The sequence below is a fragment of the Hordeum vulgare genome, chromosome 4H (assembly GCF_904849725.1).
Source record: "Hordeum vulgare subsp. vulgare chromosome 4H, MorexV3_pseudomolecules_assembly, whole genome shotgun sequence".
Taxonomy (NCBI): Eukaryota; Viridiplantae; Streptophyta; class Magnoliopsida; order Poales; family Poaceae; genus Hordeum; species Hordeum vulgare.
This window is the reverse complement of record NC_058521.1, coordinates 325,392,745-325,536,923: the sequence shown is the minus strand read 5'-3', so window position 1 is coordinate 325,536,923 and position 144,179 is coordinate 325,392,745.

Sequence of the window (144,179 nt, the reverse complement as noted above, 5' to 3'; positions counted from 1 at the left end):
CCGAGTCAATAATCTGGTCGATGCGGGGAAGAGCGAAAGGATCTTTTGGACAAGTTGTGTTGAGGTCCGTGTAATCAATGCACATACGGAAAGTACCATTCTTTTTTAGTACCAAGACTAGGTTAGCCAACCATTTGGGGTGGAAAACTTCCATGATAAATCCGGCGGCTAAGAGACGGGCAACCTCTTCCCCGATTACCTTGCACCGTTCCTCGTTAAACCTGCGAAGATACTGCTGGATAGGTTTTGCTTTTGGGTCAACATTAAGATGGTGCTCAGCGAATTCTCTCGGCACACCAGGCATGTCAGAAGGTTTCCATGCGAAGATGTCCCGATTCTCATGGATGAATTCGATGAGCGCGCTTTCCTATTTGGGATCCAGACCCGTCCCAATGGTGAACTGCTTGGATGAATCGCCCGGAACAAAATCAACCGTTTTAGTGTCATCCATTGGTTTGAACTTGAGGGGCGGCTCAGCATCTGTTGTTGGCTTTTTTAAGGGTGTCATGTTAGCCGGATCAACATTGCCCGATGATACTTGAGCTCTTCTGCAGCGCAGGCGACTTCTGCATAAGCCGCGTCCCCTTCTTCACATTCCTTTGCAATTCTTCTATCACCGTCCATCGTGATGGGTCCCTTAGGGCCAGGCATCTTGAGTTTAAGGTAAACATAGCATGGGCAAGCCATGAACCGGGTGTAAGCCAGCCGCCCAAACAGCGCATGGTAGGGGCTTTTCAATTTGACCACCTCAAACATCAGCAACTCACTCCTGTAGTTATATGTTGTTCCAAATGCAACTGTGAGTCTGACTCGGCCTATGGGGTACGCCGACTTGCCCGGGACGATTCCATGGAATACCGTGGTTGAAGGCATCAAATCCTTCTCCAATAGGTTCATCCTTTTGAAATTGTCAAAATACAAAATATTAATGCTGTTGCCACCATCCATTAGCACCTTTGATAGGGTATACCCCCCAAGTTGTGGAGCTACAACCAATGCTAAGTCGCCAGGATTGTCAACTCTTGGTGGATGATCCTCCCTACTCCATGATATGGTCTGCTCGGACCAGTGGAGGTAGCTGGGGAGTGCCGGCTCAGACACACTGTACGCCCGGTGACTCACCTTCTTATCACGCCTGCAAGCATTGGTGGTGAAAACGTGGTACTGCCCATTGCTTAACTATTTGGGGTTGTTGCGAAAGCCGCCGTTGTCATCCTGGCCCTGCGAAGCCCCCTGTGGGGGCGGTTGCTGAAAAGCTCCGGGCGGGTTATACCGCCGCTGGTGATGCACCGGATACTGGCCGCTGCTTGGCTGCGAGCCCCCTGAGCCCCCGGCTCGGGAAAACCGCCAAAGGGGTTCTGACGTTGGTTGGGTGTAGCAAACTGCTCCTGCCGTTGGTCCGGGTCACCATTTTTCCCTTTTTTGAGCGCCTCCGGCTGAAACTCCCACATCACGAAACAGTTCTCCCAGGAATGAGTTGTCGGTCCGTCTGCCATGGCATGGTGCGGGCAAGGGCCCTTGAGTAACTCTTCATAGTTACGCGGATTTTTACCACTGCATCCCGTGTTTTTTTTTGGCGTTGGTTGCCATTGTTGGTGTTGGTATTGGCGACTAAATCCGAAGATTCCTCCTTCTGCCTTCTCTTGTCATTGGCTCCCTGATTGTGGCGGTTACGTCCCTGGAAACGGGCATGATTTTTGGATGACTCACCGTTTTTTGGCGAGTTAGCTTTACCGTCCTCACCGGGATCTTTGGTGTCGTCAGCTTCAGCGTATCTAGTGAGGGTGTCCATTAGCTCCCCCATGTCTTGGACCTTTCGCTTGAGTCGCCCCAACTTTTGTACCAGGGGTTCGTAGTGGCAATTTTGCTCGAGAATTAACATAGCCTGAGCCGCCTTAATACCGTCTGATGAATGAATAATTTCCGCGACCCGCCATGACCAGTGGTGGGCCGACTCATCGGGGCGCTGAACGCAATGCTACAGATCGACAATCGTTATTGGACGTTTGCAGGTTCCTCGGAAGTTTTTGATGAAGCGTTCTTTCAATTCAGCCCAGGTCTGGATGGAGTTGGGGAGTAAGTTTTTTAACCAAGTACGCGCTATCCCTTCGAGCATCATCGTGAAGTATCTGGCACAAACTGCTTCATTTACGTCGAGCATGTCCATGGCGATTTCATAACTCTCCACCCACGACGCCGGCTCAAGGTCCGGGGTGTAGTTAGGCACCTTCCTTGGCCCTTTAAAATCCTTGGGCATTCGTTCGTTGCGAAGGGCGGGGGCCAAGCACGGCACCCCCACTCGTCCGCTGCTCCCGACGAGAGGGGCTGGGGCGACTTGGATGTCTGGGAGACCCCGGCCCTGCGGGTTTTGATGATCAGGCGGGTTGCCCTTGGGGGATGATTCACGGTGCGCTGTTTACAGCGGGCTGGTCCTCTGGCCAACTCCTGGTGTGACTCACCTGGGGAGTGGAATGCAGCCAATCTAGGCTATTTGAGAACTGGGCGTTTTGAACCACTGCCGTCTTCAACATATCAATGGCGTTCCTTGCTTCTATCTCGGCAGGAGTATTGCCGTGAATCGAAAGGGATTCCAAATGGCGAGTTGCAGCAAGGACGTTGTCCACTGGGTTGGAAAAGTGACCTTGAGGTGTCCGGAATCGGGGGATGCGATCCACAATTGGTTGAACCGGCGGGTTAGGCGGTTGGCCCGGTCCTCCCCCTGGGGCGGCTCCCACCCGGGGAGTTCGCGGAGTATCAAACAGGCGGGTCGGGTTGAGATCAGGGGGCAGGCGACCCTGATGCCTCCGCTGATGGACGGCGTCAGATGCATGCTGGTGTCGCCCGTTGTCAGTATTTAAGAGAGTTATCTCGGCGGTAATTTGAGCTTGCCGGGTCTCGATCCTGGCGGACTCCACCTCGGCGTCCCGATGAGCCTTTGCCACTGCTTCTCTTAGTTTTGCCAGCTTCGTGTTTACTGCCTCCTGGTTTTCCGGTGTAATGGGGGCTGCCATAAGCCTTGTAATTTCCGCTGCTAATTCCACCAAGACAACGGCCGGGCTTCTACATGTCTCGCTAGTTCCATCCCCGCCTGCCGGGTTTGGCGAGGGTTGAGTCGCCCCAGCCATGTAAATGGCGATCTGACGGCGGTTCAGTCAAGGACTTTGGGGTCCATGGCCAGCGACAAGCCCCCAAGACAATCCCCATGTAGAGACTGGATTGAATCTGAATCGCCCATGGATGATTCGTCATCAGTGTTGATTGGTGTGGTTTCCTGGGTCGCTGAGTGTTCTGGTTCCTCCGATCCTTGCGTGAACCCAACAAAGACCGGGCGAGTCAGATTTGGCGCCGTTACTGGGCGGACGTACCTGGCCGGCTCGACGATGTCGGTGGAGATGTCCCGCTCAGGCACGGATGATCCAATCATGCCGATGAAGACGTTGATCTTGCCGAAGGGGACCCTGTAACCAGATTCGATCGAATCCGCCTCGGGTCCCCATTGCAGGTTGTTGATGTAGTTCTTCCCACGGTGGCTCCGGGTTATGAGCCCCATCGCGTAGCTCCTAAACCCTGGTAGGGCTCCCTTTGAGAACTCAACTCCACCGTGCGCAGGCCCCACGGTGGGCGCCAACTGTCGTGGTTTTGTCACGGCAGATGTCCTCGTGAATGGACTTAGTATTGGAGCCATCGCACTTTGGTGGCAACTCAAAGGGGTTGAACGGGAGTGAGATGGCGATTTATCCAGGTTCGGCCCCTCAAGAAGAGGTAAAGGCCTACGTACTGCTTTGAGTTGTATTGATGGAGTTTCGATTACAAGGAGGCCGTAACTTGCCAGACCTAGTACTCGATGATTTCTAACCTTCCCTCTTCTTCCCTGGGACCCGCCTTTATATACAGGTCGAGTCCCTAGGGTTTACAAGGGTACATTCCTTTCTACAAACCGTGACTCTTACGATCTCTAAGTTTCCATCTTTCCAAAGCTTGGAAACCTTCCGGCGGTTTTAAACCGCCATACAACCTTCGGTCTTGCCAGGCCAAGGCCCGAACCATGCTTAGATGAATCGGCAGATTTGGTGACCCGGCCCAACTAGGGCGGGTTATCAATAAATAATATCCCCAACACCTCCTACCACCAGTCAGGGTACCAAGGCCACATCCATGTCCTTATGGATCCCATGGATCTCACGCCAGGGTATTTCTTGATCCGCAGCTTGAGCTTCCAGGCCATGGAGGCAATCTTTGTGAGATGTTCTATGCGGATGCATGAACCGTGAGTGGAAGGATAGTATGGTAGTAGCTGTACTTTCACAGTCCTGTGTGACTTGTGAAGTATGCTTCTGTCATGAAATGAATTCCGCAGTCATAGATAAATAATGTATAGGAAGTTTGGAAGCCTCTGATGAGTAGTATCATGTTTTCAGTAGTTTGTTCTTTGGTTAAGGTTGTACTGAACTATGTAATGGTGTGTATGAACCATGGTGTATATATAGCAGTTGCTTGTTACCATGCTGTTCGGATATTCATTTCCGCATTCCATGTGTTCAGTGCATTCTTAATCCATAGCTAGTATTGATGATGATTTTGGTCTAAGCTGTGAGTTTGTTTGTCAGGATGGTGTTCACTAGGTTGAACCGTGCCCCTGCTCATGAGCAAGGCGAGGGTAGTCAAGCGTCGCAGGAAGAACTACCTCACCCGCCCTCACTGGCGGAAGTTATGCTTGAGGCAGAAAGAAACAAAAGGGAGACCAACCGACTGTTAGAGCGTATTGAGAAAAATACGGCTCGTCAGCCTAGGAATGCTGCAGTGTCCCTCAATGACTTTTTGAAGCTGAATCCTCCAAAGTTCCATCACTCCGTCGATCCCCTCGACGCTGATGATTGGTTGTGCAGTATTTCACGTAAGATTCGCTCTGCAAATGTTTCTGAGGCCGACAAGGTGACCTTTGCGGCGTATTTCCTGGAAGGACCCGCCAATCTATGGTGGGAGAACTTTGAAGCTATGCGTCCTGCTGAACCAGCAGCCACATGGGCAGACTTTAGTGCAGCCTTCCGTCTGCACCATATTCCAGAGGGCCTGATGGACAGAAAGAGAGAGGAGTTCTGTGCATTCTCCCAGGGAAAGTTGACCGTGGATGCCTATATCCGCGAGTTCGGTAACCTCGCCCTCTATGCAACAAAGGAGGTGTCTACAGATGCCGAGAAGCAAGCAAGATTCCGTAAGGGTCTGAGCCTTGAGCTTCGTCGTGATTTGCACCTCCATGAGTGTACAAGCTTCCAAGCCCTGGTCAACAAGGCGATCAGTGCCGAGATTGGTCAAACCGACTATGAAGCCACAAAGAAGCACTCCCGTGACTCTGGCTCGTCATCCGGTTCCGCGTTTCCAAAAGACATGCTATGGGTTCCAAACAGTTCTCTCCCACCAAGATACACTCCGAGGCCATCCTATGTGACGCCTCAGACGAATCAGACCAACCCTCCAGCAAAAACCTATGGTGGTCCAGCTATCAATGCTGCACCACGTGCCAACCAAGTGATCTGTTACAAGCGTGGAGAACCAAGGCACTATTCTCATGAGTGTCCTCAGAATGTGGGTGCCAAGCAACCCGGAAAGTCCGTCGGGCAAGGCAAGTCGGGCAAAGCTTACTATGTGAAGCCAACTCCTGCACGTGGCCGTGTGAACTATGTTTCGCCAGAAGAAGCTACAGAGGATCCCGACGTCATGCTGGGTACACTTCTTGTTAATCATCACCCAGCGTCTATTCTTTTTGACACTGGGTCTTCTCATTCCTTCATTTCAGAAAGTTATGCACAGTTGCATAACATGTCTTTCTGTGACATGCCAATCCCATTGGTTGTCCAAACTCCTGGTAGTAAGTGGCAAACCTCTAGGATAACCTATGACAATGAAATTCTAGTAGACTGGCTAGATTTTCTAGCCTCATTGATAGCCCTAAAATCTTCGGATATTAATATCAACTTGGGTATGGACTGGATGTTAGCTCACTATGCCAAGATTGATACTCATTCCAGAAATGTTCAGCTTACCCATTCCTCGGGTAAGATAGTCAATGTCTCTACTCGAGTTGCCAAATGCCAACTCTTTTCTCTCAATGCCAACCCTCTTCCGGAACTTGAAGACATTCCGGTAGTCCGTGACTTCCCGGATGTTTACCCAGAGGAACTGCCAGGAATTCCACCTGACAGAGATGTAGAGTTTGTGATAGATCTTGTTCCGGGAACTGTTCCAATAGCCAGAAGACCATATAAGATGGCACCCCTGGAGCTAGCCGAACTTAAGAAGCAACTAGATGAGGCCTTGAATAAAGGTTTCATTTGTCCTAGCTCTTCTCCTTGGGCTTGTCCCGTCCTCTTCGTCAAGAAGACAGACGGAACGGATCGGATGGTTGTAGATTACCGACCAGTTAATCTGGTCACCATAAAGAACAAGTATCCGCTCCCCAGGATCAACGACCTGTATGATCAGCTCGCTGGATCCTCAGTCTTCTCAAAAATGGATTTGAGGTTGGGATACCATCAAATCAAGATCAAGAACGGGGACATCCCAAAAACGGCTTTTGTCACTCGTTATGGCCAATACGAGTACACCGTCATGTCCTTCGGTTTAACCAATGCCCCATCCACCTTCTCTCGCTTGATGAATTCAATCTTCATGGAGTATTTGGATAAATTCGTCGTGGTATACCTCAATGATATTCTTATCTACTCTAAGAACGAAGAAGAACATGTCGAGCATCTAAGGGTGGTATTGATGAAACTTCAAGAGCATCGCCTTTATGCCAGGTTTTCAAAATGTGAATTTTGGTTACCAGAAGTGACCTATCTAGGTCACGTAATCTCTGGTAAGGGTATTGTTGTCAATCCCGAGAGAGTTCAAGCTGTCCTTGATTGGACTCAACCTGAATCGGTTAAGCAAGTTAGGAGTTTTCTTGGTCTAGCGAGCTATTGCCGCCGCTTTGTCGAGAATTTCTCCAAGGTTGCAAAGCCTCTAACTGAACTCCTCAAGAAAGATAAAAAGTTCGAGTGGACATCATAGTGTGAGCATAGTTTTCAGGAACTGAAAAGACGCCTGACTTCTGCACCTGTGTTGCTACCACCAGATTTTTCTAAGGACTTTGTTATTTATTGTGACGCCTCACGACAAGGATTAGGTTGCATTCTCATGCAAGATCGTCATGTGATTGCATGCGCATCTCGACAATTGCGTACACATGAGGATAATTATCCCACACATGATCTTGAGCTTGCAGCTATAGTCCATGCATTTAAAACCTGGCGACATTACCTTCTTGGTAATCGTTGCGAAATATTCACTGATCACCAAAGTCTAAAATATATCTTCACCCAGCCGGATTTGAATCTCAGGCAAAGACGGTGGGTTGAGTTGATCACGGATTACGACTTAGGGATAACTTACACCCCGGGGAAGGCCAATGTTATGGTTGATGCACTAAGTCGTAAGTCTTATTGTAACAATTTGATGGTACAATGAGGTCAACCACATCTCTATGAGGAATTTCGGAAGTTAAATCTCCATATTGTTCCTCAGGATTTCTTTCTACCCTGGTGGCGAAGCCTACCCTTAAGGATCAAATTATAGCTGGCCAGAAGCGTGATAAGGGTATATCATGGATCAAGGAGAATATTATTAGCAGAAACGGTAATGAATTCTCCATGAATGATCAAGGTGTTGTGTTCTTCCAGAATCGTCTAGTGGTTCCCAAGAATCCACATCTAAGGCAGTTAATCCTTAAGGAAGCTCAGGATTCTCCTCTCACCATTCATCCTGGTAGTACTAAGATGTACCAGGACCTACGCCAGAGGTTTTGGTGGACTAGGATGAAGAGAGAAATTGCTGAGTAGGTTCCTAACTGCGAAGTTTGTCGTCGAGTTGAGGCAGAACATCAAAGGCCTGGTGGCACCCTTCAACCCTTAGCTATTCCTGAATGGAAATGGGATAAAGTCAGTATGGATTTCATTACCGGATTTCACAAGACCAAGAAAGGAAATAATGCTATCTTTGTGGTCATTGACCGTCTCTCTAAAGTAGCACATTTTCTTCCAGTTCGTGAGAGTATAACTGCTAGCCAGCTAGCAGAGCTATATATCTCTCGAATAGTGTCTCTTCATGGTGTTCCCCTGGAGATTAACTCAGACCGTGGAAGTATCTTTACTTCTCGCTTCTGGGAAAGTTTTTAGAATGCCACAGGGGCTCACTTATCTTTTAGCACTGCTTTCCATCCTCAATCAAGTGGTCAAGTAGAAAGAGTGAATCGAATCCTAGAAGATACGCTCCGAGCTTGTGTTATATCGTTCGGTATGAATTGGGAGAAGTGCCTCCAATTTGCCGAATTTGCTTATAACAATAGTTATCATTCAAGCTTGGGCAAAGCCCCTTTTGAAGTTCTCTATGGACGAAGATGTCGAACACCTCTTAATTGGTCACAAACCGGAGAGAGGCAACTCTTTGGCCCGGATATGATCCAGGATGCAGAAGAGCAGGTTCACATTATTCGTGAAAAGTTGAAAACAACCCAGTCTCGCCAAAAGAGCCAATATGATTGTCATCATAAGGCTGTGACCTTTGAAGTTGATGAGAAGGCTTACCTCCGGGTTACACCTTTGAAGGGTACCCATCGATTCAGTATCATGGGCAAGTTGGCTCCTCGTTACATTGGTCCTTTTCGCATTCTTCCCAAACGAGGAGAAGTTGCCTACCAGTTGGAACTTCCTCCGCATCTTTCCAAGGTTCATGATGTCTTCCACGTCTCGCAACTCAGGCGTTGCTTTTCGGATTCTATCCGTGAAGTGGACCACGAAATGCTTCATCTCCAAGATAACCTTTCATACCGAGAATACCCTGTGCGTATTCTTGATCAAGCTGAGCGTACCACTCAACGTCGAAACCTCAAGTTTCTTAAAGTTCAATGGTCAAATCATTCCGAAAAGGAGGCAACATGGGAAAGAGAGGATCGTCTCCGACTTGAGTATCCCGCGTTATTCCCGACGACTTCTAAATCTCGGGACGAGATTCTTTTGAGAGGGGGTGAGTTGTCACATCCCTGGAACCCTAACCAAGGTTTAGCATTGTGCTCATATCTTCATTGCATTGCATCCAAGAAATTGCAACAAGATCAAAGTAAGTGGTGAAGTAAAACTCAAAAACCCTAGCCACTTCTCAAATTCAAAGAAATTCCAAACTTGTTAAAATCAATGAACCCAAAATGGCCTCAAGAAAAGTTTATCTTTTCTGATAATTCTTAAAAGCAAATCATGAGGGAAGAAAACTATTTTCAAAACAGATTTGGCATTTTATTTAAATTCAAAAGGCCACTGAGCTCAAGTTTAAATTTGAATTCAAAAGCTTTTAAGTTTTCAAAAATGTTGAAAACCTCAGGAATGGTTGGAAATATTCCAACTAATATTTCAGTGTGTTCAAAATGATTTTTGAACCAATATTTGAGCCAAAACAAATAGCAATTCATATCATTGGATAAAACAGAAATCAAAACAAGAAAAAAATAGCAAAACACTTACCTGTCGCTCACCTGTCCGAGGCCCAGCTCCCCCATGTCGTCTTCCTCCTCGCTAGTGGGCAGCAGGAGGTGGCCACCGCGACGCCCGGCGCCTCCACGCAGCTCCCTGCTTGCCTGGACGTCTCGGTGCGCTAGCAAGGCGAGTATAACCTCCCCGAGCACGACCCTATCCATCCCCGCTACCCATTCCTCCCCTCTCCTCTCGGTTCCTTCCCCTCCTCCTGCCGCCATTGACAGGAGCTCAAGCTCGAGCTGCCCGAGCCCTCTAGCCACCGGTTCTTCCCTCCAAGTGCTCCATTCGCTCCGCCTCGACAAGCTGGTCGTCCCTGCCCAAGAAGAAGGTCCCGCGAGCCCTGCAACGCCCTCGGCACCGTTGTCTTCAAGCTTTGGCCGCCGGCGAGCTCCGTTGGATTCGTCGCCCACACCGCCTCCCCGAGCCGTCCGAGCTCTCCCCTGCACTCCCCGTGAGCTTGCGTTCGTTTCCCCTCTTCTTCCCCTCGGTTTCGTGCACCCTAGCCACTAGACCGACGAGCCCGAGCTCCGGCCGTTGCCTCAGCTCGTCGCGAGTGACCTCCGGTCCTCCCCAGTCCTCCCTGAGGCCAGTACTGGATGAGGCCAAGCCTGGGGATCCTCCCAGTGCTCTCAGCCCTTGTTCCCGAGCACCACAGACAACTCCAGCGACTCTCCAGCAAAGATCCACCGCGGATCTGGTCGCCGCCGGTCAGCTCCGGCAGGATCTGACTTGGCCTCGCTAATCTGTCGGTTTAAGCTCTAAGCAGTCGCTAACAATGGGCCCTAGTCGCAAGTCAAACGCAATCAGGGGCTGGTCAGCGCGGGGTTAACCCTGTGAGGTTGACCAGTGGGTCACCCCTGTCGAGTTTGACCTGACCAGGTCGGCCGACGGCTGACGCCATGCTGACGTGGGCGTGACGCAATAATTAGCTTTTCTGATTTAAAAGAATTCCAGAAAATGCCCAAAACTTCTAAAAATCATAGAAATTAATCTGTAACTCCAATGTAAATAATTTATATATGAAAAAGTATCAGAAAAATCCATGGAATCTGTATATGTCATTTTCAAACATGTTTGAAAATATTACTGGACGAAACATGTAAAATGATGAATAGGTTAAATTTAATAAATGCTTTGGAGTTGGAATTTGAAAATCATTTGAATTCCACTTCGAATGCTATGATCAAACATTGTTCAATCACAACCAGCAACATAACATATCATTCCCATGCATGTTAGAAACAAGTTGATCTGAGCATCAGGTCGAATCAATTAAAATGGTATTTGAGAATACCTCGTTTGAAGTGATATTTGAATCTGATTCAAATCCACTTCAACCTAATAATGGTAGCTACATTAGCATACCGCCTTGCATCTTCATGCCATGCTCATGCATCATTTTGTTGCATATGATTGTTATTGATTGATGTCATTTCTATCGGTAGGTTCCGCTCCTCCGGATTCCACCGAATATCGGGCTCAAGCATCTACCAGGTATGCTAGGCTGCAAGGTTCAGCTATTTACTGTGACAAAGACAGGTCATGCAATGGAAGTGGGTTCAACTAACGTGGCAAAAGCATTTGAAGCATTTGATCCGAATGCAATAAGTAAGTGCAGGAGCGAGAACATGGGATTTATCGAGATGATCAAAATGGTTGCTTGCCTTCTACATGGCGGGTTGTTTCATTGGAACCGTCCTTAGGAACTGAGTTCCAAGTATGTAATCCAAGACGAGATACTACCACATGCTGGGGCCTGAAATATGACACCACTCGACTTATTAATCGCCTAGTACTCGGTCCAGGAGTTGCAAGTAGTTTCTGGTGTTTATAGTCATGCTGGAGGCCGTGCATAGCGCTGACCTGAGAGGTGGGCTGTGATGCGGTATGTAGTGGCACGGTGTACCAAATGGCACCCGGATGGTGGGCTTGGGAACCCTGCACACATCGTTTGGGGCCGTGGCGGAAACCTCGGCCGGACTTTCGTGCGGGTTACCCTCAGATAGGCGATAGACCTGGACTAAGTATTAGCGTGGTTAACGGTTGTGGCCGACTCCCTCGCTGGGCTTCCGCTTGAAGGTTGCCGAGGTGCATGACGTGTACATGGCGATAACTGGTGAGAGCGTGTGTGAAGAAGTACACCCCTGCAGGGTTATAATCGATTCGAATAGCCGCGTCTGCGGATATGGACTACTTGGAGACATATGTTGTACATAGATAACTTTAATGGCTACTCATAAAATTGTTAAGATAAGCGTGATTGTCGTGGACGGCATTTCCGTATGGTGACGGAATGATTCCACGATGGAGTATTGTTGAGGTGATAGTGGACTCGTGTGCGAGAAATCAAGTTGTCAAAAATTATTTAAAAATGCAAGTGTCTAGCCACGAGTCAATTGCTGGCTTTCCGCATGAAACACCACAATCCCTTATTGATACATTGCATGAGTAGATAGTTATCCTAAAGTCTTGCTGAGTACCCCTGTACTCACGTTTTCTGAATAATTTGTTGCAGAGGTTGTTAATGACCCTAATGGAGGGTTCTACCTAGGCATCGACGACGACGAGTAGCTGGTATCCCAGCTATGATTTAGCCCTAGGGTGGGTCTGTAGTATAGTCAGGCCATGTGCCTTCTAGTTTCATCTGTCTGTACTCACACAGTTTAATTACTTCCGCTGGCTTGTAACTTGAATGACTGTTATGATGGGTCGTGAGACCCCTACTGTGTAATATTATGTGTGGGGCTCTTTAGAGACTTTTAAATAAAGCTTGTATGTTTATGGTTATGTTGTGATGCCATCGATGTATCTATACATGTCGGTATGCCATGTGTACGTGTGTTGTACTTGATAGGTATGGGGTTCGATTACCTAGTCTAGGCTTTAATAGCATTCCTTACAGGGAAATGCCCCTTTGTGATCCAACGAGCCATGGTAGTCTGCTACTGCTCCGGACACATTGGTTGACCGACATGTGTCCTTCTTAGCTGTTGTGTATGTCCCAGTTGGGGAAATTTCATGCGATGTACTGGAGTCCTTGTAGCCTGCTACGACTCGTCTACATTCGCTGGTGACCGACACCTGCTTTGTTGGGTCATGTATGCATGTCCCTGTGCGGAACTGCCGCTTTGGTTTATGACTAGACATGTCGATCCGGGTTCTCTGTCACTGGATTGCTAGCGAAACAATTGCATACGCGAGTCAAAAGACGCAAACGGTCCCGGCTAAGGTAAGGCTGCAGCAATGGGGATAACCGTGCGTGAGACCGCAAAGAGATCGATGTGTTACAGGCTGGATTCCTATGACTTAGGATCGGGGTCCCGACAACGTTGGTATTAGAGCCTGACTGACTGTAGGATTACTAAGCCAAACTAGTCGAAGTTGAGTCTCGAATTGCTTTAGTTATATATAAGGGAATTGTTCGTGGAAGGGAACGTAAGACTCTTGTTCTCTTCTCAAGTTATTCTATTCTCGTCATCCTCGTCTTTTCTATGGGAATTAAGGACTAGGTTACTCATCTTCTTCTAGGCTCGTGTTTCTGATCGGTAGATTCTAGGACTACGGGTCGAGAGTTATTTTGGGTTTCTTTTATCCCTAGGGAAAGGAAGTAAGTTTGATGATCAGAGAATTGAACTTGATAGTTGAGTGGTTGCGCTATTCTATTTTTTTGGGTTGACTGAAAATTGTTTTTGAGCATTTACAAGCGTTATGCTGCCCAATTTTGCATTTAGAGCTCTAATGCTTTTGCATTACTCTCTATTTTCAGATGCCTGGCCGTCCTTGTCGTCAGGTGGTTCGTCTGACTAGATGCATTGATGTGTCGGGTCATACGGCCATGCTAGTCAGGGTGATGTCAGTGTGCGGTTACCGCTGCTACCCAGAGTACACAGTGGAGGAACAGTACCAAGACTTCAACCAGAGCCAGTATATCTGCACTGTTAGGGTATTCTCAGATTACCCTGGAGCTGAGGAGCCAATCCATTGGTCTTATGGGTTGGGAGTCACTGTTGACATGTCAGTGCAAGATGCTGCCTATTCAATGCTGACCATCATGAGGGCTAGACATGCACTACAGCAGAATTCAGACTTCTGCTATGTTCCTACCTCTCAGCCAGGTGAAGAAGGATACCTCAGCGGGGTCTATTTTGATTCCTCTATGGAGGATCCGCTACTGCAGTCCACTGCTGAGATGCTAGAAAATAGAGACAGCGATGCTCGTGCCCTCCGCATGGAGCTTTATGCTACACGTGCCCGTCTATGGACGACTTTGACGCAGCTGGCACCGGTAGTCCAGATAGGGTATGGAGATATGGAGATGTTGAACCATGTTAGGACCCATCTTCCGGCTCATGTTGACTGGCCTGCTATAGGAGGAGTCACCCCTCTTCGGGGACCCCTACTACCACCAATAACGAGACCAAGGCCACATCCATGTCCTAATGGATCCCAGGGATCTCAGGCCAGGGTATTTCCTGATCCGCAGGTTGAGCTTCCAGGCCATGGAGGCAATCTTTATGAGATGTTCTATGCGGATGCCTGAACCGTGAGTGGAAGGATAGTATGGTAGTAGCTGTACTTTCACAGTCATGTGTGACTTATGAAGTATGCTTGTGTCGTGAAATGAATTCCGGAGGCATAGAAAAATAATGCATAGGAAGTTTGGAAGCCTCTGATGAGTAGTTTCATGTTTTCAGTAGTTTGTTATTCGGTTAAGGTTGTACTAAACTATGTAATGGTGTGTATGAACCATGGTGTATATATAGTTGTTGCTTGTTACCATGCTGTTCGGATATTCATTTCCGCATTCCATGTGTTCAGTGCATTCTTAATCCATAGCTAGTATTGCTGATGATTTTGGTCTAAGCTATGAGTTTGTTTGTCAGGATGCTGTTCACCAGGTTGAACCGTGCCCCTGCTCATGAGCAAGGCGAGGGTAGTCAAGCGTTGCAGGAAGAACTGTCTCACCCGCCCTCTCTGGCGGAAGTTATGCTTGAGGCAGAAAGAAACAAAAGGGAGACCAACCAACTGTTAGAGCGTATTGAGGAAAATACGGCTCCTCGGCCTAGGAATGTTGTAGTGTCCCTCAATGACTTTGTGAAGCTGAATCCTCCGAAGTTCCATCACTCCGTCGATCCCCTCGACACTAATGATTGGCTGTGCAGTATTTCACGTAAGATTGGCTCTACGAATGTTTCTGAGGCCGACAAGGTGACCTTTGCGGCGTATTTCCTGGAAGGACCCACCAATCTGTGGTGGGAGAACTTTGAAGCTATGCATCCTGCTGAACCAGCAGCCACATGGGCAGACTTTAGTGCAGCCTTCCGTCTGCACCATATTCCAGAGGGCCTGATGGACAGAAAGAGAGAGGAGTTCTGTGCATTCACCCAGGGAAAGTTGACCGTGGATGCCTATAGCCGCGAGTTCGGTAACCTCGCCCTCTATGCAACAGAGGAGGTGTGTTCTGATGCCAAGAAGCAAGCAAGATTCCGTAAGGGTCTGAGCCTTGAGCTTCGTCGTGATTTGCACCTCCATGAGTGAACAACCTTCCAAGCCCTGGTCAACAAGGCGATCAGTGCCGAGACTGGTCATACCGACTATCAAGCCACAAAGAAGCACTCCCGTGACTTTGGCTCGTCATCTGGTTCCGCGTTTCCAAAATGCAGGTTGTGGGTTCCAAACAGTTCTCTGCCGCCAAGATACACTCCGAGGCCATCCTATGTGACGCCTCAGATGAATCAGACCAACCCTCCAGTAAAAACCTATGGTGGTCCAGCTAGCAATGCTGCACCACGTGCCAACCAAGTGATCTGTTACAAGTGTGGAGAACCAGGGCACTATTCCCGTGAGTGTCCTCAGAATGTGGGTGCCAAGCAACCAGGAAAGTCTGTCGGGCAAGGCAAGTCGGGAAAAGCTTACTATGTGAAGCCAACTCCTGCACGTGGCCGTCTGAACTATGTTTCGGCAGAAGAAGCTGCAGAGGATCCCGATGTCATGCTGCGTACGCTTCTTGTTAATCATCACCCAGCGTCTGTTCTTTTTGACATTGGGTCTTCTCATTGCTTCATTTCAGAAAGTTATGCACAGTTGCATAACATGTCTTTCTGTGATATGCCAATCCCATTGGTTGTCCAAACTCCTGGTAGTAAGTGGCAAACCTCTAGGATAACCTATGACAATGAAATTCTAGTAGACAGGCTAGTAGTTCTAGCCTCATTGATACCCCTAAAATCTTCGGATATTAATATCATCTTGGGTATGGACTAGATGTCAGCTTAGTATGCCAAGATTGATACTCATTTCAGAAATGTTCAACTTACCCATTCCTCGGGTAAGATAGTCAATGTCTCTACTCAAGTTGCCAAATGCCAACTCTTTTCCCTCAATGCCAACCCTCTTCCGGAACTTGAAGACATTCCGGTAGTCCGTGACTTCCCGGATGTTTTCCGAGAGGAACTGCCAGGAATTCCACCTGACAGAGATGTAGAGTTTGTGATAGATCTTGTTCCGGGAACTGTTCCAATAGCCAGAAGACCATATAAGATGGCACCCCTGGAGTTAGCCGAACATAAGAAGCAACTAGATGAGGCCTTGAATAAAGGTTTCATTCTTCCTAGCTCTTCTCCTTGGGCTTGTCCCGTCCTCTTCGTCAAGAAGAAAGCTGGAACGGATCGGATGGTTGTAGATTACCGACAAGATAATTTGGTCACCATAAATAACAAGTATGTGCTCCCCAGGATCAACGACCTGTATGATCAGCTCGCTGGATCCTCAGTCTTCTCAAAAATGGATTTGAGGTTGGGATACCATCAAATCAAGATCAAGAACGGGGACATCCCAAAAACGGCTTTTGTCACTCGTTATGGCCAATACAAGTACATCGTCATGTCCTTTGGTTTAACCAATGCCCCAGCCACCTTCTCTCGCTTGATGAATTCAATCTTCATGGAGTATTTGGATAAATTCATCGTGGTATACCTTGATGATATTCTTATCTACTCTAAGAACGAACGAGAACATGCCGAGCATCCAAGGCTGGTATTGATGAAACTTCAAGAGCATCGCCTTTATGCCAAGTTTTCAAAATGTGAATTTTGGTTACCAGAAGTGACCTATCTAGGTCACGTAATCTCTGGTAAGGGTATTGTTGTCAATCCCGAGAGAGTTCAAGCTGTCCTTGATTGGACTCAACCTGAATCGGTTAAGCAAGTTAGGAGTTTTCTTGGTTTAGCGAGCTATTGCCGCCGCTTTGTCGAGAATTTCTCCAAGGTTGCAAAGCCTCTAACTGAACTCCTCAAGAAAGATAAAAAAGTTCAAGTGGACACCACAGTGTGAGCATAGTTTTCAGGAACTGAAAAGACGCCGGACTTCCGCACCTCTGTTGCTACCACCAGATTTTTCTAAGGACTTTGTTATCTATTGCGACGCCTCACAACAAGGATTAGGTTGCATTCTCATGCAAGATCTTCATGTGATTGCATACGCATCTCGACAGTTGCGTCCACATGAGGATAATTATCCCACACATGATCTTGAGCTTGCAGCTGTATTCCATGCACTTAATACCTGGCGACATTACCTTCTTGGTAATCGTTGCGAAATATTCACTGATCACCAAAGTCTAAAATATATCTTCACCCAGCCGGATTTGAATCTCAGGCAAAGACGGTGGGTTGAGTTGATCACGGATTACGACTTAGGGATAACTCACACCCCGGGGAAGGCCAATGTTATGGCTGATGCACTAAGTCGTAAGCCTTATTGTAACAATTTGATGGTACAACGAGGTCAACCACATCTCTATGAGGAATTTCAGAAGTTAAATCTCCATATTGTTTGTCAAGGATTCCTTTCTACCCTGCTGTCGAAGCCTACGCTTAAGGGTCAAATTATAGCTGGCTAGAAGCGTGATAAGGGTATATCACGGGTCAAGGAGAATATTACTAGCGGAAACGCTAATGAATTCTCCATGAATGATCAAGGTGTTGTGTTCTTCCAGAATCGTCTAGTGGTTCCTAAGAATCCACATCTAAGGCAGTTAATCCTTGAGGAAGCTCATGATTCTCCTCTCACCATTCATCTTGGTAGTACTAAGATGTATCAGGACCTGCAGGAGAGGTTTTGGTGGACTAGGATGAAGAGAGAAATTGTTGAGTTCGTTGCTAACTGTGACGTTTGTTGTCGAGTTAAGGCAGAACATCAAAGGCCTGCTGGCACCCTTCAACCCTTAGATATTCCTGAATGGAAACGGGATAAAGTCAGTATGGATTTCATTACCGGATTTCCCAAGACCAATAAAGGAAATAATGCTATCTTTGTGGTCATTGACCGTCTCTCCAAAGTAGCTCATTTTCTTCCAGTTCGTGAGAGTATAACAGCTAGCCAGCTAGCAGAGCTATATATATCTCGAATTGTGTCTCTTCATAGTGTTCCCCTGGAGATTAACTCAGACCGTGGAAGTATCTTTACTTCTCGCTTCTGGGAAAGTTTTAAGAATGCTCTGGGGACTCACTTATCTTGGAGGACTGCTTTCCATCCTCAATCAAGTGGTCAAGTAGAAAGAGTGAATCAAATCCTAGAAGATATGCTCCGAGCTTGTGTTATATTGTTCGGTATGAATTGGGAGAAGTGCCTCCCATTCGCCGAATTTGCTTATAACAATAGTTATCAATCAAGCTTGGGCAAAGCCCCTTTTGAAGTTCTCTATGGACGAAGATGTCGAACACCTCTTAATTGGTCAGAAACCGGAGAGAGGCAACTCTTTGGCCCGGCTATGATCCAGGATGCAGAAGAGCAGGTTCGCATTATTCGTGAAAAGTTGAAAACAACCCAGTCTCGTCGAAAGAGCCAATATGATCGTCATCATAAGGCTGTGACCTTTGAAGTTGACGAGAAGGTTTACCTCCGGGTTACACCTTTGAAGGGTACCCATCGATTCGGTATCAAGGGCAAGTTGGCTCCTCGTTACATTGGTCCTTTTCGCATTCTTGCCAAACGAGGAGAAGTTGCCTACCAGTTGGAACTTCCTCCGCATCTTTCCAAGGTTCATGATGTCTTCCACGTCTCGCAACTCAGGGATTGCTTTTCAGATTCTATCCGTGAAGTGGACCACAAAATGCTTGATCTCCAAGATAACCTTTAATACCGAGAATACCCTGTGCTTATTCTTGATCAAGCTGAGCATACCACTCGACGTCGAAACCTCAAGTTTCTTAAAGTTCAATGGTCAAATCATTCTGAAAAGGAGGCAACATGGGAAAGAGATGATCGTCTCCGACTTGAGTATCCCGCGTTATTCCTGACGACTTCTAAATCTCGGGACGAGATTCTTTTGAGAGGGGGTGAGTTGTCACATCCCTCGAACCCTAACCAAGGTTTAGCATTGTGCTCATATATTCATTGCATTGCATCCAAGAAATTGCAACAAGATCAAAGTAAGTGGTGAAAGAAAACTCAAAAACCCTAGCCACTTCTCAAATTCAAAGAAATTCCAAACTTGTTAAAATCAATGAACCCAAAATGGCCTCAAGAAAAGTTTAACTTCTCCGATAATTCTTGAAAGCAAATCATCAGGGAAGAAAACTATTTTTAAAACAGATTTGGCATTTTACTTAAATTCAAAAGGCCACTGAGCTCAAGTTTAAATTTGAATTCAAAAACTTTTAAGTTTTCAAAAATGTTGAAAACCTCAGGAATGGTTGGAAATATTCCAACTAATATTTCAGTGTGTTCAAAATGATTTTTGAACCAATATTTGAGCCAAAACAAATAGGTATTCAAATCAGTGGATAAAACGGAAATCAAAACAAGAAAAATATAGCAAAACACTTAGTTGTCGCTCACCTGGCCCAGGCCCAGCTCCCCCATGTCGTCTTCCTCCTCGCCAGTGGGCAGCACGAGGTGGCCGCCGCGACGCCCGGCGCCTCCACGCAGCTCCCTGCTTGTCTGAACGTGTCGGTGCGCTGGCAAGGCGAGGATAATCTCCCCGAGCACGACCCTATCCATCCCCGCTACCCATTCCTCCCCTCTCCCCTCGGTTCCTTCCCCTCCTCCTGCCGCCATTGACAGGAGCTCAAGCTCGAGCTTCCCGAGCCCTCTAGCCACCGGTTCTTCCCTCCGAGTGCTCCATTCGCTCCGCCTCGACAAGCTGGTCGTCCCTGCCCAAGAAGAAGGTCCCCCGAGCCCTGCAACGCCCTCGGCACCGTCGTCTTCAAGCTTCGGCCTCCGGCGAGCTCCGTTGGATTCGTCGCCCAGAGCGCCTCCCCGAGCCGTCCGAGCTCTCCCCTGCACTCCCCGTGAGCTTGCGCTTGTTTCCCCTCTTCTTCCCCTCGGTTTCATGTACCCTAGCCACTAGACCGATGAGCCCGAGCTCCGGCCGTCGCCTCAGCTCGTCGCCGCTGACCTCCAGTCCTCCCCAGTCCTCCCTGAGGCCAGCACTGGATGAGGCCGAGCCTGGGGATCCTCCCAGTGCTCTCGGCCCTTGTTCCCGAGCACCACAGACAACTCCAGCGACTCTCCAGCAAAGATCCACCGCGGATCTGGTCGCCGCCGGTCAGCTCCGGCAGGATCTGACTTGGCCTCGCTAATCTGTCGGTTTAAGCTCTAAGCAGTCGCTAACAATGGGCCCTAGTCGCAAGTCAAACGCAATCAGGGGCTGATCAGCGCGGGGTTAACCCTGTGAGGCTGACCAGTGGGTCACCCCTGTCGAGTTTGACCTGACCAGGTCGGCCGACGGCTGACGCCATGCTGACGTGGGCGTGACGCAATAATTAGCTTTTCTGATTTAAAAGAATTCCAGAAAATGCCCAAAACTTCTAAAAATCATAGAAATTAATCTGTAACTCCAATGTAAATAATTTATATATGAAAAAGTATCAGAAAAATCCATGGAATCTGTATATGTCATTTTCAAACATGTTTGAAAATATTACTGGACGAAACATGTAAAATGATGAATAGGTTAAATTTAATAAATGCTTTGGAGTTTGAATTTGAAAATCATTTGAATTCCACTTCAAATGCTATGATCAAACATTGTTCAATCACAACGAAAAACATAACATATCATTCCCATGCATGTTAGAAACAAGTTGATCTGAGCATCAGGTCGAATCAATTAAAATGGTATTTGAGAATACCTCGTTTGAAGTGATATTTGAATCTGATTCAAATCCACTTCAACCTAATAATGGTAGCTACATTAGCATACCACCTTGCATCTTCATGCCATGCTCATGCATCATTTCGTTGCATATGATTGTTATTGATTGATGTCATTTCTATCGGTAGGCTCCGCTCCTCCGGATTCCACCGAATATCCGACTGACGGATATTGTCCCTCTGCTGAACAACAAGGCAAGCAACCATTTTGATCATCCCAATAAATCCCATGTTCTCGCTCATGCACTTACTTATTGCATTAGGATCAAATGCTTCAAATGCTTTTGCCACGTTAGTTGAACCCACTTCCTTTGCATGACCTGTCTTTGTCACAGTAAATAGCTGAACCTTGCAACCTAGCATACTTGGTAGATGCTTGAGCCATGATGTGCCTTATCCTGCTATGCATGCTATGCTTAGAGTTGTGTATGGTCTGTCATCTGGGTGATGAACAGAATTGTGAGAATGTGTTCAGTAAGTAAAGGTTGTGTGTTGAACCTGATTTGGTAAAGGTACCGGTGAAAGGCTATGTAGGAGTACATGGCGGGTTGTTTCAATGGAACCGTACTTAGGAACAGAGTTCTGTGTATGTAATCCAAGACGAGATACTACCACATGCTGGGCCCTGAAATATGACCCCGCTCGACTTATTAATCGCCTAGTACTCGGTCGAGGAGTTGCAAGTAGTTTCTGGTGTTTATAGTCATGCTGGAGGCCGTGCATAGCCCTGACTTGAGAGGTGGGCTGTGATGCGGTAGGCAGTGGCACAGTGTACCAAGTGGCACCCGGATGGTGGGCTTGGGAACCCTGCGCACATCGTTTGGGGCCGTGGCGGAAACCTCGGCCGGACTTCCGTGCGGGTTACCCTCAGATAGGCGATAGACCTGGACTAAGTATTAGCGTGGTTAACGGTCATGGCCGACTCCCTCGCTGGACTTCGGCTTGAAGGTTGCCGAGGTGACGTGCACACGGTGTTAAGTGGTGAGAGCGTGTGCGAAGAAGTACACCCCTGCAGGGTTATAATCTATTCCAATAGCCGCGTTCGCGGATATGGACTACTTGGAGACATATGTTGTACATAGATAACTTTAATGGCTACTCATAAAATTGTTAAGATAAGTGTGAGTGTCGTGGACGGCATTTCCGTATGGTGATGGAATGATTCCACGATGGAGTATTGTTGTGGTGTTAGTGGACTCGTGTGCGAGAAATCAAGTTGTCAAAAATTATTTAAAAATGCAAGTCGTCTAGCCGCGAGTCAATTGCTGGCTTTCCGCATGAAACCCCACAATCCCTTATTGATACATTGCATGAGTAGATAGTTATCCTAAAGTCTTGTTGAGTACCCCTGTACTCACGTTTGCTTAATAATTTGTTGCAGAGGTTGTTAATGACCCTAATGGAGGGTTCTACCTAGACATCGACGACGACGAGTAGCTGGTATCCCAGCTACGATCTGGCCCTAGGGTGGGTCTGTAGTATAGTCAGACCATGTGCCTTCTAGTTTCATCTGTCTCTACTCAGACAGTTTAATTACTTCCGCTGGGTTGTAACTTGAATGACTGTTATGATGGGTCGTGAGACCCCTACTGTGTAATATTATGTGTGGGGCTCTTTTGAGCCTTTTAAATAAAGCTTGTATGTTTATGGTTATGCTGTGATGCCATCGATGTATCTATACATATCGGTATGCCATGCGTACGTGTGTTGTACATGATATGTATGGGGCTCGATTACCTAGTCATAGGCTTTAGTAGCATTCCTTACAGGGAAATGCCCCTTTGTGATCCAACGAGCCATGGTAGTTCGCTACTGCTCCGGACACATTGGGTGACCGGCATGTGTCCTTCTTAGCTGCTGTGTCTGTCCCCATTGGGGAAATGTCACGCGATGTAATGGAGTCCTTGTAGCCTGGTACGACCCGTCTACATTCGCTGGTGACCGACACCTGCTTTGTTGGGTCATGTATGCATGTCCCTGTGCGGAACTGTCGCTTTGGTTTATGACTAGACATGTCGATCCGGGTTCTCTGTCACTGGATTGCTAGCGACACAATTGCATACGCGAGTTAAAAGACACAAACGGTCCCGGCTAAGGTAAGTCTGCAGCCGTGGGGATAACCGTGCATGAGCCGCAAAGAGATGCGATGTGTTACAGGCTGGATTCCTATGACTTAGGATCCGGGTCCCGACACTTTACATGACAATGATTGAGCTGCGAGGCACCACCAAGCTTCTAGGACACCAAAGCATCCACGAAAAATAATTTCTAGGGTACCAAGTACCCAAGGGTAACAAGCTTCTCAGACTTCACTTCCACGTATCAGTGTGGTGAACTCAAACCGATGCAACTAATGCAATGGAAAGAACACACGAAGTGGTCAAATCCCTCACACTCAAATTGCTCCACAACAAGAAAAGCTATGGAGGAATATGAGAGGAAGAAAAAGGAGCTCGCAAAGAACTTCAATATCAAGATCCAAGGTGTTCCCCTCACATAGAGGAGAAAGTGATTGGTGGAGATGTGGATCTAGATCTCCTCTCTCTTTTGCCTCAAGAACTAGCAAGAATCATTGGAAGGATTGAGAATTAGCAAGTGATACGTCCATTTTGCATCATGCTTTTATATCGATATTTATTGCATTATGGGTTGTTAATACAAATTATGCTACAATAATTATGCCTTTTCTCTCTTATTTTACAAGATTTATATGAAGAGGGAGAATGTCGGCACCTGGAATTCTGTACCAAAAAAGGAGCAAATCTGAGAGACCTATTCTGCACAACTCCAAAAGTCTTGAAAACTTACGGAGAATTATTTTGGAATATATAAAAATATTGGGCAAAAGAAATACATCAGGGGACCCACCAGGTGGCAACAAGCCACGGGGAGCGCCCAGGGCGCGCCCTGCAGACTTGTGGGCCCCCTGGCAGGTCTCTGGTGCCCATCTTCTGCTATATTAAGGGTTTTGAGATGGAGAAAATCGTATCAGAATTTTCGGGGCGAAGCGCCGCCATCTTGAGATCGAACTTCGACAGAACTAATCTAGAGCTTCGGCGGAGCTATTCTGCCGGGGAAACTTCCCTACCGGAGCGGGAAATCGAAGCCATCGTCATCACCAACGATCCTCTCATCGAGAGGTGGTCAATCTCCGTCAACATCTTCATCAGCACCATCTCCTCTCCAAACCCTAGTTCATCTCTTGTATCTAATCTTTGTCTCAAACATCAGATTGGTACCTCGGGGTTGTTAATAGTGTTGATTACTCCTTGTAGTTGATGCTAGTTTGTTTACTTGGTGGAAGATCATATGTTCAGATCCTTAATGATTATTAATACTCCTCTGATTATGTACATGAGTATGTTTTGTCAGTAATTACGTTTGTTCCTCGGGATATGGGATAATTCTTGCTATAAGTAATCATGTGAATTTGGTATTCGTTCGATATTTTCATGAGATGTATGTTGTCTCTCCTCTAGGGGTGTCATGTGAAAGTCGACTACATGACACTTCACCATTAGTTGGGCCTAGGGTAAGGCATTGGGAAGTAATAAGTAGATGATGGGTTGCTAGAGTGACAAAATCTTAAACCCTAGTTTATGTGTTGCTTCGTAAGGGGCTGATTTGGACCCATATGTTTCATGCTATGGTTAGATTTATCTTGATTATTCTTTCGTAGTTGCGGATGGTTTCGAGAGAGGTTAATCATAAGTGGGAGGTTTTTCCATGTAAGATAAAAACCCAAGCACCGGTCCACCCACATATCAAATTATCAAAGTAACGAACGTGAATTATATGAGCATGATGAAAACTAGTTTGACAGAAATTCCCATGTGTCCTCCAGAGCGCTTTGCTTTATATAAGAGTTTCTCCAGGCTTGTCCTTTGCTACAAAAAGGATTGGGCCACCTTGCTTCACCTTTTTTACATTTTTTACTTGCTACCCGTTACGAATTACCTTATCACAAAACTATCTGTTACCGAAAATTTCAGTGCTTGCAGAGAATACCTTACTGAAAACCGCTTGTGATTTCCTTATGCTCCACGTTAGGTTCGACACTCTTACTTATCAAAAGGAATATGATAAATCCCCTATACTTGTGGGTCATCGAGACTCTTTTCTGGCGCCGTTGCCGGGGAGTGAAGCGCCTTCGGTGAGTGGAACTTCATAAGGAAACATTTATATATTGTGCTGAAATTTACTATCACTTGTCACTATGGAAAATAATCCTTTGAGGGTCTTGTTCGGGGTATCTCTAATACGTCTTCAACGTATCTATAATTTTTGCTGGTTCCATGCTATTAACTTGTCAAACTTTGGATGTTTTGTATGCCTTTTATATCTTTTTTGGGACTAACTTATTAACTCAGTGTCAAGTGCCAGTTCCTGTTTTTTCCGTGTTTTTGACCTTTTTCAGAGGAGAATATTAAAAGGAGTCCAAACGGAATAAAAACTCCGAAAAGATTTTTTCCGGAACAAAAGATACGCAGGGAGCTTGAGAACCAAGGCAGAGGGCACCAGGGGAGGCCACAAGCCCCCTAGCTGCGGCCTGGGGAGGCCGCGCCTAGCAGGCTTGTGCGCCCCTTGTGGCTCCTCTGCCCTACATCTTCCTCCTATAAATCCCCGAAAAATCTGAAACCACGAGAGAGAGCCACGAAAATACATTTCCGCCGCCGCAAGCTTCTGTCTCCGCACGATCCCATCTCGGGCACATTCTGGTTCCCTGCCGGAGGGGGGATTCGGACACGGAGGACTTCTTCATCAACACCATTGCCTCTCCGATGATGCATGAGTAGTTCACCATAGACCTTCGGGTCCATAGCTAGTAGATATATGGATTCTTCTCTCTCTTGGATCTTCAATACCAAGTTCTCCATGATCTTCATGTAGATCTATCCGATGTAATCTTCTTTTGCGGTGTGTATGTCGAGATCCGATGAATTGTGGATTTAAGATCAGATTATCTATGAATCTTATTTGAGTTTCTTCTGATCTCTTATATGCATGATTTCATATCCTTGTAATTCTCTTCGAGTTGCGGGTTTCATTTGGCCAACTTGATCTACAGTTCTTGCAATGGGAGAAGTGCTTGGTTTTGGGTTCATACCGTGCGGTGACCTCACCCAGTGACAGAAGGGGTAGCGAGGCACGCATCGTGTTGTTTCCATCAAGGGTAAAAAGATGGGGTTTATAACTATTAAATGAATTTATCCCTCTACATCATGTCATCTTGCTTAAGGCGTTACTCTATTTGTCATGAACTCAATACACTTGATGCATGCTAGATAGTAGTCGATGTGTGGAGTAATAGTAGTAGATGCAGAAAGTATCGGTCTACTTGTCTCGGACGTGATGCCTATATGTATGATCATTGCCTTATATATCGTCATGACTTTGCGCGGTTCTATAAATTGCTCGACAGTAATTCGTTCACCCACTGTAGTATTTGCATCTTGAGAGAAGCCTCTAGTGAACACTATGGCCCTCGGGTCTACTTCACATCATATTTTCATCCCTACACTTTTACTTTGTTGCACTTTCCGCCTCCAGATCTCACTTTGCAATCAATCTTGAAGGGATTGACAACCCCTTTATAGTGTTGGGTGCAAGCTTGTTTGTTTATGTGCAGGTACTCAGGACACTTGGCTTGATACTCCTACTGGATTGATACCTTGGTTCTCAAACTGAGGGAAATACTTACTGCTACTGTGCTGCATCACCCTTTCCTCTTCAAGGGAAAAACCAACGCAAGCTCAAAAGGTAGCAAGAAGAATTTCTGGCGTCGTTGCTGGGGAGGATCAAGTCAAGAATAGTCTCCCGTCAACGTGCCAATTTCTGGCACCATTGCGAGGGAGCATGAAGTCAAGAATAGTCTTCCTCCAACGTGCCAATATCTGGCATCGGGGATTATTCTAAGTGAAACTTATCCAAGTAACCGTCGCAAACTCATCTCTTGCATTTACTTTTTTGCCTCTCATTTTCCTCTCCCCCACTTCTGTAAAACAAAAATTTACAAAAATATTTTCCTTAGTCGTTTGTCCTTTTCTTTATCTTGCTTTCTGTTCGCTTGTGTGCTTGTCTTCCTTCTGAAGTCACCATGACTGAAAACACCAAACTTTGTGACTTTTCGAATACTAATAATAATGATTTTATTAGTACTCCGATTGCTCCCGCCACTAGTGCAGAATCATATCAAATCAATGCTCCTTTGCTGAATCTTGTTATGAAAGAGCAATTCTCCGGCCTTCCTAGTGAAGATGTCGCATCCCATCTTAATACCTTCATTTAGTTATGCGATATGCAAAAGAAGAAATATGTGGATAATGATGTGATTAAATTGAAGCTATTTCCATTCTCATTGCGAGACCGAGCAAAAACTTGGTTTTCATCTTTGCCCAAAAATAGTATTGATTCTTGGAACAAGTGCAAAGATGCTTATATATCCAAGTATTTTCCTCCACCTAAGATTATCTCTTTCCGTAATGATATCATAAATTTTAAGCAACTAGATCATGAACATGTTGCACAATCTTGGGATGAAATTGATGATTAGAAATTATCCCCCTCATGGCTTGAGTCTTTGGATCATTATACAAATCTTCTATGCTGGTTTGAATTTTGCTTCTAGAAATATCTTGGACTCCTCCTCCGGTGGAACTTTCATGGAAATCACATTAGGAGAAGACACAAAACTCCTAGACAATATCATGACAAACTATTTTCAGTGGCACACCGAAAGGTCACCTACTAGTAAAAAAGTGCACACTATAGAAGAACTTAACTCGTTGAGTGCTAAGATGGATTAGTGAATGAAATTGTTTGCTACTAAAGGTGCTCCTTTAGATCCAAATGATATGCCCTTGTCTTCCTTGATTGATAGTAGCAATGAGAGCTTGGATGTTAATTTTGTTGGTAGGAATAATTTTGGCAACAACAATGCTTTTAGAGGAAACTATATTCCTAGGCCTTTTCCTAGTAATCCCTCTAATAACTTTGGCAATTCCTACAACAATGCTCATGGAAATTACAATAAATTACCCTCTGATATAGAGAGTAATATTAAAGAGTTTATCAACTCGCAAAAGATTTTCAATGCATCCATAGAAGAAAAACTACTCAAAATTGATGATTTGGAAAGGAGTGTTGATAGAATGTCTCTTGATATTCATGCTTTGAAAGTGAGATGTGCTCCTCCCAAGATCAATATGGATGAAATTTGAAAGCTATGCGTGTTTCCATGAATGAGAGTAAAGAAAGAACCGCCCAAATTCGTGCCAGACATGAATGGCTTCAAAAGGCGTGTTCTCGTGATGAGAATCACGAAGATCTTAAAGTACTTGGTGTGACTCCCATTGAATCCTTGTTTTCTAGTGTCAAACCTAATGATGATGGGGCTGGATATGAATCCACTTTGGTTGAAAAATTCCCCAATGATTCGGAGTCCATCTATCTTGATGCTAAAAGCATTAAAAGTGGAGTAGAGGATATCAAAACTTTGAGTACTAATGAAACTACTACTTTGGATTTCAAGCATTTCAATTATGATAGTTGTTCTTTGATTGAATGTATTTCCTTGATGCAATCCATGCTAAACTCTCCACACGCTTATAGCCAAAACAAGGCCCTTACTGATCATATCGTCGATGCTATGATGAAATCTCTTGAAGAGAAACTTTGAAGTTTCTATTCCTAGAAAACTTCATGATTAGTGGTAACCTACTATGAGAATCAAGATCAAAAACTATTAATGCAATGCTTTGTGTGATTTGGGTGCTAGTGTTTCCGCGATTTCAAAGTCTTTATGTGATGTTCTAGGCTTCAATGAGATTGATGAGTCCTCTTTTAATTTGCATCTTGCGGATTCTACTGTTAAGAAACCTATGGGAAGGATCAATGATGTTCTTATTATTTCAAATAGGAACTATGTACCCGTAGATTTCATTGTGCTTGATATTGATTGCAATCTGACATGTCCTATCATTCTTGGTAGACCTTTCCTAAAGACTATTGGTGTTGTCATCGATATGAAGGAAGGGAATATTAGATTTCAATTTCCATTAAAGAAGGGCATGGAACATTTTCCTAGAAAGAAAATAATATTGCCTTACGAATCCATGATGAGGGATACTTATGGTTTGAGTACCAAAGACGACGATACGTGATTCTATCGCCTTATGCCTAGCTAAGGGCGTTAAACAATAGCGCTTGTTGGGAGGCAACACAATGAATTTGTTTTTGCTTTTTGCTTTCTGTTTTGTTGTGTCCACACCATCATAATTCTGTTATGATTGTGTTTTTTGTGTTTCTTTTTGTGTTTGAGCCAAGTAAAACCTTTATGACTAGTTTTGGTGATGGTTGTTTGATCGTGTTGGAAAAAGACAGAAACTTTTCGGTCATGAAATTATTTTTTATTTTAATCCAGAAAGAGCTTTTGAGTTGATTCTTTTTTATGCTGGTTGATATGCCAATTGCCCAAATTTTCATAATGTTTTCGAATTTTTGAGATACCAGAAGTATACGAAGTATACAGATTGCTACAGACTGGTCTATTTTTGACAGATTCTGTTTTTGTTGTGTTGATTGCTTATTTTGATGAAACTATGGATAGTATCGGGGGGTACTAGCCATGGAAATGTGAGAATATAGTAATCTAACACAAATATAAATAGAAATCAAGTTTGCTACAGTACCTAAACAGGTGGTAGTTTGTTTTCTTGTGCTAATGATATCACGAGTTTCTGTTTAAGTTTTGTGTTGTGAAGTTCTCAAGTTTTGGGTGATGTTCTCATGGACGATGAGATAAAGAGTATAAAGATCTCAAGCTTGGGGATGCCCAAGGCATCCCAAGCCAAATTCAAGGACACGAAAAAGCCTAAGCTTGGGTATGCCCCAGGAAGGCATCCCCTCTTTCGTCTTCAATCCATCGGTAACAGTACTTAGAGCTATATTTTTATTCACCACATGATATGTGTTTTGCTTGGAGCGTCGTGTATTATCGGAGTATTTTCTTTTTGTTGTGTCACAATCATCCTTGGTGCACACCTTTTGAGAGAGACATGCACTCATCGTGAATTTGCTAGAATACTCATTGAGCTTCGCTTATATCTTTTGAGTTAGGAAATTTAGCTCACATGTGCTTCACTTATATCTTTTGAGCTACATAACTTTGCTCTAAGTTCTTCACTTAGATCTTTTCGAGCACGGCGGTGTCATATTTTGGAGAAATAAGAACTCTTGATCTTCACTTATATCTTTTCGAGAGTGCTCTCTCTAAGTAACTTGGTAGTTGGCTTGTGATATGAAAGTAGTCCTAAAGATGATAGGCATCCTAAGAGGATACAATAAAACTTCCATATTCTTGTGCATTGATTAGAAAGATAAGTTTGATTCATATCAATTAATTTTGAGACATGGATTTGGTAATATTAAGATTCATGTTAGTATGGTGTTGTGAATCTAGAAATACTTGTGTTGAAGTTAGTGATTCCCGTAATATGCACGTATGGTGAACCGCTATGTTAGGAAGTCGGAGCATAATTGATTTATTGATTGTCATCCTTTGTGTTGTGGTCCGGATCGTGCGATGGTTAACACCTACCAACCCTTCCCCTAGGAGTATGCATTTAGCACTTTGTTTCGATTACTAATAAAAACTTTCGCAATAAGTATGTGAGTTCTTCATGACTAATGTGAGTCCATGGTATAGATGCACTTTAACCTTCCACCATTTCTAGCCTCTCTAGTGCCGCACAACTTTCACCGGTACACAAAACCACCATAGACCTTCCTCAAAACAGCCACCGTACCTACCTATCATGGCCTTTTCATAGCCATTCTGAGATATATTGCCATGCAACTCCCACCGTTCCGTCTCATGACTTGTCCCGTCACTTACATATTGCCATTGCATGATCGTAAGATAGCTAGCGAAATGTTTCAATGTCATACGCCAAGCTAGATCGTTGCACATCCCGGTACACTGCCGGAGGCATTTCCTATAAGAGTCATCATTGTTCTAAGCATTGAGCTGTGAGTAAATAAAAGTGTGATGATCATCATTATTAGAGCATTGTACCATCTGAGGAAAGAAAAAAAAGGAGGCCAAAGTTGCCCACAAAAAAATATATGGAAAGAGGCCAAAGAGCCAAACAAAAAAATAGAGAAAAAGAGAGAAGGGACAATGCTACTATCTTTTTCCACACTTGTGCTTCATAATAGCACCATGTTCTTCATGATTGAGAGTCTTGTTTTGTCACCACCATATACTAGTGGGAATCTTCATTATGTAACTTGGCTTGTATATTCCAATGATAGGCTTCCTCAAAATTGCCCTAGGTCTTCGTGAGCAAGCAAGTTGGATGCACACCCACTAGTTCTCCTTTTGAGCTTTCACACACTTATAGCTCTTAGTGCATCCATTGCATGGTAATCCCTACTCATCCACATTAATATCTATTGATGGGAATCTCCATAGCCCTTTGATACGCCGAGTCAATGTGACCATCTCCTCCTTTTTTTCCTCACAACCTCCACCACACTCTATTCCACCTATAATGTTATATCCATGGTTCACGCTCATGTATTGCATGAGAGTTGAAAAAGGTTTGAGAAAGTAAGAGTGCGTCAACAATTACTTGGCCAATACCGGGGTTGTGCATGATTTAAATTTGTTGTGTGGGGATGATGGAGCATAGCGAGACTATATGATTTTGTTGGGATAACTTTCTTTGGCCTTGTTATTTCGAAAGTTCATGATTACCTTGCTACTTTTCTTGAAGTATTATTGTTTTCATGTCAATAGCAAACTATTGTTTGAATCTTACGGATCAGAACATTCATGTCACATGAAAGAAGTTACAAAGGACAAATATGCTAGGTAGCATTCCACATCAAAAAAATTAGTCTTTATCACTTCCCTACTCGAGGACGGTCAGGAGTTAAGCTTGGGGATGTTTGATACGTCTCCAACGTATCTATAATTTTTTATGGTTCCATGTTATTATCTTGTCAAACTTTGGATGTTTTGTATGCCTTTTATATCTTTTTAGGGACTAACTTATTAACTCAGTGCCAAGTGCCAGTTCCAGTTTTTTTCCATGTTTTTGACCTTTTTCACAGGAGAATATTAAACGGAGTCCAAACGGAATAAAACCTCCGAACAGATTTTTTTTCCGAAACAGAAGATATGCAAGGAGCTTGAGAACCAAGGCAGAGGGCACCAGGGGAGGCCACAAGCCCCCTAGCTGTGGCCTGGGGGGCCCGCTCCTAGCAGGCTTGTGGGCCCCCTGTGGCTCCTCTGCCCTACTTCTTCTGCCTATAAATCCCCGAAAAATCTGAAACCACGAGAGAGAGCCACGAAAATACTTTGCCGCCACCGCAAGCTTCTGTCTCCGCAAGATCCCATCTGAGGCACATTTTGGTGCCCTGTCGGAGGGGGGGATTCGGACACGGAGGGCTTCTTCCTCAACACCATTTCCTCTCCGATGATGCGTGAGTAGTTCACCATAGACCTTCGGATCCATAGCTAGTAGCTAGATGGCTTCTTCTCTCTCTTGGATCTTCAAAACAAAGTTCTCCATGATCTTCATGGAGATCTATCCGATGTAATCTTCTTTTGCGGTGTGTTTGTCGAGATCCGATGAATTGTGGATTTATGATCAGATTATCTATGAATCTTATTTGAGTTTCTTCTGATCTCTTATATGCATGATTTCATATCCTAGTAATTCTCTTCGAGTTGTGGGTTTCGTTTGGCCATCTTGATCTACAGTTCTTGCAATGGGAGAAGTGCTTGGTGTTGGGTTCATACCGTGCGGTGACCTCACCGAGTGACACAAGGTGTAGCGAGGCACGCATCATATTGTTGCCATCAAGGGTAAAAATATGGGGTTTATATCTATTGCATGAATTTATCCCTCTAAATCATGTCATCTTGCTTAAGGCGTTACTCTGTTTGTCATGAACTCAATACACTAGATGCATGCTGGATAGAGGTCGATGTGTGGAGTAATAGTAGTAGATGCAGAAAGTATCGGTCTACTTGTCTCAGACGTGATGCCTATATGTATGATCATTGCCTTAGATATCGTCATGACTTTGCGCGGTTCTATCAATTGCTCGACAGTAATTCGTTCACCCACCGTAATATTTGCTATCTTGAGAGAAGCCTCTAGTGAACACTATGGGCCCCTGGTCTACTTCACATCATATTTTCAGCCCTACACTTTTACTTTGTTGCACTTTCCGCCTTCAGATCTCACTTTGCAATCAATCTTGATGGGATTGACAACCCCTTTATAGCGTTGGGTGCAAGCTTCTTTGTTTTTGCGCAGGTACTGTGGACACTTGGCTTGATACTCCTACTAGATTGATACCTTGGTTCTCAAACTGAAGGAAATACTTATTGTTACTATGCTGCATCACCCTTTCCTCTTCAAGGGAAAAACCAATGCAAGCTCAAGAGGTACTAATCTTCACCCTGGCCGGAAGCAAAAAGAGATGCTCCTCATCCTGCTGCACCTACTGAAAACATTTATTATGAAATTCCTTCGGGTATGATAGAAAAACTGCTAGCTAATCCTTATGCAGGAGATGGAACAGTACATCCTGATTTGCATATAATCTATGTGGATGAAGTTTGTGGATTATTTAAGCTTGCGGGTCTTCCCGAGGATGATTCCAATAAGAAGGTCTTTCCTTTATCTTTGAAGGAGAAGGCGTTGACATGGTATAGGCTATGTGATGATACTGGATCATGGAACTACAACCGATTGAAATTGGAATTAAATCAGAAGTTTTATCCTATGCATCTAGTTCATCGTGATCGGAATTTTATTTATAATTTTTGGCCTCGTGAAGGAGAAAGAATCGCTCAAGCTTGGGGGAGGCTTAAGTCAATGTTATATTCATGCCCCAATCCTGAACTCCTGAGAGAAATTATTATTCATAATTTTTATGCTCGGCTCTCTCCTAATGATCAATCGATGCTCGATACTTCTTGTGTTGGTTCCCTTATGAAGAAAGATATTGAATTCAAATGGGACTTATTGCAAATAATTAACCGCAAATATGAAGATTGAGAACTTGATGAAGGTAATGAGTCGGGTATAAGCCTTAAGTTTAATTGTGTAAAATCCTCTATAGACACCGATGCTTTTCGTGATTTTAGCACTAAATATGGACTTGACTCTCAGGTAGTAGCTTCGTTCTGTGAATCTTTGCTACTCATGTTGATATCCCCAAGGAGAAGTGGTTTAAATATCATCCTCCCATTGAAGTTAAAGTAGTTGAACCTATGAAAGTTGTAGAAGACTATTATTTATAATGCTGGTCATTTTATTCCTACGGCTTATATTGAGAAATCACCCTTTCCTGTTAGAATAAAGGAACATGCTAAAGCTTCAACTGTGGTTCATAAGAGTTGTACTAGAACACCTATACCTCCTAAACAGATTAAAGTTGAACCTAATATTTCTATGTATAAAGATCTCTTTGTTGATAATATTGATGGGCATGTCATTCATTTCTGTGATTAAGCTGCTAGAATTGCTAGGCCTAATACTAAAAGTAAACATAGACCTATTGTTGGCGTGCTTGTTGTTTCTGTTAAAATAGGAGACCATTGTTATCATGGCTTATGTGATGTGCGTGCTAGTGTGAGTGCAATTCCCTTTGCCTTATACCAAGAAATTGTGGATGATATTGCACCAGCTGAATTAGAACAAATTGATGTTACCATCAAGCTTGCTAATAGAGATACTATTGCACCAATTGGTATTGTTAGAGATGCTGAGGTCTTGTGTGGGCAAATAAAGTACCCTACCGATTTTCTTGTTCTTGGTTCCCCACAAGATGATTTTTGTCCCATTATATTCTGTAGACCCTTCTTGAATATTGTTAATGCTAAGGTTGATTGTGAGAAAGAAACAGTTACTGTAAGTTTTGGGGATGTGTCTCATGAGTTCAATTTCTCTAAATTTCGTAGACAACCCCATAACAAAGAATTGCCTAGTAAAGATGAACTTATTGATCTCGCTTCTATCGTTGTGCCTCCTACTGATCCCTTAGAACAATATTTGCTAGACCATGAAAATGATATGCATATGAATGAAAGGAATGAAATAGATAAGATTTTCTTTGATCAGCAGCCTATTTTGAAACACAATCTGCCTGTTGAAATACTTGGGGATCCTCCTCCACCCAAGGGTGATACCGTGTTTGAGATTAAACAATTACCTGATACTCTGAAGTATGCGTATCTTGATGAAAAGGAAATATATCATGTTATTATTAGTGCTAACCTTTCAGAGCATGAAGAAAAGAGATTATTGAAAACTCTGAGGAAGCACTATGCCGCTATTTGATATACACTTGATGATCTTAAGGGCATTAGTCCCACTCTATGCTAGCACAAAATTAATATGGAGCCTAATGTTAACCCAATTGTTGATCACCAATGATGGTTAAATCCTAAAATGAAGGAAGTGGTAAGAAATGAAATAGTAAAGCTTCTGGAGGCAGGTATAATTTATCCTATTGCTGATAGTAGATGGGTTAGTCCCGTTCATTGTGTCCCTAAAAAGGGAGGTATTACTGTTGTTCCTAATGATAAAAATGAATTGATCCCGCAAAGAATTGTTACGGGATATAGAATGGCAATTGATTTTAGGAAATTTAATAAAGCTACTAGGAAAGATCATTACCCGCTACCTTTTATTAATCAAATGCTATAAAGACTATCCAAACATACACAATTTTTTTCATTCTAGACGATTATTCTCATTTCTCTCAAATACCTGTGTCAAAGGAGGATCAAGAGAAGACCACTTTTACTTGCCCTTTCTGTACCTTTGCTTATAGACGAATGCCTTTTGGTTTATGCAATGCACCTCCTACCTTTCAAAGATGTATGATGGCTATATCCTATGTCTTTTGTGAAAAGATTGTTGAGGTTTTCATGGATGATTTTTCCGTTTACGGAATATCTTTTGATGATTGCTTAAGCAACCTTGATCAATTTTTGCAAAGATGTGAAGAAACTAATCTTGTCTTGAATTGGGAGAAGTGTCACTTTATGTTTAATGAAGGCATTTTCTTGGGACACAAAGTCTCCGAAAGAGGTATTGAAGTTCATAAAGCTAAAGTTGATGCTATTGAAAAAATGCCGTGTCCAACAGATATTAAGAAGTTTCCTTGGTCATGCTGGTCTCTAAGATTTCTAAGCCTCTCACTAATATTTTGCAAAAGGTTGTTCCATTCGTTTTTTATGATGATTGTGTAGATGCATTTGAAATTCTTAAGAGAGCCATGATCACTCCACCTGTTGTTCAACCACCTGATTGGAACCTACCCTTTGAAATTATGTGTGATGCGAGTGATTATGTTGTTGGTGTTGTTCTAGGGAAAAAGAGTTGATAATAAATTAAATGGCATCCAATACGCTAGTAATACTCTAGACAGTGCTCAAAGAAACTACGCTACCACTGAAAAGGAATTTCTAGCAGTTGTGTTTGATGGTGATATGTTTAGACCATATATTGTTGATTCCAAAGTAATTTATCACACTGATCACGCTGCTGTTAAATACCTTATGGAAAAGAAAGTTGCTAATCCTAGATTTATTAGATGGGTTCTTCTTCTTCAAAAATGTGATATGTATATTATTGATAGAAAGGGTGATGATAACCCTGTAGCAGATAACTTGTCTAGACTAGAAAATGTTCTTCATGACCCACTACCTATTGATGATAGATTTCATTATTAACAATTAACTATCATAAATGCTTCACACAGTGCTCCTTGGTATGCTGATGCTAACTACATTGTTGCTCAATTTATACCGCCTAGTTTCACATACCAACAAAAGAAAAAGTTCTTCTATGATTTAAGACATTACTTTTGGGATGATCCACACCTTTATAAAGAAGGAGTAGATGGTATTATTAGACATTGTGTACCTAAGCATGAACAGGGACCGATACTACACAAGTGTCACTCCGAGGCCTATGGAGGACACCACGCTGGAGATAGAACTGTGCACAAGGTATTACAATCTGGATTTTATTGACCTACTCTCTTCAAGGATGCTCGTAAGTTTGTCTTGTCTTGTGATGAATGTCAAAGAATTGGTAATATTAGTAGACGTCAGGAAATGCCTATGAATTACTCTCTCGTTACTGAACCATTTGATGTTTGGGATTTTGATTATATGAGACCTTTCCAAAGTCCAATGGGTAAACTCATATTCTAGTTGTTGTTGATTATGTTACTAAGTGGGTAGAAGTTAGTCCAACTACTAGTTCTGATCATAACACTTCTATTAAAATGCTGAAAGAAGTTATTTTCCCTAGATTTATAGTCCCTAGATATTTAAGGACTGATGGTGGTTCACACTTTATTCAGGGTGCTTTCCGTAAATTGCTTGCTAGGTATGATGTTAATCATAAAATTGCATATCCTTATCATCCTTGGTTTAGTGGTCAAGTAGAATTGAGCAAGAGAGAAATTTAATTGATCTTCCAAAAGACCGTTAATAGATCGAGAAAGAATTGGTCTAAGAAACTTGACAATGCATTATGGGCTTATTGAACCGCTTACAAAACCCCTATGGGTATGTCTTTGTATAAAATGGTTTCTGGTAAAGCATGTCACTTACCTCTAGAGCTAGAACATAAAGCTTATTGGGAAATTAAAACTTGCTGGTGAGAAGAGGTTATTTGACATTAGCTTGCTTGATGAATGGAGAACCCAAGCCTATGAGAATGCTAAGTTGTTTAAAGAAAAGGTTAAGAGATGGCATGATAGAAGGATACAAAAGTGTGAATTCAATGTAGGTGATCATGTCTTTCTATACAACTCTCATTTAAGATTTTTTGCAGGAAAACTTCTCTCTGAATGGGAAGGGCCTTACATTATCGAGGAAGTATATCATTCCGGCACCATCAAGATCAACAACGCCAAAGGCCCAAATCCGAAGGTGGTAAATGGGAAAAGAATCAAACATTATATCTCAAGTACTCCCATAAATGTTGAAACCAATATGGTCAATGCCATAACTCGAGAAGAGTACATTAGGGAGGCCTATAAGAACGTTCCAGACTTCTAAAAGTAATAGGTATGTGTTACGGTAAGCAAACCGACTCCAAAAAAATTCCAATGGAAATTTTTATCTGTTTCAGAATATTTAAAAAATTAGGAAAATTCAAAGCAGCCCGAAAACTGCAAGAGGAGGCGACAAGCGAGGGGGCGCGCCCTACCCCCTGGGCACGCCCTACATGCTTCTGGCCACCCCGTGTACCCTCCAGACTCCGTTTTCTTGTGGAATAGTCCTTCGGGGCGATTAAAATTCATTATATAATCTCCCAAAAGTTTTGACCTGTGTATCACAACAAAATCTCATGCTTTCATCTTGACATGTTTCTGCAGCAGATTTAGACCAAGATGTCTTCGCAAGAGTCGGTCAGGGAGAGCCGTGCCTTTCACCTGACACCGGTGGCCAGAGCATTCAGCAGAGCCAACCACTTCGGGTAGGCCACGGAAGAAGAGATGGAGGCTGAATTGAAAAGGATAGATGCTATGGAGGAAGACCAAGAAGTTACCTCTCGTCTCCAACCTGGAGCCAAGTTGGAAGAACTTCAGAGCTCAGCAATTCTGAATTCGATAATCCCTCCCAATGCTAAATTTCTTACATATGAAAATATGAAAAATAATGTTACTTTTTCCCCCACATCAATGTAACATCCACGGGTTATGGCAGCTCTAACCATCACTAGAAAATTTATCAAGGAAATAATGGATCTCAGACAGCAAAATAATAAGCTTGAGGATGAGAATCGCATTCTGAGGGGCATCATCATCAAGAATATAAAACCACCACCTTCGAAGGAGGACAACTAAACACATGGGTATAGGGCACTTCCCTTGGCTTGTGCCAAGCTTGGGGGAGTTGCCCCGGTATCGTATCACCATCACATATTTTACTTTCTTCGTTTCTCTCCGTTCGATCTTTTTGGTAATATCTTGATCTAGTAGAATAAGGTTTTAGTGTGATCTAGTTTTGAGTTTTGCTATATGTTCCCCCTATGTAAGCAAGTCTGAGAGTTATATAATAAAGAGTAGTTTTGAGTTGAGGGCTTTTCTTGCTTGTTATGATCTTGAGAAATGGAAATAGAAAGAAGTATAGAATAAAAGCAAAAGAGTATATAAAATGATCTTATGGGGAGTGATGACTTCACATATAAAAAGTATGTTGATCAAACTTTGTTGTGAGTTCACAAATAAAGCTATTGGTCATTGCTGCAATTAAAAGGAAGTAATAAAGAAAGATAGGTTCACATATAAATATATTATCTTGGACATATTTTATGATTGTGAGCACCCATTAAAATATTATATGTTTAGAAGTTGATATTGGACAAGGAAGACAACATAATGAGTTATGTTTGCTTATTTCCGAATAGAAGTTATATGGTTATAGATCCTTCAACGTGTGTCGCTTGCTTCCACCCCATATTATCCAAAAGCTTCCGCACCAAGTAGAAATGCTACTTGTGCATCCAAACACCTTTAGCCCAGTTTTGACTTGAGAGTCCACCATACCTACCTATGGATTGAGTAAGATCCTTCAAGTAAGTTGTCACCGGTGCAAGCAATGAAAATTGTTCCCTAAATATGTGTGATCTATTAGTGTTAGGAAAATAAACTTTATATGAACTTGTGATATGGAAGAAATAAAAGCGGCGGACTGCATAATAAAGTTGTTTATCACAAGGGGCAATATAAAGTGTCGTTCTTTTGCATTAAGGGATTGCGCATCCAACTATAAAAGCACATGACAACCTCTGCTTCCCTCTGCGAATGTCCTGTCCGTTACCTTTACTTTCTAGTACTTACCTTTATGTAAGAGTCGTGGTGATCTTCACCATTTCCTTTATTTCGCCTTTATCTTTTGGCAAGCGTCATGTGTTGGGGAATGATCTAGACAAATATATCCACTCGGATGTGGGTGATCATGAGTTATTATTGTTGACATTAACCTCGAGGTAAATAGTTGGGAGGCAAAACTATAAGCCCCTATTTTTCTTTGTTCTGATTGAAGCTTTCACCTCATAGGTACGGCGTGAATGTTAGCAATTATGAAAAACCATAATATGGTTGAGTATGTGAATTTGGTTTACAAGCTGTTATATTGACTCTTTCCTATGTTGCGGTAAATTGTAATTACTTCAATGACTGCGATAAGATATTCTATGTCAATATGGGTTGCTGTTCTAAAGATAACCATTGTGCCTTCATGTCCTTTTTTTATTTTATCGACACCTCTATCTCTAAAGATGTGGGCATATTTATCGATCTTGGCTTTTGCTTCAGGACAAGCAAGGTCTATGCTTGGGGGAGTTGATACATCCATTTTGCATCATGCTTTTATATCGATATTTATTGCATTACGGGTTGTTACTACACATTATGGTACAATACTTATGCCTTTTCTCTCTTGTTTTACAAGGTTTACATGAAGAGGGAGAATGCCGACACCTAAAATTCTGGACCGGAAAAGGAGCAATTCTGAGAGACCTATTCTGCACAACTCCAAAAGTCCTGAGAACTTATGGAGAATTATTTTGTAATATATAAAAAATATTGGCCAAATAAATACATCAAGGGACCCACCAGGTGGCCACACGGCAGGGGCGCGCCCTACCCCCTAGGCGCGCCCTACAAGCTTGTGGGCCCCATGGCAGGCCTCCGGTGCCCATATTCTCCTATATGAAGGGTTTTGACCTGGAAAAAATCATATCAGAAGTTTCGGGGAGAAGCGTCGCCATCTCGAGGCGGAACTTCGGCACAACCAATCTAGAGCTCCGACGGAGCTATTTTGTCAAGGAAACTTCCCTCCGAGAGGGGGAAATCGAAGCCATCGTCATCACAAACGATCCTCTCATCGATAGGGGGTCAATCTCCATCAACATCTTCATCACCACCATCTCCTCTCCAAAACCTAGTTCATCTCTTGTATCCGATCTTTGTCTCAAACCTCAGATTGGTACATGGGGGTTGCTAGTAGTGTTGATTACTCCTTGTAGTTCATGCTAGTTGGTTTACTCGGCGGAAGATCAGATGTTCAGATCCTTAATGATTCTTAATACTCCTGTGATGATGAACATGAGTATGTTTCTCAGTAATTACATTTGTTCATGAGGACATGGGATAAGTCTTTCTCCATACACGAGAAACATTTCCTTAGTCCGTTTCAGGTAATTTAGAATATTCTTGACCGCTGTCCATTGTTCCATTCCTGGATCACTTTGAAACCTTCCCGCCATACTTATGGCAAGGCTGACATCAGGTCTTGTGCACAGCATTGCAAACATGATAGAGCCTATGGTGAAGCATATGGGATGACACTCATCTTTTCTCTATCTTCTACAGTCACTCGGCATTGAGTCTTACTCAAGTTCACAACTTGCAACACAAGCAAGAACCCTTTCTTGGATTGATCCATTTTGAAATTCTTCAAAACTTGGTTAAGGTATGTGCTCTCTGAAAGTCCTATTAAGCGTCTCGATCTATCTCTATATATCTTGATGCCTAATATGTAAGAAGCTTCTCCTAGGTCCTTGATTGAAAAACTCTTGTTCAAGTAATCCTTTATGCCTCCCAAAAATTCTATATTGTTTCCAATCAGCAATATGTCATCCACATATAATATTAGAAACGCTATAGATCTCCCACTCACTTTCTTGTAAATACAAGCTTCTCCATAAACCTGTATAAACCCAAACGCCTTGATCACCTCATCAAAACGCTGATTCCAACTCCAAGATGCTTGCACAAGTCCATAAATGGATCGCTGGAGCTCGCACACTTTGTTAGAATTCTATGGATCGGCAAAACCTTCCGGTTGCATCATATACAACTCTTCCTCAAGGAAACTCTTAAGGAACGCTATTTTGACATCCATCTGCCAAATTTCAAAATCGAAAAATACAGCTATTGCTAACATGATTTTGACGGACTTAATCATCTCTATGGGTGAGAAAGTCTCATCATAGTCAACTCCTTGAACTTGTGAAAAAACCATTGCCACAAGTCCAGCTTTATAGACGGTGATATTACCGTCATCCGTCCTCTTAAAGATCCATTTATTCTCAATGGCCTTTCGCCCTTTAGGTAATTCTTCCAAAGTCCACACTTTGTTTTCATACATGGACCCTATCTTGGATTTCGTAGCCTCTAACCATTTTTTGGAATCCGAGCCCACCATCACTTCTCCATAGCTCATAGGTTCATCGTTGTCCAACAACATGACTATTAAGATAGGGTTAACGTACCACTCGGGAGTGGTGCATTCCCTTGTCGACCTACGAGGTTCGATAGCCACTTGATCTGAAGCTTCATGATCATCATCATTAGCTTCCTCTTCAATTGATGTACGCTCCACAGAAACAACTTTCCGTTATGTGCTACTCTTTGGTTGAAGTGGAGGTTCAACAACCTCATCAAGTTCTATCTTCCTCCCACTCAATTCTTTCGAGAGAAACTCTTTCTCAAGAAATGTTCCGTTTTTAGTGACAAACACTTTGCCTTCGGATCTGCGATAGAAGGTGTACTGATGGGGTCATAGTCCTAGGGTAGGGTCATAGGCCTGCCATACAGATCCTACCCAAGGACTACCCCACACAAAGGACAGGACCCTAAGTCTGCCCCGACTGAATTAAGGAGTCCCCATTCTCCAGTCGGCAACAGGTCCCATATCATCCAGTCGGATACTAGCATTCGGAGAATACCAAGCTAACCGACTGGATACACTCGGTACATCGTAACCTCTCTAGAGAGAAACGGTCGTACGTTTCCGGGTGTATTTATTAGCATTTAGAGCATACGTTACCAGTAACGTACGCATTCAATCCCCACTACTCCGCCCTTATACCGTAACCATTGTGGAGGGCAGCGGACTCTATATAAGCCGCCCTCCCCCACTGGTAGAAGGGTTAGCAAATCATTGTATTCCATATTACACTCGGCAACAAGCTCCGAGAGCACTGAGCCGTAGGGCTGTTACCTCCACCGCAGAGGGGCCTGAACTCATACATCCTCTCCGTAGCTAGGTCTCTGCCCATCTCATTCGTACCCTACACATCTACTGTCAGGCTTATACCCACGACATGTACCCAACAGTCTCTTTCGGGTATCCTATGAAGACACATTTCTCCGCTTTGGGCTCCAAATTTTCAGGCTGAAGCTTTTTGATGTAAGCATCACATCCCCAAACTTTAAGAAATGACAACTTTGGTCTCTTACCAAACCACAGTTCATATGGCGTCGTATCAATGGACTTTGATGGTGCCCTATTTAAAGTGAATGAAGTTGTCTCTAATGCATAGCCCCAAAATGACAACGGCAAATCGGCAAGAGACATCATAGAACGCACCATATCCAATAAAGTACGATTACGACATTCGGACACACCATTGCGCAGTGGTGTTCCATGCGGAGTCAACTGTGAAACAATTCCACATTGTCTTAAGTGAGTGCTAAACTCATAACTCGGATATTTTCCTCCTCAATCGGATCGTAGGAATTTGATCTTCTTGTTATGATGATTCTCCACTTCACTTTGAAATTGCTTGAACTTTTCAATTGTTTCAAACTTGTGTTTCATCAAGTAAATATAACCATATCTACTCAAGTCACTAGAGAACGTGAGAAAACAACGATATCCACCGCACGCCTCAATGTTGATCGGACCGCACACATCAGTATGTATGATTTCCTATAAGTCACTTGCTCGCTCCGTTGTTCCAAAGAACGGAGTTTTGGTCATCTTGCCCATGAGGCATGGTTCACATGTATCAAGTGATTCAAAATCAAGTAACTCGAAAAGTCCATCAGCATGGAGTTTCTTCATGCGCTTTACACCAATATGACATAAGCGGCAGTGCCACAAGAAAGTGGTACTATCATTATCAACTCTACATCTTTTGGCATCAATATTATGAACATGTGTGTCATTACTATCGAGATTCAATAAGAATAAACCCCTCACATTGGGTAAATGACCATAAAAGATATTACTTGTATAAATAGAACAACCATTATTCTCTGGTTTAAAAGAGTAACCGTCTCGCAATAAAGAAGATCCAGATATAATGTTCATGCTTAACGCAGGCACAAAATAACAATTATTTGGGTTCATCACTAATCCCGGTGGTAACTGAAGTGAGAGCATGCCAACGGCGATCGCATTAACCTTGAAACCATTTCCCACACGCATCGTCACTTCATCCTTCGCCAAATTTTATCTATTCTGCGGTTCCTGTTTTGAGTAGCAAATGTGAGCAACCGAACCGGTATCAAATGCCCACGCACTACAACGAGAGTTGGCGAGGTACACATTAATAACATGTATATCATATATACCTTGTTTGGCGTTGCCCGCCTTCTTGTCGACGAGATACTTGGGGCAGTTCCGCTTCTAGTGACCACTCCCCTTGCAATGATAGGACTTAATTTTTGGCTTGGGCCCTGCCTTGGGTTTCTTGACGGGAGGGGAAACAGCTTTTCCACTCTTCTTGAAGTTACATTTCTTGCCCTTGCCATTTTTCTTGAAACTAGTGGTCTTATTGACCATCAACACTTGATGTTCCTTGTGGATTTCTGACTCGGCAACTTTCAGAATCACAAACAACTCCATGACTCATTTATTCATCCCTTTCCTGTTGTAGTTTAGCACAAAGCTTTTGTAGCTAGGTGGTAGTGATTGGATAACTCTGCTAGTGATCACCTCTGGTGGGAGAACAATTCCCAACTTAGCCACACGGTTGGCATACCCAGACATTCTGAGTACATGCTCACTGACAGACCCATTGTCCTCCGTCTTGCAAGCATAGAACTTATCATAGGTCTCATACCTCTCGATCCGGGCATTCTTCTCAAAGATAAAATTCAATTCCTGGAACATCTCATAGGCTCCATGACATTCAAAATATATTTGTAGTCCTGGCTCTAAGCCATACAAGATCGCACACTAAACTAGTAAGTAGTCATCCAGACGCGACTGCCAGATGTTCATATCATCTTGGGTCGTCGGTTGGGGTGGCATGTTACCTAGTGGTGCATCAAGGACATAGCTCTTTTGGGAAACCGTGAGGACAAGCCTCATATTACAGGCCCAGTCAACCAAGTTACTCACATCGTCTTTCAGCTTAGCTTTCTATAGGAACACATTAAAATTCAGGGGTGCTATTGCATGAGCCATTGATCTACAACATAAATTTGCAAATATTACTTAGACTATTGTTCAAGATAATGAGTTTAGTTAATCATATTACTAAAAACTCCCACTCAAATTGACATCCCTCTAGTCATTTGAGTGCCACATGATCCAAATCCACCAGCCCAAGTCCGATCATCACGTGAGATGAGCTGATTTCAATGGTGAACATCTTCATGTTGGTCATATCAACTATATGACTCATGTTTGATCTTTCGGTTTCTTGTGTTGCGAGGCCATGTGTGTACATGCTAGGCTTTTCAAGTTTAACCCGAGTGTTTCGCGTGTGCTAAACTGTATTGCACCCGTTGTATGTGAACGTAGAGTCTATCACACCTGATCATCACATGGTGTCTCGAAATGGCGAGCTCCCGTAACGATGCACACTGGGGGAGAACACAATTTTATCTTGAAATTTAGTGGGGGATCACCTTATAATTCTACCGTCGTCCTAAGCAAAACAAGGTGCATAAAAAGATTAACATCACATGCAAATCATATTTGACATGATATGGCCATGATCTTGTACTTTTGATCTCCATCTCAAAAGCATCAGCATGATATCAATCGTCATCGGCGCCACACCATGATCTCAATCATTGTGCTGCCCTCGAGGTTGTCGCGCCATCTATGCTTGTACTACCATTGCTACTAGCTTAGCGATAAAGTAAAGCATCAGTAAGCACTCAAAATTAAAGATAACCATGTGGCTCCTGGCGGTTGCCGTAGCAACGACATGCAAGTCGATATTAACTATTACAACATGATCATCTCATACATCAAATATACATCATCATGTCTTTGGCCATATCATATCACATGCATACCCTGCAAAAACAAGTTAGACGTCCTGTAATTTGTTGTTGCAAATTTTACGTGGCTGCTATGGGTATCTAGCAAGAACGTTTCTTACCTACGCAAAACCACAACGGTGATATGCAAGTTGCTATTTAACCTTCTACACGGACCGCCTTTTGTCGAATCCGATTCAAATAAAGTAAGAGAGACACACAGCCGCGAGCCGTCTTTATGCAACAAGTTGCATGTCAGTCGATGGAACCGGTCTCTCGTACGTGGACGAGTAAAGTTGGTCCAGGCCGCTTCATCCAACAATACCGCTGAACCAAGAAAAGACTAAGGAGCGAAGCAATCTGAATATCAATGGCCACAAACTCCTTTTTGTTCTACTCGAGATGTCATCTACGCATAGACCTAGCTCTAATACCACTGTGGGGGAATGTTGCAAGGGAAACTAAAAAATTCCTACATGCAAACACGATCTATCCATGGTGGTGACCATCTACGAGAGTACAGATGGAATCTACATACCCTTGTATATCACTAAGCGGAAGTGTTTAAGAACGTTGATGATGTAGTGGTAAGCCTTCACGATCCAATCATGAACCATCTGTTGATCTCCGGTTCAAGTGTCGAATGGACGACACCTCCGCGTTCAACACACGTACAGCTTGGTGACGCCTTCACCTCTCGATCCAGCGAGTGATGGTGAAGTAGCAACCCGAGTCCTCGGGTAGCACGATGGCGTGGTGAGGTGGTTGTGGTGATAGCTCAGCAGGGCTTTGTCGTGGGGTTTTGGAGGAGAGAAGCTATGAGGGAGAGGAGGTGCAGCGCCACGGCAAGATTGACGTGCGGCCGCCCTCTCTCTATGTCTCTATATATAGGGGGAAGGGAGAGGGAGGGTGCCCTAGGGTTTCCCCCTAGGGGTCGGCGGCCAAGGGATAGGAAGGCGACGGCTAGGGTTGGGTGGCCCCACCCACTTGGGTGCCTTGCCACCCAAGTTGGGATGGCAGCGCCCCAAGGAGAAGCCCACCCCCACTTCGGCCGAAGTGGGTTGGGGAGAGGGGATGCGCCCAGCCCCCTGGTGGGCTGCGGTGCCCCCTCTCCTTGGCCCATGAGGCCCCCAACAATTGTCGGGGCCTCCCGAAACCCCTTTCGGCACTCCGTGAATCCCTCGGTACACCTCGAAACACTTTCGGACTCCGATGACCTTCATCCTATATATCAATCTTCACCTCCAGACTATTCTGAGGTTACTCATCACGTCTGGGATCTCAACCGGGACTCTAAACAACCTTCGGTGACCAACACTATAACCCAATTATGCTTATATCGTCACTGAACCATAAGTTTTTTGACCCTGCGGGTTCGAGAACTATGTAGACATGACCGATACAATCTCTGGTCAATAAGCAATAGCGGGACCTAGATTCCCATATTGGCTCCTACATATTTTATGAAGATCTTTCATCGGTTGAACCTCAATGTCAAGGATTCAATCAATATCGTATGCTATTCCCTTTGTCCATCGGTATGTTACTTGCGCGATATTCGATCGTCGGAATCTCCATACCTAGCTCAATCTCGTTATCAGCAAGTATCTTTACTCATTGCGTAATACAATATCCCGTGACCAACTCCTTAGTCACATTGCTTGCAAGATCATTGTGATGTTGTATTACCGAGTGGGCCCAGAGATACCTCTCCGTCATATGGAGTGACAAATTCGAGTCTCGATTCACACCAACCCACCAGACACCCTCGGAGATACATGTAGAGCACCTTTATAGTCACCCAGTTATATTGTGACATTTGATACACACAAGGCATTCCTCCGGTGTCCGGGAGTTGCATGATCTCATGGTCATAGGAACAGATACTTGACATGCAGAAAACTGTACGAGTAAACTAACACGATCATATGCTAAGTTTATATTTTGGGTCTTATCCGTCAAATCGTTCTCCTAATGATGTGATCCCGTTGTAAGATGAAAACTCATGTCTATGTTCAGGAAATCTTGACCATCTTTGATCAACGAGCTAGTCCATTAGAGGCTTATTAGGGACAGTGTGTTGTCTATGTATCCACACATGTATTTGAGTTTCCAATCAATACAATTCTAGCATGGATAATGAAAGATTCTATTTAACAAGGAAATATAATAGTAATTACTTTGTTATTGCGTCTAGATCATATTTCCAACACCCTTTAGTTGGCAGAATAATTGGCGAAAGAAGTATGGGTACATTCGGGAGAGACTTGATCGAGCCTATGCTACACAGGAGTGGTGTGCTTGGTTCCCAGACTACATAGTACTCAATGGATATCCAAGATATTCTCATCACAAACCCATTATTGTTGGTGTGGAGTGAGAACAGTAGAGCCAGCTTCGCTCATTTTGTGCTGGGGTTGGGCCATGTCTTGAAGCCTGCTAGCTGGAGGTGGAAAATGTGATGAGGTCGTGACACAAGCGTGGCAAAGAGCCCAGGACTGTCGGGAGCCCACGACAGATGCTTTTAGGTCCAGTTTGGCTAAACTAAAATAGTGGAGCAATAATTCTCTGGGTGACTTGGAGAAACGTATCTCTCGATCCAAGAAGGATCTGGAACGATGTTGAAGGGGAGAGCTCACACAGGAAAATGTGAGTAGGGAGCAACTTCTTAGATACAAACTGGGAAAGATGGCGAATAAGAGAGACATGTATTAGAAGCAACGTGCTCATGTAAACTGGCTTAATAAAGGGGATTGCAACACAAAATACTTTAATGTGTTTGCTTCAACAAGGAGGCAAACAAACGGAAAAAAATCATCATGGGGGACAGCATGTTGGTGGAGAAGGAGGAGGAGATGTTGGCGGTGGTGACAAACTTTTTCACATCTTATTTACTTCTAGTGCAGGTCACACAGTGGAGGAACTTCTTAGGCCTGTCCAAAGTTGGGTCACATCGAAGATGAATGATGTACTGCTAGCGGAGTTCACTGCTGAGGATATCAAGACGGCCCTGGAGGGGATTGGAGGATTTAAAAGCCCCGGGACCGGATGGGCTCACGGCTATATTCTTCAAGAAATAATGGCACCTAATTAGAGACAAGGTTACTGAAGATGTGTTGAGAATTCTGAATGGTGGTAATTTCCCGAAGGATTGGAACAAAACGGACGTCACTTTCATCCCCAAGGTAAATACTCCACAAAGACTGAAAGACCTCATGCCTATTATCTTATGTAATGTCATGTAATAAATGGTGTCCAAAGTGCTTGCAAATAGGCTTAAAATGATATTGCATGATATCATTGCCACCAACCAGAGTGTCTTTGTCCCCGGGCGTTTAATCTTAGACAACATCTTGCTGGTGTATGAGGTCACACACTTTATGCAAAAATAAGAGATCAGGGGGTGTGGGGTACGCAGCGTTGAAGCTTGACATGAGCAAGGCGTACAATAGAGTGGAATGGTCGTTTCTTGAGAAGATGATGCGGAAACTGGGTTTCCAGGAAAGATGGGTCAAGTTAGTCATGAAATGTGTGTCGACGGGATCCTATAGTTTCAAGCTAAATGGGAATTTAACGGAGGTTAAGCCGGAGAGAGGGCTGCGAGAAGGGGACCCTATCTCCCCATTTCTTTTCCTCATTTGTGGTGAAGCCTTCTCTAGCATGATAAATTGTGTTGAACATGAGGGGAGTTCGAAGGTGTCAAGGTCGGCCACAATGCACAAAGTTTCAATCATCTACTATTTGCTGTTGATTCGCTCATTCTCCTAAAAGTTACTGATAAGAGTGTGCGGCATCTGCAATACGTGCTAAATTTGTATGAGGACAACTCGATGGAGACAGTAAAGATGGAGAAATCTATTGTTGTGTTCAGCAAAAACACAAAGCGCCAAGCTAGGCAATGTATGATGATCCTTTTGGGGATGACCTCAGAAGGGAGAAACGAGAAGTACCTTGGCCTCCCGGTGTATGTGGGCAAGGAAAAAACCAAAGTTTTTGAATATTTAAAAGACCGGGTTTGGCAGAAGATCCAAGGCTAGAAAGAGAGGATGCTCTCTAAGGCGGGGAAGGAAGTCCTAATTAAAGCATGTGCTCAAGCTATCCCTCTGTTTTCCATTGCATGTTTTGACATCACAAAGGAGATGTATGATCAAATTAGTTCAATGATATGTAGGTACCGGTGGTCCCATATGCAATAGGAAAATAAAATACATTGGCTGAGTTAGGAGACGATGACACTTCCAAAGAAAGATGGAGGACTTGGCTACAAGGATTTACGTTCCTTTAATATTGCTATTTTGGCAAAGCATGGCTAGAGGTTGTTGAAGGACCCAAATTCCCTATGTGCTAGGGTCCTCAAGGCTAAATACAACTCCCATTGTTCAGTCCTTGATGCACAGCCTAGTAGTGGAATGTCTTACGCATGGAGAAGTGTTTAGAACAGTATTGAGCTGCTAAAGGAGGGTGTAGTTAAACATGTTGGAGATTGTCTGACCATTGACTTGTCGAATGATCCCTGGTTCCCAAGGAAATGGAACAGACTTCCCATCACAGGGAAGGGGAATGTGGTCTTGACAAAGGCCAGTGAGCTCATTCATCCAGCTATAGGTCTGTGGGACAAAGATTTGGTGGAGAATATCTTCATGTTGGTGGACGCTCGCACCATCCTTGCATTTCCTCTGTGAGATGGTATGGAGGATTCTGGGCCTCGTTTTATGAATCAAAGGGATACTTCTCAGTGAAGTCAGCTTATAAACTGCACCGACAAATCCTTAGGATCAACAGTCCTGACTAAACTGGTGAAAACTCAGCTGACCAAGGGGCTTTTAACTGGTACGATATTTGGAATAGCCCGTGTCCTCCAAATGTGGAAGTGTTCCTATGGAGAATTGCCCATTACAGCCTTCCTCTTAGGTGGAGCATAGCACGCTAAGGCCTTCAGGTTGGTGCTCTTTGCCCCGTTTGCAACCGTCTCAATGAAGATGGCATTCATATGTCATTTCGATGCAAAGGTGTTCGATCAGTTTGGAAACTCTTGGGGATGGAAGATATCCGATGCAAGCTTCTCTCTTGTTTACGCCCTAAGGAGGTCATGTCACAAAATATGAAACTGGACCCAAAACTAAAAGTGAAATGTGTTGCTTTATTCTGGACATGGTGGAAGACGTGAAATAAGGTGAACTCTAAAGGTGCCTCCTAGCAGCCAAATCGGGTGGAGTCACAGCTCTATAGGCTGGCGGGGGAGTATGAGAAATCCTTCGTGAAAAAGCTTAAAACTCAAACCTTCTTATCCCTCAATGGAAACCCCCTGATGGTGAGATCCTCAAAATCAGCACTGATGGTTGTTTCAATAAAATATCTGGAAGCGGTGGCTGGGATTTTCTGGTGAGAAACTCCAATGGTGAGGCCCTGGGGGCAGCTGGCCGGTTAGATCATGATCAGGATGCATTCCATGCGGAAGTAGAAGCATGTACCGTAGCTTTACATCTGGTTCAGGACTGGGGCATATCAAGAATTCAGATTGAGTCTAATTCACCACTATTGGTCCATGGGCTAAACAATGATGGCAATGAGATGGCGAAGTGCAGAGTGCTGATGTAAGTGCATCTAGTGCCCCTTTGTGATTTTGGTGTATTAAAGACATATAGGTTAAGAGACTCATGTTTTTGTGAGTGCACACTGCTTTATAAGTCGTTGAGGAGTTTGAGTTATTCGAGGAATATCGACCCCTAAAAATGTATGTCTTTGTCTAAAGACTTTGGTATTTCCTCGAAGACTTTGAATGTGAGAAAATTGGTGTGTCCCTGAAGAAATTGATGTGAGGACTTTGAAGCGTGAAGACTTTCGTTTTAGTAATTTCATTTCTTGTATTCTGTGTCACATGACCACTGTACTGTTAAAGGGGGTCGAGGTAAAACTAAGGAAAATTTTCTAGGTGATGTTCATCTCAAATCCTACACATACAAATCCTTGGAGTGAAGCCTTGGAAATCTTCAATAGTTCACTTAGATTCTTCATTGATAGAACCGAAGATCTTCTGGTCTCTAAGGAATTTTATCTAAGTGAGGAGCTAGGTTTTCGCTAGTGAGAATTACCTACCAGTGTGGAACATGCGTGACATGAAGACTCACACAGTTGAAACGTTCCAACCGTTGCTGCGCCATGCACCAGCCATCCCTAACCTTATCCACATAACGATCATATCATTGGGCATTTATGTCAATGCATGTCACGATTGCTCCCCAGCTCTAAATAGCCGCCCCATAACCACTAGTTGGTTGGCTGCTCTGCGAGAGAAGCTCACACTTATTATTTGAGAGCAACCCATTCCTCGAAGACTTTGAGAGAAATTCATGAGTGAGGAAAAACCCCAAACACCCAAATCAAGACCCTAAAAACCCCAAAGTGATTAAGCATCACTAAAGAGATTGTTCATGTGTGGAACCCACACTTGTTGCCTTTTATGACTTTGCATCCTCCACACGGTTAGGTGTCGTGGTCTAGAGCATCCAGTGGTGAATTGCGGATCGTCGGGTGACCAAGTTTGTGAGGTTTTGGAAGTCTACCCTCAAGACTTACCATGGGTGTTGGGCGAGGATTGTGTGTCCTTAGCTCAAGGAGAATATGTAAGGACTTAGTGTCCTGGGACTGTGTGTCCTTTGGTTTGAATACCAAGCTGCTACACACCAGACGTACGACAATCACAACATTTGGAACTGGGTCATGAAACCATTGTCTTCAACGAGCACCTGGTTATAACTCCTCAACCCTTTAATTTCCTCAATTGTATGTTGACGACTTTGATCTTTACTATTTGAAGTATTTGAGTGAATACTTCCACAATTTCCTCACCTCAAATTCTTCACCTTACTTATTCGTCACGTGCATATCCTGAACACGCTACTTGTGCAATCTGAATGTTTCATTACACTTTGATGACTATGCTATCGTTGTTTTGTACACATGCGTGAGTACTTATTCCGCTGCACGCAGTTCATGACTAAGGACTTTCCTCACAAGGAATTTACTCATTGACGACTTCATAAAAATTGTCTATTCACCCCCCCCCCCTAGTCGATATAACACACTTTCAATTGGTATCAAAGAAAGGTACTCCCTTGTTTTGTGTGGTTTTGGTTTAACCCCATGGAGTTTTAGTTATGTCGAACGCAGGTATGATCAAGGTCACTACGGGTTGTCCTACCTTTGAAGGAAAGGACTTCCCCTACTGCAAGAACAAGGTGTGCATGTGATACGTCTCCAACGTATCTATAATTTTTTATGGTTTCATGTTATTATCTTGTCAAACCTTGGATGTTTTGCATGAATTTTATATATTTTTTGGGACTAACTTATTAACTCAGTGCCAAGTGGCAATTCCTATTTTTTCCATGTTTTTGACCCCTTTCAGAGGAGATTTTGAAACGGAGTCCAAACAGAATAAAATCCCCGAAAATAATTTTTCCATAACGGAAGAAGATCAGGAGACGTGAGAGCCAAGGCAGGGGGGCCCAGGGGCCCCACAAGCCCTCACCCCGCGGCCAGGGGGAGGCCGCGGCCCACAGGCTTGTGGGCCCCCTGGACGCCCTCTGCCCTAGGGCTTGCGCCTATATATTCCCTAAAAATCCCAAAAAAATCAAGAGATCATCGAAAGTACTTTTCCGCCGCTGCAAGCTTCTGTCTCCGCAAGATCCCATCTGGGGCACGTTCAGGTGCCCTGCGGGAGGGGGGATTCGGACACGGAGGGCTTCTTCATCAACACCATGACCTCTCCGATGATGCGTGATTAGTTCACCATAGACCTATGGGTCCATAGCTAGTAACTAGATGGCTTCTTCTCTCTCTTGGATCTTCAATACAAAGTTCTCCATGATCTTCATGGAGATCTAGCCGATGTAATCTTCTTTTGCGGTGTGTTTGTCGAGATCCGATGAATTGTGGATTTATGATCAGATTATCTATGAATCTTATTTGAGTTTCTTCTGATCTCTCTTATGCATGATTTCATATCCTTGTAATTCTCTTCGAGTTGTGGGTTTTGTCTGGCCAACTAGATCTATGATTCTTGCAATGGGAGAAGTGCTTGGTTTTGGGTTCATACCGTGCGGTGACCTCACCCAGTGACAGAAAGGGTAGCGAGGCATGCATCATGTTGTTTCCATCAAGGGTAAAAAGATGGGGTTTTCATCATTGGTTTGAGATTATCCCTCTACATCATGTCATCTTGCTTAAGGCGTTACTTTGTTCCTCATGAACTCAATACACTAGATGCATGCTGGATAGCGGTTGATGTGTGGAGTAATAGTAGTAGATGCAAAAAGTATCGGTCTACTTCTCTCGGACGTGATGCCTATATGTATGATCATTGCCTTAGATATCGTCATGACTTTGCGTGGTTCTATCAATTGCTCGACAGTAATTTGTTCACCCACCGTGATATTTTCTATTTTGAGAGAAGCCTCTAGTGGACATTATGGCCCCCGAGTCTACTCCACACCATATTTTCAGCCTTACACTTTTACTTTGTTGCACTTTCCGCCTTCAGATCTCACTTTGCAAACAATCTTGAAGGGATTGACAACCCCTTTGAAGTGTTGGGTGCAAGCTCGTTTGTGTTTGTGCAGGTACTCTGGACTTGAAGAGACCCTCCTTCTGGATAGATACCTTGGTTCTCAAACTGAGGGAAATACTTACTACTCATGTGCTGCATCACCCTTTCCTCTTCAAGGGAAAAACCAACGCAAGCCCAGTCTCCGTCAACGTGTCAATTTCTGGCACTATTGTCTGTTGTCGTAGCAGCATGCACCTTGAAGCAATTGACAACGATCTTTGGTATATTGTGGAAAGAGGTGTTCCCACTGTGTGTGAAACAGTCAATGTTATTGATGTGAAGAGATTCAAGCAACTCGACTCTCAAGCGAAGAATATCATTGGTGGCCATCTGAACAAAGGTCAGTATGGCAGAGTGAGTGCTTCGGGTTCTGCATGGCAAATCTGGTAAAGAATGTCCAAGGTCAATGAAGGAGTGTCCACTCAACGTGACTCTCGAGTTGATGTTCTTCGCAATCTCTTCAACCACTTCAAGACACTTGATAATGAAAGTTGCGACAAAACTTTGATCTCCTCACTTACATTTCCAATGAGCTACATGTTCTTGGATCCAGAGACATCACTGACAATGAGGTGGTGAAGAAACTGCTGAGATCTCTTGATTCTTCATTTGACTCACTCGTTCTGATTCAAGAACCTAGAGACTAGAAGGCACTAGACCCTGGTGATATTCTTGAGAGACTCAATACTCATGAATTCCAACAAGCTAAGAAAAGAGACCTTTATGGATCAAGCTATGGAAGACCTCGTGCGCTAAAGGAAAAAGTTGTTTCCTCGTGTGAAGAAGAATACTCTGATTGCGGCCTTGGTGACCCGGAAGAACTTGGTCAAGAACTTGTTATGCTCTTGAGGAAATTCCAAAGTTCTAAAGACGAGGCCGATTCGGAAAGTCTTCAAGGAAAGATATGAGGAAAACATAAACTTCATCTGAGGACTACAAGAAGAGAACCTGCCATAAATGCAAGAAATATGGTCACTATATTGCTGATTGTCCTCGTTGGATGAAGGAAACAAATAAGAAGAAATACAAAGATGACGGTTCTGATGACTTGAAGAAAAATAAGAAATCTTCAAAGTCCTCATCACACAAGAAGAAAAGCTTCAGAAAGGATTGGGCTCTTACTCGCAAGGAAATGGATTCCGAGGAAGAATATGAAGACTGTGATGAAGAGTAAGGTTTTGAAGAGGAGTTAGAGTCTGGTGTGGGAAGCCTACCCCTTGCTACCACATTCTTCAGCAAGCCCATCTTCGACTTCGAATAAAATGACAATGTCAATAACACTGATGACTATGATGATGACTTTGCTCCCACCTATTGCTTCATGGCAAAAGGTTCGAAGGTACCCAACCACTCTTCCTCTTCTGACTCTAGTGATTGTGAACCTAATGACTATCAAAAACCATTTATTATAAGTTTGCTAATATTTCCACTAAGCAACAAATTGCTATTGAAAACTTCAGAAACTGCTAGACAAAAGCGATGACCTGTTGAATGAGGAAATGGATCCGACTCAAATCTTGACTGATGATGTCAAAAGTCTTCAGTCTATGTTTGGTAGTCTTCAGGATCGTCATGTCACCATCTTAGCCAATCATGAGAATCTTTCTTATGAATTTATTCAAAGAAAGGGAGATCTTGAGATGCTAAGGGCGTCTCATGATGATCTTAGAATTGAAAATGATTCTTTGCTTGCTCAACAGATTAGTATCGTTTAGGGAGAATTCATTCCACCATGCTTGAAATGTATCATACGGGAATCTGCTAATTCTTCACCTGAAACTTCAAATTCTTCTATTGCTACAAATTCTTCAACTCTATTTATGGTTACAAATTCCTCACTTGAGGAAACCACAAATGTCACTGGCAAAAATGCAGGATTGAAGGAATTGTATGTGACAGGCATTTACAAAAGCCTCAAAGGGCATCAAACCCTTTGCGATGTGCTCAAAAAGCAGATTCTGAACAGAAACCCTAGGAAAGAGGGTATTGCATTTGAGAGGAAACTGAATGTTGATGGGTCATACTAGAAACCTCAGCAGTATTCCAAAACCACATGGGTTGCTGCAAAAGGACCGCCTATTGATCCATCTACTCTATGAGGCTTTGCATGTGAAACTTCATATTCCTTTTATGAGTCACTTGACTCAAACTATAAACTGTTCAAAAATCAAAATGGTGAAGTATTTTCTTGATATGTTGGAAGTAACTACAGGAATGGACCACCCTTGAGGAAAATCTGGATTCCCAATAGTAGCTTCAAAAGTATTCACATGATCGTCCTCATGACACCACGAGTGAAGAACAGGAACCCTAGATCAAATTCCTCAAGTGGCCCAAAGTCGCACAGGGATTAAATTTACCATATGGTCAAAACTCTGCTCGTACTTGCACAAATGCTTCTAATATGCAGGGAAACTACAAGGGGCATGAATATGTGCACTATTCCTTAAATCACTATATTCATAAGTCCTCGAAGAATTTCTTAGTTATTCATTTGAGTACTCTACCCCCTCCTGTGAAACGAAGTGCATTAGCTTTAATACCTCAATTTTCTTATGGTGCTCGCAAGATGATGGAATCTTTGCCACCCCTTCAGATGTGGGTGGTGAAGAATTGAACTAATCACTTCAGTAGGTCTAGTCTCCAGATGAAAGTCATCATCTGAAAAAATTTGTTGGAGACCTCAGGAAATTCTTGTTAGGACGCAAGCTAATCATGATGAAATGTTTATCATTTCACATGTCCCCATTATGTTTTCATTCTAATTTATGAGATGAAATTGAAGTTTGATGAATTTGATATCTTATTCTTCACTCTGAAGCATATGAGATGGTAAGTAGTACTAATTCATCTGCAGGATGACAAACCCAAAACCATAGAGTGGGTTCTTGACAATGGATGTACAAATCACATGATTGGTGACAAAACTTATTGATGTATATCCCACTGACACCATCAAAACTAAAGCATATTACCTATGCACACAAAGGTAAAAACAAGGTATTGGGACTTGGTAAGGTGGCTATTTCGAAGGACCGACACATGGACAAAGTAATGCTTGTCGAATCCCTTGGGTTTAACCTCATGTGAGTCTCAATGCTTTGTGATCTTGATAACATTGTCATCGTTGGCAAATATCAATGTGTAGTCATCACGGAAACTGACAAATCCAAAGTCTTCAAAGGCCTTAGGACACGAGACTTGTACATTATTGATTTCTCCACAGGTCCACAGTTGGCCACGTGCTTACTTGCAAAAGCCTCAGAGGGTTGGCTACGGCATCAATGACTTGGTCATGCATACATCAGGAATATGCACACGCTAGCGAAGAAGAAGCATGTCATTGGCATCGAAAGTGTCAAATTCACACAGGATCATCTCTATGGGGCTTGTGAGTCTGGAAACCTGACCAGATCCAAGTACCCCTCAAAGACTATCATGACCACCACTCATCATTTTGAATTGCTTCACATGGACCTCTTTGGACCTGCTCATTATGCTACTCTAACCACTGCAGCACGCTTTGTCATTGTTGACTACTATTCTCGTTATACTTGGGTGCATGTTATACATTACAAAACTGAAGTGGAGGAAGTCTTCAAATGATTTTCCACAAGGGCCTCGACGAACTTCAGCGTCAAGATCAAGCATATCAGGAGTGACAATGGGACAGAGTTCAAGAACACTGGTCTTGATGACTATCTTGATGAACTTGGTATTACTCCTGAGTTGTCTGCCCCTTATACTCCTCAATAGAATGGCGTCGTGGAGCGCAAGAACATGACTCTCATTGAAATGGCATGGACTACGCTTGAATAATATCAGAATCCTTGTCGCTTCTGGCATGAGGCAATCAACACTGCCTGCCACATCATCAACAGGGTATATCTTCACAAATTCCTCAAGATGACTTCATACGAAATCCTCACTGACAAGAAACCCAATGTAAGTTATTTCAAGGTCTTCGGTGCAAGATGCTGGATTAGAGATCATCACCAGAATTCAATGTTTGCACTGAAAGCGCATGAGGGTTTTATGCTTGGTTACGGAAAGGACTCGCACACATACAGAGTCTTGAACAACTATCACAACAAGGTTGTTGAAACTGTAGATGTGTGGTTCGATGAAACTAATGGCTCGCGAAGAGAGCAACTTCCTCCTGTGCTAGATGAAATGGCTCGTGAGGAAGCTATTAAGCTCAAGGCTACTGAAGATATCATTCCTACTGAAGAAAAAACACCTGTTGAAGAAGTCGACCCAAGCAACAAAGAAATTCGGGCTGGTGCACCAGAGGAAATTGCTCCAGATCAAATTCCTCAACCCGCGTATCCAAGGATTGCAAATGAAGTGCAAATTGAAAAAATCCTCGATGACATCAATGTGCCAGCTCCCCCCATTCGCTCAAACGCTTCACATTTAATTTAATTTTGTGGGCATTCTTCCTTCGTGTCTATTGCAGAACCCTCAAAAGTTGATGAAGCCTTCATGGAACCTGAGTGGATTCAAGCAATGCAAGAAGAACTTCATCAATTAAAGCTCAATAATGCGTGGGAACTAGTCAAGCGGCCTGATCCTCGCAATCACAATGTCATCGGTACAAACTGGATCAACCTAAACAAGCAAGACGAAGATGGTCAGGTAGTAAGGAACTTGACACAACTTGTAGCCGAAGGCTACACACAGGTTGAAGGAATTGACTTCAATCAAACTTTTGCACCTGTTGCTAGACTTGAAGCTATTTGTATATTGCTTGCTAATGCTAACCATCACAATATCATATTGTATAAAATGGATGTGAGAAGTGCATTCCTCAATGGTAAGCTTGAGGAAGAAGTATATGTTGCTCAGCCCTCAAGTTTTGAGGACCCAAAGCATCTTGACAAAGTCTTCAGACTCAACAAGGCTCTCTATGGCCTCAAGAAGGCCCCTCGGGCGTGGTATGACAAACTGAAGGAATTCCTAGTCAAGAAAGGCTCCAAACCCGGTTCACTTGACCCTACTCTTTTCACAAAATCCTGTGACAATGAACTATTTGTAAGCCAAATATATGTGGACGATATCATGCTTGGTTGTACTGACAAATGTTACAGCGATGAATTTACATACATGCTGGGTGAAGAATATCAAATGTCCATGATGAGGGGGCTGAAATTCTTCCTGCGGCTTCAAATTCGTCAACAACGCAATGTCATCTTTATTTCTCAAGAGAAATACCTCAAGGATGTCCTGAAGAAATTTGGCATGCATGAATGCAAAGGCGTCAAAATTCCCATGCCTACCAACGGCCGCCTCTGTAGTGACAAAAATGGTAAAGATTTCGATCAACATGTATATCGCTCTATGATTGGCTCTTTATTGTACCTATGTGCTTCCAAGCAACACTGGAGGAATCACACAATAAGGTTGTGAAGCATATTCTTCGATATTTAGCTCACACACCAACGCTTGGATTATGGTACCCCAAGGGCTCAAATGTTCATATAGTTGAATATTCTGACTCTGACTATGCTGGCGACCATGTGGATCGTAAGTCAACATCAGGCACCTTCCATTTCCTCGGACGATCCTTAGTATGTTGGTCCTCAAAGAAGCAGAACTGCGTGTCACTTTCCACTACTGAAGCTAAGTACATTGATGTTGGTTCGTGTTGTGCTCAACTGCTGTGGATGAAGCAAACCCTCAAGGACTACAGCATCAACATGAAGAATGTGCCACTCTACTACGACAATGAGAGTGCAATCAAGATTGCATACAACCCAGTACAACACTCGAAGAGAAAGCACATCTAGATTCGTCATCATTTCTTTTTGATCATGTACTCAAGGGCAACATCGTCATCGACCACGTGAAGACTGAAGGAAAACTAGAAAATATCTTCACTAAGCCCTTGGGTGAAAAGAGATTTTGTAAGTCGCGGTGTGAGCTAAATATCCTAGAATCTTCGAATGTTCTGTGAAAGGACACACATCCTAACACTTATGCAAAATTGATGACTTAGATGTGCAACACACGAAGAAACATTTTTCTTCAATCAATGAAGAATAACACTCTAAGTGTGAAGAAATTAATTCTCAAGACCCTACGACAATTGTACGTGGTGCCTAAAATCATCATTCTTATACGGTGGGTCACGCTACCAGCCCAATTTGAAATTCTTCAAGTTGAAATTTTTCAAAGTTGAGATTTTTTGCAAATCCTTCAAATCTTCAAGGTCTTCAGATTTTTCAAATTCCTCAAAAGTTCAAATTCTTTGACCTTTTCAAAAGGTGTTCTTCATTTACCGTATACTTATTCGTGAGCTTTCAAAGTCCTCAACAACATTCACTTATAGCTAAATCTTCAAGTTGTGTTTTTATTCTAAGTGAATGTGATCGCACACTTCCCCTTCTATGCTAAGCTCAACCTAGTTTGTTCTCAAATTCTTCATATGCATTCTGTTTGAAACTCATTCAATGTATTCACTGAATCCTTGACACCTTATGAATTTGCGATCAAAGTCCTCAAAATTTTATTTCAAATTTTTCCAGCCATTACCGCTAAAACCGCACCACTACCTATGGTTGGATAAGCACGATCTCCACTAACTCCACCGCTTAATACGTGAATGCCATGTGTCGAGCGGAGAGTAAGGGCTAGGGGCATTCTGGTCCAAAAAATTCGGGCTAGACCGTTTTCACATGGGCAATAAATACCCCACTCTCACCCCTCAACCACTTCTTCCTCTCGTTTCCACTTCTCATCGCTCGAAGCTAGACCTAGCGCTATCGCTGGAAATCATCATCGCCGGTGAATAAAACCTTCACTATCTCGACTTCATCGCCGCCATACTCACGCCGGCCACAGATCTCCTTCCTCCGCTGCTGTCGTAGCTGTCTTCAGCCGTCGAGTTAGGGCGCTGAAGAACTGTACCGGCGAGCTTCTGTTTCACCATCTATAGTTTGTCGTGTTCTTCATGTTCTTCAATGAGGTAACTAAAATATAATTTTACTGCCCTTGTAGATCTCTGTGTTTCCATAAAATCTTCAAAAAGTGTTATTCCTAAGCAAATTCATAAGATGAACACTTCCATGTCTAAGATCACTCAATAAATTTCACTAAGTTAGTCAATTCTTCAAGAGATTCCTTAATTGTGTGAATTTTCGGATCTACACAACTCTAGAACCCAAGATAAGAACACTTAGCGAAATTCCTCAAAAACAGTATTGGTCAATTTGCTCAACTTGAGTCATTTTTGAAAATCTTCTTAGAACCCATATGACCTCTTCAAATTCTTTGCACTATACTCTATTCACACGTACAAAATTTGTGCTGACGAATCACTAGGTTCTCATCAACTTAACTCATTTGCAACATTTCTTGACAAAAAACTGCATACCTCATCAGATTCCTCAAAGGTCCATATTCCTCAAGTGAAGAAAATGGTTGATGAGAAGAAATAGACGGGAGGAAAGAAGGCTGACTCCAGTACTGCTTTTGAGATTCCTCGTGATATATATGATGAATATTGCACACCTCATGAAGCATTTTATCGAAAAGAAACAAAGGAAAAGTGCAAAACGCGCTTGCATAAAATTGTGGGGAGATGGGTAAAAGAATGGAAGGGGTACAGGTGTGTGACTCCTAAATACATGAAGAAATTTGCCCTGAAGCCTCCATGCAAAAGGCCTCCTCTAGGCAATCAACAATTTGCTGATCCAACAAGCCTTGCAATCATTGAAGACTATCCTGAAGAATATGCAAAGTAAGAGGCCAAACTACAAAAAGTTGCAAGACATGCCTTGACGAAATACAAAATGTCTGTAGTCTGATGCCTAGCGCTGCCCTTTAGCTTTGGTTCTTCCTCGGAGCATCTCCAACAAGCGCCCGAAAACTCCTTCGCGCTACAAGATTCTTTTTTTGGCGCCGGTGACAGAAAAGAGCAATCCACCACTGTCACACCCTGTTTTTACCTCATTTCAACTATAGTCTCTTCAAAACCTGAGTTTATTAAAACTTTTTAAGCAAGTGCTATGAGTGCCATAATTGACATTGTTTGTGTGTATGCCTGAATGAGTGGATCCAAAAATAATATTTTTATAACCATGATATTTCCAAAAAAAGACCTTTTTCTCATTTTCGACTATTTCAAAACCGTGCTTTGGGCTTGCACTACAAGTCCCTGATTCCAAGGGAGTGCCTTCACCCAAAGATGTTATTCTGATTTTAGCACAATTAAAACTCTCCAAAATCATAAAATATTTATTTTATAAAATATTTTTCTATTTTATTTGCATGTTCTTTTCTGAGGCCAGAAATGATATTTCTGGGTGGAAAATTATTTTCTACCTTATAAAAATCTGAGAAAATTTGGAGATACTGAGAGGACATATATTTTCCATACATGAGATTTTCAAGCCCTATTTATGTTCAAAATAGTTGAGCAAAACCTTGAAAACATATTCCGTCTATTTTGACCTTTTCAAATATTTCCAAAGGAAATATTTTCAATAAATTCCCAGAAAATTCTAGCATGCTTCCCAAGCTATATTTGATAGACATGACAAGTTTCATCTCATTCCAAGATGGTTTGCTTGACAAAATAATCCAAAAACCCTCTCTATCCAGAATCAAGTTGTAGCAACTCTACATAGCAAAGTTTGTCCAAATGGTGTGAAACTTTGCAGGAGTGCTCAACACCCCAAATGAGGAGTCCCTGCCAAAAATTGGATTTGTGGGGATTAATTTACCCACCTTCAGTTTTGAAAGGACAGAACTGCCCATTTGGGGGTGATTTCAAGTTTGCACTGTCAAACTTGTCCAATGGAGCTCAAATTTGGTGGAGCATCCTACTTTTGCATCAAAATCAGTCGTGTTAAGTTTCATCTCCAGTGGTGATGGTTAACTACCCCAAACACCTGTCGAACACTTTCTGCCAATATGGTCAAATAGCACTTAACCACCTCTACACCCACACCCTTTCCAATAAACTCTTAGTGCAAGCTGCCAGCACCACTCCTCAACTGCAGACGAGTGGCCCTCTCTGGTTCCAAGGAGATGAGCCAAAATCTTCATTTTAGTTTGTGGCTCAAGACTGTCAACTCCCCTCCAAGCTCTTCCTTTGACCAACAGTGAGACCCTTAGCTCCCAAATGGTTAAGGGGCATCTAACCCAACCACGGGACATGCCAGACACAGTCAATGCACCCCAAAGCGCACCAGCATGCCGTGGCATACCAAAACTGTGCTCTGGCGCGCTACAAGGTACACCCGAGGCAATGGAGTCCGGCCCCGGCCGGTTCTCACCTCCCCTCGGTGTCTCTCCGCATCTTCGACAACCCTCCTGAATCAAGGCAGCCTCAGGGCCCCTTCTCCCCCTCTCTGCTGACTAGGGCGACGCGTGCCCGCATCCGCCAGATATGGCCAGAAGAACGTGTCCACACAGCACGCGTGCACTAAGTCCCCTCTCTCTCTAGTTGAGTCTCTGGGGTCTCAAACCATGTCCGCAAAACCGTGGTATTGACCCCGAGCTCCCTCTCCCGCAGCCGCGGTGAAACCACCAGCGCACTCCCGCGTGGTGCGCCGTTGCTGGCCTATAAATAGGCCTCCCCCTTGCTCGAGCACCCTCACACCTCTCCTCCAGAACCTCAATCGAGGCCCCAACCACCCCATTCGATCACAGAGAGCTCCAGTGCTCGAGATGGACCGAGGCCCCGTCACTTCGGAGCTCCGTCGGTCTCGGGCTACAGGCCAGCTCTCGCGCTCCTCTCACCTCCTCTGTCACAATAGTTAGCTCAGAGAGCTTCTCCACCTCTTCCCCGAGCGTTTCCCAGCCCGTAGCACCCTACTCCACCACCACCCGTAGCACCTCCGTCGCGGCCACCTCATCGCCGGTGACCTAGAGCCTCCCCATCGTTCCTTCAGCCACTAGCAGGTAGGCGATGATGCTACGGTGTCATTCCGCTGTCACGTCGGCTCGAGGGCGTCGGTATCGTCGTCGGCGTGCCTCCCCTCCCTCTCTCTAGAGGAGGAAGATGACCCCAACACACATGCCCCACCTACCGGTGGCCCATCTCTCCCCTCTCTACCCTCTCTGCTGCTGACTGCACGGGCCCGCGCATCAAGTTTAAACTTGACGGCGCGCGCGCACCTGGGCTGCTCGTGGCTAGGTGGCCGGTTGGCCAGTTGGGCCGGCCCGGCCACTGACCGAGCCAGGCCAGGGTTTAACCCCTTTTTCTTTTTCTTTTGTTTCTGATTTGAAATTATTTTGTGGATTTAAATATTTAATCAAATTTAAATATTTTTTCGCCACACATCTTCTAAACATGTGTAGAATTTATTAGTGATGTTGCACTAATTTTTGTAAAAACTATTACACATAGCTTTAACTAAAATGCCTAGTTTAACTATTTTAGCCTCTATTATTTAGATTTTAAAAATACCTTTTTGCATAAAAACCAGAGACAAATATTTTTAAAACTATATAAATGATTTATCAGAATAGGATAACATTTTTAAAGTGAGTTTGTGCTGTGTTTTCAAATAAGCTTCTTATTTTATTACTATTATTACGGCGATAGATTACGCGTTCGACGTAGGAGTTGGACTCGAAGACCCCGGATACCTAGCTGATCAAGGCAAGCAGCCCTTTGACCATGTCTGAGAAAATGTTTTATGGATGGCATATTGAGTACCTTATTCTAATGCATATAGTTAAGGTTATTCGGTGCACCCCTGCATGGTGATACCGATGGCTCCTCCGGAGCACTTGCATTGAGCATGACCTTACCATCTATGAGGGTCACGCTGATAACATGTTAACAAGTAGACAGTAGTGCTACGCATAGAAAGAACATGTGCATGACGGTGGTAACACACAGTTGATATCAAAGGTTTTACGAAAAACTCCGTCGGGTTCCATTAATGCCCGAGGGTGAGGATGTTGAGTTAGGTGACCACTTGTGAAGAAGTGGTGCACCGTGAAATGTTTTGGTGTGAGTGGTTTCGGAAATGGGATTCGATTTTAAATATACCTTTTTGCATAAAAACCAGAGACAAATATTTTTAAAACTATAATGATGATTTATCAGAATAGCATAACATTTTTAAAGTGAATTTGTGCTCTGTTTTTTGAATGAGCTTCTTATTTTATTACTATTATTACGACAATAGATTCCACTATCGATGAAGGAGTTGGACTCGAAGACCCCGAAGACCCCGGATACCTAGTTGATCAAGGCAAGCAGCCCTTTGACCATGTCGGAGAAAAAAAACTATGCATGGCATGTTGAGTACCTTATTCCGATGCATATAGTTAAGGTTATTCGGTACACCCCTGCATGGTGTTACCGATGGCTCCTCCGGAGCACTTGCATTGAGCATGACCTTACCATCTATGAGGGTCACGTTGATAATATGTTGACAAGTAGACAGTAGTGCTACGCATAGAAAGAGCATGTGCATGATGATGGTAACACAGAATTGATATCAAAGGTTTTACGAAAAACCCCGTCGGGTGCCACTAATGCCTGAGGGTGATGATGTTGAGTTAGGTGACCACTTGTGAAGAAGTGGTGCACCAGGAAATGTTTTGGTGTGAGTGGTTTCAGAAATGGGATTGGATTTATTATGTGTCGACCGTCCCAACCTCACATGTGCGACCACGATACCCCTTTATGGGATGGGGCTTTGTTGACTACTTTGGTTGGTGCTAGGAAAGAGGCCACATTACTAGTGGTGGCAGTGATATGTGGTTACGCTCATGACGGGGTCGAACCAGGGAGGTCGACTATGCCATTTTTACGTGTTCCGGGCACACCGTTGGTCCCTACATGGATGATACGGTCCAGAGTTATTTGTCTAGTGTCGTCAAGGGAAAGAAAATGATCGGGTACTTACCTCGGGTATGTTATATACCGCGAGTCATGGATGACACGGAAGTTTGTCGGATCTCGTGGGTACAGCGTATACAGGGTACAACGTCTGCAGACTGTAAAAATGTTCGAATAGTCGTGTCCACGGTCAAGGACAGTTGGGTGGTGGTGCCTAAACTACGTCCATCATTTCCGCATAAACCAATTGTGTGTGTGTGTGTGTGTGTGTGTGTGTGTGTTTAAAAAGGTGTTATCAGAGAAAGTTGATATGGTCAAGTTTGGTGACTTGGCATAATGGGTGAACCTGAAGTGTTCAGCCCTCAACAGATATGTTGATATATGTAACTTGTTCTTATGTTTACCATCTAGTTCATGATGCGTATACATGCAAGTACTTGGCCATGCTCATTTTCAATTAAAACTTTCTTTCCGCAAAGTCTGCATATTACTTTATTATCATACCAATTGCATATCCACATCATGGGATGTTTGCGAGTACATTTGAAGTACTCACCGGCTTGCCACTGGTTATGTTATTGACCAGACATGGAGGAACCGGAGTATGGAGAAGAATTCATCATCGGAGACGGACACGAGAACTAGGACGCTTCACAGTTAGAATGCTTGTTGGTGAAGGCTGATGGCATGGGCTCATGTTTACTACCAAGATTTCCGCTAGTAGTTGAATCGGTGTGATTGGCCTTATAGGTCCTACCGATGTGAGACTTGACCATGATGGTCATTTGTTGTATCAAATGGTATGTTTGGACATAAGACTCTCAATATTCAATATCTGTGTGTTTGGTTAGCATTGGTCTCTGGTATCACTGAGCACGTTCATTCGACGATCTTTACTCGTAAGTCGGGGTCCCCACAGAGTTGGTATCAGAGCTATCCTGGCTATAGGAAGCCTTGGATAGCATGGACGGTAGCCGAGACGACTACCACACTCGGCCCTTACACTTGAGATTTTCTACACCCTACTACCCTTTCATACCACCCACAAATTTTTAACCCTCTCCTATAAACCTTATAGATGGCCGTCGTACCTGAGATGCTTGTGGAAACTGGCTTTCCCCTACTTTTGGGAGACAACCTCGAGAAGTGTCAAGTACGCCGCACGCCCATTTTTCTCTACCACGAGCATTAGGTCAACGTCGACACAAAGGAATATCACGTCGACGTGATAGTGAAGGCAAACGACTCCCCAACTATTTGGTTCTTTGAAGGACCATAGATGGAGAATCTGATGTTGACCGTGGAGACAACAGCATGAGAGGCGCTCGTGCATCTCCACGATATCCTTCCTGATATGGCCAATGAGACGGCTACTCGTCACCTGCCTTTTGTTAAGGACGGGATTGACGGGAGTTGGACACTCAACCCATCCCCTGAAGACGGGACACCACTCAGGTTTTAGACCTACTTCAGCCTCTGCGCCGACACCTTGACTCACCTTCTGATCAAGGAATCTATGATGCTTCGCCAAAAACTACACCAAGTCAAGGACCTACTCGACCTGGAACAGATGAAGACCCACAAGGTCAAGAAGGAAGGAGCACCCGGAGTGCAGCCTGCTATTGCCTTCCGAGGAGGAATACCACCGCCTCCAGGCCACTCTTATACAAAGTCGTCGTCTGACCGAGGAAGAATACACTGATCTCCTCACCGATTCGCCAACAAAGCGACGTCATGATGGACCTCTTCCTTCCGCCACACCTCTGAAGGAAGAAGACAGCAACGAGGATGAAGACGAAGACCCTCTAGCGCGTGCATATGAGACCGAGAAGTTCGCCGCTTAGTGGAGCGTCTTAGGCAAGTTAGGAGTCTCCCCTGCGAAGTTGAGTCCGTGTATCGGTTCATGAGAACCACGAGTATTGTGTGCTTCCTGTTCATGTTTTGATGCAAGCCACATTTCTAACTTAGGCAGCCTGTAAGCAACTACATCACCTGCTTTAATTGAGTATTTGCATAAGATTCCTCAAACCTTTTGTTTGTCTCACACGCTTGCACAGTACCAAACCCCCTTATCTAGGCGTGTCGTCCCTTTATGCTTCCCTGACCACTTCAGAATATTGACCTGTCTGCTCCCAAATAGGATGGAGATTTCTACTCGCACCAGCACCTTCGGCAACCCCGGCACTGGCACTTCTAGCCAGCAGCCAGGAACCAGTGGGTCTGCCCAAGCTGGAGATCACCCCGAGCAGCACCAAGGCGACATTCCCCCGCCGCCGCCTCCTCTGGAGAGAATGACCGTGGCTCAGTTCCTCCAGGCTCTTCGAGAGGAACGTCAAGCCAACAATGCCGCCATCTAGAAATTGGCTCAAGTCTTAGTGAACAATCCGCCGGAAAATGGAAATAGCAACAGTCGCTCCACTCTGTCTGAGTTTATGAGGACTACGCCTCCCATATCCACAGAGACAAGTGAACCCGTGGATGCCGATGACTGGATACACACCATTGAAGACCTCCTCGCGTTGGTTAAATGCACCGACGACCATGAGAAAGTCCTTTATGCTTCTCACTATCTCGGAGGCACGGCCAGGGCTTGGTAGGACGGGTTCCAAATTATGAGAGAAGGACAAGCTATCTCTTGGGCTGTCTTCAAGGAAGTATTCTGCGCTGCTGACATTCCCCCCTGGGATGATGACCATTAAGAAGCAGGAATTCCAAGCTGTGAGGCAAGGCAGCGTGACAGTCAAGGAGTACCTGCAGAAGTTTAACCTTTTATCAAGGTATGCACGAGAAAACGTCAACACTGAAGCCGCAAAGGTGGAACGCTTCATGGAAGGACTTTAGCAGTCGCTTCAGTATCAGCTTGTTGTTTGTAAATGTCGGACCTTCTGCGATCTGGTAAACAAGTCCCTCATGCTGGAGGATAAGCGTCGTGCGATGGATGACACCCGCAAGCGTAAGCTGATGGGCAATGGAGGTTCCAGTAACCAGAAGGCACGTCTGTTGCAATTCGCCCCGGCAAAACCCAGCTATCAGCAGCAGTAGTATACGGCACCAACGTTCCGCCATAACTACCAGCCCCAGCAGCATGCCAACCCTAAGCCAGCAATCAATCCACCCAACAACAGTGGGGTCAAGCCCAACATTCCAGGGAAACTTACGTGCTTTGGATATGGTCAGACTGGGCACTACTCCAGGCAGTGCCCCAACAAGAAGCCCGATGCACCGCGCCCCAATGCGCCTAATCAAGGTCAAGGTCATGGAGCGCCAAGCAGGAACCAAGCTCCCCGCAACCAACAGTATCACAGCGGAGGACGCGTGAATCACATCTCTACAGAAGAAGCCGAGGAAGACCTGGACTGCATTCTGGGAACGTTCCTCGTCAACTCCACCCCGGCAACAGTATTGTTTGATTGTGGTGCTTCGCATTCTTTTGTCACCCAAAATTTTGCGGAAAAACGTGGTTTGAAACCTACCCTCCTTAATTGACAAATGGCAGTACGTACCCCGAGAGCAGTGCTAAGGACCAACCTAGGATGTAGAGGAGTCGGGATCAACATTAATGGGATAAACTTCATAGCAGATCTCATCGTCATTAAGTCGCAAGGATTGGACGTGATCCTTGGTATGGATTGGTTGGCCAGGCACCAAAGCATACTGGATTGTGCCAAAAGGGCTATTACCATGACAAGTGACCAAGGGGTCAAAGTCAAGTATGTCCCTGAACCTACCTCCACTCAAGTTCCTCGGGTCAATTGCCTATCGGAAAAAGAGTTGGACCGAGTACCAATAGTTTGTGAGTACCCGGACATCTTTTCTGATGAGCTGCCTGGGATGCCTCCTCGCAGAGACATCGAGTTCATCATTGAGATCATGCCCGGATCAAGGCCTATCTATAAGAAGCCTTATAGGATGGGATCCGAAGAGCTAGCAGAGTTGAAGAAGCAGTTGGATGAGCAACTCAGGAAAGGATTCATCTATCCGAGTGCATCACCTTGGGGATCACCTATTCTATTTGTGTCCAAGAAGGATGGGACTATCAGACTCTGCGTCGATTACCATTCCCTCAATGAAGTCATGATCAAGAACAAGTACCCACTCCCCAAGATTGAAGATCTATTTGACCAGTTAAATGGTGCCAAGGTATTTTCCAAGATCGGCCTTAGATATGGATATTACCAACTGAAGATCTGACTCGAGGACATACCTAAGACGGCATTCGTGGCCCGGCACGGTCTATATGAGTGCATAGTCATGTCGTTTGGGTTGACCAATGTCCCAGCATACTTCATGTACCTCATGAACAAAGTCTCCATGGAATACCTGGATAAGCTTGTCGTCATCTTCATCGATGATATATTAATCTTCTCCAAGTCCGAAGAAGAACATGAGCAGCATTTGAGGCTAGTACTAGAAAAACTTCGAGAGCACCAACTTTATGCCAAGTTTAGCAAATGCAAATTATGGCTGCACGAAGTTGGGTTAATGGGTCATACCATGACGGCAAACGGATTGGCGGTCGATCCTTCCAAGATTACCACGGAAACCAAATGGGAGTTCTCAATCGACGTGAAGGAAGTCAGAAGCTTCCTCGGACTCGTGGGATACTACCACAAGTTCATGGAAGGATTCTCCCACATCACCTGGCCAATGACTCAGCTCTTGAAGAAGGGCAAGAAGTTCGAATGGACGCCGGAGTGCGAAGAAAGCTTCCAGGAGCTGAAGAAGAGGTTGACCACCGCCCTGGTACTGGCTACTCGAGATATCAACAAGGAGTTTGTGATATACTATGATGCCTCCAGAATCGGGCTTGGTGGCGTCCTAATGCAAGAAGGCAGGGTCGAGGCTTACCTGTCACGGCAACTGCGCCCGCATGAGGAGAACTACGCCACTCATGACCTCGAGTTGGCAGCAGTTATGCATGCTTTGAAGACATGGTGACATTACCTTCTGGGAAAGCGATGAGAAATATATACCGACCACAAGAGTGTGAAGTATATTTTTACTCAAATGAAGTTGAATATGAGGCAGCAAAGATGGTTGGAGCTAATCAAAGACTACGACCTCAGCATTCAATACCACCCCGGTAAGGCCAATGTGGTGGCTGATGCCTTGTGCCGGAAGGCCTGCACCTTGAATGATATGCTCAAGGAAAGGCTATCGGCCTTATATGACAAGCTAGAGAGCTTCGGGTTAGAGCTAGTTGAACCAGGATTCCTAGCTAACCTCAAAGTGAAACCCACTCTAGCAGACGACATCAAAGAGGTCCAGAAGGGGCACAAGAGCATAGAAGGCATGTAGAAGAAGATCCAGGAAGGCAAGGCCCCAGAATTCTCAGTGGATGAGCAAGGAGTCGTATGGTTTGGGAAACATTTATGCGTATGTAACAAGGCTGAACTCAAGAATTTAATCTTGCAAGAGGCCCACGACACACCCTACTCGATTCACCCCGGTGGGACCAAGATGTACCAAGACCTCCGAGAAAGGTTCTGGTGGCATGGCATGAAGAGGGAAATAGCTTCGTATATCGCGAAGTGTGATGTGTGCCAGCGTGTCAAGGCTGAGCACCAATGACCTGTTGGACTGCTACAACCTCTCCAGGTGCCCGGATGGAAGTGGGACAGAGTCGACATGGACTTCATCATCGGTCTGTCCAAGTCGAGCAAAGGACACAACTCCATATGGGTCATTGTTGACCACCTAACCAATTACTCTAACCCTCTCTTTTCTTTAATTACTCCAATTGCATATCCACATCATGGGTTCTTTGCGACTACATTCAAACTACTCACTAGCTTGCCACTGGTTATGTTATTGACTGGACATGAAGGAACCGGAGTATGGAGAAGAATTCGTCATCGGAGATGGACACGCGAACTAGGACGCTTCCCAGTCAGAATGCATGTTGGTGAATGCTGATGGCATGGGCTCCCGTTTACTACCAAGATTTCTGCTAGTAGTTGAATCGGTGTGATTATCCTTATAGGCCCTACCTATGTGAGACTTGACCATGATGGTCATTTGTTGTACCAAATGGTATGTTTGGATGTAAGACTCTCAATATTCAGTATCTGCGTGTTCGGTGAGCATTGATCCCTGGGATCACTGAGCACGTTCATTCGGCGATATCGACTCGTAAGTCGGGATCCCCACAAGCACATGCTATAAAATAGAGCACGCACAAAAAAGTAAGTGCCCACGCTGTAAATTTTGAGCATGCTCGCATCCATGCTCCATTATTGGGACGCGCACGTTGGTCGCTGCAAGTGGGGCCGCCAGATTGCGTGCTCTGTTTTTATGCATCTCTTGGAGAACAGAGTCTTACTCCGTCGCGCTATCGGTATTATAGTGCTATAAAAAAATTAGAGCACCGTGCTACCACGCGACTGTTGGAGATGTTGTGAGGTCACCGTACCACTCTATATTTTATTAATTAACATGTCACATCTGATATTTTTCTTATTTGACAACCTTAGAGCATCTCCAACACGCGCGCAATGCACGGCGGGCTAAAATAGGTTTTACAGTGCCGAAGTAGCATGTTTTTGCGCGAGGAGAGCGCTTGCTCCACCGACCATTGCAAAATATGGCGCGCGCGAGGCGTTCCAACATGCATTGCAAAAAATGGCGCACACGAACAACCAAAGCACATACGGACAATATTTGAGAAACAACATATAGATAAAATTCAACGATACAAATAGTATAGTTCAATCGAACACCACAAACTAGTCTATTATACAAATAAAAATAAATAAGATACTGCGATGCAAATAAACTAGAAACTACTCCGAGTCATCCTCCTCCTCGCTGGTGGTGTTCGACGTCAACAGAAACGCGTCTTCCCACCGAGGGTCATCTTCGTCAAAGAACGACGCCTGTCCTAGATCACATTGCAATATCGCTAGTGCTTTCACCGGCGCCTGTCCGCTCGTTCTGCATGCTGATTTGTCCTCCTCTCTGCCTAGAAGACGTTCTCGTTGGCGACGTCCTGTGGGTAGCATGGGCACCACTCTGCCATGGCTTGCTGGTCTGCCTCGGTGATGAGGAGGCGGCGCTTCCGCCTATGGTGTTCCTCACGGTCCTCGTCGGTTACTAGACCGACGGAGGCACGAGGTCCTGCGCATGCTGGCATGTCTGTGCGTCGTTGAAGTTCATCTACGAGCGTGACCTCTAGAGGCGCCATGCCACTTTGTCGTATGTGTGGGCGGCCTCATGCATGGTCTCGGATGTCCCGAGACTGAGACACACGTCACCGGAGCGGATCTACACATAGAACATGCCGGAAGTGCAGACGCAGATGCCACGGTAGCCGGAGTTGCTCCGGAGAGGCGGCGGCATGTTGGCAGCGGGGGAGTCAGCGGAGGGGCACCGGATGCAAGGAAGAAGGGGACGGCAGGGGAAGAAGGGGGCAGCAGGGCTCTCGAGTGTGTGGTTGGCCGTCTCGGGCGCGCGCATTTTGTAAAGCGCATCGGACGCTGCGCGCCAAAACTGTTGTGCACCGAGCCACTTTTTCGTGTGTGAGATAGATTTTTTTCACGTGCCAGAATCACCAGCGCCCGCTGGACCCCATGAAACCTCTCCGCATGCGCTAAAACACAGATTCCCCACGTGTGGTATATTTACCGCCGTTGTTGGAGACGCTCTTAGCATCCGTACAAGATGGAGCATTGGGAGGTGTCATAGGCAACTCATAGTGGGGAGTATCATATAGTAATATCGTGCATATGATACTATTATATGATACTACCTTCATAGTGTATAATACCATGAACTAGTATCATATATGATCTAATTTATTAACATGCATAACACATAGAAGCATAGCATTTAACATGATACGATATCTACCTATGTTACTCTAACCCTCTCTTTTCTTTAATTATTTGCCACATCAACATGTTTGCTTGTCTCAAGTACATGATACTAGCTATGATACCCCACTATGACCAGCCTTAAAAAATCATCATAGACACCAAGTCGTTGACGGAAATGTCTCCATCCTTTGAATCTGCGTCGCCAGAAATCTTGAAATAATTACAAGAATAATTGAGTTACTATATTGTTTGCGCAGAAACTCTCACTCCATACACTTGTGTTTGGCTTGAATGGCTCAGCTCCCTACAACTTTGTACCCCTCTACCACTACTTACACCTATCCATTCATCCCAAGAGTGACGGTTTTGTATGTGTGGCGACTCGGTGGCGGCTAGGTAGGGTTTGCATTTTTTTCCTGTCTTCTTTGCCAGATCTGCGCCAGCCCCCTCCCATGAATCCACCTAGGTGATCCTCCACCGTCGGCGGAGATTTCCTTTCATCCCTAACCTTCCATTTCACATCCTTTCGTGAGTTTTGACCTAGGGCTCGCAATCATAATACACCTGACCTAGGTCCATGACATTCTTGGGCGGAAGTGATGGGAGATGGAGAAGATGGAGGGGATGCTGAGGAACTTGAGGCTTTTATAGGCCAAGAAAGCGGGCCTAAAAATAAAGGGTAATCAGATGGAGGCAGTTGATGGGGAGAGCGCAGCAATGGGGGAACCGAAAGCTTTGCCAAAAGTCTTGTCAGAGAAGGTAGTCTCGGCGGAGGGCGTGACACAAGCTCTAGGGAGAATATGGTGCCCTCTCTGGGGTATCCAATACCGAAAAATGGGTGAGAATGTTTTACTCTTCACTTTCCTGCAAGCCTCGAGGAAGAAGAAAGCTATGTATAGTGGTACTTGGATGCTAAACAATGACCTCGTAGTAGTGGTGGTCTTTGATGTGAATATAACACTAGAGGAGTATGTCTTCAATAGGGTCCCTATCTGGGTGCATGTGCGCAAGATCCCCCTTGGTAGAATGGATTGTGCGACGAGGGAGATGATTGGGGAAAAGGTGGGAAATACTGTGGATGTGGAGGTGGGAGAAGATGGATTGGCAGTGGGAGAATCTTTGTGAATTAAGGTCAAAATGGACATCACAAAGCTTGTGATGAGGGGAACTGTACTTCAGATAGGGGATGATGAGCGTGTCAGGTGGTGTCTCTTTTAGTATGAACACCTCCCGGAATTTTGTTACATCTGTGGGGATATTGGGAATGAAGATAAAAATTGCTCCGTCAAATTGGCAAAAGGGGGAAGAGAAGCAGTTCGGCAGCTGGCTCGGAGCCTATATACCAAGGAAGCAGTACAGCAATGAGAAGTAAAGGTGGAGTGGTGGCGGTGGTAGCACTACTGGAGGAAGATCCAATGGTTTTGGGGACAGAGAGGGCAAGGCAGGAAGCAACTGTCTTTCTAGGAGGAAGGAGAGCGTTGACAATGGTGCCTCGGCTCGTGGTGGTGGTAAAAGTGCGGGGAAAGATGATGAGGTGACAAGTTCGATGAAGAAAATGGAAGCACATTCTTCGATGGGGCCATAGAAAATGCTAGAGTTTAGAATAGAAAATGACAAGATAAAGGAGGTGGGTACAGATATGTTTGAAGGCGCCCATGAAATGAACTATGTGCAGACTCATGGAGAACTGAACAAGGGGAAGGAAGGGGTCCAGATTAAAGAGGTTAGCCAGGTGCAGCATGGCAACGACAGTGACCTTCCACAATCTCTCGGAGGAGGTGATGCTATGGCCGCCAAGGAGAAGAGTCTAAAGCTAGGTAAATTTGAGGTAGGTGCTCTCCAAACTGGAGAAAAAACTAAGCAAAAAAGATGGTGCGAAGGAGAACAAAGTGGTGGGCACTTTCAAGAAGAAGGCTAGGAAATCGGGAGGCTCGACTGAAAAGTTGGGGGTGCAATTAAGGGCAAAAAGATTGGCTGGCCCTATGGATGTTGATGAAGAGCCCAACGTGTATGTGAAGAGAGGAAGGATCGAGAGTGTGGAACGCTTTAGTAGTGAAGCGGGGATGTCGTAGTAGCCCTGCGGTGACCAATGAGGATTGCGATATTGAATGGCCGGGGAGTGGGGAGAGGCCCGGCCATTCAAGGGCTTATGGATCTGTAGAACCGAGAGGATCCTGATGTAATATTTCTCTATGAAACAAAGATGAAGGAGGGACGGATAGAATGGTCGAGGGAGAAACTGGGTATGCTATAACACCTAAGATGTGATCCTATCCTCATGTTTGGCATGAGGGCCACGACAGGGATAGAAGCGCATCTCGTCGTTTTCCAAGAATGGATATCGTTACAAGTACATGTACACAAGAGATGAGTATATGGAATTGGCTTACACTCGCCACAACCTACATCAAGATCACGTCAATACAATAACATATTCCATCACCATGTAGAAGAGCAGGGTCTAACTATGGACAAAAACAAACAATAAAAGAACAAAGTCCATCCTTGCTATCCCAGGTTGTCGGTCTGGAACCCATCCTATATCGATGAAGATGAAGAAGAAGGAGAACTCCAAATAGCACAATCATCGCGCTCACATCAACGTATCGCTTTACATGTACCTGCAATTGTTGTTGTAGTAATTTGTGAGCCACGGGGACTCATCAATCTCAATTCCAAAGGTATCAAGACTAGCAAAGCTTAATGGGTGAGGTATGGTTAAGTGGTGAGGCTGCAGCAAGCAACTAAGCATTTATTTGAGTGGCTAAGTTACGAGTACAGGAATAAGAGGGGGGTAAATCTACGCATAAACAAACGTGAACTAATGATGATCAAATGAATGATCATGAACACATACTTACGTCAAACATAACCCCGCCGTGTCCTCTTCCGGATGCAGAACTCACGAGAAGATATAATCACGGTTTCGCACACAATTGGCATATTTTAATTAAGTTCACTTCAATTTATCTAGAACCGGATGTTAAACAAAGTTTCCAAGTTTTCCACATAACTAATGGCACGGCTTTCTGAAAGATTTAGCTCTGCAGGGGTGCTCCAACTAGTCCATCACAAACTACCACACGTTGTGTCGGAAACCTCGACTACGGAAAACCCATGATCTCCTCGGAATCCTGGTGGAAAACCTCAACCCCGAGATAGCCCAAATTATCCTCGGAATCCCTTGCACGATACGTTCGAGAAAGGTAAAACAAATCTAGCAAGGACGCCTGGCATGTCGACGATCCCAATAGGAGCCGCGTATCTCGCTCTCAGGACACGACGAATGAGCGACGGATATAGTGGTATGATAGAAATCTCCCGAGTTGTCCCGGGTTGGCCACACACAGTGCTCTATTTAGGATCAGCACTGGCCCTCCCTGTATTATGTTTATTTAATCCTCGGGTAGTGCTAACTCCCTATGCGTCAAATTAATATCAGTATTATTATGTTTGGGAAATATAGTACCAATGTTGGGCCTTGCGAGACGATTTTTACCCCAAGCATGTTAGGAGCACTCATTTATGTAACATAACACCGATAGCCCAAACTAAGGTGTCAAAGATGGAACAAAACACCAGCCTAGAGGGCCAAGCCTTCCACCTTTTACCAAGTATATAGATGCATTAAGTTAAATAGCATTAATATGGTGATATAACAAGGAACCCATGTTTTCACATGGAAGCAACTGCACCTCCAACTAGCAACGCTATTGAAAGGCTGAGCAAGTGGTAACATAGCCAAACAGTGGTTTGCTGGGTTGTGGAAAGGTTAGAGGCTTTCATGGCAATGTTGGGAGGCAGACATTTAAGTGGTAGGTAGCGAGACATAGCGAAAGAAACGAGACAACTAGCATGGCATTGATAGTAATGGTATCTAGGGAAGTGGTCATCTTGCCTGTGATCCCGCTTGGAAGAAGAACGAATCCGTGAAGCATACGAACCAACGTAATCGAATGTATCCTCACACCCAAAGCAGTTCGGAACTCTATGGAGAAAAAGCAATCCGGAAACAAGAATCAACACACAATAACACCACACATATACATGACATGATGCACAACAAATATGATGCATGTCCGGTTTAATTATGGATGACACGACAAAGCACAACAAATTTATTACTACACATTAAGTGAAGCTCAATATGCAACTCGTTGCATATTGACGAAACTCCATATTTGAATTATTTAGTTCACTCCCGTTTAGGTACATGACAATATTAAATATTGTTAAACAGGGCAAGAGGTGAAGCATAAAGAAACTGCACTATCTAGGCATTTTGAATGAGATCGGAAACAACATATAACATCTCCGAAATGACCCCACATGTTAATTTCGAGATCTGTCCAAATTTGTACTAACATATTTTAGCTTTATTAAACAACACAATAAAGTGGTTCATGTGATTCTCCACGTTATTCTAGTCGATTTACATACATAGATCATATAAAACGGAAATACGGTCTAAAATATATGAGCAACACAAGATGATATGCCATGAATGCAAAATGCATGCAAATGACAGACACAACATTTTAAAACATGGATGCACAAGATATTATGGAACAACATGAATTCTAGGCAAGTTTAAATGAGGCCGGAACAACGAATAACAATTCCGGAAATTCCCCACATGTGATTTTGAATTTGCTACAGACCTCCCTAAAACACAATTTTAGAGTTGTTAAACAAGAAAATAAATGCCACTATGTTATTCTACACATTTTTTAGCCAAGTTACATATGTGGATCATTTTAATCGGAGGTACGGTTATTTAGTTATGAAATGAATCATTTTACCATGGCAATTAATGCATATTAAATGAAACAACAAGTGAATTTTTTTAACATGGATGTAAGTTGGATAATGTGCAACTACACAAAATTCTAAGCAATTTACATGTTGGAATCATTTTAATCCGATGCACGGTTATTTAGATATGAATTAAACCATTTTAATATGGCATCTATACAAAATTAATTAAACAACACATTTAATATTTTTGACATCCACGAGAGTGGCATATTAATAATCTACATGAAATTCTACACATTTTTCATTCATAAAGTATTTTTATACGATGCACGGATAAGTAGTTATGAGCGTTTCAAAATTATGCAATTTTCTGTAATTATTAAATGCTTTGGAAATTAACTAAAATCGCAGACGCAAAAAAAATATGAATCAGGCCGAATTTGGCTGAATTCAGCCAACAAAGCTGGGCACAATTTATCTATGGAGTGCACATGGCAGGGAATAAGGCTGCTCACCACACGGCAACTAGGCCTGCAGAAAGGACGTGGATGTTATAGTTTAAGCTTGAACAAATGTGGAATAAAACAAACGTTTAATTTCTCAAGCACAAAACCAAAAATAGCTAGGCTCACCTATGTGCACCAACAACTTATGCTCAGCAAGATACATAACTAAGTGATAGCAAGATATATAACAAGAAACAATATGGCTATCACAAATTAAAGTGCATAAGTAAAGATCTCGGGTAAGAGATAACTGATACGTCCATTTTGCATCATGCTTTTATGTTGATATTTATCGCTTTATGGGCTGTTATTACACTTTACGGTACAATACTTATGCCTTTTCTCTCTTATTTTATAAGGTTTACATGAAGAGAGAGAATGCCGACAGCTGGAATTCTGGTCTGAAAAAGGAGCAAGTTTGAGATACCTATTCTGCCCAACTCCAAAAGCCATGAAAATCAATGAGGAATTATTTTTGATTTTATAAAAAATACCGGACGGAAGAAGTACCGGAGGGGAGCCACCAGGAGGCTGATGACCCACACGTATAAGGGATCAGTCGTAGTCCTTTCGATAAGTAAGAGTGTCGAACCCAACGAGGAGCAGAAGGATCTGACAAGTGGTTTTCAGCAAGGAAATATCTGCAAGCACTGAAATTATCGGTAACAAGTGATTGTGTGGTGAGATGATTCGTAGCAAGCGACAAGTAACAAAAGTAGCAACAGTGCAGCAAAGTGGCCCAATCCCTCTTGTAGCAAGGGACAAGCATGGACAAAGTCTTATAGGAGGAAAAACGCTCCCGAGGACACACGGGAATTTCTATCATGCTAGTTTTCATCATGTTCATATGATTCGCGTTCGTTACATTGATAGTTTGATATGTGGGTGGACCGGCGCTTGGGTACTTCCCTTACTTGGACAAGCATCCCACTTATGATTAACCCCTCTCGCAAGCATCCGCAACTACCAAAGAAGAATTAAGACAAAGTCTAACCATAGCATTAAACTAGTGGATCCAAATCAGCCCCTTACGAAGCAACGCATAAACTAGGGTTTAAGCTTCTGTCACTCTAGCAACCCATCATCTACTTACTACTTCCCAATGCCTTCCTCTAGGCCCAAATAATGGTGAAGTGTTATGTAGTCGACGTTCACATAACACCACTAGAGGAAAAACAACATACAACACATCAAATTACCGAACGAATACCAAATTCACATGACTACTATTAGCATGACTTATCCCATGTCCTCAGGAACAAAAGTAACTACTCACAAAGCATAATCATATTCATGACCAGAGAGGTAATGAGTAGCATCAAGGATCTGAACATAAACTCTTCCACCAAATAATCCAACTAGCATCAACTACAAAGAGTAATCAACACTACTAGCAACCTTACAAGTACCAATCAGAGTCGCGAGATGGAGATTGGTTACAAGTGATGAACTAGGGTTTGGAGATGAGATGGTGCTGATGAAGATGTTCATGGTGACGAGTCCCCTCCGATGAGAGGAGTGTTGGTGATGACGATGGCGACGATTTCCCCCTCCGGGAGGGAAGTTTCCCCAGCAGGATCGTCCTGCCAGAGCTCTAGATTGGCTCAGCTCAAGTTCCGCCTCTTGGCGGCGGCGAATCCACGAAAAAGCTCCTCCTTCATTTTTTTTCCAGACGAAACCCTTCGTATAGCAGAAGAGGGGGGCAAGTGGGCCAGCAGACTGCCCACAAGCTCTCATGGCGCGGCCTGGGGGGTGGCCGCGCCGTGCAGGCTTGTGGCCAACCCCTGGCGCCCCTCTGGCACTTCTTCGGCCCAATATTTTTTATAAATCCGGAAAAAAATCCTCGTTGATTTTTATGGCGTTTGGAGTTGCGCAGAATAGGTATCTCAACTTTGCTCCACTTTCAGGCCAGAATTCCAGTTGCCGGCATTCTCCCTCTTCATGTAAACCTTGCAAAATAAGAGAGAAAAGACATAAGAATCGTACCGTGAAGTGAAATAACAACCCAAGAAGCGATAAATAACAACATGAAAACATCATGCAAAATGGACGTATCAGAGGCTACAAGCCTGCCAGGCGCGGCCTACCCCCCTGGTCGCGCCTGGGTGGCTTGTTGGCCCCCTGTTGCCCCTGTGGCTCCCATCTTTTGCTATAAGGACGATTTCAATCCAGAAAAAATCAGGAGGAGGCTTTCGGGAGGAATCGCCGCCGCCACGAGGCGGAACTTGAGCAGAACCAATCTAGAGCTCCGGCACGGCCGTCCTGCCGGGGAAACATCTCTCCCGGAGGGGGAAATCGTTGCCATCGTCATCGCCAACACTCCTCTCATCGGAGGGGACTCATCACCATCAACATCTTCATCAGCACCATCTCATCTCCAAACCCTAGTTCATGTCTTGTAACCAATCTCCGTCTCGTGACTCCGATTGGTACTTTTAAGGTTGCTAGTATTATTAATTACTCACTGTAGTTTATGCTAGTTGGATTACTCGGTGGAAGATCATATGTTCAGATCTCTAATGCTATTCAATAACTCTCAGGTCATGAACATAATTATGCTTTGTGATAGTCACTTTTGTTCCTGGGGACATGGGATAAGTCTTGCTATAACTAGTCATTTGAATTTGGTATTCGTTCGATATTTTGATGTGTTGTATGTTGTCTTTCCTCTAGTGGTGTTATGTGAATGTCGACTACATAACACTTCACCATTATTTGGGTCTAGAGGAAGGCATTGGGAAGTAATAAGTAGATGATGGGATGCTAGAGTGACAGAAGCTTAAACCCAAGTTTATGTGTTGCTTCATAAGGGGCTGATTTGGATCCACTAGTTTAATGCTATGGTTAGACTTTGCCTTAATTCTTCTTTCGTAGTTGCGGATGCTTGCGAGAGGGGTTAATCATAAGTGGGATATTTGTCCAAGTAAGGGAAGTGCCCAAGCACCGGTCCACCCACATATCAAAATATCAAAGTAGTGAACGCGAATCATATGAACATGATGAAAACTAGCTTGACAGAAATTCCCATGTGTCCTCGGGAGTGTTTTACCTTATATAAGAGTTTGTCCAGGCTTGTCCCTTGCTACAAAAGGGATTGGGCCACTTTGGTGCACCTTTGTTACTATTGTTACTTGCTACTTGTTACGAATCATCTTATCACACAACTATCTGTTACCGATAATTTCAGTGCTTGCAGAGAATACCTTGCTGAAAACCACTTGTCAGTTCCTTCTGCTCCTCGTTGGGTTCGACACTCTTACTTATCGAAAGGACTATGATAGATCCCCTACACTTGTGGGTCATCAAGACTCTTTTTTGGTGCCGTTGCCGGGGAGTGAAGCGCCTTTGGTAAGTGGAATTTGTAAAAGAAACATTTATATAGTGTGCTGAAATTTATTGTCACTTGTCACTATGGAAACTAATCCTTTGAGGAGCCTGTTCGGGGTATCTTCACCTCGAACAGAAGCACAAGGAGTTTCTCCTCAACCTACTGCACCTACTAAAAATATTTGTTATGAAATTCCTTTGGGTATGCTAGAGAAATTGTCGGGCTAATCCTTTTACAGGAGATGGAACATCACATCCCAACTTCCATCTAATCTATGTAGATGAAGTTTGTGGTTTATTTAAGCTTGCAGGTTTGCCCGAGGATGAGGTCAAGAAGAAGGTCTTTCCCTTATCTTTGAGGGATTAAGCATTGACATGGTATATGCTATGTAATGATACTGGATCATGGAACTACAACCGATTGAAATTGGAATTTCATGAAAAGTTTGATCATGTGCGTTTGGTACATCGTGATCGGAATTATATCTATAACTTTTGGCCTCGTGATAGAGAAAGTATCTCTCAAGATTGGGGGAGGCTTAAGTCAATGTTATATTCATGCCCCAACCATGAGCTCTCGAGAGAAATTATTATTCAGAACTTTTATGCTCGGCTTTCTCATGATAATCGCACCATGCTTGACACTTCTTGTACCAGTTCTTTCATGAAGAGAGATATTGACTTCAAATGGAATTTGTTGGAAAGAATTAAACGCAACTCTGAAGATTGGGAGTTTGATGAAGGTAAGGAGTCAGGTATGAATCTTAAGTTCGATTGCGTTAAATCCTTCATTGAAACAAATACTTTTTGTGATTTTAGCGCTAAACATGGACTTGACTCTGAGATAGTAGCTTCATTATGTGAATCATTAATTGCTCATATTAATATCCCTAAAGAGAAGTGGTTTAAATATCATCCTCCCTTAGAAGTCAATGTAGTTAAACCCAATCTAGTTGAAGAGAAATTCATTGCTTATAAAGATCCTATTGTTCCTAGTGCTTACATTGAGAAACCACCCTTCCCTGTTAGAATAAAGGATCATGCTAAAGCTCCAACTGTGATACGTAAGGGCTACATTAGAGCACCGACACCCCCTGAGCAAATTAGAGTTGAACCTAGCATTGCTATTATCAAAGATCTCCTTTCCCACAATGTTGATGGCCATGATATTCACTTCTGTGAAGATGCTGCTAGAATTGCTAAACCTCATGCTAGAGACAAACATAGGCCTGTTGTTGGCACGCCTGTTGTTTCTGTTAAGATAGGAGATCGTTGTTATCATAGTTTATGTGACGTGGGTGCTAGTGTTAGTGCAATACCTCAATATTTATATGATGAAATTAAAGATGAGATTTCACTTGTCGAGATGGAACCTATTGATGTCACTATTCAGCTTGCCAATAGAGATACTATCTGCCCTTTGGGAATTGTTAGAGATGTTGAAGTCTTGTGTGGTAAAACTAAGTATCCTGCTGATTTTCTCGTTCTTGCTTCCACACAAGATAGCTTTCGTCCCATCATATTTGGCAGACCGTCCCTCAATACTGCCAAAGCTCATATTGACTGTGAGAAGCAAACTGTCACTGTTGGCTTTGAAGGTGTGTCACATGAGTTCAATTTTTCCAAGTTTTGTAGACAACCTCATGAAAAAGAATTGTCTCGTAAGGATGAAATTATTGCCCTAGCTTCTATTGTTGTGCCTCCTACTGATCCTTTAGAGCAATACTTGCTTGAGCATGAAAATGATATGCATATGGATGAAAGGAATGAGATAGATAGAGTTATCGTTGAACAACATCCTATCCTTAAGAATAATTTGACTGTTGAACTGCTTGGAGATCCACCCCCACCAAAGGGTGATCCTGTGTTCGAGCTTAAACAGTTACCTGATACTCTTAAGTATGTTTCTCATGATGAAAAAGAGATATATCATGTTATTATTAGTGCTAGCCTTTCAGAGCATGAAGAAAAAAAATATTGAAAACTCTGAGGAAACACTGTGCTGCTATTGGATATACTCTTGATGATCTTAAGGGCATTAGTCCCACTCTATGCCAGCACAAAATTAAAACAGATCCTGATTCCAAACCAGTTGTCGATCATCAACGGAGGTTAAGTCCTAAGATGAAAGAGGTAGTAAGAAAAGAAATACTAAAGCTCCTGGAAGCAGGTATTATCTATCTTGTTGCTCATAGTGATTGGGTAAGTCCGGTGCATTGCGTCCCTAAGAAGGGAGGTATTACTGTTATCCCTAATGATAAAGATGAATTGATCCCACTGAGGATTATTACTGGCTATAGGATGGTGATTAATTTTAGGAAATTGAATAAAGCCACTAGGAAAGATCATTACCCTTTGCCTTTTATTGACCAAATGCTAGAAAGATTGTCTAAACACACACACTTCTGCTTTCTAGATGGTTATTCTAGTTTCTCCCAAATACCTGTTGCACAATCTGATCACGAGAAAACCACTTTTACCTGCCCTTTCGGTACCTTTGCTTACATACGTATGCCTTTTGGCTTATGTAATGCACTTGCTACCTTTCAAAGATGTATGATGGCTATATTCTGACTTTTGTGAAAAGATTGTTGAGGTTTTCAAGGATGACTTCTTCGTTTACGGGTCTTCTTTTGATGATTGCGTCAGCAACCTTGATCGAGTTTTGCAGGGATGTAAAGATACCAACCTTGTCTTTAATTGGGAGAAGTGCCACTTTATGGTTAATGAAGGCATCGTCTTAGGACATAAAATTTCTGAAAGAGGTATTGAAGTTGATAAGGCTAAGGTTGATGCGATCAAGAAAATGCCATGCCCTACATACATTAAAGGTATAAGAAGTTTCCTTGGTCATGCTAGTTTCTATAGAAGGTTCATTAAGGACTTTTCTAAGATTTCTAGGCCTCTTACCAATCTCTTGCAAAAGGATATTCCTTTTGTTTTTGACGATGATTGTGAGGAAGCCTTTGAAATACTTAAGAAGGCCTTGATAACTGCACCTATTGTTCAACCACCTAATTGGAACTTACCTTTTGAAATTATGTGTGATGCTAGTGATTATGTTGTTGGTGCTGTTCTAGGACAAAAAGTTGATAATAAATTGAATGTTATCCATTATGCTAGTAAAACTCTAGACAGTGCCCAAAGAAACTATGCTACTACTGAAAAGGAATTTTTAGCAGTCGTGTTTGCATGTGAAAAGTTCAGATCTTACATTGTTGATTCCAAGGTTACTATTCACACTGATTATGCTGCTATTAAGTATCTCATGGAAAAGAAAGATGCTAAACCTAGACTTATCAGATGGTTTCTCTTGCTACAAGAATTTGATTTGCATGTTGTTGATAGGAAGGGTGCTGAGAACCCCGTAGCAGATAACTTGTCTAGGTTGGAAAATGTTCTTAATGACCCACAACCTATTGATGATAGCTTTACTGATGAGAAATTTAATGTCATCAATGCTTCACGTAGTACACCTTGGTATGCTGATTATGCAAATTATATTGTTGCCAAGTATATACCACCTAGTTTCACATACCAACAAAAGAAGAAATTCTTCTTTTATTTGAGACATTACTTTTGGGATGATCCTCGCCTTTATAAAGAAGGAGTAGATGGTGTTATTAGACGTTGTGTACCTGAGCATGAACAGGGACAGATCCTACAGAAGTGTCACTCCGAGGCTTACGAAGGACACCATGCGGGAGATAGAACTGCTCACAAGGTATTGCAATCCGGTTTCTATTGGCCTACTCTCTTCAAGGATGCTTGTAAGTTTGTCTTGTCTTGTGATGAATGTCAAAGAATAGGTAATATCAGTAAACATCTGGAAATGCCTATGAATTATTCACTTTTCATTGAACTATTTGATGTTTGGGGTTTTGATTATATGGGACCTTTTCCAAAGTCCAACGGGTATACTCATATCCTAGTTGTTGTTGATTACGTTACTAAGTGGGTAGAAGCTATCCCAACTAGTAGTGTTGATCACAACACCTCTATTACGATGCTTAAAGAAGTTATTTTACCTAGATTTGGAGTCCCTAGATATCTAATGACTGATGGTGGTTCACATTTCATTCATGGTGCTTTCCATAAAACGCTTGCTAAGTATGATGTCAACCATAGAATTGCATCTCCCTATCATCCGCAGTCTAGTGGTCAAGTAGAGCTAAGTAATAGAGAGATTAAACTAATTCTGCAAAAGACTATTAATAGGTCTACAAAGAATTGGTCTAAGAAGCTTGATGATGCACTGTGGGCTTATAGAACTGCTTATAAGAATCCCATGGGCATGTCTCCGTACAAAATGGTTTACGGTAAAGCATGTCATTTACCTCTTGAGCTAGAGCATAAGGCTTATTGGGCAATCAAAGAGCTCAACTTTGATTTCAAACTTGCTGGTGAGAAGAGGTTATTTGATATTAGCTCACTTGATGAATGGAGAACTCAGGCATATGAAAATGCCAAGTTGTTAAAAAACGTGAGTTCAATGTAGGTGATTATGTCTTGCTATACAATTCTCGTTTACGATTTTATGCAGGCAAGCTTCTCTCTAAATTGGAAGGTCCTTACATTGTTGAGGAAGTATATCGTTCCGGTGCCATCAAAATCAACAACACGGAAGGTAACTTTCCGAGAGTGGTAAATGGCCAAAGAATCAAGCATTATATCTCAGGTACTCCCATAAATGTTGAAAGCAATATTATTAATACCATAACTCCGGAGGAGTACATAAGGGATATTTATCAGCATGTTTCAGACTCCAAAAACGAAGAGGTATGTAATTCGGTAAGTAAACCGACTCCAAAACTTCTCCAGTAGCAATTTTTCTCCGTTTTGGAATTTTTAGAAAATTAGAAAAATTTAAAGTAGTCCGGAAAGCGCACGAGGAGGCGACAAACCTGCCAGACGCGGCCTACCCCCCTTGTCGCGCCTGAGTCGCTTGTGGGCACCTTGTGTGCCTCCCGGACTCCGTTTTCTAGTGGAGTACTCCTTTTGGTGGGGAAAATTCATTATACATTCTTCCGAAAGGTCTGACCCTCGTATCGCGCAAATATCCTATGTTTTCGTTTCAAGCCTCTTTCTGCCGCAGATTTAGAGCAAGATGTCTTCTCAAGATTCAGAGGCGGAGAGCTATGTGGCCGATTACCTTGCTAACCCCAAGGTCTATGGGGACTTGGATCATTATGGTTGGACCACTGATGAGGAAGAAGATTATGATCCCAAGGGAAGGAAGGAACAAGTTCCAATGAAGTGGAGTCTCCTTTACCCCAATCTGGAAACACACATGTGGAGTTCAAGAAGTCAAGCCTCCGTGACTCAAGGAAGAAGCCTAAGATTTTGTTTACCCCTTCTCGTCTTTTGCAGGAGAGTAAGCAAGAATTATGCCAAAGGGTGTTGAGGCTTGAAGAGGAAATTAACGATCTTAAGGAGAAGAATTTTGTGCTCAAGAGGAAATTAAACAAGTTCAAGAACTCTGCAACAACTCCACCACCATCACCTTCGAAGGAAGACAATTAAGCACGGGTATGGGCACTCCCCTTGGCTTGTGCCAAGCTTGGGGGAGTTTCCCCGGTATCATATCACCATCACATCTTTTTCCTTTACCTTTTTCTTAGTTCGATCCTTTTTGGTTTTATCTTTTTCTAGTAGAATAAAGTTCTTAGTGTTCTAGGCTTGAGTTTTGCTTTGTGTCACCCCCTTTGTATTCGAGCTCGTGAGTCATATAATAAAGAGTGTTTTAGTTAAGGGCCTTGCTTCATGCCATGATCTAAAGAAAAGAATAATAAAAGAACAAAAGCATGAAAGATCATGTAATGATCTCATGGGAAGTGATGACTTCACATATAAAAAGAATGTTGATTGAAACTTGTTGTGGGTGGACAAACATAGACGTTGGTCATTGTTGCAATTAATAGGAAGTAATAAAGAAAGAGAGGTTCACATATAAATATATCATCTTGGGCACCATCTATGATTGTGAGCACTCATTAAAATATTACATGCTTAGAACTAGATGTTGGACAAGGAAGAAAACATAATGAATTATGTTTGCTTGGTTTCGAACAATGTTATATGACTAGAGATCCCTTAGAATGTGACGCTTGCTTCCAACTCATACCAGCCAAAACTTCCGCACTAAGTAGAGATACTACTTGTGCATCCATTAACCTTCAACCCAGTTTTGCCATGAGAGTCCACCATACCTACCTATGGATTGAATAAGATCCCTCAAGTAAGTTGTCATCGGTGCAAGCAATAAAAATTGCTCCCTAAATATGTATGATCTATTAGTGTGTGGAAAATAAGCTTTGTACGAACCTGTGATGAGGAAGACATAAAAGCGACAGACTGCAAAATAAAGTTCTTTATCAAAGGAGGCAATATAAAGTGACGTTCCTTCACACTAAGAGGTCACACATCCAAACCTCAAAAGCGCATGACAACCTTTGCTTCCCTCTGCGAAGGGCCTATCTTGTACCTTTACTTTTTATCCTTAAAATAGTCGTGGTGATCGACACCAATTCCTTATTTGTCCTTTATCTTGGCTAACGTCATGTGCTAGGGAAAGATCTATATTCATATGTCAACTTGGAAGTAAGTATTCACGAATTATTATTGTTGACATTACCCTTGAGGTAAGTAGTTGGGAGGCGAAACTATAAGGCCCTATCTTTCTGTGTGTCCAACTGAAACTTTGATCTCATGAGTACCACGTGAGTTTTAGCAATTGTATAAGACGAAAGGATGATTGAGTATGTGTATTTGTTTTACAAGCTCTTATTTGACTCTTTCTGATGTTATGATAAATTGCAATTGCTTCAATGACTAAAGGCTATTGGTTGTTAATTCTCAATAAGGTTCTTGTTCCATACTTTACTTTGTGAAGGAATTCTCACTTTAGCATAAGAGTTTATATGATGCTATTGCCGTTATAATTATGATCATGATGCCTGCATGTCCGTATTTTGTTTTATAGACACCTCTATCGCTAAACATGTGGGCATATTTATTGATCTCGGCTTCTGCTTGAGGACAAGCGAGGTATAAGCTTGGGGGAGTTGATACGTCCATTTTGCATCATGCTTTTATGTTGATATTTATCCCTTTCTGGGCTGTTATTAAACTTTACAGTACAATACTTATGCCTTTTCTCTCTTACTTTATAAGGTTTACATGAAGAGGGAGAATGTCGGCAGCTGGAATTTTGGTATGAAAAAGGAGCAAGTTTGAGATACCTATTCTGCGCAACTCCAAAAGCCGTGAAAATCAACGAGGAATTATTTTGGATTTTATAAAAGATACTGGGCGGAAGAAGTACCGGAGGGGAGCCACCAGGAGGCCACAAGCCTGCCAGGCGCGGCCTACCCCCTGGTCGCGCCTGGGTGGCTTGTGGGCCCCCTGTTGCCCCTCTGGCTCCCATCTTTTGCTATAAGGAGGGTCTCATTCCAGAAAAAATCAGGAGGAGGCTTTCGGGAGGAATCGCCGCCGCCACGAGGCAGAACTTGAGCAGAACCAATCTAGAGCTCCGGCAGGGCCGTCCTGCCGGGGAAACTTCCCTCCCGGAGGGGGAAATCATCGCCATCGTCATCACCAACACTACTCTCATCGGAAGGGACTCATCACCATCAACATCTTCATCAGCACCATCTCATGTCCAAACCCTAGTTCATCTCTTGTAACCAATCTTCGTCTCGCGACTCCGATTGGTACTTGTAAGGTTGCTAGTAGTGTTAATTACTCTTTGTAGTTGATGCTAGTTGGATTACTCGGCGGAAGATCATATGTTCAGATCTCTAATTCTATTCAATACCTCTCTGGTCATGAACATAATTATGCTTTGTGAGTAGTCACTTTTGTTCCTGAGGACATGGGATAAGTCTTGCTATAAGTAGTCATGTGAATTTGGTATTCGTTCGATATTTTGATGTGTTGTATGTTGTCTTTCCTCTAGTGGTGTTATGTGAACGTCGACTACATAGCACTTCAGCATTATTTGGGCCTCGAGGAAGGCATTGGGAAATAATAAGTAGATGATGGGTTGCTAGAGTGACAGAAGCCTAAACTCTAGTTTATGCGTTGCTTTGTAAGGGGCTGATTTGGATCCACTAGTTTAATGATATCGTTTGACTTTGTCTTAATTCTTCTTTCGTACTTGAGGATGCTTGCGATGGGGGTTAATCATAAGTGGGATGTTTGTCCAAGTAAGGGCAGCACCCAAGCACCGGTCCACCCACATATCAAACTATCAAAGTAGCGAACGCGAATCATATGAACATGATGAAAACTAGCTTGACAGAAATTCCCATGTGTCCTCGGGAGCGCTTTACCTCATATAAGATTTTGTCCAAGCTTGTCCCTTGCTACAAAAGGGATTGGGCCACTTTGATGCACCTTTGTTACTATTGTTACTTGCTACTTGCTACGAATCATATTATCACACAAATATCTGTTACCGATAATTTCAGTGCTTGCAGAGAATACCTTGCTGAAAACCACTTGTCAGTTCCTTCCGGTCCTCGTTGGGTTCGATACTCTTACTTATCAAAAGGACTACGATAGATCCTCTACACTTGTGGGTCATCAATAACCGAGGCACGCAGAGACAACGATGTATCCCAAAGTTCACGCCCTTGCGTATGCTATTCTCCATTTGGAGCGGTGTAGAGGCACAATGCTCCCCAAGGTGCCACTAAGGCGACCATAATCTCCTCACGCCCTCGCACAATGCAAGATGCCATGATTTCACTAAGGGACACTTGAGGGCGGTCACCGAACTCGTACAAACAAGGTTGGGGCAATCTCCACAACTTAATTGGAGGCTCCCAACAACACCACAAAGCTTCACCATAATGTCATATGGCGTCGAGGTGACCCCAAATGCTCGGGGCTATCTCCACAACTTAATTGGAAACCCAGACGCTTGCCCGGAGCTTTACACCACAATGATTGAGCTTCGAGGCACCACCAAGCTTCTAGGATGCCAAAGCATCCATGAAGAACAATTTCTAGGGTACCAAGTACCCAAGGGTAACAAGCTTCTCAGACTTCACTTCCACGTATCACTGTGGTGAACTCAAACCGATGCAACTAATGCAATGAAAAGAACACACGAAGTGGTCAAATCCCTCACACTCAAATCCCTCCACAACAACAAAAGTTGTGGAGGAATATGGGAGGAAGAAGAAGGAGCTCACAAAGAACTCCAAGATCAAGATCAAAGGGGTTCCCCTCACATAGAGGAGAAAGTGATTGGTGGAGATGTGCATCTAGATCTCCTCCCTCTTTTGCCTCAAGAACTAGCAAGAATCATTGGAGGGATTGAGAGTTAGCAAGTGATACGTCCATTTTGCATCATGCTTTTATATCGATACTTATTGCATTATGGGTTGTTAATACACATTATGGTACAATACTTATGCCTTTTCTCTCTTATTTTACAAGATTTACATGAAGAGGGAGAATGTCGGCACCTGGAATTCTTGACCGGAAAAGGAGCAAATCCCTGCACAGTCCAAAAGTCCTGAAAACTTACGGAGAATTATTTTGTAATATATAAAAAATATTGGGCGAAAGAAATACATCAGGGGACCCACCAGGTGGCCACAAGCCACGGGGCACGCCCTGTAGGCTTGTGGGCCCCCTGGCAGGCTTCTGGTGCCCATCTTCTTCTATATGAAGGGTTTTGACCTGGAAAAAAACGTATCGGAACTTTCGGGGCGAAGCGCCGCCGTCTCGAGGCGGAACTTCAACAGAACCAATCTAGAGCTTCGGTGAAGCTATTCTGCCGGGGAAACTTCCGTCTTGGAGGGGGAAATCGAAGCCATCGTCATCACCAACGATCCTCTCATCGAGGGGGTCAATCTTCGTCAACATCTTCATCAGCACCATCTCCTCTCCAAACCCTAGTTCATCTATTGTATCTGATCTTTGTCTCAAACCTCAGATTGGTACCTGGGGGTTGCTAATAGTGTCGATTACTCCTTATAGTTGATGCTATATGTTCAGATCCTTAATGATTATTAATACTCCTATGATTATGAACATGAATATGTTTTGTGAGTAATTAAGTTTGTTCCTAAAGACATGGGATAATTCTTGCCATAAGTAATCATGTGAATTTGGTATTCGTTCGATATTTTGATGAGATGTATGTTGTCTCTCCTCTAGTGGTGTCATGTGAACGTCGACTGCATGACACTTCACCATTATTTGGGCCTAGGGTAAGGCATTGGAAAGTAATAAGTAGATGATGGGTTGCTAGAGTGACAGAAGCTTAAACCCTAGTTTATGTGTTGCTTCGTAAGGGGCTGATTTGGATCCAGATGTTTCATGCTATGGTTAGATTTATCTTAATTCTTCTATCGTAGTTGCGGATGCTTTAGAGAGAGGTTAATCATAAGTGAGAGGTTTTTCCATGTAAGGGCAGCACCCAAGCACCGGTCCACCCACATATCAAATTATCAAAGTAACGATAGTGAATCATATGAGCATGATGAAAACTAGCTTGACAGAAATTCCCGTGTGTCCTCGGGAGCGCTTTGCTTTATATAAGAGTTTGTCCAGGCTTGACCTTTGCTCCAAAAAGGATTGGGCCACCTTGCTGCACCTTCGTTACCTTTTTTACTTGCTACCCATTACGAATTACCTTGTCAGAAAACTATCTGTTACCAAAAATTTTAGTGCTTGCACAGAATAACTTACTGAAAACCGCTTGTCATTTCCTTGTGCTCCTCGTTGGGTTCGACACTCTTACTTATCTAAAGGACTATGATAGATGCCCTATACTTTTGGGTCATCAAGACTCTTTTCTGGCGTCGTTGCCGCGGAGTGAAGCGCCTTTGGTGAGTGGAACTTGGAAAGGAAAATTTTATATATTATGCTGAAATTTACTGTCACTTGTCACTATGGAAAATAATCCTTTGAGGGGCTTGCTCGGGGTATCTTCACCCCGACCGGAAGACAAAGAGATGCTCCTCAACCTGCTGCACCTACTGAAAATATTTATTATGAAATTCCTTCGGGTATGATAGAAAAACTGCTAGCTAATCATTATGCAGGAGATGGAACACTACATCCTTATTTGCATCTAATCTATGTGGATGAAGTTTGTGGATTATTTAAGCTTGCAGGTGTGCCCGAGGATGATGTCAACAAGAAGGTATTTCCTTTATCTTCGAAGGAGAAGGCGTTGATGTGGTATAGGCTATGTGATGATATTGGATCATGGAACTACAACCGATTGAAATTGGAATTTCATCAGAAGTTTTATCCTATGCATCTGGTTCATCGTGATCGGAATTTTATTTATAATTTTTGGCATCCTGAAGGAGAAATAATCGCTCAAGCTTTGGGGAGGCTTAAGTCAATGTTATATTCATTCCCCAATCCTGAACTCCCGGGAGAAATTGTTATTCAGAATTTTTATGCCCGGCTGTCTCGTAATGATCAATCCATGCTCGATACTTCTTGTGTTGGTTCCTTTATGAATAAAGATATTGCTTTTCAAATGGGACTTATTGGAAATAATTAAATGCAACTATGAAGATTGGGAACTCGAGAAGGTAATGAGTCAGGTATAAGCCTTAAGTTTGATTGTGTTAAATCCTTTATAGACACCGATGCATTTCGTGATTTTAGCACTAAATATGGACTTGACTCTCATAGTAGCTTCATTATGTGAATATTTTGCTACTCATGTTGATCTCCCCAAGGACAAGTGGTTTAAATTTCATCCTCCCATTGAAGTTGAAGTAGTTGAACCTATTAAAGTTGAAGAAGAAACTATTATTTATAATGTTGATCCTGTTATTCCTACTACTTATATTGAGAAATCACCCTTTCCTGTTAGAATAAAGGAACATGCTAAAGCTTCAACTGTGGTTCATAAGAGTTCTACTAGAACACCTATACCTCCTAAACAAATTAAAGTTGAACCTAATATTGCTATGGTTAAAGATCTCTTGGTTGATAATATTGATGGGCATGTCATTCATTTCTGTGATTAAGCTGCTAGAATTGCTAGACCTAATACTAAAAGTAAACATAGACCTATTGTTGGCGTGCTTGTTGTTTTTGTTAAAATAGGAGACCATTGTTATCATGGATTATGTGATGTGGGTGCTAGTGTGAGTGCAATTCCCTTTGCCTTATACCAAGAAATTATGAATGATATTGCACCAGTTGAATTAGAAGAATTTTATGTTACCATCAAGCTTGCTAATAGAGATAATATTGCACCAATTGGGATTGTTAGAGATGTTGAGGTCTTGTGTGGGAAAATAAAGTATCCTACTGATTTTCTTGTTCTTGGTTCCCCACAAGATGATTTTTGTCCCATTAGATTCGGTAGACCCTTCTTGAAAACTATTAATGCTAAGGTTGATTGTGAGAAAGAAACGGTTACTGTAAGTTTTGGGGATGTGTCTCATGAGTTCAATTTCTCTAAATTTCATAGACAACCCCATGACAAAGAATTGCCTAGTAAATATGAAATTATTGGTCTCGCTTCTATCGTTGTGCCTCCTACTGATCCCTTAGAACAATATTTGCTAGACCATGAAAATGATATGCATATGAATGAAAGGAATGAAATAGATAAGATTTTCTTTGCCCAACAGCCTATTTTGAAACACAACCTGCGTGTTGAAATACTTGGGGATCCTCCTCCACCCAAGGGTGATCCCGTGTTTGAGCTTAAACAATTACCTGATACTCTGAAGTATCCTTATCTTGATGAAAAGGAAATATATCATGTTATTATTAGTGCTAACATTTCAGAGCATGAAGAAAATAGATTATTGAAAACTCTGAGGAAGCACCGTGCCGCTATTGTATATACTCTTGATGATCTTAAGGGCATTAGTCCGACTCTATGTCAGCACAAAATTAATATGGAGCCTGATGCTAAACCAATTGTTGATCACCAATGACCGTTAAATCCTAAAATGAAGGAAGTGGTAAGAAATGAAATACTAAAGCTTCTGGAGGCAGGTATAATTTATCATATTGCTGATAGTAGATGGGTTAGTCCCGTTCATTGTGTCCCTAAGAAGGGAGGTATTACTGTTGTTCCTATGATAAAAATGAATTGATCCCGCAAAGAATTGTTACATGATATAGAATGGTAATTGATTTTAGGAAATTAAATAAAGCTACTAGGAAAGATCATTACCCGCTACCTTTTATTGATCAAATGCTAGAAAGACTATCCAAACATACACATTTTTTGCTTTCTAGACGATTATTATCGTTTCTCTCAAATACCTGTGTCAAAAGAGGATCAAGATAAGATCACTTTTACTTGCCCTTTCTGTACCTTTGCTTATAGATGTATGCATTTTGGTTTATGCAATGCAGCTCCTACCTTTCAAATATGTATGATGGCTATATTCTCTGTCTTTTATGAAAAGATTGTCGAGGTTTTCATGGATGGTTTTTTCGTTTACGGAACTTCTTTTGATGATTGCTAGAGCAACCTTGATCGAGTTTTCCAGAGATGTGAATAAACTAATCTTGTCTTGAGTTGGGAGAAGTGTCACTTTATGGTTAATGAAGGCATTGTCTTGGGACACAAAGTCTCCAAAAGAGGTACTGAAGTTGATAAAGCTAAATTTGATTCAATTGAAAAAATGTCGTGTCCAACAGATATCAAAGGTATAAGAAGTTTCCATGGTCATGCTGGTATCTAAGATTTCTAAGCCTCTCACTAATCTTTTGCAAAAGGATGTTCCATTCGTTTTTTACGATGATTGTGTAGAAGCATTTGAAATTCTTAAGAGAGCCTTGATCACGTCACCTGTTGTTCAACCACCTGATTGGAACCTACCCTTTGAAACTATGTGTGATGCGAGTGATTATGTTGTTGGTGCTGTTCTAGGGCAAAGAGTTGATAAGAAATTAAATGTCACCAATACGCTAGTAAAAATCTAGACAGTGCTCAAAGAAACTACGCTACCACTGAAAAGGAATTTTTAGCAGTTTTGTTTGCTTGTGATAAGTTTAGACCTTATATTGTTGATTCCAAAGTAACCGATCACACTGATCACGCTGCTCTTAAATACCTTATGGAAAAGAAAGATGCTAAACCTAGACTTATTAGATGGTTTCTTCTGCTACAAGAATTTGATCTGCATATTATTGATCGAAAGGGTGCTGATAACCCCGTAGCAGATAACTTGTATAGACTAGAGAATGTTCTTGATGACCCACTACCTATTGATGATAGCTTTCCTGATGAACAATTAACTATCATAAATGATTCACGCGGTGCTCCTTGGTATGCTGATTATGCTAACTACATTGTTGCTAAATTTATCCCGCCTAGTTGCACATACCTACAAAAGAAAAAGTTCTTCTATGATTTAAGACATTACTTTTGGGACGATCCACACCTTTATAAAGAAGGAGTAGATGGTATTATTAGACATTGTGTACCTGAGCATGAACAGGGACAGATACTACACAAATGTCACTCTGAGGCCTATGGAGGACACCACGCTGGAGATAGAACTGCACACAATGTATTACAATCTGGTTTTATTGGCCTACTCTCTTAAAGGATGCTCGTAATTTGTCTTGTCTTGTGATGAATGTCAAAGAATTGGTAATATTAGTAAACGTCAGGAAATGCCTATGAATTACTCTCTTGTTATTGAACCATTTGATGTTTGGGGTTTTGATTATATGGGACCTTTTCCAAAGTCCAATGGGTAAACTCATATTCTAGTTGTTGTTGATTATGTTACTAAGTGGGTAGAAGCTATTCCAACTAGTAGTGTTGATCATAAAACTTCTATTAAAATGCTGAAAGAAGTTATTTTCCCTAGATTTGGAGTCCCTAGATATTTAATGACTGATGGTGGTTCACACTTTATTCATGGTGTTTTCCGTAAATTGCTTGCTAGGTATGATGTTAATCATAGAATTGCATTTCCTTATCATCCTCGGTCTAGCGGTCAAGTAGAATTGAGCACCAGAGAAATTAAATTGATCTTCCAAAAGACCCTTAATAGATCGAGAAAGAATTGGTCTAAGAAACTTGACGATGCATTATGGGCTTATAGAACCGCTTACAAAACCCCTATGGGTATGTCTCCGTATAAAATGGTTTATTGTAAAGCATGTCACTTACCTCTAGAGCTAGAACATAAAGCTTACTAGGCAATTAAAACTTGTTGGTGAGAACAGGTTATTTGGCATTTGCTCGCTTGATGAAGGGAGAATCCAAGCCTATGAGAATGCTAAGTTGTTTACAGCAAAGGTTAAGAGATGGCATGATAGAAGGATACAAAAGTGTGAATTCAATGTAGGTGACCATGTCTTTCTATAAAACTCTCGTTTAAGATTTTTGCAGGAAAACCTCTCTCTAAATGGCAAGGGCCTTACATTATCGAGGAAGTATATTGTTCTGGCGCCATCAAGATCAACAACGCCGAAGACACAAATCCGAAGGTGGCAAATGGGCAAAGAATCAAACATTATATCTCACGTACTCCATAAATGTTGAAACCAATATTATCAATACCATACACGAGAAACATTTCCTTAGTCCGTTTCAGGTACTTTAGAATATTCTTGACTGTTGTCCAGTGTTCCATTCCTGAATCACTTTGAAACCTTCCCGCCATACTTATGGCAAGGCTGACATCAGGTCTTGTGCACAGCATTGCATACATGTTAGAGCCTATGGCTGAAGCATAGGGGATGACACTCATCTTTTCTCTATCTTCTGCAGTCACTCGGCATTGATTCTTACTCAAGTTCAGACCTTGCAACACAAGCAAGATTCCTTTCTTGGATTGATCCATTTTCAACTTCTTCAAAACTTTGTCAAGGTATGTGCTCTCTAAAATTCCTATTAAGCGTCTCGATCTATCTCTATATATCTTGATGCCTAATATGTAAGAATCTTCTCCTAGGTCCTTCATTGAAAAAATCTTGCTCAAGTAATCCTTTATGCCTCCCAAAAATTCTATATTGTTTCCAATCAGCAATATGTCATCCACATATAATATTAGAAACACTATAGAGCTCCCACTCACTTTCTTGTGAATACAAGCTTCTCCATAAACTTGTATAAACCCAAACGCCTTGATCACATCATCAAAACGTTGATTCCAACTCCGAGATGCTTGCACAAGTCCATAAATGGATCGCTGGAGCTTGCACACTTTGTTAGCATTCTCTGGATCGGTAAAACCTTCCAGTTGCATCATATACAACTCTTCTTAAAGGAAACCGTTAAGGAATGCTGTTTTGACATCCATCTGCCAAATTTCATAATCGAAAAATACAACTATTGCTAACATGATTATGACGGACTTAAGCATCGCTACGGGTGAGAAAGTCTAATCGTAGTCAACTCCTTGAACTTGTGAAAAACCCTTTGCCACAAGTCGAGCTTTATAGACGGTGATATTACTGTCATCCCTCTTCTTCTTAAAGATCCATTTATTCTGAATGGCCTTTCGCCCTTTAGGTAATTCTTCCAAATTCCACACTTTTTTCATACATGGACCTTATCTCGGATTTCATAGCCACTAACCATTTTTTGGAAACCGAGCCCACCATCACTTCTCCATAGCTCGTAGGTTCATCATTGTCCAACAACATGACTATTAAGACAGGGTTACCATACCACTCACGAGTGGTGCATTCCCTTGTTGACCTACGAGGTTCGATAGCCACTTGATCCGAAGCTTCGTGATCATCATCATTAGCTTCCTCTTCAATTGATGTAGGCTCCATAGAAACAACTTTCCGTGTTGTGCTACTCTCTGGTTGAAGTGAAGGTTCAACAACCTCATCAAGTTCTATCTTACTCCCACTCAATTCTTTCGAGAGAAACTCTTTCTCAAGAAATGTTCCATTTTTAGCGACAAACACTTTGCCTTCGGATCTGAGATAGAAGGTGTACCCAACTGTCTCTTCTGGGTATCCTATGACGACGCATTTCTCCGCTTCGGGTTCCAGCTTTTTAGGCTTAAGCTTTTTGACATAAGCATCACGTCCCCAAACTTTAAGAAACGACAACTTTGGTCTCTTACCAAACCACAGTTCATATGGCGTCGTCTCAACGGACTTTGACGGTGCCCTTTTTAAAGTGAATGCAGTTGTCTCTAATGCATAGCCCCAAAATGATAACGGCAAATCGGCAAGAGACATCGTAGAACGGACCATATCCAATAAAGTACGATTGCGACATTCGGACACACCATTGCGTTGTGGTGTTCCATGCGGAGTCAACTGTGAAACAATTCCACATTGTCTTAAGTGAGTGCCAAACTCATAACTCAGATATTTTCATCCTCGATCAGACCGTAGGAATTTGATCTTCTTGTTATGATGATTCTCCACTTCACTTTAAAATTGCTTGAACTTTTCAAACGTTTCAGACTTGTGTTTCATTAAGTAAATATAACCATATCTACTCAAGTCATCGGTGAACATGAGAAAATAATGATATCCACCGCGTGCCTCAATGCTGATCGGACCGCACACATCGGTATGTACAATTTCCAATAAGGCACTTGCTCGCTCCATTGTTCCGAAGAACGGAGTTTTGGTCATCTTGCCCATGAGGCATGGCTCACATGTGTCAAGTGATTCAAAATCAAGTAACTCAAAAAGTCCATCAACATGGAGTTTCTTCATGCGCTTTACACCAATATGACCTAAGCGGCAGTGCCACAAGAAAGTGGTACTATCATTATCAACTCTACATCTTTTGGCATCGATATTATGAACATGTGTGTCATTACTATCGAGATTCAATAAGAATAAACCCCTCACGTTGGGTGCATGACCATAAAATATATTACTTATATAAATAGAAGAACCATTATTCTCTGGTTTAAATGAGTAACCGTCTCGTAGTAAACAAGATCCAGATATAATGTTCATGCTTAACGCAGGCACAAAATAACAATTATTCAGGTTCATCACTAATCCCAATGGTAACTGAAGTGAGAGCATGCCGACGGTGATTGCATTAACCTTGGAACCATTTCCCACACGCATCGTCACTTCATCCTTCGCCAACCTTTATCTATTCCGCGGTTCCTATTTTGAGTTGCAAATGTGAGCAACCGAACAGGTATCAAATATCCACGCACAACAATGAGAGTTGGCGAGGTACACATCAATAACATGTATATCATATATACCTTATTTGGCGTTGGCCGCCTTCTTGTCGACCAGATACTTGGGGCAGTTCCGCTTCAAGTGACCACTCCCCTTGCAATGATAGCACTCAATTTCTGGCTTGGGCCCAGCCTTGGGTTTCTTGACGGGAGAGGCAACATCTTAGCTACTCTTCTTGAAGTTACCTTTCTTGCCCTTACCATTTTTCTTGAAACTAGTGGGCTTATTGACCATCAACACTTGATGTCCCTTGTGGATTTCTGACTCAACGACTTTCAGCATCGCAAACAGCTCCGTGACTCATTTATTCATCCCTTGCATGTTGTAGTTCAGCACAAAGATTTTGTAGCTAGGTGGCAGTGATTGCAGAACTCTGCCAGTGATCGCCTCTGGCAGGAGAACAATTCCCAACTTAGCCAGACGGTTGGCATACCCACACATTCTGAGTACATGCTCACTGACAGACCCATTCTCCTCCATCTTGCAAGCATAGAACTTATCGGAGGTCTCATACCTCTCGATCCGGGCATTCTTCTCAAAGATAAACTTCAATTCCTAGAACATATCATATGCTCCATGACGTTCAAAATGTCTTTGAAGTCCTTGTTCTAAGCCATACAAGATCGCACACTAAACTACTGAGTAGTCATCCAGATGCGACTTCCAGATGTTCATATCATCTTGGGTCGTCGGTTGGGGTGGCATGTTACCTAGTGATGCATCAAGGACATAACTCTTTTGGGAAACCATGATGAAAAGCCTCATATTACAGGCCCAGTCAACAAAGTTGCTCCCATCGTCTTTCAGCTTAGCTTTCTCCAGGAACACATTAAAATTCAGGGGTGCTATTGCGCGAGTCATTGAAATACAACATAAATTTGCAAAGATTACTTAGACTATTGTTCAAGATAATGAGTTTAGTTAATCATATTACTAAAAACTCCCACACAAATTGACATCCCTATAGTCATTTGAATGCCACATGATCCAAATCCACCATCCCAAGTCCGATCACCACGTGAGATGAGCTGATTTCAATGGTGAACATATTCATGTTGGTCATATCAACTATATGACTCATGTTCGATCTTTCGGTATCTTGTGTTCCGAGGCCATGTGTGTACATGCTAGGCTTGTCAAGTTTAACCCGAGTGTTTTGCGTGTGCTAAACTGTATTGCACCCGTTGTATGTGAACGTAGAGTCTACCACACCTGATCATCACGTGGTGTATCGAAACGGTGAACTCCCGTAACGGTGCACACTGGGGGAGAACACAATTTTATCTTGAAATTTAGTGAGGGATCACCTTATAATTCTACCATCGTCCTAAGCAAAACAAGGTGCATAAAAAATATTAGCATCACATGCAAATCATAATTGACATGATATGGCCATAATCTTGTACTTTTGATCTCCATCTCAAAAGCACCGGCATGATATCAATCGTCACGGGCACCACACCATGATCTCCATCATTGTGCTGCCATCAAGGTTGTCGCGCCATCTATGCTTGTACTACTATTGCTACTAGCTTAGCGATAAACTAAAGCATCATTAAGCACTCAAAAATTAAAGACAACCATATCGCTCCTGGCGGTTGTCGTAGCATCGACATGCAAGTCGATATTAACTATTACAACATGATCATCTCATACATCAAATATACATCATCGTGTCTTTGGCCATATCATATCACATGCATACCCTGCAAAAACAAGTTAGACGTCCTCTAATTTGTTGTTGCAAATTTTACGTGGCTGCTATGGGTATCTAGCAAGAACGTTTCTTACCTACGCAAAACCACAACGGTGATATGCAAGTTGCTATTTAACCTTCTACAAGGACCGCCTTTTGTAGAATCCAATTCAACTAAAGTAAGAGAGACACACATCCGCGAGTCGTCTTTATGCAACAAGTTGCATGTCAGTCGATGGAACCGGTCTCTCGTATGCGGATGAGTAAAGTTGGTACGGGCCGCTTCATCCAACAATACCGCTGAATCAAGAAAAGACTAAGGAGGGAAGCAAACTGTATATCAATGCCCACAAACTCCTTTGTGTTCTACTCGAGATGTCATCTACGCATAGACCTAGCTCTAATACCACTGTGGGGAATGTTGCAAGGGAAACAAAAAAATCCTATCATGGTGGTGACCATCTACGAGAGGAGAGACTGAATCTACATACCCTTGTAGATCAGTAAGCGGAAGCGTTCAAGAATGTAGATGATGTAGTGGTACGTCTTCGCGATCCAATCATGAACCATCCATCGATCTCCCGATCAAGTGTCGAACGGACGACACCTCCGCGTTCAACACACGTACATCTTGGTGACGCCTTCTCCTCCTTGATCCAGTGAGCGATGGTGAAGTAGCACCCCGAGTGCTCGGGTAGCACGACGACATGGTGAGGTGGTTGTGGTGATAGCTCAGCAGGGCTTCGCCGTGGGGTCTTGGAGGAGATAAACTATGAGGGAGAGGAGGTGCAGCGCCGCGGCAAGATTGACGTGTGGCTGCCCTCTCTCTACCTCTCTGTATATAGGGGGAAGGGAGAGGGAGGGCGTCCTAGGGTTTCCCTCTAGGGGCCAGCGGCCAAAGGAGAGGAGGGGCGGCAGCTAGGGTTGGGTGGCCCCTCCCACTTGGGTGCCTTCCCACCCAAGTTGGGATAGCAGCGCCCCAAGGAGAAGCCCACCCCACCCCCCTTCGGCCGAAGTGGGTTGGGGAGAGGGGCTTCGGTGCCCCCTCTCCTTGGCCCATGAGGCCCTCAACAATTGTCGGGGTCTCCCGAAACCCCTTTCGGCACTCCGTGAATCCCTCGGTACACCTCGAAACACTTTCGGACTCCGATGACCTTCATCCTATATATCAATCTTCACCTCCGGACTATTCCGGAGTTCCTCATGACATCTGGGATCTCATCGGGGATTCTAAACAACCTTCGGTCACCTACACTATGACCCAATTATGCTTATATCGTCACAGAACCATAAGTGTGTACACCCTGCGGGTTCGAGGACTATGTAGACATGACCGATACAATCTCCGGTCAATAACCAATAGCGGGACCTGGATTCCCATATTGGCTCCTACATATTCTATGAAGATATTTCATCGGTCGAATCTCAATGTCAAGGATTCAATCAATCCCGTATGCTATTCCCTTTGTCCATCGGTATGTTACTTGCCCGAGATTCGATCGTCGGTATCTCCATACCTAGCTCAATCTCGTTGTTGGCACGTATCTTTACTTTCTCTGTAATACAATATCCTGTGACCAACTCCTTAGTCACATTTATTGCAAGAGCATTGTGATGTTGTATTACCGAGTGGGCCCAGAGATACCTCTCCTTCATATGGAGTGACAAATCTGAGTCTCGATTAACACCAACCCAACAGACACCCTCGGAGATACTTGTAGAGCACCTTTATAGTCACCTAGTTACGCTGTGACATTTGATACACACATGGCATTCCTCCGGTGTCCAGGAGTTCCATGATCTCATGGTCATAGGAACAGATATTTGACATGTAGAAAATAGTAGAAGTAAACTAACATGATCACATGTTAAGTTTATAGTTTGGGTCTTGTCCATCACATCATTCTCCAAATGATGTGATCCCATTATCAATGAAAACTCATGTCTATGTTCAGGAAACCTTGACCATCTTTGATCAACGAGCTAGTCCGTTAGAGGCTTACTAGGGATAGTGTGTTGTCTATGTATCCACACATGTATTTGAGTTTCCAATCAATACAATTCTAGCATGGATAATAAAATATTATCTTGAACAAGGAAATATAATAATAATTACTTTATTATTGCCTCTACGACATATTTCCAACACGCTTTAGTTGGCAGAATAATTGGCGAAAGAAGGATGGGTACATTCGGGAGAGACTTGATCGAGCCTATGCTACACAGGAGTGGTGCGCTCGGTTCCGAGACTACATGGTACTCAATGGAGATCCAAGAAATTCTCATCACAAACCCATTATTGTTGGTGTGGAGTAAGAACAATAGAGCCAGCTCCACTCATTTTGTGCTGGGGTTGGGTCGCGTCTTGAAGCCTGCTGGCTAAAGGAGGAAAAATGTGATGAGGTTGTGGCACAAGTGTGGCGGAGAGCCCAGGACTGTCGAGACCCCACGACAGATGCTTTAGGTCCATTTTAGCTAAACTAAAACAATGGAGCAATAATTCTCTGGGTGACTTGGAGAAACGTATCTCTCGATCCAAGAAGGACCTGGAACGATGTAGAAGGGGAGAGCTCACATAGAAAATGTGAGTAGGGAGCAACTTCTTAGATACTAACTGGGGAAGATGGCGAATAAGAGAGACATGTATTAGAACCAACGTGCTCATGTAAACTGGCTTAATAAAGGGGATCACAGCACAAAATACTTTAATGTGTTTGCTTCAACAAGGAGGAAAACAAACCGGATGAAAAAAATCATCATGGAGGACGGCATGTTGGTGGAGAAGGAGAAGGAGATGTTGGCGGTGGTTTTTTCACATCCTTATTTACTTCTAGTGCAGGTCACAGAGTGGAGGAACTTCTCAGCCATGTCCAAAGTCGGGTCACATCGGAGATGAATGATGTACTGCTAATAGAGTTCACTACTAAGGAAATCAAGACGGCCCTAGAGAGGATTGGGGGATATAAAAGCCCCAGGACCGGATGGGCTCCCGACTATCTTCTTCAAGAAATAATGGCACCTAATTAGAGACAAGGTTACTGAAGATGTGTTGAGAATTCTGAATGGTGGTAATTTCCCAAAGGATTGGAACAAAACGTGCCTCACTTTCATCCCCAAGCTAAAAACTCCACAAAGACTGAAAGACCTCAGGCCTATTAGCTTATGTAATGTCGTGTAATAACTGGTGTCCAAAGTGCTTGCAAACAGGCTTAAAATGATTTTGCATGATATCATTGCCACCAACCAGAGTGTCTTTATCCCCGGGCGTTTAATCTTAGACAACATCTTGCTGGTGTATGAGGTCACACACTTTATGCAAAAATAAGGGATCAGGGGGTGTGGGGTATGCAGCATTGAAGCTTGACATGAGAAAGGCGTATGATAGAGTGGAATGGTCGTTTCTTGAGAAGATGATGCGGAAAATGGGTTTCTAGGAAAGATGGGTCAAGTTAGTCATGAAATGTATGTCGACGGTATCCTATAGTTTCAAGCTAAATGGGAATTTAACGGAGGAGGTTAAGCCGGAGAGAGGGCTGCGACAAGGGGACCCTATATCCCCATTTTTTTCCTCTTCTATGGTGAAGCCTTCTCTAAACTGCTAAATTGTGCTGAACATGAGGGGGAGTTGGAAGGTGTCAAGGTTGGCCACAATGCACCAAGTTTCAATCATCTAGTATTTGCTAATGATTCGCTCATTCTCCTAAATTTTACTGATGAGAGTGTGTAGAATCTGCAATACGTGCTAAATTTGTATGAGGACAACTCGGTGCAGACAGTAAACATGGAGAAATATGTTGTTGTGTTCAGCAAAAATACAAAGCGCCAAGCTAGGCAGCGTATGATGAGCCTTTTGGGGATGACCTCAGAAGGTAGAAACGAGAAGTACCTTGGCCTCCCGGTTTATGTGGGCAAGGCAAATACCAAAGTTTTTGAATATTTAAAAGACCGGGTTTGGCAGAAGATCCAAGGCTGGAAAGAGAGATGCTCTCTAAGGCGGGGAAGGAAGTCCTAATTAAACCATGTGCTCAAGCTATCCCTCTGTTTTCCATGACATGTTTTGACATAACAAAGGGGATGTGTGATCAAATTAGTTCAATGATATGTAGGTACCGGTGGTCCCATACGCAATAGGAAAACAAAATGCACTGGCTGAGTTAGGAGACGATGACACTTCCAAAGAAAGATGGAGGACTCGGCTACAAGGATTTACGTTCCTTTAATATTGCTATGTTGGCAAAGCACGGCTAGAGGTTGTTGAAGGACCCAAATTCCCTATGTGCTAGGGTCCTCAAGGCTAAATACAACCCCCATTGTTCAGTCCTCGATGCATAGCCTACTAGTGGAATATCTTACACATGGAGAAGTGTTCTGAATGGTATTCAGCTGCTAAAGGAGGGTGTAGTTAAACGGGTTGGAGATGGCATGATCATTGACTTGTGGAATGATCCCTGGTTCCCAAGGAAATGGAACAGACTTCCCATCACAAGGAAGGGGAATGTGGTCTTGACAAAGGCAAGTGAGCTCATTCATCCAACTATAGGTCTGTGGGACAAAGATTTGGTGGAGAATATCTTCATGTCGGTGGACGCTCACACAATCCTTGCATTTCCTCTGCGAGATGGTATGGACGATTCTGGGCCTCGTTTTATGAATCAAAGGGATACTTCTCAGTGAAGTCAGCTTATAAACTGCACCGACAAATCCTTCGGATCAACAGTCCTGACTAAAATGGTGAAAATTCAGCTGACCAAGGGGCTTTTAACTGGTATGATATTTGGAATAGCCCCTGTCTCCAAAGGTGGAAGTGTTCCTATGGAGAATTGCCCATAACAGCCTTCCTCTTAGGTGGAGCATAGCACGTTGAGGACTTGAGGCTGGTGCTCTTTGCCCGGTTTGCAACCGTCTCAATGAAGATGGCATACATATGCCGTTTCGATGCAAAGGTGTTCGATCAGCTTGGAAACTCTTGGGGATGGAAGATATCCAATGCAAGCTTCTCTCTTGTTTACGCCCTAAGGAGGTCATGTCTCAACTTATGAAACTGGACCCAAAACTAAAAGTGAAATGTGTTGCTTTATTCTGGACATGGTGGAAGACGCGAAATAAGGTGAACTCTAAAGGTGCCTCTTGGCAACCAAATCGAGTGGAGTCACAGGTCTATAAGCTGGCGGAGGAGTATGAGGAATCCTTCGTGAAAAAACTTAAAACTCAAACCTCCTCTACCCCTCAATGGAAACCCCCTGATGGTGAGATCCTCAAAATCAGCACTCATGGTTGTTTCAATAAAATATCTGGAAGCGGTGGCTGGGATTTTGTGGTGAGAAACTCCAATGGTGCGGCCCTGGGGGGCAGCTAGCCGGTTAGATCATGCTCAGGATGCATTCCATGCGGAAGTAGAAGCATGTACGAGAGCTTTACATCTGGTTCAGGACTGGGGCATATCAAGAATTCATATTGAGTCTGATTCACAACTATTGGTCCATGCGCTAAACAATGATGGCAACGAGATGGGGAAGTGCGGAGTGCTGATGTAAGTGCATCTAGTGCCCCTTTGTGATTTTGGTGTATTAAAGACTTATAGGTTAAGAGACTCATGTGTTTGTGAGTGTACATAGCTCTATAAGTCACTGAGGAGTTTGAGTTATTCGAAGAATATTGACCCCTAAAAATGTATGTCTTTGGCTAAAGACTTTGTTATTTCCTCGAAGACTTTGAATGTGAGGAAATTGGTGTGTGCGTGAAGAAATTGATGTGAGGACTTTGAAGCGTGAAGACTTTCGTTTTAGTAGTTTCATTTTATGTGTTCTCTGTCACATGACCACTGTACTGTTAAAGGGGGTCGAGCTAAAACTAAGGAAAAGTTTCCAAGTGATGTTCATCTCAAAGCCTACACATACAAATCCTTCGAGTGAAGCCTTGGAAATCTTCAATAGTTCACTTAGATTCTTAACTGACAGAAACAAAGATCTTCTGGTCTCTAAGAATTTGCTCTCAGTGAGGAGTTAGGTTTTCGCTAGTGAATTACCTACCAGTGTGGAACATGCGTGACATGAAGACTCACACAGTTGAAACGTTCCAACCGTTGTTGCGCCACGCACCAGCCGTCCCTAACCTTATCCACATAACGATCATATCATTGGGGCATTTATGCCAATTCACGTTAGGATTGCTCCCCGGCTATAAATAGTCGCCCCCATAACCACTAGTTGGTTGGTTGCTCCGCGAGAGAAGCTGACACTTATCATTTGAGAGCAACCCATTCCTCGAAGACTTTGAGAGAAATTCGTCAGTGAGGAAAGACCCCAAACACCCAAATCATACCCCCAAAAAACCCAAAGTGATTAAGCATCACGAAAGAGATTGTTCATGTGTGGAACCGACACTTGTTACCTTTGAGGACTATCCATCCTCCACACAATTAAGCATCATGTCTAGAGCATCCAGCAGTGAATTGCGGATCGTCGGGTGACCAAGTTTGTGAGGATTTGGAAGTCTGCCCTCAAGACTTACCATGAGTGTTGGGCGAGGATTGTGTGTCCTTAGCTCAAGGAGAATACATAATGACCTAGTGTGCTGGGACTGTGTGTCCTTTGGTTTAAATACCAAGCTCCTCCACACCAGACGTACGACTGTCACAACATTTGGAACTGGGTCATCAAACCATTGTCTTCATCGAGCACCTAGTTATAACTCCTCAACCCTTTCATTTCTTCAACTGTATGTTGACGACTTTGATCTTTACTGTTTAAAGTATTTGAGTGAAGACTTTCACAATTTCCTCACCTCAAATTCTTCATCATACTTATTCGTCACATGCATATCCTGTACATGTGACTTGTGCAATATGAATGTTTCATTACACTTTGATGACTATGCTATCGCTGTTTTACACACATGCGTGAGTACTTATTCCTATGCACGCAATTCGTGACTAAGGACTTTCCTCACAAGGAATTTACTCATTGACGACTTTATAAAAATCGTCTATTCATCCCCCCCTCTAGTCGATATAACACACTTTCAATTGGTATCAAAGCAAGGTACTCCCTTGTTTTGTGTGGTTTTGGTTTAACCACATGTAGTTTTAGTTATATCGACCGCAGGTATGATGAAGGTCACTGCGGGTTGTCCTACCTTTGAAGGAAAGGACTTCACCTACTGCAAGAACAAGGTGCGCATGCACCTTGAAGCAATTGACAACGATCTTTGGTATATTGTGGAAAGGGTTGTTCCCACTGTGTGTGAAACTGTCAATGTTGTTGATGTGAAGAGATTCAAGCAACTCGACTCCCAAGCGAAGAATATCATTTGTGGCCATCTGAGCAAAGGTTAGTATGGCAGAGGGAGTGCTTTGGGCTCTGCATAGGAAATCTGGTAAAGAATGTCCAAGGTCAATGAAGGAGCGTCCACTCAATGTGACTCTCGAGTTCATGTTCTTCTGAAAGTGCGTTATATCGACTAGAGGGGGGTGAATAGGATATTTTTAGAATTTCATCACTGAGGAAATTCCTTTTGAGGAAATTCCTCACTAATGACTAACTTACAGCGGAAACAGTAAAGGATCAGGAGTGCAAAGTTTCACTACAGCAGTTTTTCACGATGAAGAATATGAAAACAGTTCGCACAGTATGCAGGCACGCAGAAGACAGATGAGGATTAACTTGCGTGAAGAATTTGGGGTTGAGGAATTTCAGAGAAAGTCTTCAGCAAATTCTTCAAACAGTGATAGTGAAAATCATCAACACACAATCTGAGGAATATAAAGAGTTAAGGAAATAGAACCCGTTTCATAGTGAAGACAGTGGTTGATGACCCAGTTCCAACTGTTGTGATAGTTGTAAATCTGGTTTCGAGCGGCTTGGTATTGAAACCAAAAGACACACAGTCCCGGGACACACAGTCCCTACAGTATTCTCCTTGGGCTAAGAACACACAGTCCTCGCCCAATACTCGTGGTAAGTCTTCAGGGAAGACTTCCAAACCCTCACAAACTTGGTCACCTGGCGATCCACAATTGACTGCTGGATTGCTCTAGACCATGACGCCTAACCGTCTGGAGGATGCACAGTCCTCAAAGGTAAAAGGCTTCAGTCCCACACAGGAACAACTTCTTCAGTGATCCTCAATCACTTGGTTTTTGGTTTGTGGTTTGGTGTTTGGGGTATTTCCTCACTGATGAATTACTCTCGAAGACTCTGAGGAATTTGGGTTGCTCTTATGACAAGTGTCAGTTTCTAACGAAGCAGCCAACCAGCTCATGGTTGTGGGGCCGGCTATTTATAGCCTAGGAGCATCCTGACATGATTTGACATTAATGCCCTTAAATAATATGACCGTTGGTGTGGATAAGACGAATGATGTGGCGTGGCTATCGATAACGGTCGGGACCCTCAACTGTGAGAGTCCTCAAGTCTCTCATATTCCTCACTTGAGGCTTTTGGTAGGATTAGGCTTGGGTTGAGCATCATGAGGAAATTCATTCCAATGTGTTACCTCGACCCTCTTTAACAGTACGGTGTTCCTATTACTCAAGTGTGAAGAAAATAAAACATAAGGGATAAATCTTCATGCTTCAAAGTCTTTAGATTGATTTTCTTCAGGACACACCGAATTCCTCAATTTCAATATCTTCATGAGGAATATCAATTTCATCGCAAATTCTTCGCGATTCAATTCTTCAGCTTCAGACCAATTTCTTCAACTGAAGATATACATTTTTAGGGGTCTATATTCATCGAATATTTCAAATTCCTCAACAACTTATAGATCCTGCGTACACTCGTGAACACATTAGATACTTAACCTATAAGTCTTCAAACCACCAAAATCACTAAGGGGCACTAGATGCACTTGCAATCTCCCCCTTTTTGGTGGTTGATGACAATTAGGTTAAGTCTTCAATGGGAATAAACATATGAAGTGTAAATACTCATTTGAGGAATTTGAAATCAAGACTCGAAGAGACTCCCCGTGAAGATGTGCATATCTTGAGGATTTTGCTTTTCACAGCAAATGCACATTGATGATTTATATCATGGAGATCTCCCCGTGAGTCTTCTAAATCATGCATACATATGACATATAGTATGAAGAAATTAAGGATGCATGATGACAAATGGTATCTGACGAATTCCAGCATGCGTGCATTAAAATTTTGAGGAATAAGCATGCGAAGAAAAACGTTCAGAAGCATCAGAGTACCATCGGGCTTAAGTTACAACTCATTACATCAAACACTTCAGAAGAGCCAAGAGTTTGTAACTTAAATAAAGTTTATAAGCCCCCAAAATATCCCGCGTGAAGACTAGCTCTCAAGTTTCTCCCCCTTTGTCATCAAGTGACAAAAAGGGACAAACTGAGGACTAACGCCCGTGAAGACTTTCACTTCTTGGAAGTTGAGGAAGACGCGTGAGGATTCTTGGGAGCAGACTTCCTCCTTGGACCGGTGGCAATGTCTTGTTGTTCTTCATTTGATTCAGCAGTGCGGAATGAAGAAAACGAACTGTCCTCAAGGTCTGGAACTGGGATTGGCCTGAATTTCTTCTTTGGTGGCCACGACCAGTCGAAGTCCGCACAAACTCCAATTCTTCAAGTTCTGCTGGAGTCTTCAAATGAGCCAGTGTAGCCCAGGTGCGATCAAAAACCTCATGAAGATAATGATGGTTAAGCTTCACAGCATTCTGCGTTTCATTGAGGGTTTTCACAATGGCGCTGAACTGGCGTTTGACCCACTTGTGATTCCGATCCACCTTCTGGTGAGGACTGAGAAGAAGCTCTCTGGTATTCAGCACCCTAGGAGCAACATGACTTGGAGGATGAGTCTCAGTGTCATCCCATGAGGAATAAGCTTCGGGCTCTCTGAACTGGCCATCAAGGGGCCGACTGCCTTCATCTATGACAGACTTGCCTTTTCCTTCAACAGGCTCGAAAGTCTTCTTGTTGACCCTTATAGGAGGCATATAACCAATATGGTTGTTGAAATCAGTGTGATAATTGATGCGTGACCTTGTTGTGATGAATCTCATGACCATGGAGCATATATCTTGTGGTCAAAAGGAGCCATAGCATTCTCGGCCAAAGTCCTCAAGAAGAAATCATGAATGTTGATGGGAAAACCATGTGTGATGTTGAAGAGGATATTCTTCATGATGCCTATGACGTCTTCTTCATCATCATGGCCCTTGATTAGCGCAAGAACGCTGGAGAGGATTCTGTAAGCCGTCCTGGGTTCATATTTCAGCTCATGGACCAGGAAGGTTATTCTTGGTGGTTACCCCCTAGCCAAAGGCTTCATGAGGACATCCATCAGCTTGTTAGCCTGCTCACATTCATCATATAGCTTCACGGCCTGCTCTAAGGGAATTGATACTGGTAGTTCACATAGTAGCTCATTTGCAGGAGCCTTGAATGGTCTGGTTTGTGTCATCCAATCTAGCACTCATGTGTTGATGTTTGTTTGATCTCCTGAGATGTGAAGAGTTGCATAGAATTGAAGAATGAGCTCACTATTCCAATCACAGATATCCGAGCACATTGGGAGGAGTCCAGCTTCAAAAAGGACGTTGAGGACTGGAGCAAAGCATGGTATTTCTTCAAGCTCAACATGAGGAATGTGCCTGTGCTGGAAAATCTTGTTTCTTCCACACAACACAGAGGCATAGTAGTTGAGTTGTGTCCTTGACCAAAACTTCAGATGCCTGATGCGAGGCTTGCCATAGGGATTTTCTCTGATGAAGAACATGTGTTCTTCAAAGAAGGAATCCTTTTGAAACTTTGGCCGCTTGGAGAACGGCTGACGCTGAATTGGCTGAAGATTTTGAGGCTGGACTTGAGGGGAGACAACTATTGCAGATTCTGGGTTGAGGACGACAAAGGCATTGTCCGGGTCTGGTGCATTTTCCTCAGCATGGTCCTCAGGGTGAGGAATTTCATCAGCTTGAGCTTCAGGCTGAGGAACATGCTGTGGTTGAGGAATGTCGTCAACCGGAGCTTCTTGTTGAGGATTTTTCTCTGGAGGAGGAATTGGTTCATCCTGAGCCTCAGCTTGAGGGTTTTTCTCACGAGTTGGAGTTGGGTCAGCCTGATCCTCAGGTTGAGGATTTTGCTCAGGACTGTGACTTTCATCAGGCTGAGGATTTTCATGTTGTTCTTCCTCAGCTTGCTTGGTGAAGAGCCAGATTCATCAGCTGGTGCAGCTGATCCTTGTGCAGTTTCTTCATGAGGAATGGAGGGCTGAGGACTGTCATCAATGTGAATTTCCTCATCAATATGTTCCTTAGATTCAACATTCTTCATTTCCTCATCTGCCCCTTGCTCATGGTCTTCGCTTGCGAAGGGGATCATCTCATATGATGGAGCGTTGTTGAGAGGCACATGATCGAGAGGAGCATTTTCTTCAAGTGCTTTGAGGCGCTTGGCCTTAGTGGATTCTTCTGCTGATGAAGCTTTTCTTTTCTTGGCTTCCTTTTCAGCAGCCCTGGTCTTTTTCACGTCTGATGCAGACGGAGTCATTTTCTTCACCTTTGAAGCTTTTGGTGAAGTTGTTTTTTCAGCAGAGACAATTTCATCAGCTGGTGCAGACTTATCAGCTGGCTTAGAAGCACCAGCTGGAGCAGAGTCATCAGATGCCTTAGAAGCAGCAGCTGGAGCAGGGTCAGTCTCACCAGCTGTAGCAGAGTCATCAGCTGGATTTTCCTTGGTGATTTCCTCAATAGCCGGTTCATCAGCACGGATCTCTTGAGGGATTTCCTCGGCATGAGCAGTTTCATCAGCTGGTTCTTCAATCAGAGGCTGAGGAGTTGGTACTGGAGGGGGAGCCTTCTTTTTATAATCATCAACTGCGTCAGTGGCAAATTTGATGAAGTTGTTTTTGAGACTTTGACGATCAGAAAGCCTAGAGTACTTGTCTGTCAAAGTCTTCAACTCAGCCTGTGTTGACACAAGTGCATCAGGCGTCAGGTTGAGGAGATTCTGCCTGAGGAATTTCTCCTTTTTGAGCTTGGCAACCTTGGCCTGTTTGGCTTGCTGCTCCTTCCACTTGGCTTCATTGATGAATGTGGCCACCATGTGGCTGATGCCTGGGGGAAGATTCAAATCATCAATCGGAGTGTTGGGGTCCTCATACCAGATGTTGATGTAGTCGAGGAGGACCTTTGGGTCCATGGCCAGAGGAATGGAGTTGCGAGAAGCTTGAGCTACCCTCTCTTGCTTGTTTCTGATGATGGCTTGCAGAGTGTCATCATCAAATTCATCACTACCTTCTGATGCACAAGGAACCTTGATGATTTTTCTTGGGCTTGGTCTTGTTCCTCTCCCGCCAGTCACCTTAGTCTTCAGAGGAGTCGGTGAAGACTTTATCTCCGATCTTGTTGCAGACGGGACTGAGGAGCTGGAGACAGTAGGCAATTGCTTCACTATTGGCTTCTGTTCAGGCTTTGAAGCCTTTGGTGGTGCTGAGGGTTTTAGTGCTGAGGGTTTTGGTGCTGATGCTGGTGCAATTTTCTGAGGCATTCTCTCTTGAGGCTTTGAAGCCTTTGGTTTTGGTGGCACAGACTTCATTTGAGGAATGGCCGTACCAGAAGTCTCAGCTGCAGAGGAAGTGGCGGCAGTTGCAGCAGCAGCAGATTCTTCATTGAACTTCCTCACAGCAGCTTCTGCTTGCTTCTGAAGCTTTGACAAGTGTTTGCTTTTTCTTCAGGATAGTCATCAATTGTCTTGAGGCTTGAGGGGTGTGCTTCATGATAATCCTCAAGTGGAGTCTGTTTGCCGGGAGGCTTCAGAGCGAATTTCTTCATGTATTTGGGAGTGACAAATATGTACTCTTTCCACTCCTTAGCCCATCGGTGTTCTATCTTTTGAAGCCTGATCTTTCTCTTGGGCATAGATTCATGTTCATCAGGAGTGCAGTAATCCAGGTATATATCCTCAGGGATATCTATGGCAGTGTTCTGCTCGAGTTTCTTGCCACCCTTTTGCTTCCTTTCATCCTCCATTTTCTTGAGCTCGGGCTTTTGCTGAGGAAATTGAACTCTTGAGGATTCTGATGAAACTTGCAGATTTTCTTCAAGAAACGCTGCAAATGAGTTAAGTTGATGAGAACCTAGAGATTCATCAGTTGACATGTTTGTACCTGTGAATATAGTATAGTTGCGAGGAATTTGGAGAGGTCATATGCGTTCTCAGATTTGATGAAATGAAAAATTTGGACAGTTGAGGAATTTAACCAGTGGTTGAGGAATTCGTCTAAGCATACTCTTCTTGGGTTCCAGAGTTGTACAGATCCGAAAATTCGCACAACTGAGGAATCTCGTGAAAATCTTAGATGCTTAGTGAAGTTCATCAATAGTTGGGTGATAGGCAGTGTTTGATGAAAAGAAACTAATGGATTCTTGAGGAAAAACAGATTTCACATCTCTAAGGTAAAATAGTAGATCAAACTAGCTGTAAAAATAGGGTTTTTATTTACCCTAGATGGCGCGCATGAAGAACAGATAAGAGGTAGCAGTAGATGCTCTTTCGGTGTGAGTCCAATGCGCCCTAACTCGGCAGCAGAGGACGGCTACGGCGGTGGCGGACGAAGATGCTCCGGTTCCGGCGTGGTTTCGGCGACGGAGGGGTCGAGGCAGTCAAGCTCTTCTTCGCCGGCGTCGAGACTTCTAGCGGTGGCGCTAGGGCTTGGAGCTTTGGTGTAGCAAGAGGGCGATGGGACGAAGAAGATTTTACCGAGGGAGATGGGACATATTTATAGCCAGGCGGTAACTGTTGGCGCGAAAATATCGGACCAAATAGCCCGTGTCTCTACGTCTCTGCAGGACACGTGTACCTCATGACAGAAGCGGTGGAGATCGTGGTTATCCGAACGAGGAAAGTGGGATTCAGTTACTGTTTATAAAAAAACATTTTTGAAGCTTTGTGGATTTTGTTACAAAATCATCAGCTGACAAGGACGCAGTGAGGATTTTGAACAAAGTTTCAAGTAGAACGCATATGAAGAATTGAATAGACTGGGTGAGAGTAGCAGAGAGGGAAAGTAGGGTCCGATCACATTCACTTAGATGAAATATCAAATTGAAGAAATAGCTATAAGTGAATGCTGTTGAGGACTTGAAATCACAGTCTATCTAGGTAAACGAAAATCATCAAGTGTTTTTGAAAATTTGTAATAACTTGAGGATTTTGTGATAAAGCGTCATTATGATGAATTCCAGTTCTGAAGAAAAACGATTTTGAAGAGCAATTGTTTTCAAGAAAATCAAATTTTGAAGAAATTCAACTTTGAAGAAATTCAACTTGAGGAATTTCACGTTGGGTGGTGGCGTGACCCACCATATAAGAATGTTGATTACAAATGCCGCGTACAACTGTCGTAGGGCCCTGAGAATCAATTTCTTCGTTGATTTCTTCACACTCAGAGTGATATTCTTCATTAGTTGAAGAAAATCGATTCATCATGTGTTGCACATCTAAGTCATCAATTTTGCATAAGTGTTAGGATGTGTGCATGTTTTTACAAAACATTTGAAGATTCTAGGATATTTAGCTCACACCGCAACTTGCAAAACCTTTTCTCATCCAAGGGCTTAGTGAAGATATCTGCCAGTTGATCATCAGTCTTCACATGGTCGATGAGGATATTGCCCTTGAGGACATGGTCCCGAAGAAAATGATGACGAATCTGGATGTGCTTGGTCTTCGAGTGTTGTACTGGGTTGTATGCAATCTTGATTGCACTCTCATTATTGCGGTAGAGAGGCACATTCTTCATGTTGATGCCGTAGTCCTTGAGGGTTTGCTTCATCCATAGCAATTGAGCACAGCAAGAACCAGCAGCAATGTACTCAGCTTCGGCAGTCAAAAGTGAAACGCAGTTCTGCTTCTTTGAGGACCAACAAACTAGTGATCTTCTGAGAAAATGACATGTGCTAGAGGTTGACTTGCGATCCACTCGGTCACGAGCATAGTCAGAATCAGAATATCCCACAAGATGAAGATTTGAGCCCTTGGGGTACCATAATCCTAGTATTGGTGTGTGAGCTAAGTATCGAAGAATATGCTTCACAGCCTTATGGTGTGATTCCTTCGGTTTTGCTTGAAAACGTGCACACATGCAAACACTAAGCATTATATCTGGCCTAGATGCACATAAATACAGTGAAGAGCCAATCATAGAGCGATATACCTTCTGATCGAATTCTTTACCATTTTCGTCAGTGCAGAGGTGGCCGTTGGTAGGCATTGGAGTCTTGGTACCTTTGCATTCATGCATGTCGAATTTCCTCAGAACATCCTTGAGGTATTTCTCCTGTGATATGAAGATTCCATTGTGTTGTTGATGAATTTCAAGACCTAAGAAGAATTTCAGCTCCCCCATCATAGACATCTAATATTCTTCACTCATCATGTAAGCAAATTCATCACTGTATCGTTTGTTAGTACAGCCAAATATAATGTCATCGACATATATCTGGCACACAAATAGCTCATTATCATAGGATTTAGTGAACAGAGTTGGATCGAGTGAACCAGGTTTGAAGCATTTCTTCATGAGGAATTCCTTCAATGTATCATACCATGCCCGACGGGCTTGCTTGAGACCATAGAGCGCCTTTTTGAGTTTGAAGACTTTGTCTGGATTCTTTGGATCCTCAAAACCTGGGGGCTGAGCAACATATACTTCTTCCTCAAGCTTACCATTGAGGAATGCACTTTTCACGTCCATTTGATATAAGATGATGTTATGATGATTAGCATAAGCAAGTAGTATTCAAATAGCTTCAAGTCTAGCAACAGGTGCAAAAGTTTCATCGAAATATATTCCTTCATCCTGTGTGTAGCCTTGGGCTACAAGTCGTGCCTTATTCCTCACCACTTGACCATCCTTATCTTGCTTGTTTCGGAAAATCCACTTGGTTCCGATGATATTGTGCTTGCGAGAATCTGGTCGTTTGACGAACTCCCATACGTCATTCAGCTTGAATTGAAGAAGTTCGTCTTGCATAGCTTGGATCCACTCTGGTTCCAGGAAAGCCTCGGCAACTTTTGAAAGTTCTGTGATAGATACAAAGGAGAAATGCCCACAAAAGTTAACTAACTGTGAAGCTTTTGAGCGAGTGAGAGGACCTGGCGCGTTGATGTCATTGAGGATTTTGTCAATTTCCACTTCATTTGCAATCCTCGGATGAGCTGGTTGAGGATTTCGTCTAGGCTGGGGAATTGGTTCTGGAGCAATTTCCTCAAGAGCATCTTCTTGATTTTCATCAGTGATGGGAATGATTTCTTCATCAATTTCCTCAGTGGGAACAATGTCTTCAGTAGCTTTGAGCTTTATTGCTTCCTCAGGAGACAACTTATTTGGATCAGAAGGCAATTGCTCTCTTTGCGAGCCATTAGTTTCATCGAACCACACATCTACAGTATCAACAACCTTGTTGTGATAGTTGTTGAAGACTCTGTAGGTGTGCGAGTCCTTTCCATAACCGAGCATACAACCCTCATGTGCCTTAGGTGCAAATTTTGAGCTATGGTGAGGATCTCTAATCCAACATTTTGCACCAAAGACTTTGAAATAACTTACATTGGGCTTCTTGTGTGCGAGGAGTTCATATGAGGTTTTCTTGAGGAATTTGTGAAGATATACCCTGTTGATGATATGGCATGCAGTGTTGATTGCTTCAGGCCAAAAGCAACGAGGAGTCTGATATTCTTCAAGTGTAGTTCTTGTCATCTCGACCAGAGTCTTGTTCATCCTTTCAACGACACCATTCTGTTGAGGAGTATAAGGAGCAGACAATTCGTGAGTAATACCAAGTTCATCAAGATACTTATCAAGACCAGTGGTTTTGAACTTTGTTCCATTATCACTCCTGATGTGTTTGATCTTGATGCCGAAGTTCGTCGAGGCCCTTGAAGAAAATCGTTTGAAGACTTCCTGCACTTCAGTTTTATATAAGGTGATATGCACCCATGTATATCTGGTGTAATCATCAACTATGACAAAGCCATATAAATATGTTGCATTTGTTAGTGTGGCATAATGAGTAGGTCCAAATAGATCCATGTGAAGTAATTCAAATGGACGAGTAGTGGTCATGACAGTCTTCGAGGGATGCTTGGATTTGGTCATTTTCCCAGATTCACACGCACCGCACAGGTGATCCTTGAGGAATTTGACTGATTCGATGACGATGACATGCTTCTTCTTCGCGAGCGTGTGCAAATTACTCATGCCAGCATGACCGAGTCTTCGATGCCACAGCCATCCTTCTGAGGTTTTTGCTAGTAAGCAAGTGGCTGGTTGAGGACCTGTAGAGAAATCAACAATGTACAAATCCCCTATTCTGACACCTTCGAAGACTTTGGATCTGTCAGATTCCATGATGACAACACACCTATATCTACCAAAGATAACAATCATATCAAGATCACAAAGCATCAAGACTGACATGAGGATAAATCCAAGGGATTCAACAAGCATCACTTTGTCCATGTGCCTATCCTTGGAAATAGCCACTTTGCCAAGTCCCAATACCTTGCTTTTACCTTTGTCAGCATATGTGATTTGCTTCAGGGGTGATGGAGTTAGTGGCATATTCATCAGCAAGCTTTTATCACCAGTCATGTGATGTGTGTAACCACTATCAAGAACCCACTCAGTACTCTTGGGTTTGTCATCCTGCAGATGAATTAGTACAGCTTACCATCTCATATGCTTCAGACTTGAAGAATATGATATCAATTTCATCAGATAGGAATTTCATCATAACAGAATTATAAGAACATGTGAAATATTTATATTTCATAAATATTAGCTTGCGTCCTATCAAGAATTTCCTCAGGTCTCCATCAAATTCTTCAGATGATGATTTTCATCTAGAGACCTGACCTGCAGAAGTGATTAGTTCAATTTCTTCACCACCCACATCTGAAGGGGTGGTAAAGCATTCATCATCCTGCGAGCACCATATGAGAAAGGGGGCATTGAAGCTAATGCACTTCTCTTAACAGTAGGGGGGTTAAAGTACTCATATGAATATGCAGAGAACTTGTTCGAGGATTTATGAACATAATGGTTTGAAGAATAACGCTCATATTCATATTCCTTGTAGTTTCCGTGCATGTCAGAAGCATTAGCACGGGTACGAGCATAGTTTTGACCAGTTGAGGATTTTGATCCTTTTGAAGACTTTGGTCCTCCTGAGGAATTTGATCTGGGGTTCAAATTCTTCATCGGTGGTGTCATGAGGACATTCACCTGAAGATTTTCAAGGCAACTTTTGGGAACCCAGATTTTCCTCAGGGGAGGCCCATTCCTGCAGTTAGTTCCAACATATCGAGCAAATACTTCACCAGATTAATTTTTGAACAGTTTATAGTTGGAGTCAAATGACTCATCTGAGGAATAGGATAATTCACATGAAAAAGCCTGTTAGATTGGATGGATCAAAAGGAGGCCCAGTGGCAGCAACCCATGAGGTTTTGGGATACTGCTCAGGTTTCCAATAAGATCCATCAGCATTCAATTTCCTCTCAAAGGCAATTCCTTCTTTCCTCGGGTTCCTGTTCAAGATCTGCTTTTTGAGCACATCACAAAGGGTTTGATGTCCTTTGAGACTTTTGTATATGCCTGTCACATACAATTCCTTCAGCCCTGCATTTTCATCAGTGACATTTGTGTTTTCCTCAAGTGAGGAATTTGATACTACAGGAGCAGTTGAAGAATCTGTAGCAATTGAAGCATTTGATGATTCTGGTGAAGAATTAGCAGTTTCATGTTCAATGCATTTAAGACATGGAGGAATGAATTCAGCTTGAGCAGCGCTGATCTGTTGAGCTAGTAATGAATCATTTTCCATACAAAGATCATCATGAGAAATCTTCAACTTCTCTAGATCAAGCTTCCTTTAAAGAAATTCGTAGGAAAGTTTCTCATGATCAGCGAGGAGTGTAACATGACGATCTTGAAGATTATCAAATCTAGACTAAAGACTTTTCATATCTTCAGTGAGAATTTGGGTAAGAGTCATTTCATCATTCAACAGATCGTCGCTTCTATCTAGCAGTTTCTGAAGCTTTTCCAGGGCAGTTTGTTGTTTTGTGGCAATGAGAGCAAGTTTACTGTAACTGGGTTTTTTATAATCATCAGGTTCACAGTCACTTGAATCAGAGGAGGAAGCATCATTCGGTACCTTTGAACCTTTTGCCATGAAGCAATAGGTTAGAGTGAAGTCATCAGCATAGTCATCAGTGTGGATGGTGTTATCATTTCCTTCAAGGTTGAAGATTGACTTGCTGACGAATGTGGTTGCAAGTGCAAGACTAGCCTGTCCGGATTCTGAGTCTTCATCAGAACCCTCCTCTTCATCACATTCCTCGGATTCTGCCTCGGAATCCATTTCCTTGCCAATAAGTGCCCGAGCCTTTCTGAAACTAGTCTTCTTGCGCGATGAGGACTTTGAAGATGAGGATTTTGAAGGTTTCTTCTTTTTCTTCGAGTCATCAGAACTTTCATCCTTGTATTTCTTCTTCTTTCATTCCTTTCCCCAACGAGGACAATTAGCAATGTAGTGACCTGATTTCTTGCATTTGTGGCAGGTTCTTTTCTTGTAGTCCTCAGATGAAGATTCTGATTTCCTCATATCTCTTCTTGAAGATTTACCGAACTGGCCACGTCGAGTAAACCTCTGGAATTTCCTCACGAGCATTGCAAGCTCCTGTCCAAATTCTTCAGGATCACCAACGCTACCGTCCGAGTCTTCTTCTTCAGATGAGAAAATTGCTTTAGCCTTCAGTGCACGTGGTCTAGAATAGCTTGGTCCATATAGATCTCTCTTTTCTTCTTGTTGGAATTCATGAGTATTGAGTCTTTCGAGTATATCAGCTGGATCAAGCATCTTGTAGTCTGGTCTTTCTTGAATCATCAAAACTAAAGTATCAAATGAAGAATCCAAAGATCTTAGCAGTTTCTACACAACTTCGTGATCAGTAATGTCTCGAGCTCCGAGTGCTTGCAGTTCATTTGATATGTCACTAAGGCGATCAAAGGTATCTTGGCAGATTTCATTGTCAAACCTCTTGAAGCGATTGAAGAGATTGCGAAGAACATCAACACGAGAATCACGCTGGGTTGATACTCCTTCATTAACTTTGGACAACCTTTCCCAGATAAGTTTCGCTGAGCCCAAAGCACTCACTCTCCCATACTGGCCCTTGCTCAGATGGCCACAGATGATATTTTTCGCTTGAGAATCAAGTTGCTTGAATTTCTTTACATCAGCAACAGAGATGATAGGGACGCCATGTTCCACAATATACGAGAGATCATTGTCAATAGCTTGCAGATGCATCTGCATCTTGGTCTTCTAGAAGGGAAAGTCCTTTCCTTCGAAAGTAGGACATGCTGCAGTAACCTTAATCATGCCTGCAGTCGACATAACTAAAACTCCAGGTGGTTAAACCAAAATCACACAGAACAAGGGAGTACCTTGCTCTAATACCAATTGAAAGTGTGTTATATCGACTAGAGGGGGTGAATAGGAGATTTTTAGAATTTCATCACTGAGGAAATTCCTCACTGATGACTAACTTACAGCGGAAACAGTAAAGGATCAGGAGTGCAAAGTTTCACTACAGCAGTTTTTCAGGATGAAGAATATGAAAACAGTTCGCATAGTATGCAGGCACGCAGAAGACAGATGAGGATTAACTTGCGTGAAGAATTTGGGGTTGAGGAATTTCAGAGAAAGTCTTCAGCAAATTCTTCAAATAGTGAAAGTGAAAATCATCAACACACAATCTGAGGAATATAAAGAGTTGAGGAAATAGAACCCGTTTCATAGTGAAGACAGTGGTTGATGACCCAGTTCCAACTGTTGTGACAGTTGTACATCTGGTTTGGAGCAGCTTGGTATTGAAACCAAAAGACACATAGTCCCGGGACACACAGTACCTACCGTATTCTCCTTGGGCTAAGAACACACAGTCCTCGCCCAACACTCGTGGTAAGTCTTCAGGGCAGACTTCCAAACCCTCGCAAACTTGGTCACCTGGCGATCCACAATTGACTGCTGGATTGCTCTAGACCATGATGCCTAACCGTCTGGAGGATGCACAGTCCTCAAAGGTAAAAGGCTTCAGTCCCACACAGGAACAACTTCTTCAGTGATCCTCAATCACTTGGTTTTCGGTTTGTGGTTTTGTGTTTGGGGTATTTCATCACTGATGAATTACTCTCGAAGACTCTGAGGAATTTGGGTTGCTCTTATGACAAGTGTCAGTTTCTAATGGAGCAGCCAACCAGCTAATGGTTGTGGGGCCGGCTATTTATAGCCTAGGAGCATCCCAACATGATTTGACATTAATGCCCTTAAATAATATGACCGTTGGTGTGGATAAGACCAATGATGTGGCGTGGCTATCGATAACGGTCGGGACCCTCAACTGTGAGAGTCCTCATGTCTCTCATATTCCTCACTTGAGGCTTTTGGTAGGATTAGGCTTCGGTTGAGTATCATGAGGAAATTCATTCCAATGTGTTACCTCGACCCCTTTAACAGTACGGTGTTCCTATTACTCAAGTGTGAAGAAAATAAAACAGAAGGGATAAATCTTCATGCTTCAAAGTCTTCAGATTGATTTTCTTCAGGACACACGAATTCCTTAATTTCAATATCTTCATGAGGAATATCAATTTCATCGCAAATTCTTCGCGATTCAATTCTTCACCTTCAGACCAAAGTCTTCAACCGAAGATATACATTTTTAGGGGTCGATGTTCATCGAATATTTCAAATTCCTCAGCGACTTATAGATCCTGTGTACACTCATGAACACATTAGATACTTAACCTATAAGTCTTCAAACCACCAAAATCACTAAGGGGCACTAGATGCACTTACATCTTCGCAATCTCTTCAACTGCTTCAAGACACTTGATAATGAAAGCTGCGAGAAACCTTTGATCGCCTCACTTACATTTCCAATGAGCTACATGCTCTTGGATCCAGAGACATCACTGACAATGAGGTGGTGAAGAAACTGTTGAGATCTCTTGATTCTTCATTCGACACACTCGTTCTGATGATTCAAGAACCAAGAGACTACAAGGCACTAGACCCTGCTTGTATTCTTGAGAGACTCAATACTCATGAATTCCAACAAGCTAAGAAAATAGACCTTTATGGATCAAGCTATGGAAGACCTCATGCGCTAAAGGAAAAAGTTGTTTCCTCATATGAAGAAGAATACTCTAATTGCAGCCTTGGTGACCCTGAAGAACTTGGTCAGGAACTTGCTATGCTCATGAGGAAATTCCAAAGTTCTAAAGATGAGGCCGATTTCGAAAGTCTTCAAGGAGATATCTGAGGAAAACATGAACTTCATCCGAGGACTACAAGAAAAGAACCAGCCATAAATGCAAGAAATATGGTCACTATATTGCTGATTGTCCTCGTTGGATGAAGGAAACAAAGAAGAAGAAATACAAAGACGACAATTCTGATGACTTGAAGAAAAATAAGAAATCTTCAAAGTCCTCATCCTCAAAGTCCTCGTCGCACAAGAAGAAAAGCTTCAAAAAGGATTGGGCTCTTACCGGCAAGGAAATGGATTCTGAGGAAGAATATGAAGAATGTGATGAAGAGTAAGGTTCTGAAGAGGAGTCGGAGTCTGGTGTGGCAAGCCTAGCCCTTGCTACCACATTCATTAGCAAGCCCATCTTCGACCTTGAAGAAAATGACAATGTCAAAAACAGTGATGACTATGATTATGACTTTGCTCCTGATACGTCCATTTTGTGTCATGCTTTCATGTTGATATTTATTGCTTTATGGGTTGTTATATTACTTTGTGGTACCATATTTATGCCTTTTCTCTCTTATTTTGTAAGGTTTATTTGAAGAGAGAGAATTCAGGCAGCTGGAATTCTGGCTAGAAAAGGAGAAAATCTGAGTCCTATATTCTACACATCTCCAAATGCCCTGAAAAGTTACGTGGAATTTTTTGGGATTATATAAAAAATACTGGGCGAAAGAAGTACCAGAGGGGAGCTACCAGGGCGCCACAAGCCTGGTAGCCGCCACCCCCCTGGTGGCGGCTACAGGGCTTGTGGGCTCCCTAACGGCCCACTGGCCCCCCTCTTTTGCTATATGAAGGGTTTCATTCCAGAAAAAATCAATCGGGAGCTTTTTCGTGGTTTCGTCGCCGCCACGAGGCGAAACTTGAGCAGATCCAATCTAGAGCTCCGGCAGGATGATCCTGCTCGGGAAACTTCCCTCCCGGAGGGGGAAATCATCGCCATCGTCATCACCAACACTCCTCTCGTCGGAGGGGAGGCATCTTCATCAACATATTCATCAGCACCATCTCCTCTCCAATCCCTAGTTCATCTCTTGTAACCGATCTCCGTCTCGCGACTCCGATTGGTACTTGTAAGGTTGCTAGTAGTGTTGATTACTCTTTGTAGTTGATGCTAGTTGGATTACTTGGTGGAAGAGTTTATGTTCAGATCCTTGATGCTATTCATTACACCTTTGATCATGATTATGATTATGCTTTGTGAGTAGTTACTTTTGTTCCTGAGGACATGGGATAAGTCATGTTAATAATAGTCATGTGAATTTGATATTCGTTCGGTATTTTGATATGTTGTATGTTCTCTTTTCCTCTAGTGGTGTTATGTGAACGTCGACTACATAACACTTCACCATATTTGGGCCTAGAGGAAGGCATTGGGGAGTAGTAAGTAGATGATGGGTTGCTGGAGTTACAGAAGCTTAAACCCCAGTCTATGTGTTGATTCGTAAGGGGCTAATTTGGATCCACTAGTTTAATGCTATGGTTAGACGTTGTCTTAATTCTTATTTCTTAGTTGTGGATGCTTGCGAGAGGGGTTAATCATAAGTGGGATACTTGTCCCAGTAAGGGCAGTACCCAAGCGCCGGTCCACCCACATATCAAACTATCAAAGTAACGAACGTGAATCATATGAACATGATGAAACTAGCATGACAGAAATTCTCGTGTGTCCTCGGCAGCGTTTTTCCTCCTATAAGACTTTGTTCAGGCTTGTCCCTTGCTATAAAAGGGATTGGGACACTTGCTGCACTGTTGCTACTACTTGTTACTTGTTACTTTTCGCTTGCTACGTTTCACCTCACTACACCATCACTTGTTACCGCTACTTTCAGTGCTTGCAGTTATTACCTTGTTTAAAACTGTTTACCAGAGCCTTCTGTTCCTCGTTGGGTTCGATATTCTTACTTATCGAAAGGACTACGATTGATCCCGTATACTTGTGGGTCATCAAGACTCTTTTCTGGCGCCGTTGCGGGGGAGTGAAGCGCCTTTGGTAAGTGGAAATTGGTAAGAAAACATCTATATACTGTGCTGAAATTTATTGTCACTTGTCACTATGGAAACTGTTCCTTTGAGGAGTTTGTTCGGGGTATCTTCACCACGAACGGAAGCACGAGGAGTTGTTCCTTAACCTGAGGTACCTACTGAAAATTTCTTTTATGAAATTCCTTCGGGTATGCTTGAGAAACTGCTCGCTAATCCTTTTACAGGAGATGGATCTTCACATCCAGACTTGCATCTGATCTATGTAGATGAAGTTTGTGGTTTATTTAATCTTGCAGGTTTGCCCAAGGATGAGGTAAAGAAGAAAGTCTTTCCTTTATCTTTGAAGGATAAGGCGTTGACATGGTATAGGCTATGTGATGATACTGGATCATGGGACTACAGTCGGTTGAAATTGGAATTTCATCAAAAGTTCTATCCTATGCATTTAGTACATCGTGATCGGAATTATATTTATAACTTTTGGCCTCGTGACAGGGAAAGCATAGCTCAAGCTTGGGGGAGGCTTAAATCAATGCTATATTCATGCCCCAATCATGAGCTCTCGAGATAAATTATCACTCAAAACTTTTATGATCGGCTTTCTCATGAAGATCGTACCATGCTTGACACTTCTTGTACCGGTTATTTTATGAAGAAGGATATTGACCACACGTGGAATTCATTGGAAAGAATCAAACATAACTCTGAAGATTGGGAGCTGGAAGAAGGTAAGGAGTCGGGTATGAATTTCCAGTTTGATTGCGTTAAATCTTTTGTTGAGACAAACACTTCTAGAGAATTTAGCGCTAAGTATGGACTTGACTCTGAGATAGTAGCTTCTCTATGTGAATCTTTTGCTGCTCATGTTGATCTTCCCAAAGAGAAGTGGTTTAAGTATCATCCTCCTGTAGAAAGCAACATAGTCAAAACCAATCTAGTTGAGGAGAAAGTCATTGCTTTTAGTGATCCTGTTGTTCCTTGTGCCTACGCTGAGAAACCACCATACCCTGCTAGGATAAAGGATTATTCTAAAGCTCCAACTATGATACGTAGGGGTTACATTAGACCACTTGCATCCCCTGAGGAGATTAGAGTTGAACCTAGTGTCTCCGTTATCAAAGACCTCTTAGCCGAAGACGTAGACGGGCATGTTATCAAATTCTGTGAGGACTGTGTTAGAATTGCTAAACCTCGCGCGAAAGACAAATACGGACCTGTTGTTGGCCTGCCCGTTGTTTCTATCAAGATAGGAGATCACTGTTACCATGGTTTATGTGATATGGGAGCTAGTGTTAGTGCAATAACCCGTTCCCTATATGATGAAATCAAAGATGAGATTGCACCTGCTGAGTTAGAACCCATTGATGTCACTATTACGCTAGCTAATAGAGACACTATCTGCCCTCTGGGAATTGTGAGAGACGTAGAAGTCATGTGTGGTAAGACGAAGTATCCTACTGATTTCCTCGTGCTTGGTACTGAACAAGATAGCTTTTGTCCCATCATATTCGGTAGACCCTTTCTCAACACTGTCAATGCTCACATTGATTGCATTAAGCAGACTGTCACAGTTAGTTTCGAGGGTGTGTCTCATGAATTTAACTTCTCCAAGTTTGAAGACAACCCCATGAAAAAGATTCGTCTGGTAGGGATGAAATCATTGCTCTTGCCTCTATTGTCGTACCACCTACGGATCCTTTAGAGCAATATCTGCTTGAGCATGAAAATGATATGCATATGGATGAAAGAGATGAGATAGATAAAATTGTTTTAGAACAATATCGTATTCTCAAGAATAATCTGCCTCTTGAACTGCTTGGGGATCCTCCCCCACCAAAGGGTGATCCTGTGTTCGAGCTTAAACAGTTGTCTGATACTCTTAAATATGCCTATCTTGATGAGAAGGAGATATATCCTGTTATTATTAGAGCTCTCCTCTCAGAGCACGAAGATAAGAAGTTACTAAAAACTCTGAGGAAGCACCGTGCTGCTATTGGATATACTCTTGATGATCTTAAGGGTATTAGTCCCACTCTATGTCAGCACAAGATTAAAACCGATCCTGATTCTAAACCAGTTGCTGATCATCAAAGGAGATTAAATCCTAAGATGAAAGAGGTGGTTAGAAAAGAAATATTAAAGCTTCTGGAAGCAAGAATCATTTATCATGTTGCTCATAGTGATAGGGTGAGTCCAGTACATTTCGTACCTAAGAAGGGTGGTATCACCGTCGTTCCTAATGATAAGGATGAACTAATCCCACAAAGGATTATTACTGGCTATAGGATGGTGATAGACTTCCGGAAACTGAACAAGGCAACCAAAAAAGATCATTATCCTTTGCCGTTTATCGACCAAATGCTAGAAAGGCTATCCAAACACACACACTTTTGCTTTCTAGACTGTTATTCAGGTTTCTCGCAAATACCTGTTGCACAATCTGATCAGGAGAAAAACACTTTCACCTGCCCCTTCGGTACCTTTGCTTATAGACGTATCCCTTTTGGCTTATGCAATGCACCTGCCACCTTTCAAAGATGTATGATGGCTATATTCTCTGACTTTTGTGAAAAGATTGTCGAGGTTTTCATGGATGACTTCTCCGTTTACGGGTCTTCCTTTGATGATTGCCTCAGCAACCTTGATCGAGTCTTACAGAGATGCAAAGATACCAACCTCGTCTTGAATTGGGAGAAGTGCCACTTTATGGTTAATGAAGGTATCGTCTTAGGACACAAAATTTCTGAAAGAGGCATTGAAGTTGATAAGGCTAAGGTTGATGCAATTGAGAAAATGCCTTTCCCCACAGATATCAGAGGTATACGAAGTTTCCTAGGTCATGCTGGTTTCTATAGAAGGTTCATTAAAGACTTCTCTAAGATTTCTAGGACTCTTACCAACCTTTTGCAGAAGGATGTTCCTTTTGTTTTTGATGAGGATTGTGAGGAAGCTTTCGAAATACTTAAGAAGGCTTTGATAACCGCACCTATTGTTCAACCACCTGACTGGAACTTGCCCTTTGAAATCATGTGCGACGCTAGTGATTATGCTATTGGTGTTGTTCCAGGACAAAGAGTTGACAAGAAGTTGAATGTTATTCACTAAGCTATAAAACTCTAGACAATGCCCAAAGAAACTATGCCACTACGGAAAAGGAGTTTTTAGCAGTCGTGTTTGCATGTGAAAAGTTCAGATCTTATATAGTTGACTCCAAAGTCACTATTCACTCTGATCATGCTGCTATTAAGTAGCTTATGGAGAAGAAGGACGCTAAGCCTAGGCTAATCAGATGGGTTCTCGTACTACAGGAATTTGATTTGCACGTTGTTGACCGAAAGGGTGCTGATAACCCTGTAGCAGATTACTTGTCCAGGCTAGAGAATGTCCTTGATGACCCACGACCTATTGATGATAGCTTTCCTGATGAGCAACTGAATGTCATCCGCACTTCATATAGTGCACCGTGGTATGCCGATTACGCAAATTATATCGTAGCCAAATACATACCACCCAGTTTCACCTATCAGCAAAAGAAGAAATTCTTCTTTGATTTGAGACACTACTTTTGGGATGATCCTCACCTTTATAAGGAAGGAGTAGATGGTGTTATTAGACGTTGTGTGCCTGAACATGAACAGGGACAGATCTTGCAGAAGTGTCATTCCGAAGCCTACGAAGGACACCATGTTGGAGATAAAACTGCTCATAAGGTATTGCAATCAGGTTTCTATTGGCCCACTCTCTTCAAGGATGCCCGTAAGTTTGTCTTGTCTTGTGACGAATGCCAAAGAATAGGGAACATCAGTAAGCGTCAGGAAATGCCTATGAACTATTCACTTGTCTTTGAACCATTTGATGTCTGGGGCTTTGTTTATATGGGACCCTTCCTGAGTTCCAATGGGTACACTCACATCTTAGTTGTTGTGGATTGTTGTGGATTACGTCACTAAGTGGGTAGAAGCTATCCCCACTAAAAATGCTGATCACCACACCTCTATTAAGATGCTTAAAGAAGTCATTTTCCCAAGATTTGGAGTCCCTAGATATTTGATGACTGATGGCGGTTCACACTTCATTCATGGTGTTTTCCGCAAGATGCTCGCTAAGTATGATGTCAACCATAGAGTTGCATCTCCTTATCATCCTCAGTCTAGTGGTCAAGTGGAGTTGAGTAATAGGGAGATCAAATTGATCTTACAAAAGACCGTCAATAGATCTCGAAAGAATTGGTCTAGCAAATTTGACGATGCACTATGGGCTTATAGGACTGCTTATAAGAATCCCATGGGTATGTCGCCGTATAAAATGGTTTACAGTAAGGCATGTCATTTTCCTCTTGAGCTGGCACACAAAGCTTATTGGGCAATCAAAGGGCTCAACTTCGATATCAAACTTGCCGATGAGAAGCGGTTGTTTGATATCAGCTCGTTAGATGAATGGAGGGCCCATGCATATGAGAATGCCAAGTTGTTCAAGGAAAAGGTTAAGAGATGGCACGACAAACGAATACAGAAACGAGAATTCAATGTAGGTGATTATGTCCTGCTATACAATTCTCGCTTAAGATTCTTCGCAGGCAAACTTCTCTCTAAATGGGAAGGTCCTTACGTTATCGAGGAAGTATATCATTCCGGTGCCATCAAAATCAATAACACGGAAGGAAATTTTCCTAGAGTGGTAAATGGGGAAAGAATCAAGCATTATATCTTTGGTACTCCCATAAATGTTGAGACCAATATCATAAATATCATAACTCCAGAGGAGTACATAAGGGATGTTTATCAGCCTGTTTAAGACCCTGAAAAAGAAGAGGTATCTGTTTCGGTAAGTAATTGGACTCCGAAACTTTTCCAATAGGAAATTTCCCCCGTTTTGGAATTTTTGGAAAATTAAAAAAATAAAAAGCAGTCCGGAGAGCGCACGAGGTGGCTACAAGCTTGGTAGCCGCCACCTACCCCCCGTGGTGGCGGCTAGAGGGCTTGTGGGCACCTCGTGTGCCTCCCGGACTCCGTTTTCTTGAGGAGCACTCCTTCTGGTCCAGAAAAAATCATTATATATACGCCCGAAGGTTTTGATCTCCGTATCACGCAGTTTTCCTCTATTTTCATTTCGAGCCTGTTTCTGTGGCAGATCTAGATCATCATGACTTCCCCAAACGCTCCTAAGGACAAGGTCTTCGAGAAGGTCATCAATCCCTACCTCACGGAAGTGCTGAAACACCCTCAATCTATCAAGATGAGCGAGGGGATGTTGCACATCCGTGATGTTGAGGGGCCTAAGAAGACCGGAAGCATGGAGACGAGGCTCGAAGCAATGGAGCAACAAGTCTTCAAGTGTCAAGGGATGGTGGAGAGTGGACTCAAAGCCAACCACATGATGATCACGGAGTTCACCAGCAATCACAAGATGGATGCCATTGACATTGGGAAACACCTCTCCAGGCTCTATGACAGGGTTGATCAACTTCAGGGCCAGATCTATGACCTGCAGAACCAAAACTGTGAGTATGAGTATAGATTTAAATCAATAAGGTTGGTTGCAGATTTGAGGATTCCGGCGACTCGTTCATCCTGCCATGATGGAGCACCTATGCCTTGGAAGACGGAGGATCAGAGTACTTCAACAACTCCACCACCATCACCACCAAAGGAAGACAACTAAGCATTGGTATGGGCAATCCCCTTGGCTTTTGCCAAGCTTGGGGGAGTTGCCCTGGTGTCGTATCACATTTATATCTTTTGCCTTTACCTTTGTTCTAGTTCTTTCCTTTTCAGTTTTTATTTCTTTTCTTAGAGGAATAAGTGTTTAGTTTGAGTCTTCTGCTTTTGTCTCTCCCCCGATGTATTCGAGCTTACGAGCTATATAATAAAGAGTATCTCAGTCAAGGTCTTTGCTTTATGTCGTGATCAAAAGTATGAAAAGAACGATAGCATGAAAGATCATGAGATGATCTTGTGGAAAGTGATAGCTTCACATATAACAAGTATGATGATTGGAACTTGTTGAGAATAAACCAACATAGACCTCAGTCGTTGTTGCAATTAATAAGAAGTAATAAGGAAAGAGAGGTTCACATATAAATATATCATCTTAGACACTTTTTACAATTGTGAGCACTCACCAAATTATTACATGCTTAGAAGTACATGTTGGACAAGGAAGACAACATAATGAATTGTGTTTGCTTGGTTCCAAATAATGTTATACGATAAGAGATTCCTTAGCATGTGACGATTGCTTCCACCTCATATTAGCAAAAACTCCCGCGCCAAGTAGAGATACTACTTGTGCATCCATGAACCTTCAACCCAGTTTTGCCTTGAGAGTCCACCATACCTACCTATGGATTGAATAAGATTCTTCAAGTAAGTTGTCATCGGTGCAAGCAATAAAAATTGCTCTCTAATACTCCTCTCGGAGGGGGAAATCATCGCCATCCTCATCACCAACACTCCTCTTGTTGGACGGGAAAATCATCGCCATCGTCATCACCAACACTCCTCTCGTCGGAGGGGATGCATCTTCATCAACATATTCATCAGCACCATCTCCTCTCCAATCCCTAGTTCATCTCTTGTAACCAATCTCCGTCTCGCAACTCCGATTGGTACTTGTAAGGTTGCTAGTAGTGTTGATTATTCTTTGTAGTTGATGCTAGTTGGATTACTTGGTGGAAGATTTTATGTTCAGATCCTTGATGCTATTCATTACACCTCTGATCATGATTATGATTATGCTTTGTGAGTAGTTACTTTTGTTCCTGAGGATATGGGATAAGTCATGTTAATAATAGTCATGTGAATTTGATATTCGTTCGGTATTTTGATATGATGTATGTTGTCTTTTCCTCTAGTGGTTTTATGTGAATGTCGACTACATAACACTTCACCATATTTGGGCCTAGAGGAAGGCATTGGGGAGTAGTAAGTAGATGATGGGTTGCTGGAGTGACAGAAGCTTAAACCCCAGTCTATCCGTTGCTTCGTAAGGGGTTGATTTGTATCCACTAGTTTAATGCTATGGTTAGACATTATCTTAATTCTTCTTTCGTAGTTGCGGATGCTTGCGAGAGGGGTTAATCATAAGTGGGATGCTTGTCCAAGTAAGGGCAGTACCCGAGCGCCGGTCCACCCACATATCAAACTATCAAAGTAACGAACGCGAATCATATGAACATGATGGAACTAGCATGACAAAAATTCCCGTGTGTCCTCGGGAGCGTTTTTCCTCCTATAAGACTTTGTTCAGGCTTGTCCCATGCTACAAAAGGATTGGGCCACTTGCTACACCATTTCTACTACTTGTTACTTTTCGCTTGCTACGTTTCACCTCACTACACCATCACTTGTTACCGCTACTTTCAGTGCTTGCAGTTATTACCTTGCTGAAAACTATTTACCAGAGCCTTCTGCTCCTCGTTGGGTTCGACACTCTTACTTATCGAAAGGACTACGATTGATCCCCTATACTTGTGGGTCATCAGCTCCCACCTATTGCTTTATGTCAAAAGGTTCCAAGGTACCGAGCCACTCTTCCTCTTCTGATTATAGTGATTGTGAACCTAATGACTATCAAAAACCATTTACTATAAGCTTGATAATATTTTCACTAAGCAACAAATTTCTATTGAAAAGCTTCAGAAACTGCTAGATAAAAGCGATGACCTGTTGAATGAGGAAATGGATCGGACTCAAATCTTGACTGATGATGTCAAAAGTCTTCAGTCTATGTTTGGTAGTCCTCACGATCGTCATGTCACCCTCCTGGCCGATCATGAGAATCTTTCTTATGAATTTATTCAAAGAAACTGAGATCTTGAGATGCCAAGGGTGTCTCATGATGATCTTCGAATTGAAAATGATTCTTTGCTTGCTCAACATATCAGTATCGCTTAGGAAGAATTCATTCCACCATGCTTGAAATGTATCAAACGGGCATCTGCTAATTCTTCACCTCAAACTTCAAATTCTTCTAAAGCTAAAAATTCTTCAACTCTATCTATGGTTACAAATTCCTCACTTGAGGAAACCACAAATGTCACTGGCGAAATTGCAGGGTTGAAGGAATTGTATGTGACATGAATTTACAAAAGCCTCAAGGGGCATCAAACCTTTGCGATGTGCTCAAAAAGCAGATTCCGAAAAGAAACCCTAGGAAAGAGGGTATTGCATTTGAGAGGAAATTGAATGTTGATGGGTCATACTGGAAACCTCAGCAGTATTCCAAAACCTCATGGGTTGCTGCAAAAGGACCTCATGTTGATCCATCTACTCTATGAGGCTTTGCATGTGAAACTTCATATTCCTTTGATGAGTCACTTGACTCAAACTATAAATTGTTCAAAAATCAAAATGGTGAAGTATTTTCTCGATATGTTGGAACTAACTGCAGGAATTTACCACCCTTGAGGAAAATCTAGGTTCCCAAAAGTAGTTTCGAAAGTATTCACGTGAATGTCCTCATGACACCACGAGCGAAGAACATGAACCCTAGATCAAATTCCTCAAGTGGACCAAAGTCATCACGAGGATCAAATTCCTCATATGGTCAAAACTCTGCTCGTACTTGCACAAATGCTTCTAATATGCAGGGAAACTACAAGGGACATGAATATGTGCACTATTCCTCAAATCACTATATTCATAAGTCCTCGAAGAATTTCTTACTTATTCATTTGAGTACTCTACCCCCTCCTGTGAAACGAAGTGCATTAGCTTCAATGCCTCAGTTTACTTATGGTGCTCACAAGATGATGGAATCTTTGCCACCCCTTCAGATGTGGGTGGTGAAGAAATTGAACTAATCACTTCAGCAGGTCTGGTCTCCAGATGAAAGTCATCATCTGAAGAATTTTTTGGAGACCTCGGGAAATGCTTGTTAGCACGCAAGCTAATCATGATGAAATGTTTATCATTTCACATATCCCCATTATGTCTTAATTCTAATTTATCAGATAAAATTCAAGTTTGATGAATTTGATATCATATTGTTCACTCTGAAGCATATGAGATGGTAAGTAGTACTAATTCATCTGTAGGATGACAAACCCAAAACCATAGAGTGGGTTCTCAACAGTGGATGTACAAATCACATGAGTGGTGACAAAAGCTTATTGATGGATATCCCACTGACTCCATCACCATTGAAGCATATTACCTACGCAAACAAAGGTAAAAGCAAGGTATTGGGACTTGGTAAGGTGGCTATTTCTAAGGACCGACACATGGACAAAGTAATGCTTGTCGAATCCCTTGGGTTTAACCTCATGTGAGTCTCAATGCTTTGTGATCTTGATATCATTGTCATCGTTGGAAAATATCAATGTGTAGTCATCATGGAAACTGAAAAATCCAAAGTCTTCGAAGGCATTAGGACATGAGACTTGTACATTATTGATTTCTCCATAGGTACACAGTCGTCCACGTGCTTACTTGCAAAAGCCTCAGACGGTTGGCTATGGCATCGATGACTTGGTCATGCATACATGAGTAATATGCACACACTGGCGAAGAAGAAGCATGTCATTGGCATCAAAAGTGTCAAATTCCTCAAGGATCATCTCTTCGGGGCTTGTGAATCTCAAAAGATGGCCAGATCCAAGCATCCCTCAAAGACTATCATGACCACCACTCGTACTTTTGAATTGCTTCACATGGACCTCTTTGGACCTACTCATTATGCTACTCTAACCAATGTAGCACGCTTCGTCATCGTTGACAACTATTCTCGTTATACTTGGGTGCATATTATACATAACAAAACTGAAGTGGAGGAAGTCTTCAAACGATTTTCCTCAAGGGCCTCGACAAACTTCAGTGTCATGATCAAGCATATCAAGAGTGAAAATGGGACAGAGTTCAAGAACACTGGTCTTCATGACTATCTTGATGAACTTGGTATTACTCATGAGTTGTCTGCCCTTTATACTCCTCAACAGAATGGCGTCGTGGAGCGCAAGAACATGACTCTCATTGAAATGGCATGGACTATGCTTGAATAATATCAGAATCCTCGTCGCTTCTGGCATGAGGCAATCAACACTGCCTGCCACATCATCAACAGGGTATATCTTCAAAAATTCCTCAAGATGACTCCATACGAACTCCTCACTAAGAAGAAACCCAATGTAAGTTATTTCAAGGTCTTCAGTGCAAGATGCTGGATTAGAGATCATCACCACAATTCAAAGTTTGCACCAAGCACATGAGGGTTTTATGCTTGGTTACGGAAATGACTCGCACACCTACAGAGTCTTCAACAACTATCACAACAAGGTTCTTGAAACTGTAGATGTGTGGTTCGATGAAACTAATGGCTCGCAAAGAGAGCACCTTCCTCCTGCGCTAGATGAAAAGGCTCGTGAGGAAGCTATTAAGCTCAAGGCTACTGAAGATATCATTCCTACTGAAGAAAAAACATTCATTGAAGAAGTCGACCCAAACAACGAAGAAATTCGGGCTGGAGCACCTGAGGAAATTGCTCCAGATCAAATTCCTCAACCCAATCAAAGTCTTCAACCTGCGCATCTAAGGATTGCAAATGAAGTGCAAACTGACAAAATCCTCGATGACATCAATGTGCCAGCTCCCCCCCCATTCGCTCAAAAGCTTCAATTTAATTAACTTTTGTGGGCATTCTTCCTTCGTGTTTATTACAGAACCCTCAAAAGTTGATGAAGCCTTCATGGAACCTGAGTGGATTCAAGCAATGCAAGAAGAACTTCATCAATTCAAGCTCAACAATGTGTGGGAACTCGTCAAGCGACCTGATCCTCGCAATCACAATGTCATTGGTACCAACTGGATCAACCGACACAAGCAAGACGAAGATGGTCAGGTAGTAAGGAACATGACACAACTTGTAGCCGAAGGCTACACACAGGTTGAAGGGATTGACTTCGATCAAACTTTTGCACCTGTTTCTAGACTTGAAGCTATTCGTATATTGCTTGCTTATGCTAACCATCACAATATCACATTGTATCAAATGGATGTGAGAAGTGCATTGCTAATTGGTAAGTTTGAGGAAGAAGTATATGTTGCTCAGCCCTCAGGTTTTGAGGACCCAAAGCATCATGACAAAGTCTTCAGACTCAACAAGGCTCTCTATGGCCTCAAGCAGGCCCCTCTGGCGTGGTATGAGACACTGAAGGAATTCCTAGTGAAGAAAGGCTCCAAACCCGGTTCACTTGACCCTACTCTTTTCAAAAAATCCTATGACAATGAACTATTTGTAAGACAAATATATGTGGACGATATTATCTTTGGTTGTACTGACAAATGTTACAGCGACGAATTTGCCTACATGATGGGTGAAGAATATCAAATGTCCATGATGAGGGGGCTGAAATTCTTCCTATGACTTCAAATTCGTCAACAACGCAATGGCATCTTCATTTGTCAAGATAAATACCTCAAGGATGTCCTGAAGAAATTTGGTATGCATGAATGCAAAGGCGTCAAAATTCCCATGCCTACCAACGACCACCTCTGTAGTGACGAAAATGGTAAAGATTTCGATCAACACGTATATCGCTCTATGATTGTCTCTTTATTATACCTATGTGCATCTAGGCCAGATATTATGCTTAGTGTTTGCATGTGTGCGTGCTTCCAAGCAACACCGAAGGAATCACACCAAAAGGTTGTGGAGCATATTCTTCGATATCTAGCTCACGCACCAACGCTTGGATTATGGTACCCCAAGGGCTCAAATCTTCATATAGTTGGATATTCTGACTGTGACTATGCTGGTGACCGTCTGGATCGTAAGTCAACATCAGGCACCTGCCATTTCCTCGGACGATCCTTAGTCTGTTGGTCCTCAAAGAAGCAAAACCGCGTGTCACTTTCCACTACTGAAGTTGAGTACATTACTGCTGGTTCATGTTGTGCTCAACTGTTGTGGATGAAGCAAACCCTCAAGGACTACGACATCGACATGAAGAATGTGCCACTCTACTACGACAATGAGAGTGCAATCAAGATTGCATGCAACCCAGTACAACACTCGAAGAGCAAGCACATCCAGATTTGTCATCATTTCTTTGTGATCATGTACTCAAGGGCAACATCGTCATCGACCACGTGAAGACTGAAGGACAACTAGCAGATATCTTCACTAAGCCCTTGGGTGAAAAGAGATTTTGTAAGTTGCGATGTGAGTTAAATATCCTAGAATCTTCGAATGTTCTCTGAAAGGACACACATCCTAACACTTATGCAAAATTGATGACTTAGATGTGCAACACACGGAAACGTTTTTCTTCAATCAATGAAGAATAACACTCTAAGTGTGAACAAATTAATTCTCAAGACCCTACGACAATTGTACGTGGTGCCTCAAATCATCATTCTTATACGGTGGGTCACGCTAACAACCCAATTTGAAATTCTTCAAAGTTGAGATTTTTTGCAAATTCTTAAAATCTTCAAAGTCTTCAGATTTTTCAAATTCCTCAAAAGTTCAAATTCTTTAACCTTTTCAAAAGGTGTTCTTCATTCACCGTATACTTATTTGTGAGCTTTCAAAGTCCTCAACAACATTCACTTATGGCTAAATCTTCAAGGTGTGTTTTTCTTTGAATTGAATGTGATCGGACCCTTCCCCCTTTATGCTAAGCTCAAGCTAGTATGTTCTCCAGTTCTTCATATGTGTTTTATTTGAAACTCATTCAAAGTCTTCACTGAATCCTTGCCAGCTGAAGAATTTGCGATCAAAGTCCTCAAAAATTTATTTCAAATTTTTTTAGTCATTACCGCTAAAACCGCACCACTACCCACGGTTGGATAAGCACGATATCCACTAACTCCATGTGTCGGGCAGAGAGTAAGGGCCAGGGGCAATCTGGTCCAAAAATTTCGGGCAAGACAGTTTTCACATGGGCTATAAATACCCCACTCTCACCCCTCAGCCACTTCTTCCTCTCGTTTCCACTTCTCACCGCTCGAAGCCAGACCTAGCGCTGCCACTGGAAATCATCGTCACCGGTGAAGAAAAGCTTCACCACCTCGACCTCGTCGTCGCCATACTCACGCCGGCCGCGGATCTCCTACCTCCGATGTCGTCGTAGTTGTCTTCAGCCGTCAAGTTAGGGCGCTGAAGAACTGAACCGACGAGATTTTGTTTCACCGTCTGCAGTTTGCCGTGTTCTTCGTGTTCTTCAACGAGGGAAATTAAAATCTAATTTTACTGCCCCTGTAGATCTTTTTGTTTCCATAAAATCTTCAAAAAGTGTTATTCCTGAGCAAATTCATCACATGAACACTGATACGTCTCCATCGTATCTACTTTTCCAAACTCTTTTGCCCTTGTTTTGGACTCTAATTTGCATGATTTGAATGGAACTAACTCGGACTAACGCTGTTTTCAGCAGAATTGCCATGGTGTTGATTTTGTGCAGAAATAAAAGTTCTCGGAATGACCTGGAAATTTACGGGGATGTTTTGTGGAATATATAAAAAATATTGGCGCAAGAATCAACCGGAGGGGTGGAGCTGGGAGCCCACAAGCCCACCATGCGCCCCCCCCCCCCCTGGCCGCGCCTGGCAGGCTTGTGGGGCCCATGTTGCTCCACCGCCTCCAATCTCATTTCTATTTAGTCCCTTTCGTCCGGAAAAAAAATCAAGGAGAAGAGTTCATCGCGTTTTACGATACGGAGGTGCCGCCACCTCCTGTTCTTCCTCTGGAGGGCATATCTGGAGTCCGTTCTGGGCTCCGGAGAGGGGAGATCGCCGCCATCGTCATCACCAACCTTCCTTCATCGCCAATTCCATGATGCTCTTCACCGTTCGTGAGTAATCTCATCGTAGGCTTGCTGGACGGTGATGGGTTGGATGAGATCTATCATGTAATCGAGTTAGTTTTGACACGAATTGATCCCTAGTATCCACTATGTTCTGAGATTGATGTTGCTACTACTTTTCCATGCTTAATGCTTGTCACTAGGGCCCGAGTGCCATGATTTCAGATCTGAACCTATTTTTTTGTCGCCAAAATATGTGTGTTCTTGATCCTATCTTGCAAGTTGTAGTCACCTACTATGTGTTATGACCCGGCAACCCCGGAGTGACAATAGCGGGAACCACTCCCGGAGATGACCATAGTATAAGGAGTTCATGTATTCACTAAGTGTTAATGCGTTGGTCCGGTTCTTTATTGAAAGGAGAACCTTAATATCCCGTAGTTTCCATTAGGACCCCGCTGCCACGGGAGGGATGGACAATAGATGTCATGCAAGTTCTTTTCCCTAAGCACGTATGACTACATACGGAATACATGCCTACATTACATTGACGAACTGGAGCTAGTTACTTATCTCTTCGTGTTATAACTGTTGCATGATGAATAACATCCGGCATAATAATCCATCATCGATCCAATGCCTACGTGTTTTTCCTACTGGTCCTTACTACGTTACTTTGCCGCTACTGCTGTCACTGCTGCTGCTATTACTGCTACTGTTGTCACTGCTGCTACTGTTACCGCTGCTACCGTCACTATCACACTACTTTGCTACTGAAACTTTGCTGCAGATACTAAGTCTTTCAGGTGTGGTTGAATTGACAACTCAACTGCTAATACTCGAGAATATTCTTTGGCTTCCCCTTGTGTCGAATCAACAAATTTGGGTTGAATACTCTACCCTCGAAAACTGTTGCGATCCCCTATACTTGTGGGTTATCAAGACTATTTTCTAGCACCGTTGTCGGGGAAGCATACTATATTCTCTGAGTCACTTGGTATTTACGTCTGTTGATCGCTATGAGGAATCCAAAAGATCCAAGAACTAAAGTCTTGCCCTCAACTACGAGGACAGGTAAGGAACTGCCATCTAGCTGTGCACTTGATTCACCTTCAGCTATGAGTAAGTTTGCGACACCACCTCGTGCTAGAAATTTTGATGTGTCGCATGTGCTTGATGATGCTACCTATGTTGTCCATGATACATGTGATGATGCTATGCTTGATACTGCTTTGCCACTTGGTGCATTCCTTGATGCACAAATTGCTAGAGTTGCTGCTAGATGTGATGATACTTCTGAAACTGCTGAGATTATTGAGGTAGAACCTGCTATTTTTCCTGTTAGAACTAGCTCTCCTAGATATGAATCGCTTGATATGCCTCAGGGTTATGTTATGGAGGGAGACATAGCTGAGGACTTTCTTGCTTGTAAGGATAGCTATGATGTTGAGAAATTATTGCGCAAGTGGAAAGAAAAATCTTTGAACGCTAGGATGAAATACGACCCGAAGTTTGCTACTTCGCCTATCTTTGTGACCGATAAGTATTATGAATTCTCTGTCGACCCTGAGTTAATCACTCTGGTCCAATCTGATCCTTTTCACGGTTATGAGTCTGAAACGGTTGTAGCCCATCTTACCAAACTGCACGATATAGCCACCCTATTCACGAGTGAGGAAAAGATCTGCCACTACTATATCCTTAAGTTGTTTCCTTTCTCGCTAAAGGATGATGCTAAGACTTGGTTCACTTCTCTTGCTCCTGGTTGTGTGCGTAGCCCCCGGGATATGATCTACTACTTCTCTGAGAGATATTTCCCTGCCCATAAGAAGCAAGCTGCCTTGCAGGAAATATACAACTTTGCGCAAGTTGAACAAGAGAGTCTCCCACGAGCTTGGGAGAGGCTCGTCCAGCTACTGAATTCTTTGCCTGATCACCCTCTTGAGAAGAATGAAATACTTGATATCTTCTATAATGGACTAACCGATGCTTCTAGAGACCACCTAGATAGTTGTGATGGTTGTGTTTTTAGGGAACGAACCATAGAACAAGCTGAGATCCTATTGAATAATATCTTGTGCAATGAGAATGCTTGGACTATTCCCGAACCACCTCCTAAGCCAACTCCTAAGAAACGAAGTATTCTATTCCTCAGTCCTGAAGATATGCAAGAAGCTAAGAAATCTATGAAAGAGAAAGGCATTAAATCTGAAGATGTCAAAAATCTACCACCTATCGAAGAGATCCATGGTCTTGATAAGCCGATACATACAGGTAGTAGAAGTAAATTCTCTGCGTAGATTCAATGAGAGTGATATTCCTTTTGATAAACCTGCTAGCTTATGCCTGGATGAATTTGATAACTTTGTTACCAAACAACAAAGTTTCAATGATTATGTTAGCAGACAATTGGAACAGAATACACGTATGCTTAGTCATTTAAGTGCTTGTGTGGACAGAAATGTCAATGATCTTAAGCATCTGAGTAAACATGCCTCTATGGTTACTACTCACATAGAACAAGTACTTAAGGCTCAAAATGACTTGCTCAATGAGATGAACGACAATTCTGCCAGAGTCGTCACTAGAGGCGGTAGAATGACCCAGGAACCTTTGTATCCCGAAGGTCATCCTAAGATAATTGAACAAGATTCTCAAGGAGTTAGCACTGATGCACCTAGTCATCCTAGAAAGAAGAAGAAAGATGATAGGAACTTGCACGCTAGCAACCCTGTTGCTGTTACACCTGAGAGTCCAAACGATGTCTCTGTTTCTGATGCTGAAACGCAATCTGGTGATGAACATGAGCCTAATGATAATATCGATAGTGATGCTCATGAAGATGCTCAACCTAGCAATGATAAGGATGTGGAGATTGAACCTGTTGATCTTGATAACCCACAACCTAAGAATAAGAGATACAATAAGAATGACTTTCCTGCTAGGAAGCATGGTAAAGAAAGGGAACCATGGATTCGGAAACCCATGCCCTTTCCTCCCAAACCATCCAAGAAAAAGGATGATGAGGATTTTGAGCGATTCGTTCAAATGATTAGACCTGTCTTTCTGCAAATGTGTTTGACAGATATGCTCAAAATGTCTCCCTATGCCAAGTACATGAAAGATATTATGACTAATAATAGGAGGATACCCGAGGTTGAGATTTCCACCATGCTCGCTAATTATACCTTCAAGGGTGGAACTCCTAAGAAACTAGGTGATCTCGGAGTACCCACTATACCTTGCTCCATTAAAGGCAACTATGTTAGAACTGCTTTATGCGACCTTGGAGCCGGTGTTAGTGTTATGCCTCTCTCTCTTTATCATAGACTTGAACTGGATAAGTTGACACCCACTGAAATCTCTCTGCAAATGGCCGACAAATCAACTGCTTTCCCTATCGGCATTTGCGAGGATGTGCCTGTGGTGGTTGCTAACGTCACTATCTTAACAGACTTTGTTATTCTGGATATTCCCGAGGATGATGCCATGGCGGTCATCCTTGGAAGACCCTCTTTAAACACTGCACGGGCTGTTATAGATTGCAACGAAGGCAATGTCACTTGGCATGTTAACGGTAATGAGCATACGGTGCACTTTCCGAAGAAACAATATCGAGTACATTGCATCAATGCTATCGAAAAAACTTCACCGA